Raw genomic sequence first — 144,179 nt, forward strand, 5'->3', positions numbered from 1 at the left:
GGCCTGCATCTGCCTGGCCTTAAGAGGAAAGCAAGCCCCACCACATACATTTTATATAGGCCTTATACCAGTAGGGGCAATAGAGGGTTAGGTAGAAAATTCTCAGAAGGAAGTCAAAGTACTCATAATAGCTGTTTTGACATCATTGTAAAATGCTCTGTGATCTGAAAAGCATCAAGGCAAATGCATGACAAGATAAAACAAGTGGGGAAACAACTTTTTCAGAAATTTCACTCAACAATTATAAAAAATCATATCACATAAAAATATGTTGTCAAACAGTAAAAGATTGTTTGTGAAACAAACATTCAAGATCAGAATCTCAGCCATCCATAACACAAGGTTCCAAGGTGTTATCTGGTCCCATCTAGTTCTGTGCTTGAGCACCATCGATATCCTCCAATGAAACATTCCCACCTCACCAGAACATAAAGGCTCAGATAAGTCAGTCCCTCCCTAAATTGGGCATCTTTGTGGGTTTTGACTGGATCAGGAAGTCAAATAATATCTTCAATAAATCATGTCAGCTCAGACGAACGCTCCACGGGCCTTTCTGGCTGTGTCACATCTGAGGGAAGGTCATGTTCCTTAGAGCTATACAAAAGCAAGCTGATTTTTACCAATATTATTTCACAAAAAGTGATATCCACAAAAATATACCATTTGAGAAATTTGACAAGTTGGCATTACATCTGTGACACGTTGCACTGCATCACATTGCTACAAAGCTATATGATATTACACATACTAAAATCGAAAAATCTAAATATATTTACAAAAAAATATTTGTCTATATCAGATTGTTGAGACAGAATTAGTGCAGGGCAATTATCAATGATTAAGGTCAGAGGTGAATGCCCAATTCAGCAGCTACAAACCATTGTCATGCATGGTCTTTTGTCAAATTATTAACTTTGAAGGACCCCCATCTTTTATCACCCTTATCTCCTACGCTTTATAATAAAGAAAATAAGTCATTGGGAGAAAATAAAATCTGAAATGTACATTTTGCTGGGATAATCAAAACATGTGATTTTGGCATACTAAAACTAAAGATGGAAAAGAATCATAAAAATATTCAATTATTGTTTTATTAAGCCACACAACCAAATAAAACACTTGTACACAACTAAAAAGTTAACGCCATGCATTCAGAAGTCTCTTAATTGTAAAAACAGCATCTTCATACAAACCACACACCGTGAAATGATTAGCGAACATTCAATCAAATAAATCACACGTGCCATAAACCATGACCCAAACAGCAGCACGACACCTGCACCTTTCCAACATAATATGACCAGGGGCAAATAAATAAATAAAAAACAAACCATTGACCTTACAATCAGCAACGCATTTCAGACCTAGGTTGAAGTTTTAAGCGAGATTTGTTCTAAACCTACATCTGTGAATTATAGTTTGGCAGCAATAAAAGACAAAGTACCTTGTTCAAACAACTAACAAACTTTGTTGAGACTGAAAGATGGTTGATAACAAGTAAATTTGGCCAAATCCAGTCTGGGCTGGAGTGTTATTCAATGATACAGATAAATGTCTATCACCAGTCTACCATTTTACAGAGAAAAAAACATTTAATGAAAAAAGGAGATCTTATCATCGACTTAAAATCCCTGAGTTTCCAGGCACTTGTAATTCTTCTTTGAATCCCTTCATTAAATAAACACAGTAACTGATCCTCAGTGCTTCGTTTTAAAGGTGGGTATAAATGATTAAGGAGAATGAACAGGCGAGGCCCGAGTTTGATCAATCCATACACAAGTGGTGATGACTGCTAAATAGACTGAACTCCATGGGTTCATGACAATCGGTACGGTATATAGCAGAAAATATAACGAAAATAAAAAAAAAGCATCAAGAGCTTCTGAATCTGTCTAATAGCAAACTAGGCTGTAGTGTAGTGGTACCTTTTTCCTAATAGTAAAGTCTCATTTGCAGCATTTAACAATATTGTGTGATGAAAAATTAAGAAGGTTAACACTGGGCTTAAGAGAAATGTGTTAAGTAGCAAGGGACAGAGTTCAGTCCCCATTATACTGCATCTCCATCATAGTCCCCAGGCAGTCACAGGCAACATCATCTGTGTCCCACAGGACAACAAAGTAGTAGTGTGTCAGAAGAAACCCTCACATGTCCTTAGTTACAGTAAGACAAGAGCACCCATCCTGTCCTTCTGTTGTGTTAAAGAGGTTTACCTGCCTACATCACACTGGGCTTGTGTTAGCTAGGTATTGTGGGTAGTGTAGTTCTGTGTATTCTTCCTCAGTTCTGCATGAGGTACTGGTGGAAGTAGATGCCAAACAGGCTGCTGATGACCTGGCAGGCGGCCACCCACCAGGTAAGGAAGGCAAAGAGGCCTCTGAAGAAGAGGGGGGTGAGGACGGAGCGCAGGGCTGAGAAGCCCTCTGTCAGACGAGCCACCGTGGCCTGGATGTCCTCCTCCATGTACTCCACCCCATCCTCGTCCTCCTCCAGCCCTGGCAGGACGGGAGTGACCGTGGGCATTACCAGGGCAGGAGTCACCCCCGGAGCCTGTTCCGCACCACTCCACGAGAAGTCACCTGACATACAGAACAAAAACACAGCAGGAACGAAGGCCGTTACCACATGAGACATTCTAAATGAACAACTTATAGACTACATATACAGGTAACTGCCAAAATATAGGAAACACCAACATAAAGTGTCTTAATAAGGTGTTGGGCCACCATGAGGCAGAACAGCTTCAATGCACCTTGACATAGATTCTATAAGTGTCTGGAACTCTTGGAGGGATGCGACATCATTCTTCCATGAGAAAGTCCATAATTTGGTGTTTTGTTGATAGTGGTGGAAAACCACGTCAGGCACCGCTCTAGAATCTACTTGATTCCATGTGTTATTTCATAGTTTTGATGTCTTCACTACTATTCTACAATGTAGAAAATAGTAAAAATAAAGAAAAACCCTTGAATGAGTAGGTGTTCTAAAACTTTTGACCAGTAGCGTATACTGTGAGGGAACAAACTCCCTCACGACGCCAGGTCAGCGGAGTCAATCACCACCTTCCGGAGACACCTGAAACCCCACCTCTTTAAGGAATACCTGGGATAGGATAAAGTAATCCTTCTAACCCCCCCCCCCCTCCCCCTTAAAAGAGTTAGATGCACTATTGTAAAGTGGTTGTTCCACTGGATATCATAAGGTGAATGCACCAATTTGTAAGTCGCTCTGGATAAGAGCGTCTGCTAAATGACTTAAATGTAAATGTACTAATCGTACTATATACACACACACCTCTTCAGAACGTACTGTTTAGTCAAAATGAACACAGTAACCAAGAAATATCAACAAAATAGGCTCACCAATCCTGAGAATGTATCATCTAACGCACAATTGCGTTGATTCCCGCCATTTGTTCATTTGGGTACAGCGGGTCCCTTTTTCTCTCTATCAACGGATTATCAAACAAGCGTGAGTCTGGAAAGAGGATTCTCTTCCTCAAAAGTGTACAGCAAAGTCTACTAAATGAAAAGCCGAAATGAGTATAACAATGTCATTTAAAGCATACTAGATTTTCTAAATGTGACATTCTATAAAAATAAAAAAACATACCCATGCTCCTTTGAGATCCCTCTTTCAGTCACAGAGCTCTTCTAGCCATGGTAGCCCAAATAATGGGCAACTGGGCATTTTTATACATGAACCTAAGCATGATGGGATATTAATTGCTTTACTAACTCAGGAATCACACCTGTGTGGAAGCACCTGCTTTCAATATACTTTGCATCCCTCATTTACACACGTGTTTCCTTTATTTTGGCAGTTACCTGTAACATCAGGCATTATTAAGGTGAAGCTGTTGGTAAATTATCATGACTCCCCATTTTTAAATTGTATAATGCAGATTCTCAGCAGTCACTGAAGGCCTCACTGAGATTAGAGTTGTTGCTTATGTTGTTAGGTGCTGTACATGTCTTACCCAGGACCTTCAGAGCCAGGGTAGAGAAGAGGAGGAGTAGAACAGGGATCACGTACTGCAGGGTGACTATGGTCAGGTAGCAGAACACACGGGTCACCTGGAAGGACAACAAAGACTCATGGATACAGGTTTCCTCTGTCAATTAAGGTTGGGTGGTACCCATATTTTCAAACCGTTTCTGTACCACACCAGGGTATACGGTATTACCGGAAGTGCACACAAGGGGCGCTATTTCTAAAACGATTTAGGCAACAGGGATCTTGAGCCAACAGAGATTGTATGTCTCTGCTGTAAGCAAGAAGCTTGATCTTGACAACTAGCCACTTAGCTAGAAAGTTAGCAAAGCAAATGCATAGCTGGAGCCCTGAGCTGGAGATAATTTGACACCTTAGATTTCTTATAGTTATACTTACCTTATAGTTTAAGCAGTGGCGTAGCACGCCCCAGCCCAACCCCTCCACCCAAAAAAAGTGTATGTATGCATGCATAACTTTTTTTTAAACAGTATTGAAAATCATATTGTCGGTATTTCGAAAAAACAAAATGGCTGGTTTAGAGGTTTAGGCATCTTACCTTCCTCTGGATGTCGATAGCAGCGATGCGTCCTGCCTCCTTCTTCATCTGGTCCACCCACTTCTGGGACAGGTTGAGGTAGGCCTGCATGTGGTAGCGGGTCAGGGCCAGCCTCAGGCAGCACAGCACCACCACCGCCCACAGACGAACACTGTCAAACATTGCGCTTGACATACTGGGATAACACACAGAGACGTCAACACTAGGAGTTGAGCTGTTGCGGTGACTGCAATACCGCCACACTGGCAGTCATGACCGCAGTCAAATTCCACATGACCATTGGGTCACATTAATCTCCTCTTATGCATTCTGGACATGTGTTGTTAGTACCCAACTGCTAATGGCCGTGTACTCTGATCTCTATAGTCCCTCTAACCACTGACATCAATACAAATTGGATCTCAAATCATATCAAACACTTATCAAAACAGTTTTTAAAACCCACCTCACTGATCGATCAATTTGAAGAAAGAAATTCAATAACAGGTTGAAACTGAGTCGAAAACATGGTCATTGTGAATGTTGTTTCGAAGCCAAACAATGAAGTGGACAGTGCTTTCTAAGGTGATGATCAATTCAAAACACCCATACACATATTAGACCTTATGGATACATATAGGCTTATGAGCCCAAGCCCGAAGAACCCCTGAATGAAAATGATTTTTCCTTATACAATACATAGCTAATAGCCTACCGCTTACTACACATGGCAGAATTCTTTATTTTTGTGTATATATATATATATATATATATATTTGTATACATATTTAAGATTTCTTTGGTATATAATTGGTCTAGCCTATACTCCAAAATTAAACACATTATACTAGTCACCTTTGAGTGTGGACTGTATAATTATGGATACTGGATGGACCGGTTACCTTATGCTATCCATGAGTCTTGGAAAGAACATATAGGCCTAGGCAATACTGTTGGTTCATTGATTGTGCAAGGCAGCATACAGTTAGCCTACAATTTGTGAATTTGTATGTTATATTTTCATAATGAATAGGCTGACACTTCCTTTAGCTTACACAATCTCACCACTGTGCTATTCCATCTCCTCGCTCTCCCCTTAATTCCTTTCGAGAGCACAGAGATCGGGGCTGTCAGTTTAATTAAATATGTTTCATTGTAAAAACATTTTACTACCTATATTTCTTAACAGATTTAACTTGCCTTATCAAATTAAGCACTAGAGACCTGCAAGAACATGGTTGGAGAGCCCATGGCATACAAAGTGTGGGCGCAATATCACCTGTCACGCTGCAAGAGGCTCCACTGGGATTCTCTGCCTCTAACCCTATTACAGGGGCTGAGTCACTGGCTTACTGGTGCTCTTCCATGCCGTCCCTAGGAGGGGTGCGTCACTTGAGTGGGTTGAGTCACTGACATGATCTTCCTGTCTGGGTTGGCGCCCCCCCCTTGGGTTGTGCCGTGGCGGAGATCTTTGTGGGCTATACTCGGCCTTGTCTCAGGATGGTAAGTTGGTGGTTGAAGATATCCCTCTAGTGGTGTGGGGGCTGTGCTTTGGCAAAGTGGGTGGGGTTATATCCTGCCTGTTTGGCCCTGTCCGGGGGTATCATCGGATGGGGCCACAGTGTCTCCTGACCCCTCCTGTATTTATGCTGCAGTAGTTTATGTGTCGGGGGGCTAGGGTCAGTCTGTTATATCTGAAGTATTTCTCCTGTCTTATCCGGTGTCCTGTGTGAATTTAAGTATGCTCTCTCTAATTCTCTTTCTCTCTCGATCGGAGGACCTGAGCCCTAGAACCATGCCTCAGGACTACCTGGCATGATGACTCCTCGCTGTCCCCAGTCCACCTGGCCGTGCTGCTGCTCCAGTTTCAAGTGTTCTGCCTGCGGCTATGGAACCCTGACCTGTTCACCGGACGTGCTACCTGTCCCAGACCTCCTGTTTTCAACTCTCTAGAGACAGCAGGAGCGGTAGAGATACTCTTAATGATCAGCTATGAAAACCCAACTGACATTTACTCCTGAGGTGCTGACTTGTTGCACCCTCGACAACTACTGTGATTATTATTATTTGACCATGCTGGTCATTTATGAACATTTGAACATCTTGGCCTTGTTCTGTTATAATCTCCACCCGGCACAGCCAGAAGAGGACTGGCCACCCCTCACAGCCTGGTTCCTCTCTAGGTTTCTTCCTAGGTTTTGGCCTTTCTAGGGAGTTTTTCCTAGCCACCGTGCTTCTATACCTGCATTGCTTGCTGTTTGGGGTTTTAGGCTGGGTTTCTGTACAGCACTTTGAGATATCAGCTGATGTAAGAAGGGCTATATAAATACATTTGATTTGATTTGCATGCTCCTCAAACAGTGGCTGTTGCTTGGAGTGAAATAAGTGTTATAAGCTCAGACATCTCTATATGCAATCCTGTGTGAAAGCAGAGCTTTGATGGTTGCCACTAAAAAGACGATCCAAGCTGCTAATATATTTATTTCTCAGCTGCTTATATTAAGCACATGCGCTGCTATAAAACCAGAGAAGTCTACCTGGCATGGTTACAAAACGAACCGCGGGAAAGCGGCCTTCATTCGTTATTCGAGTGCATACGGAGATGTCTTTTCCCCCCTGCCCATTTGATAATGGGCCATTATAAATTGAAACAAATGACATTAGTTAATTGAGAATAGTTCGATGTTTAAAGTTTAATGAGAACAGCATGTGCAGCCTGAGGCAAAGAACAGAGTGCAAGCTTTTTTTGATACTTTCTCAAATCATCAATAGTCTATAGTTGCATCATGCAGCCCATAAATGTTAGACATTCTAAAGGTTTGTATTATTCAAAACTAGATTAACTCTAAAATCAAAGTATAGGACCTTTCAAATTATCACTTGTACACTCCATATGTGCACTCAGCTCCGGAATGGGAAAAATATCCTTTCTATTATATAATTTTTTACTATAAAATCATATAATATAAAATGGCACAGGACTAAAAAGCATATCTTGTCTGCTAAATTAACTATCCTAGAACCTATGCATGGACAGAAAACATACAGTAGGCCCACTCATAATCGGTTCTTCTGAAATACTGTACATTTTCTTAATATGTTTCTTTAGACCTACCTAAAATAAATAATGGATTTATTGAGATGGTGTATATTAAATGGATTTGTTAAACCTCTTTAAAATGTACTGAAATGTTCCAAAGGCTAGCATCAGCGACTTGTATGTGTGGAGACGCTAAACGTGCTGATGTTAATTACCGTGAGACCAGCAGTCAATTACATGACAATAACCAGCTGACTAAGTTTCATGACCGCCACAGCCCTAACAAGGAATGAGCACAAGGGTGCCAAAAAGTCATAATTGTAATATTTCATCATTGAAGTATAGGAAATCAGGGGATGCACAAGAGTGGAATACAGCAAGTATATACATACACTACATGATCAAAAATATGTGAACACCTGCTCGTCAAACATCTCATTCCACAATCATGGGCATTAACATGGAGTTGGTCCCCCTTTGCGGCAATAACAGCCTCCACTCTTCTGGGAAGGCTTTCCACTAGATGTTAGAACATTGCTGCGGGGACTGGCTTCCATTCAGCCACAAGATCATTAGTGAGGTCGGGCACTGATGTTGGGCGATTAGGCCTGGCTTGTAGTCGGCATTCCAATTCATTCCAAAGGTGTTCGATGGGGTTAAGGTCAGGGCTTTGTGCAGACCAGTCAAGTTCTTCCACACCGATCGACAAAGCATTTCTGTACGGACATTGCTTTATGCATGGGGACATTGTAATGCTGAAACAGGAAAGGGCCTTCCCAAACTGTTGCCACAAAGTTGAAAGCACAGAATCGTCTAGAATGTCATTGTATGCTACAGCGATATGATTTCCGTTCACTGGAACTAAGGCGCGTAGCCCGAACTATGAAAAACAGTCCCAGACATTACAGTTGGCAGTTTCCACTGCTCCAGAGTCCAATGGCGGCAAGCTTTACACTACTCCTGCTGATGCTTGCCATTACGCATGGTGATCTTAGGTTTGTGTGCAGCTGCTCAGCCATGGAAACCCATTTCATAAAGCTCCAGACAAACAGTTATTGTGCTGACGTTGCTTCCAGAGGCAATTTGGAACTTGGTAGCGAGTGTTGCAACCGAGGACAGACAATTAAGCGCTTCAGCACTCGGTGGTCCTGTTCCGTGAGCTTGTGTGGCCTACGACTTCGCGGCTGAGCTGTTGTTGCTCATAGACGTTTCCACTTCACAATAAAAGAACGTACAGTTGACCGAACTGACTTGTTGGAAGAGTGGCATTCTTTGGCGGTGCCACGTTAAAAGTCACTGAGCTCTTCAGTAAGGCCATTCTACTGCTAATGTTTAGCTATGGATATTGCATGCTTTGTGCTCGATTTTATACACGTCAGCAACGGGTGTGACTGAAACAGCCGAATCCACTAATTTGAAGGGGTGTCCACACACTTTTGTACATATAGAGTACCAAGACACACACTTACAGCGTGACTGAGGTCTTCCCCATTGGAGCGTTCCCCAGGAAGTCCCTAGCGATGGGTTTGATCCACAACACGATCACCACCACTGGAGCCAGAAAACTAATGTGCAACAGAATCCTACAGGGAGCAGAAAACAACACCCGAACAGGAAGACATTACTAGCGGAGCCAAGTGGTTATTTGGTTTCACAGCTAAATCTGTGTTAGTGTTCTTACTGGATGAATGGGCGGTCTGAGTTCATCTGAACTGCGTCCAGGTGGGTCTGGGCTAGGCGGAGGCCAGGGAAGGCCAGCAAAGCACCAATAAAAGCACAGATGGCAGCCAGACCCAACTTCACAGTCAGCTTGGTCACCGGGACTCTGATGGGAGCCCAAATATAATAAACATTAGAGAGAACATTTGCCGACACACAGATCACTAAAAGCATATCATCAGTCCATGAATGACTGGCTACTATTCTATGGACCCAAGTTGTGATTTACATATTTATTTTAAATAAATTTAAACTGTCCAATGAAGAGATACTTACGACCACTCAGCAAAGCCTTGCTGTTTTGCGAAAACCTCAAGGTTGTTAAAAAGACTGTTAAAACCTGCAATACAAAAGCATAAAAATGATCAAATTAACTAAACAAATCACTGTTAAGTGATATATATATATATTATTTATTACAAACACACTGTACAGAACATTAGGAACACCTGTATGGGATCAATATCATGCCAAATGTATTGTGAACACACAGCATGCATTATGTATATCATGATCTGTACAAATAAGTACCAACGCACAAATGTAAATCACTATCCAAAAACAAACACCTTTTGAATTGTATATCGATATATGGGATTAGAATTTTTTTTAGAACAGCAGATATGCAGGTCATTTCCAAGAACCTTAAGGAAATGACTGCCATAAAGATTTGCACATAGAGATATGCGCAAACATGACAGATACGGCAAACCTGCAACTCCATATTTGGAAGAGCTTAGGTCACCTGAATTTAGTCAGGGATTTGACAAGAAAAATACAAAAAGTTATCAAACTTAGAAAGCGATTTGTAGTCGTAGGGGGAAAAAGTGTTTGTATCCGTAGGAAGCGATTTCTATAAATCGCTGGCAGCCTCTCGTTCGGCCATGTTGATGCCTGCCTTTCAAGGCTGCAGAAATTATAGTATGGTAACCATAATGTTAACCATATGTGTAACCATAGTATGTCCAATGTAAAGAATCGAAACCCTAGATTACTCTATATTTGCAACACTATTACGGTGTACACCCATTCGTAAAGCTCACCGCAAAAGTAGTCAATGCCTTATTTGGGCGATGAACGGGTATACACAATACATTTGGCATATTACTGATCCCATACACCTGCTCTTTCCATGACAGATTCACCTGGTCAGTCTATGATCCCTTATTGATGCCACAATTCCACTTCAAATCAGAGTAGACGAAGGGGAGGAGACAGGTTAAAGAATACATTTTAAGCTTTGAGACATGGATTGTGTACAGTTGAAGTCAGAAGTTTACATATACAGTGGGGAGAACAAGTATTTGATACACTGCCGATTTTGCAGGTTTTCCTACTTACAAAGCATGTAGAGGTCTGTCATTTTTATCATAGGTACACTTCAACTGTGAGAGACGGAATCTAAAACAAAAATCCAGAAAATCACATTGTATGATTTTTAAGTAATTAATTTGCATTTTATTGCATGACATAAGTATTTGATCACCTACCAACCAGTAAGAATTCCGGCTCTCACAGACCTGTTAGTTTTTCTTTAAGAAGCCCTCCTGTTCTCCACTCATTACCTGTATTAACTGCACCTGTTTGAACTCGTTACCTGTATAAAAGACACCTGTCCACACACTCAATCAAACAGACTCCAACCTCTCCACAATGGCCAAGACCAGAGAGCTGTGTAAGGACATCAGGGATAAATTGTAGACCTGTACAAGGCTGGGATGGGCTACAGGACAATAGGCAAGCAGCTTGGTGAGAAGGCAACAACTGTTGGCACAATTATTAGAAAATGGAAGAAGTTCAAGATGACGGTCAATCACCCTCGGTCTGGGGCTCCATGCAAGATCTCACCTCGTGGGGCATCAATGATCATGAGGAATGTGAGGGATCAGCCCAGAACTACACGGCAGGACCTGGTCAATGACCTGAAGAGAGCTGGGACCACAGTCTCAAAGAAAACCATTAGTAACACACTACGCCGTCATGGATTAAAATCCTGCAGCGCACGCAAGGTCCCCCTGCTCAAGCCAGCGCATGTCCAGGCCCGTCTGAAGTTTGCCAATGACCATCTGGATGATCCAGAGGAGGAATGGGAGAAGGTCATGTGGTCTGATGAGACAAAAATAGAGCTTTTTGCTCTAAACTCCACTCGCCGTGTTTGGAGGAATAGAAGGATGAGTACAACCCCAAGAACACCATCCCAACCGTGAAGCATGGAGGTGGAAACATCATTCTTTGGGGATGCTTTTCTGCAAAGGGGACAGGACGACTGCACCGTATTGAGGGGAGGATGGATGGGGCCATGTATCGCGAGATCTTGACCAACAACCTCCTTCCCTCAGTAAGAGCATTGAAGATGGGTCGTGGCTGGGTCTTCCAGCATGACAACGACCCGAAACACACAGCCAGGGCAACTAAGGAGTGGCTCCGTAAGAAGCATCTCAAGGTCCTGGAGTGGCCTAGCCAGTCTCCAGACCTGAACCCAATAGAAAATCTTTGGAGGGAGCCGAAAGTCCGTATTGCCCAGCGACAGCCCCGAAACCTGAAGGATCTGGAGAAGGTCTGTATGGAGGAGTGGGCCAAAATCCCTGCTGCAGTGTGTGCAAACCTGGTCAAGAACTACAGGAAACGTATGATCTCTGTAATTGCAAACTAAGGTTTCTGTACCAAATATTCAGTTCTGCTTTTCTGATGTATCAAATACTTATGTCATGCAATAAAATGCAAATTAATTACTTAAAAATCATACAATGTGATTTTCTGGATTTTTGTTTTAGATTCCTTCTCTCACAGTTGAAGTGTACCTATGATAAAAAGTACAGACCTCTACATGCTTTGTAAGTAGGAAAACCTGCAAAATCGTCAGTGTATCAAATACTTGTTCTCCCCACTGTACCTCAGCCAAATACATTTAATCTCAGGTTTTTCACAATTCCTGACATTTAATCAGAGTAAAAATTTGTCTTAGGTCAGTTAGAATCACCACTTTATTTTAGAGAGAATGATTTAGTTCAGCTTTTACTTCTTTCATCACATTCCCAGTGGGTCAGAAGTCTACATACACTCAATTAGTATTTGGTGGCATTGCCTTTAAATTGTTTCACTTGAGTCAAACATTTCAGGTAGACTTCAACAAGTTCCCCACAATAAATTGGGTGAATTTTGGCCCATTCCTCCTGACAGAGCTGGTGTAACTGCGTCAGGTTTGTAGGCCTCCTTGCTCGCACACGCTTTTTCAGTTCTACCGACAAATTTTCTATAGGATTGAGGTCAGGGCTTTGTGATGGCCACTCCAATTCCTTGAATTTGTTCTCCTTAAGCCATTTTGACACAACTTTGGAAATGCTTGGGGTCATTGTCCATTTGAAAGACCCATTTGCAAACAAGCTTTAACTTACTGACTGATGTCTTGAGATGTTGCTTCAACATATCCACATAATTTTCCTCCCTCGTGATGCCATCTATTTTGTGAAGTGCACCAGTCCCTCCTGCAGCAAAGCACCCCCACAACATGATGCTGCCACCCCCGTGCTTCACGTTTGGGATGGTGTTCTTCGGCTTGCAAGCCTCCCCCTTTTTCCTCCAAACATAACGATGGTCATTGTGGCCAAACAGTTCTATTTTTCTTTCATCAGACCAGAGAACATTTCTCCAAAAAGTACGATCTTTGTCCCCATGTGCAGTTGCAAACCGTAGTCTAGCTTTTTTTAATGGCGGTTTTGGAGCAATGGCTTCTTCTTTGCTGAGTGGCCTTTCAGGTTGTTGATATAGGACTCGTTTTACTGTGGATATAGATAGATACTTTGTACCCGTTTCCTCCAGCATATTCAAGAAGTCCTTTGCTGTTGTTCTGGGATTGATTTGCACTTTTCACACCAAAGTACATTCATCTCTAGGAGACAGAACGCGTCTCCTTCCTGAGCGGTATGACAGCTGCGTGGTCCCATGGTGTTTATACTTGCGTACTATTGTTTGTACAGATGAACATGGTACCTTCAGGCGTTTGGAAATTGCTCCCAATGATGAACCAGACTTGTGGAGGTCTAAAATAAATTCTGAGGTCTTGGCTGATTTCTTTTGATTTTCCCATGATGTCAAGCAAAGAGGCACTGAGTTTGAAGGTAGGCATTGAAATACATCCACAGGTACACCTCCAATTGACTCAAATGATGTCAATTAGCCTATCAGATGCTTCTAAAGCCATGACATAATTTTCTGGAATTGTCCAAGCTGTTTAAAGGCACAGTCAACTTCGTGTATGTAAACTTCTGACCCACTGGAATTGTGATACAGTGAATTATATGTGAAATAATCTTTCTGTAAACAATTGTTGGAAAATGACTTGTGTCATGCACAAAGTAGATGTCCTAACCGACTTGCCAAAACTATAGTCTGTTAACAAGAAATGTGTGGAGTGGTTGAAAAACGAGTTTTAATGACTCCAACCTAAGTGTATGTAAACTTCCGACTTCAACGGTACGTGTGCCATTCAGAGGGTGAATGGGCAAGACAAGATTTAAGTGCCTTTGAACCGGGTATGGTAGTAGGTGCGCCAGTTTGAGTGTGTCAAGAACGGCAACGATGCTGGGTTTTTCACACTCAACAGTTTCCTGTGTATCAAGAATGGTCCACCACCCAAAGGACATCCAGCCAACTTGACAACTGTGGGAAGCATTGGAGTCAACATGGGCCAACATCCCTGTGGAACGCTTTCGACACCTTGTAGAGTTCATGCCCTGACGAATTGAGGCTGTTTTGAGGGGGAAAGGGGGGTGTAACTCAATATTATGAAAGTGTTTCATGTTTTGTACACACAGTGTACATCCCCATGGGACTACTGTAGTAGGGGTTAGTGTAGTGGACATACCAGGCTCCAGGCCAAACTCCAGGTAGTCTTCTCTGACCACTAGCACCAACATGGCCACCAGCAGAGATAGGAAACCAAAGGCCAAGCACACCGAACGCTCACCCCCCTCGTCAGACCGGAAATAGTGGCCCATCAGGGAGTGGAGGGTTTTCCTGTGAGAGAGGGTTAAGGGCAACACAGGGACAATCGGGCAGTCCCTCAACAAACAACTCCAATCAAGGAGGAGCACAACAGGTGCATCTGAGTGTTTTTTTGGCAACAGTGCATGTTTGGGTGTTTCATACTGTTTTTGAATGGGCGTCAAGCTTATATTATCAAATTCATGAAAACGTAGTCACTTAAGATATATGTAAAATTATATTTGTGGATTAATTTCTACCTGATGCCTTTCATGAAGGTTTGACAGAATTTAGATTTTTTTCCCATAATCGAAAACCTTCACGAAAGGCATTAGGTTGAAGCAAATTAATTCAAAAATACAAATATCATTTTACATACTGTATGTTAAAATGACCACGTTTTCATGATTTTGATTATAAGCTTGAAGCCCATTCAAAAACAGTATGGGACTTGCAACAGGAAGTAGGCGGGACTTTCATAGGGTTATTGATGTATACAAGGGGCCCACTTTGTAGAAATTGACACTAACAGTTTTTACATAGTGATAACATTGACAAGTACAGTGAGTACAACTTCAGTCTTCTTAGGAATAAGTTCAATTCCATTTTCAAGTTAAAATTGTAATACAACTATGGGATCTCAGAGAAGGTGAACTGAAGGATACAGGCAGCAGAGAACAGTCAGCACACACCAGAAGGCCCCAATGTGGACCTCCATGGCAGGGTCAACTACACAGAAGTAGCCCTCGGTGAAAAGGTAGATGCCCATCGCATACACTGCAAAGTCAATCAACCACTGGTACTCCAGGAAGAATCGCAGTACTGAGAATGGGAAAGGAGAGACAAAGCAAAAATATTGTAAGGAAAAGATAAGGCCTAAATGCAAGGGCTTGGAGGGCATTTCAGTCAGCAGTAGTGGTCATGCTTTTGTTTTATTTACCAAGGGCATCAAGGAGGCCAATTGGAGCTTTTTCCAAGTTCAGGTCGATGTCCTTCGGCACTGTGAGAGGCTTGCTGTCCCCATTCTGTCTCCTACAAAGAAGAAGTCAGCAAACCTTCTCTGTAACAGCACAGTCTACTATCATAACAGTGATACAAAAGAAAAGACACCAGTTGTACTGTATCATCATGCCCCCTCAGCTCACACCTGTCTCTCCTGCTGGGCTTGCTGGGCATCTGTTTGCCTGCCAGGGCACACAGCTGTCCTTCAGAGGGGTGTTTGAACCGGAATAGACTGAAAGGATCAAGTTATATTTGTTTTAAACATATATACACATTGCAAGTAGTTGGCTAGTAGTATGACTGTTGTTTAACTCAAATCTTTTCACTATGATTAGGCAGTTTCTCCTGCCCTCATGATCTGACAAGGAATAACTCCAAACCCTAACCACTATCAGGATGTCTCTACACCCAATCTCCAAATCCACTTCTGCATGACATTTGTGTACATTACTTTACCTGCCATTGCATAGAAGCCAGCGAGCAAAAGAACAGTGTGGAGTCATTCTCTGCATGATGCTAGCAACCAGCAAGCTGACCACCAGCTGCACTCCAATTAGCGCCTGTTCAGACAGACAGACAGACACACACCTGGTTAATCAAAGTAGCTACAGTACAAAAAGGGGTCAACCCAACGTTTGTAGACAACCAACATGGAGTTTCCTGAGAATTGTTTCAACCGACACAACTGCTGCGTGTCTCAAAGGTGTCGCTACTACACGTGTCGAGAGTGGGGGGGTGCCCTCCTACAACTGTCAGCCATTCAACTTTTCAAGGAAGGAACCAAGTCCTCTTAAGCCAAGGAAAGAAATCACCCAAGATAGCCATGACATGGGGGGGAAGTGCTGGCTGTGAAGGTTACCATCCATGCTAGCAGCCCAAGTAACCTAGCTAACGGTGTGCAACGTGTCCATGGCTAATAGAATGCAAGGGCAATTTATGCTAACTTCAAACTGACATATAGCCAGCTCTCAATTTGAAGAGAACCTGAAGCAGTAACTGTGACAAGTAACGACATTTTACCGGTAGCTGACATTTCTAAGCTAGCTACCTAGCTATTTTGTAGCCAAAATGTACCTGCGGTAGAGGCTAAACGCTATAACTACAGGCATTTGAATTAGCTAGCGAAGCTCTACATACTGGTTGCAAGTGGACACAGATAAAACATCTAGCTACTCACCATCTCTTCAACGAACTGAAGTCAATTTTCGTAGTGTTAGCGACACACGCGTGTAGTTTAAGTGTCTTGACAGCTGATCAAAGATGGCAGATAAATTAAGACTGTTCACTCTGTCCGTTTACCATTGAACATCAATTGTAAGTTCAGGTCTACTTAACTGACACCAATGCAATAGCAGATGGGTCTGGTCTTCTTAATTCATTGACTTTCATTTAACTAGGGGGGGGGAAACGCTTCCTTTTCCGTCTCTGAGCTGATGACATTATGCTACTGTAGGCAGGCCTGGATTTGGGTTCCACAAACCACAGAAAACAAGCGGTTTCATTGGCTCGAATAGATGTCTGTTCACGATTTCTTGGGATCCCGTTACAAACTATGCCAAAAGTGGTGGAAGACGCCTAGTAAAAATATACCTTAATCGCAATAATGTCTTTTCTAATGTAGAAAATAAATAGTTGCACCTGCTTAGCAATAAAATCATACTTTTATAGATACTGTATCATAAAGCTAAGTACACGTAGACGACTTTCACAGTTGTCCAAACCAATCACACTGTAACTGGGCTTATTATTGTGGGAGTTGTAGTTTCTTATACAAAGTGACAAGACGCTTAGTCTGTTCGCTATATTTTGTCGTTTTAGCAAAGATAATTTACAAACTTTGGTTTTAAGGTGACCGGAACCAAAGTGTGTGTCAGTGTTTCTCAGTGGATCCTAATTAGGGATGAACATTAAAAATGTATAAATACACCTAGTACGACTTTATCTAGAAAGCGCAACACTTTTGTCAAAATTGAACATATGCAGCAGGTTATGAAAATGAACGTATCAAGTTAGGTGAATGAGATTAAAGTTAAGAAAAGGGTTAGCTAAAATGCAAGAAGAAAAAAATCTACTTTTGACATCAATTTGACCGAAGCTGTAACGCTTCTAGACATGACCAGCTAGTACCCATACTAAACCATTTTTGCTAGTACTGCAGGTGAGACTTATGAACACTGAACAAAAATATAAACGCAACATGTAAATTGTGTCCCATGTTTTATGAGCTGAAATAAACGATCCCAGAAATGTTTCATAAGCACCAAAAGTGTATTTCTCTCAAATTGTATGCACAAATTTGTTTACATCCCTGTTAGTGAGCATTTATCCTTTGTCAAGATAATCCATCCACCTGACAGGTGTGGCATATCAAGAAGCTGATTAAACAACATGCTCATTACACAGGTTCACCTTGTGCTGGGGACAATAAATGGCCACTCTAAAATGTGCTGTTTTGTCACACAACACAATGTCACAGATGTCTCAAGTTTTGAGGTAGCATGCAATCGGCATGTTGACTGCAGGAATGTCCACCAGAGCTATTGCCAGGTAATTGAATGTTCATTTCTCTAGCATAAGCCACCTCCAATGTCATTTTAGCTAATTTGGCGATACGTTCAACTGGCCTCACAACCGCAGACCACGTGTAACCACGCCAGCCGAGGAACTTCACATCTGGCTTCTTCACCTGCGGGATCGTCTGAAACCAGCCACCCGGACAGCTGATGAAACTGGAGAGTATTTCTGTCTGTAATAAAGCCCTTTTGTGGGGAGAAACTCATTCTGATTGACTGGGCCTGGCTCCCAAGTGGGTGGGCCTATGCCCTCCCAGGCCCACCCATGGCTGTGCATCTTCCCAGTCATGTGAAATGCATAGATTAGGGCCTAATGAATTTATTTAAATTGACTGATTTACTTATATGAATTGTAACTCAGTAAAATCGTTGAAATTATTGCATGTTGAGTTTATGTAATAAAACGTCTCATTAAAGTTTGGCTACATTTTCAGGTGGCTCCCTTATGTCAGCATCGGTTTGGACATGATGGGCTGTATGCATAGGCCACTCTAAAGGCCACTCTAAAATGTGCTGTCTTGTCACACAACACAATGCCACAGATGTCTACATTTTTGAGGGAGTGTGCAGTTGGCATGCTGACTGCAGGAATGTCCACCAGAGCTGTTGCCAGAGATTGGAATGTTTAATTTCTCTACCATAAGCCACCTCCAAATTCGTTTTAGAGAATTTGTCCTTACGTCCAATCGGCCTCACAACCGCAGACCACGTGTATGGTGTCGTGTGGGCAAGCGGTTTGCTGACGTCAATGTTATGAACAGAGTGCCCCATGGTGGCGGTGGAGTTATGGTATAGGCAGGCGTAACCTACAGACAAGGAACACTATTGCATTATCGATGGCCATTTGAATGCACAGAGTTACTGTGACGAGATCCTGAGGCCCATTGTAGTGCCATTCATCCACCACCATCAACTCATGTTTCAGCATGATAATGCATGGCCCCATGTCACAAGGATCTGTACACAATTTCTGGATGCTGAAAATGTCCCAGTTCCTCCATGGCCTGCTAACTGCCTTAATTTTGCTGAACCCCAGGAAGAGTAGCTGCTGCTTTGGCAGCAGCTAATGGGGATCCATAAGAAATACAAATACTCAATAGACATGTCACCCGTTGAGCATGTTTGGGATGCTCTGGACTGACGTGTACGACAGCATGTTCCAGTTCCCGCCAAAATCCAACAACTTCGCACAGCCATTGAAGAGAAGTGGGACAACATCAGCCTGATCAACTCTATACGAAGGTGATGTGTAACGCTGCATGAGGCAAATGGTGGTCATACCAGAAACTGACTGGTTTTCCAATCCACATCCCAACCTTTTTTGTAAGGTATCTGTGACCAACAGATGCATATCTGTATTCCCAGTCATGTAAAATCAATAGATTAGGGCCAAACTAATTAATTTCAATAGACTGATTTCCTTGTATGAACTGTAATCTTTGCATTTTACATTTATATTTTTGGTCAGTATACTTAAGGGTTATTTGTGTGTTTATGGATGTGTTGTTGCTGTGCTAGTAATTTGTTTGAAAGCCATTTGAGGACCCCCAATGTTTGCGGTGTGGTCAATTCTACTCAAAGGTATGTGTTTGTTTATTCAAGTGTGACATTTAAAGTGTTAAGTTATGCCACAGTAATGATGTATTTTATTTAAAGTTTATTTACATGAGTTTGGAGAGTGTCTGAAGGGAGTAATAAGTGTTTCGACTCAAACTCTTTCTTTCTTCAGAGCTTTTGTCACTGTTTTTGGTCCTACACATACAGTTGAAGTCAGAAGTTTACATACACCTCAGCCAAATAAATTTAAACTCAGGTTTTTCACAATTCCTGACATTTAATCCAAGTAAGAATTCCCTGTCTTAGGTCAGTTAGGATCATCACTTTATTTTAAGAATGTGAAATGTCAGACTAATTGTCACGGCCGTCAAAAGGAGGAGACCAAGGCACAGCGTGGTATGCGTACATTCTTCTTTATTACAAGAATGAACACTCAACAAAACAAACCATGAAGCTATACAAATGAGTGCTGACAGGCAACTACACATAGACAAGAACCCACAAATACCCAAGGGAAATGGCTACCTAAATATGGTCCCCAATCAGAGACAACGATAAACAGCTGCCTCTGATTGGGAACCATAATCAGGCCACCATAGACTTACAAATACCTAGACCTACTAAAACCCCTAGACTTACAAAAGCCCTAGACAATACAAAACTAGCATACCCACCCTAGTCACACTCTGACCTAACCAAAATAATAAAGAAAACATAGATAACTAAGGTCAGGGCGTGACAATAATAGTAGAGAGAAGGATTTATTTCAGCTTTAATTTCTTTCATCACATTCCCAGTGGGTCAGAAGTTTACATACACTCAATTAGTATTTGGTAGCATTGACTTTAAATTGTTTAACTTGGGTAAAACGTTTCAGGTAGCCTTCCACAAGCTTCCCACAAGAAGTTGGGTGAAGTTGGGTGTAACTGAGTTAGGTTCGTAGTCCTACTTGCTCGCACACTCTTTTTCAGTTCTGCCCACATATTTTCTATAGGATTGAGGTCAGGGCTTTGTGATGGCCACTCCAATACCTTGACTTGGTTGTCCTTAAGCCATTTTGCCACAACTTTGGAAGTAAGCTTGGGTTCATTGTCCATTTGGAAGACCGATTTGCGACCAAGCTTTAACTTCCTGACTGATGTCTTGAGATGTTGCTTCAATATATCAACATAATTTTCCTCCCTATTGATGCCATCTATTTTGTGAAGTGCACCAGTCTGCCCTGCAGCAAAGCACCCCCACAACATGATGCTGTCACCCCTGTGCTTCACGGTTGGGATGGTGTTCTTCGGCTTGCAAGCCTCCCCCTTTGTCCTCCATAACAATGGTTATTATGGCCAAACAGTTATGTTTTTGTTTCATCAGAACAGAGGACATTTCTGCAAAAAGTACAATCTTTGTCCCCAAGTGCAGTTGAAAACCGTAGTCTGGCTTTTTTATGCCGGTTTTGGAGAAGTGGCTTCTTCCTTGCTGAGCGGCCTTTCAGGTTGTTGATATAGGACTCGTTTTACTGTGGATATGGATACTTTTGTACGTGTTTCCTCCAGCATTTTCACAAGGTCCTTTGCTGTTGTTCTGGGATTGATTTGCACTTTTCGCACCAAAGTACGTTCATCTCTAGGAGACAGAACACGTCTCCTTCCTGAGCGGTATGATGACTGCATGGTCCCATGGTGTTTATACTTGCATACTATTGTTTGTACAGATGAACATGGTACCTTCAGGCATTTGGAAATTGCTCCCAAGGATGAACCAGACTTGTGGAGGTCTACATTTTTTTTTCTAGGTCTTGGCTGATTTCTTTTGATTTTCCCATGATGTCAAGCAAAGAGGCACTGAGTTTGAAGGTAGGCCTTGAAATGCATCCACAGGTACACCTCCAATTGACTCAAATTATGTCAATTAGCCTATCAGAAGCTTGTGAAGCCATACATAATTTTCTGGAATGTTCCAAGCTGTTTAAAGGCACAGTCAACTTAGTGTATGTAAACTTCTGACCCACTGGAATTGTGATACAGTGAATTATAAGTGAAATTATCTGTCTGTAAACAATTGTTGGAAAAAAGGCTTGTGTCATGCACAAAGTAGATGTCTTAACCGACTTTCCAAAACTATAGTTTGTTAACAAGAAATTTGTGGAGTGGTTGAAAAACGAGTTTTAATGACTCCAACCTAAGTGAATGTAAACTTCCGACTTCAACTGTAGTTGTATGGACTTGGTCAGACTTGGTCTAAAGTCTATGAAGGCACTGTTGTATTGGCAGTGATGAACCATCCATAAGCTGTAGAACTGAGTACACCCTTTATTCTCCAGAAGCTATAGAAGTGAGAACACCCTGTATTCTTCAGAAGCTGTAGAACTGAGTACACCATGTATTCTTCAGAAGCTGTAGAACTGAGTACACCATGTATTCTCCAGAAGCTGTAGAAATGAGAACACCCTGTATTCTCCAGAAGCTGTAGAACTGAGTACACCATGTATTCTCCAGAAGCTATAGAACTGAGTACACCCTTTATTCTCCAGAAGCTATAGAAGTGAGAACACCCTGTATTCTTCAGAAGCTGTAGAACTGAGTACACCATGTATTCTTCAGAAGCTGTAGAAATGAGAACACCCTTTATTCTCCAGAAGCTATAGAACTGAGTACACCATGTATTCTCCAGAAGCTATAGAACTGAGTACACCATGTATTCTCCAGAAGCTATAGAACTGAGTACACCATGTATTCTCCAGAAGCTATAGAACTAAGTACACCCTTTATTCTCCAGAATCTGTAGAACTGAGAACACCCTGTATTCTCCAGAAGCTGTAGAACTGAGTATTCTCCAGAAGCTGTATTCTCCAGAAGCTGTAGAACTGAGTACACCCTGTATTCTCCAGAATCTGTAGAACTGAGAACACCCTGTATTCTACAGAAGCTGTAGAACTGAGTACACCCTGTATTCTCCAGAATCTGTAGAACTGAGAACACCCTGTATTCTCCAGAAGCTGTAGAACTGAGTACACCCTGTATTCTCCAGAATCTGTAGAACTGAGAACACCCTGTATTCTCCAGAAGCTGTAGAACTGAGTATTCTCCAGAAGCTGTATTCTCCAGAAGCTGTAGAACTGAGTACACCCTGTATTCTCCAGAAGCTGTAGAACTGAGTACACCCTGTATTCTACAGAAGCTGTAGAACTAAGTATACCCTGTATTCTCCAGGCGCTGTATAACTGAGAACACCCTGTATTCTCCAGGCGCTGTATAACTGAGAACACCCTGTATTCTCCAGGCGCTGTATAACTGAGAACACCCTGTATTCTCCAGGCGCTGTAGAACTGAGAACACCCTGTATTTTCCAGTTTGTCCATCATTTGGACAGTTTTGTTAAGGCTGTGTAAGGTAGGCGAAGTCAGGTGCAGGAGAGCAGAGTAGTGTAAACAGGCACACTTTTATTCCGGTCAAAAACTAGGCATAACATGACATCTAAGTGCCCAAAAAACACAGAACATGAATACAAAAGTATAGCGCGTGAACATACACCATTAACAATAAACAATTACACACAAAGACATGGAAGGGAACAGAGGACTAAATACATGCAGTGTGATTATAGAATGAAAATCAGGTGTGTATGAAACAAGACAAAAGAAATGGATATATGAAAAATGGAGCGGCGATGGCTAGAAAGCCGGCGACGTCGATCGCCGAACGCCGCCCAAACAAGGAGAGGAGCCGACTTCGGCGGAAGTCGTGACAAGTTTACTGATTCTTTACAAGGAAACCTTAGCTATAGTATTTTCATTATATTTTTATTATTTAGCCTCCTGACTGTTTCCCTAAAAAATGTGCCTAGAACGTGTAGTTTGATTTTTACATTTGGTTGTAGGTGGTAAATCATGTTGCATAAAAATGCAACTGGCTGATGATTCTTGAGTTCTGTCAGTCTCTTTCTGCCCATGTCTTCTAATTGTCTTTCGATCTGTCTGTCCTTGGCTAATTTTCACATTCTTTGTCTGTGCTTACTTTCATCCCTGTCTTAGTTCCGCCCCATGCCTTCTGAAGACCCTGAATGCCTCACTTATAGGCTCTGCCTAATGATAATCTCTTTGTTGCATGCTTTGGACACGGCGGGTCTTACATCTGATTGCCCGAAGATAAATATTATGCAGATCATGAGGATTAAAACTTTAAATATGCATGTCTCACTCTCTGCTCTTGGCTGTGAGTCACACTAATGTAGTGTCACTTTTAGGAGAATTTTAACTGTTAAGTTAAACATTTCTCAATGTATTGAAATAAATGGTGAATAGAAACAATGGTAATGGAGTCTTGTACGTGAAGGAAAATGGATGCCTGCCTCCTGGGCTGCACCACCTCCTGTGCTTTTTGTTTCCTTGGTATGTTATAAATTGCTTGGTTTGTGAATGTGTTCCAGGGCCAGAGATGGGCCACGGTGAAATTGTGAAACCATGCCTTAATTCATTAAATGTTTGTCAACTGTTCTTGTTGTTGTCTGCCTCTATGTCACTCTGCCTGCTCAACCCAGATCCAAAGAACCTGTCACATTTTTCCATCTTAGGACATTTAGATTATTTGTATCAGTGTTCAAGTTTGAAAATATTTTAAAATTTTTTATTTTTATTATTATTATATATATATATTTTTTTTTTTCACCTTTATTTAACCAGGTAGGCTAGTTGAGAACAAGTTCTCATTTGCAACTGCGACCTGGCCAAGATAAAGCATAGCAGTGTGAACAGACAACACAGAGTTACACATGGAGTAAACAATAAACAAGTCAATAACATGGTAGAAAAAAAATAAATAAAAAGAGAATCTATATACAATGTGTGCAAAAGGCATGAGGTAGGCAATAAATCGAATAATTACAATTTAGCAGATTAACACTGGAGTGATAAATCATCAGATGATCATGTGCAAGAAGAGATACTGGTGTGCAAAAGAGCAGAAAAGTAAATAAATAAAAGCAGTATGGGGGGTGAGGTAGGTAAATTGGGTGGGTAGTTTACAGATGGACTATGTACAGCTGCAGCGATCGGTTAGCTGCTCGGATAGCAGATTTTTAAAGTTGTTGAGGGAGATAAAAGTCTCCAACTTCAGAGATTTTTGCAATTCGTTCCAGTCGCAGGCAGCAGAGAACTGGAAGGAAAGGCGTCCAAATGAGGTTTTGGCTTTAGGGATGATCAGTGAGATACACCTGCTAGAGCGCGTGTTGCGGGTGGGTGTAGCCATCGTGACCAGTGAACTGAGATAAGGCGGCACTTTACCTAGCATAGCCTTGTAGATGACCTGGAGCCAGTGGGTCTGACGACGAACATGTAGCGAGGGCCAGCCGACTAGGGCATACAGGTCGCAGTGGTGGGTCGTATAAGGTGCTTTAGTAACAAAACGAATGGCACTGTGATAAACTGCATCCAGTTTGCTGAGTAGAGTATTGGAAGCTATTTTGTAGATGACATCGCCGAAGTCGAGGATCGGTAGGATAGTCAGTTTTACTAGGGTAAGTTTGGCGGCGTGAGTGAAGGAGGCTTTGTTGCGGAATAGAAAGCCGATTCTTGCTTTGATTTTGGATTGGAGATGTTTGATATGAGTCTGGAAGGAGAGTTTGCAGTCTAGCCAGACACCTAGGTACTTATAGATGTCCACATATTCTAGGTCGGAACCGTCCAGGGTGGTGATGCTAGTCGGGCGTGCGGGTGCAGGCAGCGAACGGTTGAAAAGCATGCATTTGGTTTTACTAGCGTTTAAGAGCAGTTGGAGGCCACGGAAGGAGTGTTGTATGGCATTGAAGCTCGTTTGGAGGTTAGATAGTACAGTGTCCAAGGAAGGGCCGGAAGTATATAGAATGGTGTCGTCTGCGTAGAGGTGGATCAGGGAATCGCCCGCAGCAAGAGCAACATCATTGATGTATACAGAGAAAAGAGTCGGCCCGAGAATTGAACCCTGTGGTACCCCCATAGAGACTGCCAGAGGACCGGACAACATGCCCTCCGATTTGACACACTGAACTCTGTCTGCAAAGTAGTTGGTGAACCAGGCAAGGCAGTCATTAGAAAAACCGAGGCTACTGAGTCTGCCGATAAGAATATGGTGATTGACAGAGTCGAAAGCCTTGGCCAGGTCGATGAAGACGGCTGCACAGTAATGTCTTTTATCGATGGCGGTTATGATATCGTTTAGTACCTTGAGCGTGGCTGAGGTGCACCCATGACCGGCTCGGAAACCGGATTGCACAGCGGAGAAGGTACGGTGGGATTCGAGATGGTCAGTGATCTGTTTGTTGACTTGGCTTTCGAAGACCTTAGATAGGCAGGGCAGGATGGATATAGGTCTGTAACAGTTTGGGTCCAGGGTGTCTCCCCCTTTGAAGAGGGGGATGACCGCGGCAGCTTTCCAATCCTTGGGGATCTCAGATGATACGAAGGAGAGGTTGAACAGGCTGGTGATAGGGGGTGCGACAATGGCGGCGGACAGTTTCAGAAATAGGGGGTCCAGATTGTCAAGCCCAGCTGATTTGTATGGGTCCAGGTTTTCCAGCTCTTTCAGAACATCTGCTATCTGGATTTGGGTAAAGGAGAAGCTGGGGAGGCTTGGGCGAGTAGCAGCGGAGGGGGCGGGGCTGTTGGCCAAGGTTGGAGTCGCCAGGAGGAAGGCATGGCCAGCCATTGAGAAATGCTTGTTGAAGTCTTCGATTATCACGGATTTATCGGTGGTGACCGTGTTACCTAGCCTCAGTGCAGTGGGCAGCTGGGAGGAGGTGCTCTTGTTCTCCATGGACTTTACAGTATCCCAGAACTTTTTGGAGTTAGAGCTACAGGATGCAAATTTCTGCTTGAAAAAGCTGGCCTTTGCTTTCCTGACTGACTGCGTGTATTGGTTCCTGACTTCCCTGAACAGTTGCATATCGCGGGGGCTCTTCGATGCTATTGCAGTTCGCCACAGGATGTTTTTGTGCTGGTCGAGGGCAGTCAGGTCTGGAGTGAACCAAGGGCTATATCTGTTCTTGGTTCTGCATTTTTTGAACGGAGCATGCTTGTCTAATATGGTGAGGAAGTAACATTTAAAGAATGACCAGGCATCCTCAACTGACGGGATGAGGTCGATATCCTTCCAGGGTACCCGGGCCAGGTCGATTAGAAAGGCCTGCTCGCAGAAGTGTTTTAGGGAGCGTTTGACAGTGATGAGGGGTGGTCGTTTGACCGCGGACCCGTGGCGGATACAGGCAATGAGGCAGTGATCACTGAGATCTTGATTGAAGACAGCAGAGGTGTATTTGGAGGGCAGGTTGGTCAGGATAATGTCTATTAGGGTGCCCATGTTTACGGATTTAGGGTTGTACCTGGTGGGTTCCTTGATGATTTGTGTGAGATTGAGGGCATCAAGCTTGGATTGTAGGACTGCCGGGGTGTTAAGCATATCCCAGTTTAGGTCACCTAACAGAACAAACTCTGAAGCTAGATGGGGAGCGATCAATTCACAGATGGTGTCCAGGGCACAGCTGGGAGCTGAGGGGGGTCGGTAGCAGGCGGCAACAGTGAGAGACTTATTTCTGGAGAGATTAATTTTTAAAATTAGAAGTTCGAACTGTTTGGGCATAGACCTGGAAAGTATGACAGAACTTTGCAGGCTATCTCTGCAGTAGATTGCAACTCCTCCCCCTTTGGCAGTTCTATCTTGACGGAAAGTGTTATAGTTGGGTATGGAAATCTCAGAATTTTTGGTGGCCTTCCTAAGCCAGGATTCGGACACGGCAAGGACATCAGGGTTGGCAGAGTGTGCTAAAGCGGTGAGTAAGGCAAACTTAGGGAGGAGGCTTCTGATGTTGACATGCATGAGGCCAAGGCTTTTTCGATCACAGAAGTCAACAAATGAGGGTGACTGGGGACATGCAGGGCCTGGGTTTACCTCCACATCACCCGAGGAACAGAGGAGTAGTAGGATGAGGGTGCGGCTAAAGGCTATCAAAACTGGTCGCCTAGAGCGTTGGGGACAAAGAATAAAAGGAGCAGATTTATGGGCGTGGTAGAATAGATTCTGGGCATAATGTGCAGACAGGGGTATGGTGGGGCGTGGGTACAGCGGAGGCAAGCCCAGGCACTGGGTGATGATAAGAGAGGTTGTATCTCTGGACATGCTGGTCTCAATGGGTGAGGTCACCGCATGTGTGGGGGGTGGGACAAAGGGGGTATCGGAGGTACGGAGAGTGGAACTACGGGGTCCATTGCAAACCAAAACAATGATAACTAGCATGAACAACAGTATGCAAGGCATATTGATATTTGAGGGAGACATACAATAAGGCATAAAGTGATTGCAGGTCTTGATTGGGAGAGCTAGCTAAAACAACAGGTGAGATAACAGCAGCTAGTCAGTTAACACAGCAGCAGCAGGTAAAAATGGCGACGGCTAGGCAGAGAGGGTCGGATTAACTACACACAGATCCTGAGTTAAAGCACAGAGCCGACAGATAAAACACAAATAAACGGAATGGAGTACCGTGAATTAATGGACAGTCAAGCAAGCATCAGCTATGTAGCCAAGTGATCATAGTGTCCAGGGGGCAGCCGTAGATGGAGCAGTGAGGCCTCCACTAAGCTAGCCCGCGGCGTAAGATTGTTCGATAGACCTGTTCAGATAGCAGCCGATATGCTCAAGACAGCTAACGATTAGCGGGCCGCAGTTAGCATATGGGCGTTCAGGTTACGTCGCGATGGAGGGGCCAGTTGAATAACTCCCTCGGGCAGATAACGTCGGTATCCCAGTCGTGAAGGCCCGGTGGGGCTCCGCATCGGCAGTAAAACGGGTCCGGATAGGTGATTGTAGCCCAGGAGTGGCTGATGGAACTCTTCAGCTGGCTAGCTCCGGGATAATTGGTGTTTGCTCCGGAATTGATGTTAGCCAATAGTCACTCGGATAGCAGCTAGTTAGCTGCAAGATCCAGGTGTAAATGTCCAGAGCTTGCGGTAAAAATCCGGGGATATGGAGAGAAAATAGGTCTGGTATGCTCTGGTCTGAGTCGCGTTGTACAAAACTGGCAATAGTTTTCCGAGCTAAAGGATAGCTGATAAGCGCTAGCTGTGGTTAGCTGAACTACTCACGTTAGCTTGTGAGCTGGCTAACTTCTGGCTAGATGAATAACTCCCTCGGGCAGATAACGTCGGTATCCCAGTCGTGAAGGCCCGGTGGGGCTCCGCATCGGCAGTAAAACGGGTCCGGATAGGTGATTGTAGCCCAGGAGTGGCTGATGGAACTCTTCAGCTGGCTAGCTCCGGGATAATTGGTGTTTGCTCCGGAATTGATGTTAGCCAATAGTCACTCGGATAGCAGCTAGTTAGCTGCAAGATCCAGGTGTAAATGTCCAGAGCTTGCGGTAAAAATCCGGGGATATGGAGAGAAAATAGGTCTGGTATGCTCTGGTCTGAGTCGCGTTGTACAAAACTGGCAATAGTTTTCCGAGCTAAAGGATAGCTGATAAGCGCTAGCTGTGGTTAGCTGAACTACTCACGTTAGCTTGTGAGCTGGCTAACTTCTGGCTAGCATTTTGTTGTTAGATTTCGGATACGAGGTGAATAATACCTTTGAGGAGAAAAAAAACACATCCGCACCACATTTGGTGAGGTAGGTTGCAGGAGAGTGTTTTGAAGTTGAGTTTTTAAGAAGAACAAATATATATATAAAAAGAAATGCGAAGAAAAATATATAAAAAATATATACACGGGACAGGACGAGGACAAAGGACATCTGACTGCTACGCCATCTTGGATTACATGTTAAGTTGTTAAGTTGTGCCACTGCAGTAATGTATTTTGTGTGTTGAATTCAACCTCAAAGGGAACAGACAGTAGACAGATCAACAACAAACAAATTTATTTTTATGTTTGCTTGTTTGAAACTGGCTGCAGTAAAACACACTGACACTATTTTCACATGATGGCTCTATTGCTACAGTGCAACAGTGCTACAGTGCTACAGTGATACAGGGATACAGTGCTACAGTGCTACAGTGATACAGTGCTACAGTGATACAGTGATACAGTAATACAGTGATACAGTGCTACAGTAATACAGGGATACAGTGATACAGTGATACAGTGATACAGTAATACAGTGCTACAGTGATACAGTGCTACAGTAATACAGTGAAACAGTGCTACAGTGATACAGTGATACAGTGCTACAGTAATACAGTAATACAGTGCTACAGTGATACAGTAATACAGTAATACAGTGATACAGTGATACAGTAATACAGTGATACAGTAATACAGTAATACAGTGATACAGTGATACAGTGCTACAGTGATACAGTGCTACAGTGCTACAGTGCTATAGTGATACAGTGCTACAGTGATACAGTGATACAGTGATACAGTGCTACAGTGCTACAGTGATACATACAGTGATACAGTGATACAGTGCTACAGTGCTACAGTGCTACAGTGATACAGTGGTACAGGGATACAGTGCTACAGTGCTATAGTGATACAGTGATACAGTGCTATAGTGATACAGTGCTACAGTGCTACAGTGATACAGTGATACAGTGATACAGTGCTACAGTGATACAGTGCTACAGTGCTACAGTGATACAGTGATACAGTGCTACAGTGCTACAGTGATACAGTGATACAGTGCTACAGTGCTACAGTGCTTGCAGACTTAACTTAATTGACCAAGTTCACAAAAACAACCAAAAAAAGGGACAAACATCTGATAGTTAGCAACTCCATTTAAACATAAACAGTAAATATGAATTGCAGTACAAAAGACAAAGACAATCGGTATAGAATCTGTGATTTGATTAGATGTTAGCTGTAGGGTTTTAAAGATATTGTCTGAGCTTGTCTAAGGCAGTGCTGGGGTAATATTTTGGCAACAAGGACCTTTGTACGTGCCTCTTAAACATCCAGTGTGGTGTGCTTGATCGCACATGATACACAGATACACAGGTCCAGCCCATGCATAGAAATTACAGATAATCCTCTATAAAGAAGTCGCCTCCATTCTGCCACTGGAGCACACAGAGAAAAACCTCCCAGATCTTTTGCCAAAAAGCCAAAAATAATGGCATTCAAATCTGAATTTAGCATGTACGTTCACTTGGTGGAGGTCTTTAAAAAAGTTTATAAAATTTCCACATTCTTCTGATTGGCCACACCCCTCTAGCTGGATTTGTGTTGGATGTTGTGCCCACAGAATTTGTGCACAAGAGGGTGTGATTTCAATCAGAATGGTGAGTTAAATTAAACAAAGCATTGTGAACGATGGTAGCATCTCGCTTATGCAAGTATGCACCACCAAGCCTACTTCTTCGCCTGTAAATCCTGAAAGGGCTGTCCAGTTTGTTTGAAAATGCTAACTATTTCCTTTGGAGAATTCAGTGCGAAATTGTTTTTGATTGAGTAGTGTTGTAGAATCTGTGGAGAAAGCGGGTAGACTATCTGGCCTGTAGACCTAGATATGATGGTACGCACAGTGTGCTGCTGTCAGCGGCGGCTGCTGAGGGGAGGACGGCTCATAATGTATTGAATGGAATCAATGGAATGGTATCAAACAGATCAGATGTGATTTCCATGTGGTTGACTCCATTCCAGCCATTAATAGAAGCGGTCCTCCCCTCAGCAGCCTCCACTGGGTGCTGTATAGATCAAATCTAAATCTACTGTAGGTTTATATGTGTTTAAAAGATTTTGTGCGACACAATACACATAATATTACCTGCACTGGTCTTATCCTACTGCCACTGACTTTGCTGTACTTAGTACAACTGATATGTGGTTGTCTCACCTAGCTATCTTAAGATCAATGCATCAACTGTAAGTCGCTCTAGATAAGAGCGTCTGCTAAATGACTAGAATGAAAAATATCTATGGATACATATGGTTGGATCCATAACATCTTTCTGATAGCACTTTGAAGACACAGTCAAGTATAAAAGAAAAATAGCACCTTAAAAACACTTCCATCACTACCATCTTTGATACAAATGGTAATTCCTCAGCCACATTAACCATCTGTGTCCAGAAATTACTGGGAAATGGGCACAAATGAAATGCTAATATTCTGGGGGCCACAAGTGTCTCCCCCCTGCACTGCTGAGGGGCCTCTCTGTTCCCACACCACTTCCCTGTCTCTGTCCCAGTGTGCTGCTGTGAATACTGTGGGCTTGTGGGCTGGTGGAAGAGAGGCCAACCTATTGGCCCGTCTTTGTTTGCAGCGTGGATGTTATTCATGCCTAATTTGAATACATGCAAATGTGGCAGCGGTGGCCCTGTCAGTGGACCCTCCCACCTCCCACCTCCTGCACCTCTCCCTCTACTCACAGGCTGCATCCTCCTTTCTGTTTGATGCATGGATATTGGTATGGTAACCAAGGAGATTGGGACTGATTTGTCAGAGGGATGTAAAAGAAGAGTGAGATTCATGACTATGACATTTCAGACACCGCCATATCTCATGGGGGAGCCTCGGACAGGGATGGACAGGAAACACAATGCAGAGAGAGAGCCCCTGTGGAGACACTGCGCACAGTGCACAGCCCCTCCCTATAACACCGCCATTCACCGTCTGTACTGTACTGAATTGAACAAATTAAAATGATCCGAATGCCAGATGTGGTGGTGGCAAGATATATGGCTTTTCAAAGATGATTGATTAACCAGTTGGCATGTGTCAAGCAGCACAGGAAAGTGTTTGCCTCCAAATCAAGCCTGTCCTGTATTACCACACTTTAACAGATCATGGATTCTCTCTTTCTTGTTGGTGTCGTCATTGCTCATGCAGACTGGTGTCTTAAGTTATTTAGACAATAACAAAATACCAACTGATCATTCTGCATAACATGCGATTGAAGAAAGAAAATCAAGCTACAGTCTCAGTTATGATAGCTGTAGCATTTTGTATATAATTTGTGTGGTCCACCCTCAGTCTAAATAGGCCTAATAACATTGTAATTGTTAAGTAATAACATCTCTGCATGTTCAGGCACGTATTCATAGTCAAATGGAGGTATATACCTTTGGTTATCCTGGATGACCATTCATCCATCCACCTCATTTGAGTTAGACTGGTTCTAAGCAAGAACAAACATCTGCATTGCGTGCACTAGGCCTAGAGTAGTTCTCCATTCTTTCTCCTTACTTTATGAGACAAAAAGGAAGTCTAAAGGGCCAATGCCACACCTGCAATAGGATGAAATTCAATGAAACCATCATATTCACTTGTTCAGATCATCCCGTAATATCCCTGATTAGAGGTTTAGGCTACATAAATGCAGATAATTCAGTTGAACCAAGCCAAATTGGATTGGCATGACTGTGTGTGGCACATTTGCTACAGTTTGTCCTCATACCGATTCAGGATTCTGACTACATGAATGAGTGCACGTGTATACTTGCATAATTACTGAAATGTACAGAGGTAATTATATTACAGTGCGTGGCTCTTGGTCTTCATAGCATCCCGTAGGTATTCTTTTGGCCAACATGGACAAGTTTGTGTGTGTGTGTGTGTGTGTGTGTGTGTGTGTGTGTGTGTGTGTGTGTGTGTGTGTGTGTGTGTGTGTGTGTGTGTGTGTGTGTGTGTGTGTGTGCGTGCGTGCGTGCGTGCGTGCGTGCGTGCGTGCGTGCGTGCGTGCGTGCGTGCGTGTGTGTGTGTGAATTGCTGTACAAATTATCTGATTTAGAAGATGAGCTGTACATCTCTCAAGCTTTTCATAACAAGTCGAAATGACAATTTATAAATTATTTTTTAAATGTAATTTCCAAGCCATTTTCTGGCAGATCTGCAATATATAAAGTACCAGTCAAAAGTTTGGACACACCTACTCATTCCAGTTTTTTTTTTTTTTTTACTATTTTCTACATTGTGGAATAGTAGTGAAGACATCAAAACTATGAAATAACTCATATGGAATCATATAGTAACCAAAAAAAGATTTGAGATTCTTCAAAGTAGCCACCCTTTACCTTGATGACAGCTTTGCACACTCGTGGCATTCTCTCAACCAGTTTCATGAGGTAGTCACCTGGAATGCATTTCAATGAACAGGTGTGCATTGCTAAAAGTTTCTTCAAGTGCAGTCGCAAAAACCATCAAGCGCTATGATGAAATTGGCTCTCATGAGGACCGCCACAGGAATGGAAGACCCAGACTTACCTCTGCTGCAGAGGATGATGCTATAATGTTCTTTAGAGTTACCAGCCTCAGAAATTGCAGCGCAAATAAATGCTTCACAGAGTTCAAGCAACAGATACATCTCAACATCAACTGTTCAGAGGAGACTGCATGAATCAGGCCTTCATAGTTGAATTACTACAAAGAAGCCACTACTAAAGTACACCAATAATAAGGACTATTTGACCAAGAAGGAGAGTGATGGAGTGCTGCATCAGATGACCTGGCCTCCACAATCACCCGACATCAACCCAATTGAGATGGTTTGGCATGAGTTGGACCGCAGAGTGAAGGAAAAGCAGCCAACAAGTGCTCAGCATATGTGGGAACTCCTTTAAGACTGTTGGAAAAGCATTCCTCATGAAGCTGGTTGAGAGAATGCCAAGAGTGTTCAGAGCTGTCATCAAGGCAAAGGGTGGCTACTTTGAAGTATCTAAAATATAAAATGTATTTTGATTTGTTTAACACTCTTTTGGTTATTACATGATTCCATATGTGTTATTTCATAGTTGTGATGTCTTCATTAAATTAATATTCTACAATGTAGAAAATAGTAAAAATAAAGAAATTCCCTTGAATGAGTAGATGTGTCCAAACTTTTGACTGGTACAGGTACTGTATATACACTTTGCATCTTAAATCGTCTCGTGTTTGTCTTTGTTATTTCTCTACTGTTACCCCACTGTTACCCCACCAACTTTACTGACCATATAATAATAGGTCTACTGTATTTTGAGACAGTGAAACTGAATGCTAATTTTTGTTACAATATGATGGTTGTTTTTTAAGATGGAATGTTTGGAGAAGAAATAATACATTGAGAAAGGTTTCTTTTTATTTCCTAACACTTATCTACTCTATGTTTACATATCATTCCAGTTTAATTTGATGAGAATTGTATCTAAATTGTATTCAAATGTAGGCCTCCCTCTGAATTCAAATTTTCACTGATGATTAGAAAATGAAATTAAGCCAAATTTCACATCATGGATTCAAATTTGACTAATGATTATTTTCGAGGTACCTTAATTTCATCTTCACATTCCACAAGTAGCCTAGTTATAGCAAAATGACTGGCCCTACCAAAATGCCTAAATGGTAAAAATATTTTAGGTCTATGTCCCTCAATGAATTTTGCATATGTTCCTATACACATACGTGTTTTGAATGACAATTGTCCCAAAAATCTTTGTGCTTGAACTTGACCGTCGAAATTGCATGGGAAAGGAGAGGCGAATTTGCCCCTTGCCCACTTCCTTTATGCTGCGCAAATTGTTGAGACTGATGTCACTACTCATTAGCATAAAATTCAGCTTGTTTGTAATTAAAGAGGGGTGGCAGATAGAATCGAGTCTTTTTTCTCATGGTAGGGAACGAATAAGCATCTTTCTCTGCAGGAACTCTCCAGGAAACACACTGTAAGTTTATAAACTTTCATATAGTTATTTGATTAGTTATTCTTGTTGCACATATAGGCCTCAAAGCCGGCTACTTTGCATCCCTTCATTTGGGAGAAAAAAAATGCATTATGCATAGACTACCACATGTGCATCAGGCTATCGGTTATCATTTCTGTTTTTTCAACAATTACATTAAGTTAATACAATTCTATGGGTATAATGTTGAGCCATGCATAACGATAATAGAGAATGTAATTATTTTGAATTTATATTTCCTTCTCACATTTTATGTTGTTAGGCATAAAATATGGGATTCATTCTATGTGTCATTGCTGTGGAGAGACATAGGTTATACCTTACCTATCAAGTTACGATTATTAGCTAATAATCTTAACTTGATAGGTGTTATCTATCACATGGAATTCTTGTGACATGATAGGTCTACTCAAGCTCAGAGCAGTGCAAGTTGAGGTTGTTTTTAGCTCACGCTTAACATCCTCATTGATGTGTTATTGATGTATTCCCATTCACACATGATTTCTTGTCAGAATTTCTTTAACATGTGTGTAGACAGAATCCAGAATGTGCTTATTCCAGTATCATATTTCCTCCCAGTCTTCCCTTCACCGATGATACAGATGATATATGTATTGATGATACAGTTGATATATGTATTGATGATACAGATAGACGTTATCCCTATGAGAGCCTCTGCATTGAGTCAGTGGACATTTCGGCTGACACTTTCCACAGATACAGTATACTGTACATTGCAGGTCATAAGGCATGGCATCAGTGCAAACACTGCTCTCCTGACTCACTTGTGTTGCTTGGACAATAACTGTTGGTGTTAGATTCGCCTCCGGTTCTCCTTACTCACCAGCTGATGTGGAGGGTGGTGTAGTAGCTGCATGGTAGAGAAGGCTGCATAGTAAAGGTTACTAGACATAGACCCTGGCAAGATTAGTATTTATGTGTGCTGTCTATGTATGTATTTCTTCTGGTTTATATGACATTGCAAAACATCAGAGTAGTTATGCACTTAATGTTTTGAGAGAGCACTGATGACCAAATTCAATGAATTCAGTGTAAATCAAACTATATCTTATGAATCTCCGGTCGATTGAAGGGGCACTTGCTATTCCCTCTGCTCTGTAGATCTTTTGACTGATGTCAGCCTACACCCCTAAACTTTGGCCTTTCTGAGGGGACACCTTCAAAATGTATCCCCCCTAAATAGCATGCAGGGACAAGTTGAGTTGATGATAGGGCTAAGTATTTGTGAGCATAACTTAACTATTACACAGGTTCTACTGTTTCCCATTCTATCCTCATTTTACCAAACAGTTGAGTTCATATTTTGATAATATAGATCCAGTAAAAACGTGATCGTCTTCATTTCCGATAAAGCTTACTTGGATTTTAAATTGAGTCCTATCATGACAATAGTTCACTATAGGTCATAGGCATGTTAGGTCAGTACTAATTGGTGGAAGGCTTGCGGGCTTGAGGGAGGTATCCCACCACCCCAAATATTTGCTCTCTCTTTGACTTGATGCATGACCCTCATGCCCTTATGTGGGGTCAAGCCCTTTGAAGTATGGCTATTACAATTCCCAAAAGTGGGACCCTTTATTTGGTCACTTGTAAACCATTGAACCTGATGCTGGTAATTCTGTGATTTTGTGTGGGTGTATTGTGTAGTAATTCTGATACATATTCAAAGCAATTATTTATGGAATATATATATTGTTAGTTAATATGATTCATTCTGAAGCTATTGATTTGGAATTAGATTTGTGTCTATCCATGGCTGATCAGATCACAGGCTTGTTGTGAGTGACAGACACAAATGTACTAATCTTTGTGCATGATTCTCTATAACGTTAGATTTGGCTCAGATTCTTCTCACTCACTTGGTTAGGTTGGGCAATATTGCATTGATTCTGCTATTGTGCATTAGATTACAATATTTACATTATGCTGCTTATCTATGTAAATTACAGGATAATTAAAACATGCATATTGGATGGAAATAAATGAATATGATTATAGTAATTTACAGTCTAATGCAGCGGTCTGGCAGTAGACTGATACTGTATGTTGTTCTCTATCTCCTCACCCCTCACACTCACATCAGAGGGGGAAAAGATGAAAGAATGTTTTCTGAAATTAAACTCCAATTAGAAGACTCAGAGAGCAGTCTCTATTAGAATATGGTGAAATATACATAGTGTACATTTGGGACATTATAGCATCTAGTATGAAGCCCATTTATCTACAGTCGGTAAGATGTATCAGAGGTATTTCACCAGTGTCCTCATCAGACAGAAATCCAGTTATGGCAAGGTAATTATTGCATTTACAGTTATATTACAGATATTTAAGAGTTTAATATATATCAAAGCTCCAAACTGTCATGCAATGGTTATTGAATAGCTGTGCATGGAGGCAGTAAGGATAAGGATGGCAACAGCCAGATACAGTAAGAAGATGGCATAAGAGTTGCCAATGATTTTCTTTTCAACACTGTGATTACCTTGTTTTACAAAACCTCTTTGGTATCAAAGATATTTTGACTTTGTCAAAATACATATTTATTTATCAAACGAATAGATATTGTGCATTAAGAAGACACTGAAACTATCAGTTAGATTCTATCTGGGTCACAAATATATACACACTTCAATATGTTACATGTTATATTCAGACATTTGGGTGTTTTATTTCCATCCTTTTTTAAATGATCCATGCGATTCCTACTCTTCTGTCCAAATCAATCCTAATAATTGTATGCTCACACCAAAGTACTTAAGTGGATTCTACCCTTGAAGGATCTTTTGCTGTGAGTTTATATGTCCCATCCAAAATACATCACATTGACTGTTCAGAGAATGATAACTACCAGTATTTTATATTAGATTGAGCATACTGTATGTTTCACTTAATTGGAAAAGTGGATACATGATTGTGTTCTTTGACCAATAGAATTAAAATGATCAGGTGTTCCACACAGAGATGACATTTACAACAAATTTCTGGAATACAGTAGCCGATTTTTACTGTAGCTGGGCAGCAAGTGTCTATGTGGCTGTCATAGATTTTACCACCTCCTTTTTCAGCGAGAAGTAATATTGCTTAAGACCAGGTTGAAACAGAAAAAATATGAAAAACTAAAATTCTATAGAATACAACAAGAATGTGCGTTCAGTGTATAAGCATTGCACTGCACTATACTGCATGAATGTTAATCCCTCAGATTTTTTTAAATCTAATTTAGCACGAAATTGATACAATGTACTAAAAATTATTCTTCACCGTATTAAATAAAAGTCCAACCAGAATCATATTACGTTATTTTAGGTAGCCTATCAAAATGTCCATTGGCCTATACTTTTTTTTATTAACGTCAAGAAATATCAGCATGACATTCAGTTCGGTGTTGTTGGCTTCATTTGATTCACTTTCGGTAAATGTATAAATTTCCTCACCAAATATCTCGATAGAATTTCATTGTGGTCGGTATCAGTACAGGTTTTTTCAACCGTTTTCATGAATCTTACTGTATGCAACACACGGGTCATTTCAGCCACCTCTCCCATCCACACCTATGAATATATAACAACACACCATTAACAATTTAACGTAATAATCTATGCATTGTGTGGGATACATGAAATCATGTGTTGAGTGGGGAGACTATATACAATTACGTGTTTTAGGGGTCTAGTGTTTATTCACGATAGTGATGGCTTTATTTTCTTATTTTTATTTTCTTGGATGAGCTATTTGACACTTAAACTGTATGTGTTGTTATGGGGATTTCTTTATATTTAATACAACATGATAACTCTAATAATTGTTTTCTTTATATTTAAAATACCAAGGACAATCAAATTTTGTTTAGTGGATCTACGTTTTATGAGTGATATCTGAGTTATATAGTACCTAACCTCTAATCTAGGTAGTCTTTTACGAGCATACTTTTTTTACCTTTAATTTTGGATTTTTCTTATTTCCATTTTTATGTCATCCACATTATTAATGAAAAATGTTTATTGACTGCAAAACAAATTTTATTACAAAATGTGATAGGCATATAGCACCTAAAAATAAATGCAATATGATGTGGCTCAACGGTTTATAAACTGCTACAACCATAATACTTAATTGCTACGACTAATCATTTGAATTTCCTTACAATATAATAAAAGTGTGAACAATAGCTTTTTCATTTTGTATAACAGGTTGTTCATCAATGTTTGTCATAGGATACTGTGCATTCTATGACTACTGCTACTTTCGTCCAATGGGGGTCGCTCTTTCTGCAGTTTCTTCAGTCCTTTCTCTTGACGTGGTTGGAACAAAATTGCAACAGATTCGAGATACATGCTGAAATTTGTGAATCTCAAAACTATAATGTAGGCTCATTTTATCGGCTTATATTCACACGAATTTTGCAATGTCTAAAAGTACTCTCTATTTTCATTTTAAATGTATGTGTATTGTTGTGAATTGTTAGATATTACTGCAATGTGTAAGCTAGAAACACAAGCATTTCGCTACACCCGCAAAAATATCTGCTAAATATGTGTATGTGACCAATAAAATTTGATTTGATTTGGTAAGAGCTATTAAAGCCAAATTATGTACCAAATAGTTGTTTTGCTCATGTATGCCACTTAGACATAGCCCACACTTCACACAATCACAACGCCTGGAATAATCTTAATACTACATATCAAACATATTAGGATCTGTTATGATTATTATTATATTCGCAACTTATTTATATTGCATAATAGGTGCAATATTTTGTATAAATCTGACATTAACTGTTATTTTATGAAAATGAAATTCCAGCATTTCACCTGGCTTAAATGGCATCAGCGAGCCTACTGCAATGCAGTTCTAGGTATGCTACAGATCTTACCGTGAGATACTACATTGCAGTAGGCTAGCTACCACGCGAAGACATTTAGGCTAGGTGAAATGCTGTTGATGTCAGTTTTATACTAAATACTGCACTTATTATGCAATATAAATAAGTTGCGAATATAATAATAATCATCCTAATAGATCCTAATATGTTTTATAAGTAATATTAAGATTATTCCAGACGTTGTGGTTATGTGAAGTGTAGGCTATGTGTAAGTGGCATCCCTGAGCGAAACAACAGCAACCAAGGTCTTTAATATCTTTAATGGATAAAGTATAGGTTAGATTCAGGAGTTCCGTTTTGCCTCTATTTTATAGCCTACTGATAATTAGATACATTAATGTGTGGATGTACATATGTTCATAAAAGTAGCCTATATACTTAATAAAATAAAATAAACTATTCACTCTGCCCAATTTACTCCTTATATTATAGGTTTACACTGGGAATAAAGCACTGTTATAATGTAGAGGCCCGAGTTAGGGGCCAGCTAATTCAAAAGAGCTCTGCTGCCCTTGACGTTAAAGATTGAGGTGGTTATCAAAATAAACATGTTGCTCAAATTGACATTGAGGTCACTAAGTTGTTAATTAAGATGCATCGAAAGATAAATTACATTAATGTTATTATTATTGTTGTTTTTATTGTTATGATTATTATTATTATTATACTTTTTACACTTTTATTTCCATCGTTTTATCTCTGGTCAGATGAGCTGCGAGAAAGACTGTAAAGATAGTAAATCGAACGAACCGCTGGTGGGTATTAATATTATCTCTGTTAATTGACTAGTAGCCTATGACTTTCCAATGAGTAAATACATTATGCTAAATATAGGCCATGCTAAACTGCGTGTTTCATGCAGGTGTCTATACACAGTAATTCATCTCACCAGAAGTATTTCTTGTCGAAGCCTTCAAACCTTGCAAAGGTTGTCATTTTTGGGGGGTCATGGCCTAATTGATACATTTGATGCCCATTATATTCAGATATTCAACAGAGATAAATTAAGATAAACTTCTAAGCCACAGAAGCATGTAGGCCTAGTCTTCGTCCATCAATTTAAACCATGATAAATGCCGTGATTGAATGAGTAGAAGCCAATCGAATATCATGAGGAAAGCAGGGCGACTTTTTGCTTGTTGTAGTTCTGACCAAAAACATCCAAGCAGCAACTATATTTAAATTATATCCCCCCCCCCCCCACACACACACACACAGAGAGATACACACTTTTATAAAGGCCAAGTGGATGGGCCAAATGAGTGAAGCATATATCTCGCTTTCAAATGTAAAGTGAAAATTATTTTGAAATATGGATTGTTATTTGCCAGTATCAATCTTACATACCGAACCCTTTCCCAATACCATTAAATTGTGACTCAGGAGGGTAACCTATCCTTGTGCCTGACGTAAGCACGTATTCACTCACGTAGTAAAATATAAGAAGCTTGGACTTAGCACGTATCTTTCAACCCAACGCTGAATCCACCCGCAACCAGAACATCCATCGTTTTTTTAAATGGGGTATCTGCTAATTTATTACAGGCGTTAAGTCGGTGATTTTATGTGAAAATACTCTTGATCAAAGCACGGTTACGCCCGGTCAGAGGATGGAGACGTAGTCACCGAGCCCGGCGTAAAGACAACGTGATACAGAACCCATCGGTTCCGTTGCTATTTTCTCTTAGCGGTAGAGGAGGCTGCAGTGCTTCGTTCTTGTGCTCGGCTGTTAGCAAGGGAATGGTGTCTTATTCACCTCTAGTCATTACGCTTGCATGTTCCGTGCTTTTTTCTGGAAGGGACTGAAGGCTTGGTGCGTATTCTCTGTGTCTCTCGCGCTGTGACTCGGTGACTAGGCAAGCAGTTGACGCAAGTGTAGGCTACTTCAAGCAACAGGCGCAGCACCAGTAGTTGCAGTGACAAGTCACTCCCTCTCCGCTGATGCTATGGTGCTGAATTGAGTGCCGGCATTTATTTTAATCACCTCATTAGAACTGTGCAATCCCGCCTTTCTACGACGATTGAAGGAGAGTCAACTTCAAAGAAAGTGGAGTTGGAAGATGGAGTTGTACTTTTATGTTTTGTGAAAATATGTAAAACGTATCTAAAAGGTAAAAGTTTGGTTTCAATGAGAAGTAGCTGGCAGACAGTATTCTGGTGTATTACGTCTTGCACAAGCATTTCGCTATACTCGCAATAACATCTGCTAATCACGTGTATGTGACCAATAAAATTTGATATGACACCAAGTGACGGGCAAAAGCTTTCAAGCATTCTATTTCTCTGCTCATGCATCCAAGTCGTGTTGGGTCCCTTCTATAGGTCTCTCTACTTCATCCCTCCCACCACTCCTCTCCCATCTCAACCACACTATAGCCTACCCATCTATCTGTCTCTTGCTTATGTCTAGCGAATGATTCAGAAAAAGATCATGGGCGTAACTAAAAAGGGAAAAGGACCGTTCACGCTGAGTTGGAACAATAGACAGCAACTCACAATGGACAATGCATAGAGGAGCAGAACTGTTTGGGTTTCTGGACACGTCCACACCAGGCGGGCCTGTGAGGGGGACCAATGACAGATATGTGCAGCTTCCCTCCGAAGCGGTGAGAAAATGTGGTGCGGGACTGACTGGCAGACTGTTTACTTGCACATATCAGAGAGTCGTCTCTGCTAGTTGGCTTGTCTCAGGCCACTCAAGCAAAAGTAAAGCCAGTGTTTGGCATAAACTGCTCCGAGGTGGATTGACTCATTGTACAGCTAAAGTGCATCCAGATAGCTCCGGGTTTTTTTCTCTATGGGATTGGTTCAATATCGTATAGCTGCAGCAAACTCTACACTGCTGCTGCAGAGCTCGAGTTTTTCTATAACTGAAATTCAGTTTGGACATCAGTAAGGCCTATTTTAATGGATTATCCCAAGTTCACGGTATGTAAGTATGCATTAGATTTATTCCAACGGGTTGTCAATCTTATTTCAGTTGGATATAAGATCAATAAACTGTCAACTTTGGTGTTACTTTGCGTAGGTATTACCCATTTTTTAACTTCTTACAAAAGTATAATAATAATAATAACAAGAATACTACTACTAATAATAATAACAGCATTATAAATCATATACATCATTATACATTGTTGGTTTTTGTTGCTTATTAAAGTAGACTAAGTTTGAAATTATATATACATTTTAACTTCCACTTAAAAGTAAGAAAACATTAGTAGCATGTCGGCTTTAATACCCTATGTAATGCCATGTCTTAACGGAATCGTCCATTGTGCAGTCCGCGGAGTAATGATGGGGTGAACCGAGTGGCCCCAGCGCTGGCGTTTAAAGCAAACAGTTGTGCGATTGTTAGGAGAGCCTGGGAAAATGTTCTGGGGTCTGGGAGGTGGAGTGTCTTGACGCCAGACCCTCTTGTTAAGAAGACCTCTGTGCGCCCAGACATCATTGTCATGCTAATGAGCGCCTGCACGTTGTTGAACTTGATTTTGACTTCTTTCTTTGCGGCTACATTTTTCTCGGTCACTTGTTTGTGGGAAAATCTTCTCTGGAGCTACAGTGTGAAATTAATTAATCAGGCCTTTGCAACGGACAACAATAGACCCCAGAGAATCTTGGCAACACACAAAATACTTGTATTATTTTAGATAAACGTTATTTTACCAAGCCTTAAGATCACCGAGGAAAAGACTAACTGCACACTCTCCGTTTAGATTTTTTGAGGACATTTGTGACCAGTTGAAATACAGATTTTTCTTATGTTATGTGATTATAGGCCTGGACTTGTTTTATTATGAACCGTATTGGTGGATCAAAAGTCAATGCGTTCTAAATGGGCAGAAGTTTTGCAATTGAGTAGTAGCAGGTGTGCGTGTGTGTGTGTGTGTGTGTGCGCGCGCGTGCGTGTGTGTGCGCGTGCTCTCTCTTCTCTTTCCCTTTACCCACTGGGTGATGTACAGTAGACTATATCTTGTTACTGTAATTTTCATATTAAAATTCAGAGAGTATTTATGAGTAGACTAAGCTTGTAATGCTGCCAGTTCCACTTCACAAATAGCTCTTTTTGTTTAAAATCAGCTGCTAAAATAGGCCTTTGTCATCTTCGCTGAATTTTGTGCTGTGCACCATCTGAAATAGAGCACTTTTTCTGATAATAATATTTTGTCCTTGCATAATTACATCTGTTTATGCATAACACCAACTTGTTGTTTTCTATAGTTGACATTGTATTTTATGGATATCTTCAACAGGCAACAGGTGCTGAAATCAGAGAGAGACTTTCATCCATAAGCAATTGCCTTAAGGTAAATCATTTCCATGCTCTTTTTTGCTATGAGTGTGTCAGCTTTAAACTAGTAACATTGCTTTAGCTGTGATATTTAGGGTTTATACATTTCATAAGGAAGTCGGGAAAGAAACCTGTCATTTTGTATTTTGTCCACCTATGCTAACATTGTCATTAGCCATCGCTACCATGCACGTATTGTATTGATGTGATATTTCCACCGAAAAGTTAAAGGGTGTGAAGGTTAAAAGGTGTGGACAATGTTAAATAAATAGCTATTTTCTTCTCTATATGCGATAAAGAGAGTTGTAGGCTATGCTATTTAATAGCCTATTGATTCGCCTATATTTATAATAGCCTACTCTTCATGCTAGGCTACACATTCTTGTGAAGCGAGATACTGATATAAGACTTCTCAAAACTCCCAAATCTATCCCTAGACCTATGTTATCATTGTATCAATGACAAAGATGTATGTGGTGTGTATACAATAGTGCACTATTCGTACTTTCAAGTTGAAAGTGCTATCAGCAAAAGCAGCATCAAAGTAAAGGAGGCTGATTCGTTTCAGCTCCAAGGACAGGGCCTCTATAGCCGCGTTCATTCTAACAGCTCTTTTTATACTTTATATTCTAGCTATTTATCTGATTTCCTCTGGGAAAATGGTCTTTAGCACTGTTTCTCACCATATCAATATTTTATAACTGTATAGATTTAATTCTAGGTGAGAGCAGCAGGTTATTCGCTGATAGGACGAAATAGGCTCTAGAAAAACTCCTACTTCATCATGACCAATAAATGAGCAATAGACTAGAACACAATATTATAACTATTAACATTTGAAAGTTAAAGCCTAGATATTACCGTAACATTATTGATTGAAAATACGGCGCAAAATACTTTCAATCGTTGTAAAATTAATACAACCTTAATCGACTTACTCCTATTAATGTTAGGCTACTGAATGGGGATGGCATGCACATTATATGCTACCGGAACTTCATAGTCATATAGGCCAAGGTTACTGAACTCTTACCCTACGAGTTCCGGAGCTTTCTGGTTTTCTGTTCTACCTGATAATTAATTGCTCACACCTTGTGTCCCAGGTCTAAATCAGTCTCTGATTAGAGGAGGAAATGAAAAAAAATCAGTGGAACTGGCTTCTAGGTCCAGAGTTGAGTTTGAGGGGTGTAGGCTATGCCATGTGGACAGTGCGCCTATGATGGAACCTTATAAAACAGGACATGACGCAGGGAGGGGGCGTGTCTGGTACTGTGATAGTCCATATGAATTCACTTGACACTGTTTACTTATATGTCTACTGTATATGTCTACTACTCGTCACCTGTACAGAATTAGGAAGGTAAGACAAAAAACAACAACAAAGATGGGATATGAAACTATTGTCACAACGCTCATTAACGGTTTATCTGACATTTACAGATGCAAATATTGCTTCTAAAGGTTTAGAATGCCTAAATCAGGCCCCATAGCTATCAGGCCACCAAGCCATAAGACTGCTAAATAGTTAGTTAAATTGTTAACCAAATAGCTACCGGGACTATCTGCATTGACCCCTTTTGCACTAACCTTTTTTCTCTGTTTAGTATCTATCCTGTTGCCTAGTCACTTTATTCATAGTTATATGTACATATCTACCTCAATTACCACGTACCCCTGCACATCGACTCAGTACTCTTACGCCGTGTATATCCAAGTTATCATTACTCATTGTGTATTTATTATTACTTTTATTATTACGTGTTATTACTTTTCTATTATTTCAACATTTTCTTTCTCTCTTCATTGTTGGGAGGAGCCGTAAGTAATCATTTCACTGTTAGTCTACACCTGTTGTTTACGAAGCATGTGACGAATACAATTCCATTGATTGATTACATTACAATTTTAATACACACACTCAAGAAAACAAATTTGACCATTTGTCATCCATTTACCATTGTCCTTAATTCCCCTATATTTTTAGGTATCATGTTAGTCATATTGCTCTTCTTGTTTAAGAAGGGCGATTCATAGGCCTATCTTCACTGGTGAACAGGCTTCGATCTATTTGCTCATGTCTTTAAAAAATTCCACTGAAACTACGATCTCATCTAGTGGGGTTGCTTTGTTTCGTTGGTTAATAGGCCTATGACTTTTAAACATATTTACAAAAATATCTGAGAAACTACAACTCATGCAAAAAAACAGATTTAATCAGAATATCCCAAATAATAAAAAACCGAGCGCACGAGCTATCATTGGCTAAAGTCAGCACCTGTCCATCATATTAATCTGTGTCATGAGGTGAGGTGTCATGAATATTTGCTTTTTATGAGGAGAGGCGGTAAGATCTGTCCCGGTATAGGCCTAATTTACGTTAGCGAGGACGGTCATCTGATGCGTATGGGCTTATAGGTTATGGAGCCAAATAGCATCACGTTGCCTTCTGTCCCATTTTGTTTTACAGAAATATTAGGATAGGCACCAATTTCTACTGTGAATTAGGAACCGTGTTTCTGTCTGTTTCTCTCTCTCTCGCTCCATCTCTCTCTCTCTCTCTCTCTCTCTCTCTCTCTCTCTCTCTCTCTCTCTCTCTCTCTCTCTCTCTCTCTCTCTCTCTCTCTTTGTGTGTGTGTGTGTGTGTGTATGTGTGTGCGGGAATGCGTGCGGGCGTGTGTGGTGTAGGAGTTAATATCATTTATACTTAGACCAATTACCCACTAAAGATAATTATCTGCAACAGATCTATTTAGATAGGTGAGTCTGTTAGATAACATTCCTACCGTGAGAGATTCATTTTGTAGCCTGTTAATGTATTTTCTCAGTTTACTATAGGTAATAATGTAGTAACTAGTTAATTTCACACCATTCATTACACGTAAAGGTCTTTTATATATTTACTGATGTTTTTGTGAATATTTAAATCATTAAATGTTTTCATGAACTTCTGCATATGAGATTGCTAACTATAACAATGGCTATGCTCACATTTATTAATAGCATGTAGACCTATACCACAAGAACCATTAGGGTACATTATGGTGACTAAGAAATATGAAGTGACTTTAGGCTATATATATATGCGAAAATATTTTGGCTAACAACACATCATTGTGAAAATCCAGGAATTGTTCCCTAAAAATGGCTACATGATAAGTTTACTCTAATGATCTTTTAACTTTCCAATTATAAAACGAAGAGAAATATTTCAGGATAGATTGATGACAGGGGTAGTATCCCCTGACAGAAAACGTTGGGTTTTCGAATGTGTGAATAAAAATCTAATTTCGGTAACAGTAGGCCTAATAATGCATAAAGCTTTGTAGCCTATGCGTTATGAAATTTCACATGACATTTACATTGTCATGTAATTAGATAAGGTATGGGTTTCCCTTACCGTCACACATGAGACGGCTTCGAGGTTTAAAGTTCAATTTCATGTGTAATATCAATAGTGGGAAATTGGTCGGCTTTAGGCTAAGGTGTTGCCTCAAAATATTAAAATCGATAGATATTTACTATTTAAATAGCCTACACACTATTATTCATCAGAATGAAACAAGGTTGTACAGTAACTTCAGCCTTGTTCCATGTACAAGAGACTCGTTATAATGTTTTGTAATTTTGATCCAGTGAAATGGTTCATTCCATTGTCTGGTCTCAGTTTTACATCTCGCATATGGGAAATTCCATTTTCTCATGAATAGGGGATGTCTCGGCAGAAGAGTCAAACATCGTCCATTGGTGGCCTATTAGCATACCATTTTATGAGTAATACTTAGTAATAATAGTAGTAACAATTGCACTATTGCACTTTCACCTAATTGATATTACACTTTCACTTCATTGATAGACCTATATTTATTTTATAAATGTAATTATTGTGTGTGTTGTGTGTGTGTGTGTGTGTGTGTGTGTGTGTGTGTGTGTGTGTGTGTGTGTGTGTGTGTGTGTGTGTGTGTGTGTGTGTGTGTGTGTGTGTGTGTGTGTGTGTGTGTGTGTGTGTGTGTGTGTGTGTGTGTGTGTGGAGGAGGGGGGGTGTGCAGTGTGTGGTGTGTGTGTGTGTGTGTGTGTGTGTGTGTGTGTGTGTGTGTGTGTGTGTGTGTGTGTGTGTGTGTGTGTGTGTGGGGGGGAGAGAGAGAGAGAGAGAGAGAGAGAGAGAGAGAGAGAGAGAGAGAGAGAGAGAGAGAGAGAGAGAGAGAGAGAGAGAGAGAGAGAGAGAGAGAGAGAGAGAGAGAGAGAGAGAGAGAGAGAGTGAGTGTGAGTGTGAGTGTGAGTGTGAGTGTGGCTGTTTGTGCGCGCGTGCGCTTACGTGGGTGCGTGGGTAATTTTTATCTCGTAGTTGTAAACATGTAAACTAGGTGGTTATTCATAACGGATTACTAAGCCTATAAAATCATCTCTCATAAACGCAATTACACACCGCTCAATATATTTTTTTTAAGGTCTAATTAATTTTCATCTTAATATGAAATTCATGAATTGAGGAATTAACATAAAGGCCCTATTTCATATAGCTTACCATTTTAACTACAATGACAGCTATCAGTTTAACTGATTTAAGTGCACATTGTGTGTGATGATTTATGTAAAGCATGTAAGCAGTAGGCTAAAAGGGCAGTAATTTTGTGGTATTAGATTATTATTCAAAAACAGAAATTATGTTTATTTGGCTCTAAATACTCCAAAGTTGGTAAAATTATGTTGTACATTATGAAAAATAATATATGATTAAGAAACAATTAATAACATTTCCAGTCTTTATTACACATGTACACAAAAAAAATGCACTGCCTATGTCTTCAACTCTGTAACAAGATGCAATAGGCCTATAGGTCTATTATGCCGTTATACTGGTGAGCGTTGCCTATAAACTCCAGCGACATATAGGCTTTCTTATCCATATTCAACAAGAATGGGTGTGGCAAAGAAGTATGGTCACCTCCGTAGTGGAAAGTGGCATAGGCCTTATGATGTTATTGAATGGCAACTCATTGTCGATGGATATTAATGATCATGTGTATCTGTTTGCAAAGCTGTTCCTACCTCGAATAATCAGATGAAAGTACACTTGTGGTTTGACCTCATTCGCAAATAGGCGTAAGTATTCTCTCTGCCTTGTACAAAAATGACATAGTAATATTTCAGCATTGGCGTTAGTCATTTAGGTTTTTACATGGCAACAGGAGCTACATACTGGCCTAGTTTGTTAAGATATTATTTTAAAAAGTAATTTATTTGAGGGGAATTATTATTTTTGTTAAATTATTGATTTTTAGCCAGCTTTAGCCTTTAGGCTTATTCAGTGAGCTGCAATGCATCAAAGATACAATCGTTATTTTTTTCACTGATGCCTGTGCACTGTGAACCGGAGAGGGAAGTTATATGCTATTATGGACTCTGACGCTATTGCAGAGCGCTTGGTCACGGCCGTGTCCACCACAGTGTCCCAGGGTTTCTCAGCCATGTGTGTCAATGCATGCCTAATGCTGGTGACATCACATTTCTATTGGCCGTGTGACCCCCGTGGCCTGTGAGAGTTTCTCCTAGCTCCAGCCAAGCTCCCGGTGCCTCTGACCATGACAGTTGCGTCGTTTTCTCTTCTCCTCGTTTTGTGGTATCTCTCCGTGCATTTCTCGATAACGTGTTATGACCGCTATGCATAGTGCTCCCGGAGACAGTGTGCGTTAAAGGCTTTGTTTGATGAATGTACCGGCAACGTATGGAACATATTTTGACGCTTGTGTGGATCGGTGGCTCTCACTCTACTGACCAAATAGCTTTCTATCAGGAGTTTAATAGCAATTCATGACTTGCTTCTTTGCCTATTTGAGCCGTTATGTTTTTTTTAAGTAAACCTTTAGTGTACCATTTGATCACAAAAGCTGAATCCCTACAACGGAAGGACTGTATTATCATGATTTAAATGTGAGTATTACATATTTTGGGGAATCATTTATATGCCTTGTCTATTGGTCTGTGTTGTTTTGGTGTCAGAAGTGGCTTTGTGTTCTTCATCAAATGCGGTGTGTTGTCTGTTCACACTGCTATGCTTTATCTTGGCCAGGTCGCAGTTATAAATGAGAACTTGTTCTCAACTAGCCTACCTGGTTAAATAAAGGTGAAAAAAAAAAAAAAAAAAATCATCAGCAAGACAATGTTGTAAATGAAGAACAGTCTAAACAGAGTCTGTAGACTATGTGTAGAAATCAAGAGTTGTGTTTTTGATTAAAATATCATCAATAGTCGTTTGCTCCTTCTTCATGTATAACAAAGTATTTATATGAGTTGCTGTTTATTTGTATCAGTTGTTGTTGAATATTTTCAGATATTATCAATAGGTTTCCATCTATTTTATTGAATTTGTGAGAATCCAGGGCCAATGCCAGATTATAGCCTATAATGCATGGCCTTTTATTCCATTCTACTCCTTATCCATTCCAGAGCAAATTGTTAACACTATGTGCTTTTACTGAAGTTCAGTACAAGATGATCTGAACTCTCTATCAACGATGTTGTTGACATTTACTTGTATAGTCGTTATAGCAGGCTGTAGCTCATGTTGTTATAGTTTGTCATGCTTTAAACCCATTTATTTCTTAATTTACTAAACATTGAAGCTAGTCTGGTTTGAATGGGTCGATTGTAGCTGCCATTTAAAACAAAAGTATACTGTGGTTGTTTGGGGTGCATTACGATATTAAAGGGATATTGTGGAAGCAGTGTTACTTTTCTGTTGATATGGTGTTGATATGGCTTGGCATTGGTGAGGAAAAAGTGAAGTTTGGTTTGTGAAGGACTTGTAGGCTGCTAGGCTACAGTACTGGGCCTATATAACTAAGAACAACTGATTGAACTTGAGGTGGTAGTTTTGAAAGCATGTGCATATAGGGAAGCTTTTTATTTGATGACTTCTAGTTTACGCATGATACTATTGTGTATACACTATCCGTCATGCTAATTTCATCCTCTTCAGAGCGTTTTAACATTACAATCACACGTATAACATGCATGCATTGCAGGGTCGTATCATAAGTATAATCAATATGTATTCAAATGTGTCATAAATACATAATACATCCTGGTATATATAAGCACGCTCTTGAAATCGTGCCCCATAGCTTATTACGCACGCACGCTTGCAAGTGCGTAAGTGCGTGTGTGTGTCTGTGTGTGTTTGATAGCAAGAGCTCGAGCCTGCATACAAGCGAATGTAATGGCACCATGTGACCACAACAGAAGCATTAAAGCAGCACCCGGCACGCGGCGGTCCCTTTAAGAGACGTGGGTTAGTTTCTCTCTTTGGTTATCTAGCTGAATGAGTTTATGTGATATCATAAAGCTAGAGAACCGAATGTATAAACTAATTCTTCAGACTTCAGGAACCGCTAATGGAGCGCGGCAAATCTGGACCAGGGTCTGTCGGAGAAAGGCAACGAGCCCTGGAACTGATATTAGGTTGTGCCCGCCGAAAGCACCGTAAAACGCCGCCGTGGACGTTCCGGTGAACCAGTAGGCTATAGATGGAATAAATGTTGGCTCAAATCGGATTTATAACCCCAAATGGCATTACGAGGAAATGTATGGGGAGACAGTGGTCAGAATCGCAACATCGTTTCAGCCGGAGAATGGAGATAGCCTCCATTCAAAAACAGTGATGTGGGGTGGTCGTGACAGTGGTACCCGGAATCTATAGATGCGGATAATGTTGCCTAATGAGGATTAATTGAAGGGACTGGCAGTGGCATATACATTTTGCATGATGTGTAGGCTATTTCATTAATTATGTAGGCCTCATTGGGGTTCAGTGTATGACCCGGAGGTGAGAAGAAACGTTTATCGACATAACTGTTTCAACTGATTGGGCCGTTCTAGTGAGTCACGTGCACTGCGGGCTACTATCATGCTATATGGAATATAACAATCAGACAAAAGACCCATATGGCAGGCCTGTAGCTACAGTATGTTGGCAAGCTGCTGTGCCTCGCCCAGATCAGAGAGCAATGTGTTTGCATGCGCTTTTTATGTTGTCTCTAAAAGTTGATAATAGGGGGCCACAGTGGAATGTCTAGCCATATAAAATTGTTTATTTTAATTTCAACCAACAGGAATGAGGTTATTGAGGCAGTGGTACTGCTGCTGGAACTGCTGTATTGAGGCAGTGGTACTGCTGTTGGGGGGGAGGCTAACATATTGCCAAGCAGTGCCATCATCACCAGCATAGTTTTGTGCATATAGCAGGTTTGTTCAAGTTAGTTGGTCTATGTCAAATGGGACATTGTAGTTATTTGTATCATCATAACTTGGTCTTGTGTATAACGCTGTCATTTGAACAAGCCAGAGACTTCAGAGGTGAAAACAAAATGTCAGTGTACTGTGTGCCTTGCTCCCAGGCACAGCATCTAGCCCTAAAGGAAGCCTACAGACAGACACATAATACACTATGATGATGATGATGACTCATAAGTAGATCTACTCAAACCACCATACACAGGACAGTCCAATCAGAATGTTCTAGGAGGTGTGGAGAGAAAGAGTGGCACATAAATGTGTGTTAATATGGCCGTATAAAGCTAAAGCATCCTTTATCATTGGGTAACTCACTGTACTTTGAGTTGTGTGTGATTCGCTTTAGCCATATACCTTAACAGGCTGGTAACTGTCACTGACAGCTGTTTATCTGATTAAAGATCATAATGACAGAGAGGCCTGCACGGCAGTAAATACACTGAGGACTATATCATTGACAGGCAGGCTGTGGGTGCTCTCCGGACTCCCAAAGTGGACCGCTGAATGAATCCAAGGCGATTGTGAGGGCGAGATAAGGCCTGCATGGTTGGCTGGGTGGTGAGAGATGACCCGATTGCAGAGCCTATTTATGCCAACCTGTTTTGGATGGACAAGTGTCCATCTATCTCACTGATGCTTTATCCAGTCCAGTCCCATGCATTCTCTGGTCGTGAGATGGGATTTACAGTGGCCTGTTGAATTTTAAACAAGCTAACTACATCGACTGCGGTTCATTCACTCCTAGTCCCCATGTACAGGGGTGGCGAGGAGAGAAGACAGAGGAGACTGCACCCTAGGTCAGAGTGATATAGCTAGGCCTGCCTGCCTGGCCCAGCCTGCCTGGCCCAGCCTGCTGCAGTATACATAGGGCTTGGCCCAGCGTTCGGCCGGAGAGTAATCTAGGATACTCCAGGATGTTTTACTGGCCGTTGTTTATGAGGCCATGGGGGCTGTTCATGAAGGTTGTATAGGCCCAGATTGGAACTATATTTTGGACATTGCGTGCCTCAGTGTAATTGACTTGTGGCTGTCTGATTTAGCCTCACTATGTTGACATGTTTACTCACTATGTTCAGATTAGGATAGACTGATCTGTGCATTGTGTAGATTAGAATATATTTTGGGAGCCTTTTGCTATGGTTCATTCACTGTTCACTATTCCACGTATGAGCAAAGGTGGCAAAACAATATAAGCAAGGCACAAGCCCTGTTTTTTATCTCTCTGAATTATAGGCCTATATTCAAGCTTTATGACTGCATCATTTACAGAGAGATTGTTACATTGCTGGCTGATGCAACATCTTGTCAATTTAGGAGGTTTAGACTCTGATTTTAGGTATGATTTCTTTGTCTGTAATATTGCACATTTGAGAACACTATTTCTGCCTAACAAACGGTAGCCTATAAAATAAGCCATCTATTCCAATGTGTATGAGTATATTATAAATCACTCAGCGGTATACCACTCCGGATACAACCCAACTCATCACCATAACATTTAATCCCATATTTCCCTCTTATCAGTTTAATACTATTTCCTTCCTGCTTCCAGCCCTACATAATCATCTGATCTGGTGATGGAGGCCCTAGTAGTCTTTGATTCAAGGCCTACCTAACCCGTACTGCGCCACCTACAGCCAAATCATAGTGACTTTTCATGTAGTGCTGAGGCCTAATAAATTAGGGATCTAGGCAGGACCCTTTGAGATTGAAATGCGGTGTGTGGTGTGTGTGTCTGAGACATGACTACATGTTTTCCCACAGTGATATGTATCTGTCTGGTCTGTCTGACTGGCTGCCACCAGGGCCCCCAGCAGATGGAGGCTTGTCTCTGTCTCAGCACCTGGCATAAGCAGCCAAAACCCCATTGTATTTTTTTATACAATCACTTGTTTTTTAATCTAGATGAAAATACATTTTTACTCCCCCAAATCCATGCTGCATTTCATTACACTGGAGAAACAAAAAGTAGGCAAGAGGGTTTCAGACACATAACGTTAGATGGAGACAGATCAGAAAGGAGGACCAAGAGGGTTGTGTATACATGCTGTGCATTTCTAACCCAAACTGTCATGTCAGTCTCTGTTGTAGAGGGGCAATTTGGCTATTGCGTTTTGTCTGTCTGTGTGCAGCCTTACAGGACATTGATAACACAATTCATTTGGTGTGTCAAGTATCTTGCTGTATGTGTGTTTACTTTCTGCAGAAATATATTTTTATACATTTTATTGAACCTTTATTTAACTAGGCAAGTCAGTTCAGAACAAATTCTTATTTTCAATGACGGCCTACCCCAGCCAAACCCGGACGAGGCTGGGCCAATTGTGTGCCGCCCTATGGGAGCCCGAATGGCGAAGACTGTTTTTCAATGTATGTATGCTCCATACATTGTATGCTCTATCATATTTAGAGTGTGGTACCATTGTTTTATGTTTACATTAGGATGTACAGCCATGTTGCCATCTTGAAATAACCCCCTATGGTGTAGATACTATCAGTAGGCCTATAGTGCTATCATACATTCTATAGTGGTATTCAACCGGGGTCCATGGCCCCCATGGGTCCAAGGAGGTACTGCAGGGGGTCTGCTCATTTTCTTTGGGGGGGGGAACTTATTTTTTATTTCAATGTTTTTATGAATATTGCTAGCAACAACAATATATATATATTTATAACATACCTACAGTAGAAAAGAGGAGAATAACTTCTTTCTAATGATGTCAACTTTATTTCTCAACTCCTAATAAATTATACTTATTGGGATGTTCATAGGTTAGTAGATATACCCATAGTGCTTCATTGTTTGCATAACAATGTCTGTGTCATAGTTGTGTCTAGCAAATAAATCCTTTATTGTTCTGGTTCCTTCTCTCTCCACTGTAAGCAAAAAAAGGATCCATTTTGTGTACAAATGTTTGAATTGTTTTTAACACTACCTGTAATCCCCAACTCCCTGATGAGCTGTCAGAGGATCAAATTAGAAAAACACGGAAACTGCTTATTTTTTGTATAGCAACCGAATTACCTGAAACGTGTCCATGACATTTGACTTATGCTTATTATTGCTACCCTCAAACCCTTGTACTGTAAGGCTACTCTGTGTCCATGCCCTTCATGCCCTGAGCATCATCTTTACCCTGTGCTGTAGGCCTACATCAGGGAAGCGATGCAATTTAGCACAAGTACAGCTGATCATTTATATTATTGTTGGTAAGCTTATTATGAATATTATTGTTATTATTATTATTGTTATTATTATTCATTATGCCCCTTTTTCATTGTGTGCACTGTTGATTGACATCAGCCTGAGGTTCACATTGATGCTGTCTTGAATTGACAAACTCAATGTCTATTTTTATTTTCACCTCAAGAAGCAAATGGCCTATTACCTTTCTCTCTAAACTTACGAATTCTGAGTTTGGTAGCTTAGCAACAGCCTCTGACCCATGTAACGAAATGAAGAAAAAAAATGAAAGTCTGATATGCGGGTTCTACTCACATTGCTAAGGATGATGCCGAACATTTCGAGTGGCGGTACAATGTTTGAAAGCTGGGTGCATTGTTATCGTTCAGAATTTTATGTTGGATTCACAAGAGGAACGAACACTATTGCATGTGTGTGAGTGTGTGTGTGTGAAACTTGAAGATTACCATTATTTTAATATCTATGCCAGGGACTACTTGCTTGCCTATACTGCCTAAACTCAAATGCATATTGACACGAAGCCTATATACGCCATATTTCACAAATTACTGTACATAGACCTGATACTACATTTTCATTTACTAGGTTATTATAATGTTTACTGGTACGGCACAATTGATGACACTTGGGTCTATTTTAGGTCCGTGTTTTCAGGAAAACGTATAGCAAATTTGACCTGCTGTACGAAAATATAAGGATAGAACATTTCTCTTTGTGATTGAACAGGCTACTGTAAATGTGAGCATCCATTTTAGTATTCCCATCTCAATGTAATGTGTTGTGTGTTGCACGCCTGTGGGCGAGCGCGCTCTCGACAGGAATACGCGCGTGTCTATGATAGAGGAACGTTAAGTAACCGAAAGTTTGGAACACGCACGTCAACTTGGTTTCATTTTTAACACAGCATTATTGCCTCGTTCGTTATCAGTTCTGAGATTACTTCATCATGGCTGATTGGAAGATAGTACTTTTTGTAATGTTTATTGAGACCCATCCATACTCGCATGACCTGATAAAGAATGTATTGAATAGGCCTATTTTAACACATTTTAACATTTCAGTTGCTTGTGTGTTCAAAAGGTATGAGTGAATTAATGACTTTTCCCAAAATATATACAACATCTTGTCACAGTAGTAAAAAAACTCAAGCAAATACTGTATATTTTGATGTAACTCTTCTTCTAATTTATATATTTGTAATTCTTTCAATTCTATTTCGATTTCTGTCAAATCATTGACATTTCTTGTTTTTCTCCCCACAATAGCATTTTGTGTTGCATTATGCTTTAGTTATAATGTTTTCTTCGGATCGTCGATTTTGTAAACATATAATTCGGTATTTCCATCATGAGATTTACATGTTTTAACAAACAACAAAATGCTTTAATTAAACGGAGAATCTCGTTGTTACCAAATGTAACACATGCATTTGGTTATTTGATTACATTTGATTTAAGTATCCTAATGGAAGACAATTGTAAGGTTATTTTGTAAACGTGAAATATATTCTATTATTTTGTTATGAGAATAATAACACTTTTTTATTAATACTATTATTTGATTTGATGAATATTACATTAACACAATAGTATTGTGAATATATTATATTTGATAATACTAGGCTAGAACAAAGCAGTGGAGATGGTTACTGGTCCTGCATGTAAAATTGAGGCTACATTGACATGGAAACACCACAGTTATTAAGCATCATGTGTTCATAGAGATGCCCTCTATGGCTACTCATTGAGCATTGAGTCCATGTTCCAGAGGTAGGTCATCTCATGACTGAAGGCTCAGTGTCATTAAGCAGTGTGTGTGTGTGTGTGTATATTACACAGTAACAAACCCATGTTGCACTGTGGAGGAGTAGTGAGTGGGTTGGGATCGCTGGGCACCAGAGGCATTCTATTATATGGGTTTAATCCCAAAGGTCTGACTCCAGTACTGCTACCCCAAGGCCTGAAAATATGCCTGCTGTAGCATACAACAAAACTATAGAAGCAATTTGACTACGATGCATAATTCACCATATTTTTGCCACACATCTCAACTGAATTCAGGATCCAGGACCTCGGGCAGAAACAACATCTTCTTTAGCCAGGAAAAAAAAAAACACAGAAGAGAAAGAGATTGAGAGAGAGAACAGTAGCTTGTGTGGGAATGGGCTAGAAAGAACAGGTGAGAGTTCTACCAGCCTCTTAAGCTTGAAGAGTGTAGCCACAATCCTATTTTAGCATTCATAATGTGTTTTTTTGGTGGTTGGGGGAAGTGGGTGAACACTTTTGTCTATTCTGAAGAGACTCTGTACATCTCATTCATGTGCAAATGAACCACCCACACAACATTTGGGAACATTTCATACTGTGTCAGAAAACGTATCTTATAAACAATAACAAAAAAGTTACTTTTGTATTCTTAGCATATACTGTATGGGCACATTTGACATTTTCTGTATGATTTGGAAAATGGCCAAATTGTAATGCGAGGGAAAGGCTAGGTGTATTAGTAATGATACCGAAGAGCAAAGATGGAACACACCAGATCGTAGGCTTCTTAGACCCATGGAGGCAAAGGATGTTAAAGACTGTAGACCCAAAGTAACTCATACACTTTTCGAAAAAAGGGTTCCAAACGGTTTTTGCGGCTGTCCCCATAGTATAACCTTTTTTTGGTTCCAGGTAGAACTCTTTTGGGTTTTATGTATGTATAAACCTCTGTGGAAAGGGTTCTACATGGCACCCAAAAGGGTTATACCAGAAGCAAGATGGGTTCTTCAAAAGGTTTTCCTATGGGGACAGCCGAAGAACCCTTTTTGTTTCTAGATAGCAAGTTCAACTGTTTAAGCTAGGCCAGAGTCTGAGGTCAAACACTGTTTTTGTATTCTCCGATTACAGATTCATTTAATCTTAGATAATTTTTGTTTGACCATCAACTTCCCATGAGTTGAGTAATATCAACAATATTTTTAACCAGGCCCACTCACTGATTGATCCCTTGCATGTGTTGCATGTACATGTGTATTTTACACTTCCATTCATCTACCCTCTCTCACTTTTACCCCTCTTTTAAATGGTCTGATCCAATTTGTCAGATTGTTGGGTTTTGGCAGAGGCGTAGGGTGGCCTGGTTGTGTAATCTATATTTTAATTCCATTGTCCATGCTTCTTATCCCTTTAAGATACTTTGGGGACCTTGGCACAGTGTGTGTGCAAGGTGTGCTCATGTGGAATGGCTGTGAGGGTGGCTAAGTCCCTCACCCATCTAATTCCCCCACTGCCACCCCCCTCTCCTCTTCCCCTCAGTCCAAGCCAGGCCCCCCCTCCCCTAAAAACCCTCTCCCTAACCCACTCCAGGTATACACCCCCACACACCCGCCTCTCTATGTCCCTAACAGCACAATCTCAAGTCAGAGTTCAATGGCACTTCCTTCTTTCCTTTTTTCTTCTCTCTCTGTCTCTCTCTGTCTCTCTTTCAGCTTTTTTTTACTCTAGTGAAATTTTGCAATACATGGGGTTTTGCCACCTCCCTCCCAATGTGAACTTTAGCTGCAATTCTCCAGGCACACATGCATTGTGAAACACAGATTGAAAAAGAAATGAGTACTTTTTTCAGCGCTTACAATTCTGTGGCTGCCTCTCCCTTTCTCCCACGCTGGGCTCAGCCTCTATGAGTGGCGGTGCGGTCGCTCCGAGATGTGATCGAATAGTGTGAGTTTTTCCTCTGTGATGATTGTAAAAGCGATGTGGCGTTTCATTGGTGAAAACAAAAGTAATGAACTCCCTCAGCAGATCTCTGTGAGGCTCTATATCATGTTACAAAACGCTTAATTATTTTACACCTTACCAGAGACATGCCTGCTTAGCTGTCATATAAAGTTGAAGTCGGACGTTTACATACACTTAGGTTGGAGTCATTAAAACTAGTTTTTCAACCACTCCACAAATTTCTTGTTAACAAACTATAGTTTTGGCAAGTCGATTAGGACAACTACTTTGTGCATGACACAACACATTTTTCCAAAAATTGTTTACAGACAGATTATTTCACTTATAATTCACTGTATCACAATTCCACTGGGTCAGAAGTTTACATACACTAAGTTGACTGTGCCTTTAAACAGCTTGGAAAATTCCAGAAAATTATGTCATGGCTTTAGAAGCTTCTGATAGGCTAATTGACATCATTTGAGTCAATTGGAGGTGTACCTGTGGATGTATTTCAAGGCCTACCTTCAAACTCAGTGCCTCTTTGCTTGACATCATGGGAAAATCAAAAGAAATCAGCCAAGACCTCAGAAAAAAAATTGTAGACCTCCACAAATCTGGTTCATCCTTGGGAGCAATTTCCAAACGCTTGAAGGTACCATGTTCATCTGTACAAACAATAGTACGCAAGTATAAACACCATGGGACCACACAGCCGTCATACCGCTCAGGAAGGAGATGCATTCTGTCTCCTAGAGATGAAAGTACTTTGGTACGGAAAGTGCAAATCAATCCCAGAACAACAGCAAAGGACCCTGTGAAGATGCTGGAGGAAACAGGTACAAAAGTATCTATATCCACAGTAAAATGAGTCCTATCTCGACATAATCTGAAAGGCCGCTCAGCAAGGAAGAAGCCACTGCTCCAAAACCACCATAAAAAAAGCCAGACTACGGTTAGCAACTGCACATGGCGACAAAGATTGTACTTTTTGGAGAAATGTCCTCTGGTCTGATGAAACAAAAATAGAACTGTTTGGTCATAATGACCATCGTTATGTTTGGAGGAAAAAGGGGGAGGCTTGCAAGCTGAAGAACACCATCCCAACCGTGAAGCACGGGGGTGGCAGCATCATGTTGTGGGGGTGATTTGCTGCAGGAGGGACTGGTGCACTTCACAAAATAGATGGCATCATGAGGCAGAAGAATTATGTGGATATATTGAAGCAAAGTCTCAAGACATCAGTCAGGAAGTTAAAGCTTGGTCGCAAATGAGTCTTCCAAATGGACAATGACCCCAAGTATACTTCCAAAATTGTGGCAAGGTCAAAATTGTGGCAAAGTCAAGGTATTGGAGTGGCCATCACAAAGCCCTGACCTCAATCCCATAGAAATGTTGTGGGCAGAACTGAAAAAGCGTGTGCGAGCAAGGAGGCCTACAAACCTGACTCAGTTACACCAGCTCTGTCTGGAGGAATGGGCCAAAATTCACCCAACTTATGTGGGAAGCTTGTGGAAGGCTACCTGAAATGTTTTGACCCAAGTTAAACTATTTAAAGGCAATGCTACCAAATACTAATTGAGTGTATGTAAACTTCTGACCCACTGGGAATGTGATGAAAGAAACAAAAGCTGAAATAAATAATTATTTCTACTATTATTCTGACATTTCACATTCTTAAAATAAAGTGGTGATCCTAACTGACCTAAGACAGGGAATTTTTCCAAGGAGTAAATGTCAGGAATTGTGAAAAACGGAGTTTAAATGTATTTGGCTAAGGTGTATGTAAACTTCCAACTTCAACTGTACACATATCATGGCTAATATCTTGATTTGAGATGATAGTCCGTATGAGGCGCATTTTGTGAGAGGGTTTGTAGAGGTGCTCGAGGGAAACTGGTTCGCTTCTGCCCTTGAAATGTAAAGATTCAGTTTTGTATAATGCTCCAATGTCCCAACGTATGTTTAGAAATAGGACCAGCTACTTATGTGACTCACTCTATATACTTCTCCCCTGTTTGTCTCCTAGTGTCAGATGATAGCCCTGTTATTAGCCCCAGCATGCTAACAACTATAACAGGTCAGTGAATTGCAGGGAGCCACTGAGCACAGCTAACCCTCCTGGAAAAAACTAACTAGACGGAGAGGCAGGAGTGATGGAGCTCGTCCACAGAGAAGGGAAGTTCTTCATCAGAGGAAAGATAAATGCCTTTTTTCCTACAAACCCAAGCAGCATTTTTTGACATGGGCCTGGGTTCTCTATCAGCGTTGCCCAGAGGAAGCCTTGCATTTGAGAATCAGATGCAGAAGAGCAAGGTTTTCAGAGCCTGTGGCTATCCTCCATACGATTCAACCACCTCTCAACCTCCCTCTGCTGCCACAACTCAGTGGAGCTGCCCGTGTCATAGCATATTGAGTCAATATCATATTTGCAAAGTAGGTGGATCGATCAAGACCTGCTTTGGTTTAGAAGATAGGCAAATCTTCTGGACATTTGAAATAGAGACACGACAATTCAGTAAATAAAATATTCACATCATTATGTATTGATAGCTACAATTAGCGTTGCTAGCCTACAGCCGTGCAATAACATGTGCACATTGCCCTAATTGCCTTATATAACCTTTTACGGCACATACCTGTATGTCGCTTTGTTATAATTGTACATAGGAAGAAGAGTAGGCCAAGGATTTGTGATTTTACACAGCAGCATTTCCACACCCGACCACTCTCGCTTATGTTTATGGATAAGCTCCAGGATGGAAGAGGTAATCCTCTCATTTACAGTGCCTCAGATTCGGTCCACCCTATCTCCTCCTCCCCTCCATCCCTCCACCCCCCAAACCCAATTCAGCCCTACTCCACATCGTCATGGCATGTTGGACAGAGAAGATGGAGTTCTTTCTGGTTCTGTGGAGAAGAAGAACCCCCCTCTCACTCTGAGCACTTATTTGTACTTCCACAAAACACACAGACCATCAGCAGGTAGAGACAGCCTGGTATGCCCATTGCCACTCCCTAACAGCAACCTGAAGTCCTCCTCCAATGTTGCTAAGCTGTGATTTTTGGTTGTACGGTGAATGCCACAATTCCACTGTTTTAGACAAAGTCATTTATCCTATTTTGTTACTGTTACTCAGAGGTAGATTTGTGACGGTATCCCAAACAAATATTGCATGTGTTATGGGTAGAATGTGATTGATCTGATGTTTAACAATAACAGCTAATCTCAAATACCCATGGTTCTCAAAGTTAGCATCCTCTTGAAAGCCTTCTGTTTGCAGAACATTTCCTCCAAGCTGTACAGATTTGTATGCATAAACTGCTCTGCTGGGCTGTTCTTAAAAGTTGATTTAAATTATAGCCTCTGCATTATACGGCTTGATAGGAAATAAATCTCTTCAAATGAATTTAGTGAATGGAGGGAGGCGAGGGCGGGGGAGCTGGGGACTATGTGGGGAGCAGTGGCGTATGTTAACATAGACTTTCATTTATCTGCAGTGGGGCTGGCTGCTGCTGAGTGAGGGAGGGGGAGAGCGAGAGAGAAAGAGTGTGTGTGTGTGAGAGAGAGACAGAAAAGAAAAGCATGGCTAATGGCCGTAAGGAGACATATCAGTGGCTGGGGCGGTTGTGAAGAGCTGCGGATGATCATGGAACTGTAGTTTGTTCAGTGACTGAGGAACATGTAGAATATATTCTCTCTCTCTCTCTCTCTCTCTCTCTCTCTCTCTCTCTCTCTCTCTCTCTCTCTCTCTCTCTCTCTCTCTCTCTCTCTCTCTCTCTCTTTCTCTCTCTCTCTCTCTTAGCTGGAAAACATCAGTCTCTACAAGCCCAGCAGGCCTCTGGCAACTATGCAAACCATGGTGCTGAATGGTGAGGTGTATTTATTAAGGGGGGTTTAGGGAAAGGAGGAGGAGGGGGGGTCTCTGAAAAGGCAGCAGGCTGCGCAGTGAATGGGAAAGGGGTGAGGGGGGGCCAGGGCCAAGGGATCCGGGCCTCCAATGGTACAATGCAACGGCCAGAGCAGCTGTGAAAAGAGGTGTCCCCTTTTTCCCACGCCCAGTGCGACGTGAAACAGTGGCTCAGGCGGCCAGGGTCAAGTCCCATTGCTAATATATACACTGGGCCTGTGTACTTATACAATGCATACACACAGCTCATTTAGTTTATGTGTGCACACAAAGAAGACAGATACTCGTATGCACACACAGACAACGTCAGACAGAGGGGGGTACAGAGGGCACCCTGACACACATTTCTATCACATTGGAGCCATTGTCTAGTTCTAGACCAACAATCTTAGATTTTCCAAATTAACAAGCTGTCTGTGAGTACATACAGCCCTGCTAAGACACACCAAGAGACCTGCTGCCCTTATAGTCTGGATGACCATCAATTGGTCAATACATTAGTGGTGAAAGATTAAATTCATATCGGATTTGGAGGAAAAAAACAGAAGCCACATATGCTCTGTTTTTTAATAAAGTTATTGAATGATAAGAAACTTCAGAAAGATCAGACATTTTCTGTTGTTATTTTTAGGTTGAAATTTAATCAGCACTAAACGTAATCAAAACTAATCAAATGTTGTTTATGCGCCCAAACGGGTTCTTTATCCTCTGTAGTCTTTACAAACTGGCATCCCCTCCTACATCCCCGACAGTTGCCACCATTGAATCATTCTCTGATCCATAATCCGGTTTGCTCCTACTTCTTTGGCTCTCACGTTTATGTCTCAACCTCCATATAAACTATAAATCCCCCCACCACCAGATGCCCTGTATTGTATTGTCCAGGGTGCTGAGGAGACCCCCTGCCTGCTTCTCGGGCTGTGATGTCACCCTGTCTGTCAAGGCATTGGGAGGAACTTGACTGTGGGAAGGAAAGGGGCTCAGATTGGGCTGGGGGTCTAGGGAGGCTCGGGGTTTGAGGGGTGCATGTGTCAAGCGACTAGCGGCTAGCCCTGGAGTGGAGTGCACAGTGGAGTAGAGACTCAGACAACCAGCCCTGGTCTAAGGGGTGAAAGACTGCCGCAGCCCTTTAGGCAATGGTGAGAAATGGGGCAATGGGGAAACACATAGCAACTCATAGCAAGTTTCATAGCAACATAACAAAGTGGAATTTCAGTTAGACTGCTAATCTATGTCCCCAATAACCTAGGCTAGTTTTGTTACTCACTGACTCACTGTTAGTCAAGCAAGGATATTGAATGGTGTGAGCAACTGTTTCCTGTGTTCTAATAAAGGCCTGTATTGTTTTAAGAGCACATTCAATGAAGTCATTTTCTTGGTTACACTAGTTCAAAAAATTGCTGTTATTGAATGGTAGGAAAATCAATATTGCTCAGAATTTTGAGCGATCTGATTGTAAACCTGTCTGATTTGACTATTTTCAAGGTATAAACTGACTTTAAAAAAAATCCCACTCAATCTCAGACCTCCAACATTGCACAGTGACCACAGCCATATTGTTTTGCCTTATTGTTCCTATAGTAGCAGCGTGCCAATACACTCCCTAGTGCGGTGTCACAGTCAATTCTTTAATTCGCTCCCCCCTCCTTGTTTGCCCTCCTTAATGTTCCACATGTCCCCTGAAAGCAGAGGCAACGTGCCCCTCTTCTCCCAGTAAACAACCAAGGGGACACAAATACCTGTCCTGACCAGCCCTCTCCCAGCCCTCTCCCAGCCATCTCCCAGCCCTCTCCCAGCCCTCCCTCCTCTCACTCAAATGATGCTGGAGAGGAACAAGACAAAGGCGAGACTGACTTAATTAGCTAGACGATAAAAAGCATTGTGGCAATTACCCAGCACAAAGAGGCTGGAACTTATGGCCTGTTCATTTGGCGCGAGTCGACAGGCCTCAGCCAGGAGTGCATTTTCCTGTTGCCTGGACTCCCCAAGCCTTTTATGTGCAGAGAGAAGCAGCAACAAAGAGCCAGAGATGTACTCCACTGTAGAACCATTTCCAGTCCTTTCAGAGAAGGGACACTGCATTCTAGTCTCTTATTGGTTGAAAAGCATGTCGACCTGTAGCCTAAAAGCATGTTTCTGTTAATAAGGTTTGCTGTGGTAGTTCATGCATCTGGTATCTTGGGCATTAGTTTTCAGTACAGTGTCATTTCACTGCAGATGTTGACTAGCAGGAAAAGGTACACTTCTCCTCCCCCCATCACTCCATCACTCTTGAGTATCCTTGTGGCATATTCTGGACCTGCTAATTCTGGTTGGCTGACTGGGTGGTTGGCTGGCTGACTGGCTGGAAGGATGGCTGGCTGACTGGCTGGTTGACTGACTGGCTGGTTGGCTGGCTGGCTAACTGGCTGGATGGCTGGCTGGCTGTGGTTGTATGGTGCTTGTGTGGAGGGGGTCTACTTTCTACCAATAAGAGCATTCTCCTCTTTTCTGGAGTGCCCAGGGAGGATTTCCTTCATGAAGTCAGATAACATCCCTGTGACCCCTTCTTCCCTTTTTTATAAGAGTTCCTTAACCTTGATAAATGAAGTGGGGGGGAGAGCAGGAAAAAGTTGTGGAGGGTTGTGGAGAGAGAGAGGAGCCGGCTCCCCGTTCCGCTCGCTCCCTCGCTCTCAGGATCAATAACAGTCGGAGAGCTGCTGAACACTCCTGTCTGGCAGCCCTACCACTGGGGATGGAGGGAGGAGGGGGGGGGTCCCGTCCACTGCGGCCGGAAGAGGAGTAGAGAGTAGGAGAGAGAGAAGTAGAGAGAATGGAAGAGGAGGGGAGCCTACCAACCCACCCACCCTCTCCTGCTTGCCTGCCTGTCTGTCTGCCTGCCTGCCTGCCTGCCTGTGTGCCCGCTAGCAGCACATCTGACGTCTCCTTCTGTGGAGCCACAAGGTTACAACGTGTCGATACAAACGCGCACACCCCTCCGACAAATGGGACTTGGCATGTTCAATCAACAGGGCTGCCAAATCCCTGATAAGTGTTACGGAGCCATATCTGTCTGTGCCCGCGTTGAGCCATGTTACCTGGATTCCTCAACTGTCCCCTAAATATCCTCTATAGAAGTCCCCCCTAATGGAATTATCTGGTGCATTTGTCATTGGATTTGAATGGGTGGTGTGCATGGGCATAATGAGGACTTTGATATTGAAGTGCATAAGGAAAGGCCTCCGACACACATTTTATATCCAGTACCTGCAGTCATCCTCACCTAGCTCACTATTCCCCTATTCTCCTTCACTCCTTTATTTATCTTCTTGTTCTTTGAGCCACTGGTCTCCTTTCCCTCCTACCACACCTGATCCTTTCATCCTCCAACCTCCATCCTCTCCTCCTCCTACCTCCACCCTCTCCTCCTCCTACCTCCACCCTCTCCTCCTCCTACCTCCACCCTTTCCTCCTCCAACCTCCACCCTCTCCTCCTTCTACCTCCACCCTCTCCTCCTCCAACCTCCATCCTCTCCTCCTCCTACACCCACCCACCCTCTCCTCCTCCTACCTCCATCCTCTCCTCCTCCAACCTCCACCCTCTCCTCCTCCAACCTCCACCCTCTCCTCCTCCAACCTCCATCCTCTCCTCCTCCTACACCCACCCTCTCCTCCTCCTACCTCCACCCTCTCCTCCTTCTACCTCCACCCTCTCCTCCTCCAACCTCCATCCTCTCCTCCTCCTACACACACCCTCTCCTCCTCTTACCTCCATCCTCTCCTCCTCCAACCTCCATCCTCTCCTCCTCCAACCTCCATCCTCTCCTCCTCCTACCCCCATCCTCTCCACCTCTTACCTCCACCCTCTTCTCCTCCAACCTCCATCCTCTTCTTCTCTAACCTCCATCCTCTCCTCCTCCTACCTCCATCCTCTATTCCTCCTACCCCCATCCTCTCCTCCTCTTACCTCCACCCTCCACCCTCTCCTCCTCCAACCTCCACCCTCTCCTCCTCCTACCTCCATCCTCTCCTCCTCCAACCTTCACCCTCTCCTACTCCAACCTCCATCCTCTCCTCCTCCTACCTCCACCCTCTCCTCCTCCAACCTCCTCCTCTCCTCCTCCAACCTCCATCCTCTCCTCCTCCAACCTCCATCCTCTCCTCCTCCAACCTCCATCCTCTCCTCCTCCTACCTCCATCCTCTCCTCCTCCAACCTCCACCCTCTCCTCCTCTTACCTCCATCCTCTCCTCCTCCAACCTCCATCCTCTCCTCCTCCAACCTCCACCCTCTCCTCCTCTAAACTCCAACCTCCCCTCCAACCTCCATCCTCTCCTCCTCCTACCTCCATCCTCTCCTCCTCCAACCTCCATCCTCTCTTCTTCCTACCTCCATCCTTTCCTCCTCCTACTTCCACCCTCTCCTCCTCCAACCTCCACCCTCTCCTCCTCTTACTTCAATCCTCTCCTCCTCCAACCTCCATCCTCTCCTCCTCCAACCTCCACCCTCTCCTCCTCCTACCCCCATCCTCTCCTCTTACCTCCACCATCTTCTCCTCCAACCTCCTCCCTCTCCTCCAACCTCCTTCTCTCCTCCTCCAACCTCCATCCTCTCCTCCTCCAACCTCCATCCTCGCCTCCTTCTATCTCCATCCTCTCCTCCTCCAACCTCCATCCTCTCCTCCTCCTACACCCACCCTCTCCTCCTCCTACCTCCACCCTCTCCTTCTTCTACCTCCACCTCTCCTCCTCCAACCTCCATCCTCTCCTCCTCCTACACCCACCCTCTCCTCCTCTTACCTCCATCCTCTCCTCCTCCAACCTCCATCCTCTCCTCCTCCTACCCCCATCCTCTCCACCTCTTACCTCCACCCTCTTCTCCTCCAACCTCCATCCTCTTCTTCTCCAACCTCCATCCTCTCCTCCTCCTACCTCCATCCTCTATTCCTCCTACCCCCATCCTCTCCTCCTCTTACCTCCACCATCTTCTCCTCCTACCTCCATCCTCTCCTCCTCCAACCTTCACCCTCTCCTACTCCAACCTCCATCCTCTCCTCCTCCTACCTCCACCCTCTCCTCCTCCAACCTCCTCCTCTCCTCCTCCAACCTCCATCCTCTCCTCCTCCAACCTCCATCCTCTCCTCCTCCAACCTCCATCCTCTCCTCCTCCTACCTCCATCCTATCCTCCTCCAACCTCCACCCTCTCCTCCTCTTACCTCCATCCTCTCCTCCTCCAACCTCCATCCTCTCCTCCTCCAACCTCCACCCTCTCCTCCTCTAAACTCCAACCTCTCCTCCAACCTCCATCCTCTCCTCCTCCTACCTCCATCCTCTCCTCCTCCAACCTCCATCCTCTCTTCTTCCTACCTCCATCCTTTCCTCCTCCTACTTCCACCCTCTCCTCCTCCAACCTCCACCCTCTCCTCCTCTTACTTCCATCCTCTCCTCCTCCAACCTCCATCCTCTCCTCCTCCAACCTCCATCCTCTCCTCCTCCTACCCCCATCCTCTCCTCTTACCTCCACCATCTTCTCCTCCAACCTCCACCCTCTCCTCCAACCTCCTTCTCTCCTCCTCCAACCTCCATCCTCTCCTCCTCCAACCTCCATCCGCGCCTCCTTCTATCTCCATCCTCTCCTCCTCCTACCTCCATCCTCTCCTCCTGATACCTCCATCCTCTCCTCCTCCAACCTCCACCCTCTCCTCCTCTTACCTCCACCCTCTCCTCCTCCAACCTCCTCCTCTCCTCCTCCAACCTCCATCCTCTCCTCCTCCAACCTCCATCCTCTCCTCCTCCTACCTCCATCCTCTCCTCCTCCAACCTCCATCATCTCCTCTTACCTCCATCCTCTCCTCCTCCAACCTCCATCCTCCTCCAACCTCCATCCTCTCCTCCTCCTACCCCCATCCTCTCCACCTTTTACCTCCACCCTCTTCTCCTCCAACCTCCATCCTCTCCTCCTCCAACCTCCATCCTCTCCTCCTCCAACCTCCATCCTCTCCTCCTCCTACCCCATCCTCTCCTCCTCTTACCTCCACCCTCTCCTCCTCCAACCTCCATCCTCTCCTCCTCCTACATCCACCCTCTCCTCCTCTAAACTCCACCCTCTCCTCCTCCTCCTCCTCCAACCTCCATCCTCTCCTCCTCCTACCTCCATCCTCTCCTCCTCCAACCTCCATCCTCTCTTCTTCCTACCTCCATCCTTTCCTCCTCCTACCGTCACCCTCTCCTCCTCCAACCTCCACCCTCTCCTCCTCTTACCTCCATCCTCTCCTCCTCCAACCTCCCTCTTCTCCTCCAACCTCCACCCACTCCTCCAACCTCCACCCACTCCTCCAACCTCCTTCCCTCCTCCTCCAACCTCCATCCTCTCCTCCTCCAACCTCCATCCTCGCCTCCTTCTATCTCCATCCTCTCCTCCTCCAACCTCCACCTTCTCCTCCTCTTACCTCCATCCTCTCTTCCTCCAACCTCCATCCTCTACTCCTCCAACCTCCATCCTCTCCTCCTACCTCCAACCTCTCCTCCATCCTCTCCTCCTCCAACCTCCATCCTCGCCTCCTTCTATCTCCATCCTCTCCTCCTCCAACCTCCACCTTCTCCTCCTCTTACCTCCATCCTCTCTTCCTCCAACCTCCATCCTCTACTCCTCCAACCTCCATCCTCTCCTCCTCTTACCTCCACCCTCTTCTCCTCCAACCTCCATCCTCTCCTCCTCCTACCTCCATCCTCTCCTCCTCCTACCCCCATCCTCTCCTCCTCTTACCTCCATCCTCTTCTCCTCCAACCTCCATCCTCTCCTCCTCCTACCTCCATCCTCTCCTCCTCCTACCCCCATCCTCTCCTCCTCCTACATCCACCCTCTCCTCCTACCTCCATCCTCTCCTCCTCCAACCTCCACCCTCTTCTCCTCCAACCTCCATCATCTCCTCCTCCAACCTCCATCCTCTCCTCCTCCTACCCCCATCCTCTCCTCCTCCAACCTCCATCCTCTCCTCCTCCAACCTCCACCCTCTTCTCCTCCAACCTCCATCATCTCCTCCTCCAACCTCCATCCTCTCCTCCTCCTACCCCCATCCTCTCCTCCTCTTACCTCCACCCTCTTCTCCTCCAACCTCCACCTCCATCATCTCCTCCTCCAACCTCCATCCTCTCCTCCTCCAACCTCCGATCCTCTCTTCTTCCTACCTCCATCCTCTCTTTCTCCTCCTCCATCCTCTCCTCCTCCAACCACCATCCTCTCCTCCCCTCTCCCGCTTTCTCTCCTTCTCTGTTACCCTCTTACCCTTGTTGAGTATCACTCCATGCTGCTCATTCTTCTCTCTCTCCCCTCCATTCCTCTCCTCCTCCTATCCCTCTTTCCTCCTCCTCTCTCTCACTGTGTTTAATTGAGTCAGTGAGCAGTTGACCACACCCGTCATTGGGGGGGGGGGGCAGGTTTGCCCAGCCCTCCCAGGAGGGGAGACATTGTTAGGGCCGCCCCGCCAGTGTAATCCCCTCCACTGGGACAAAGACCTGGTCCCCCTCCACCACTGAGGGGCATTAGCCCCCACAAGAGCCCAACCCTGGCCTGCCTTGGCCCAACAACCTCTCATAAGCCCCCTTGCCCCCATACCTGGCCTGGTCAAAGGTAATGAACTACGTGGGGGATACAATACCATTTGAGATTTTTCGTAGGGCATGCCCCCCAATCCAAATCACACACTGCAAGGGGTCTGTGACTCATCAAAGGCTAAGATAACATTTAGATTTGGTTGTTTACCTACTCACTGAGATACCCATGGAGGTGACATTGTTAGCTACACAGGAGGAGAGGCTCCATATGGAAGTGAGTTCCAGGCACTAATGTTGATGAAATAAAGAGTCCAGGGAATATCATTTAGGCTCAGGCATATATTCATGTTCCACATATCAAAATGATACAATAATAATGACAGGAATTGATTAATCATGTGAGCTTGTGTCACAAAATTCTGTAAAAATATTCACACGTTCATCATTATGTTGATGTAGGCTGTGTATAGGTATGTTACAGTGGAGGCTGCTGCGGGGAGGACGGCTCATAATAATGGCTGGAATGGAGTCAATGGAATGGTATTAACCACATCAAACACATGGTTTCCATGTGGTTGTTACCATTCCATTGACTTCATTCCAGCCTTTATTACGAGCCGTCCTCCCCTCAGCAACTGATATGTTAGTTCACAAGCATGTACATTGACACAGTTATTCATGTAATATATTGAGCTACCAAGCTCTTGAGGAACCACCCCCACTTCCTGTTAGCCTCCCACTATCTCCTGTTGTGCGCCTGTTCATCTATCTCTCTCTCTCTCTTTCTCTCTATCTCTCTATCTTACTCTCTCTCTCTCTGTGTCTCTCGCTTGCTGTCTCTGTCTCTCTATGTCTCGCTCTCTGTCTATCTTTATCTATTTCTCTATCTCACCCCCCTCTCGTTCTACCCCCCTCTCTTTCTCTCTCTCTCTCTCTCTACCTCTATCTCTCTCTCTCTGTCTCTCTCTCTGTCTCGCTCTCTCTCTTCATGGGCTGCAGTGAGATCAGGGAAACTCTCTATATCACCAGAGCTAGAGCACGCACGCACGCACGCACGCACGCACGCACGCACGCACGCACGCACGCACGCACGCACGCACGCACGCACACACACACACACACACACACACACACACACACACACACACACACACACACACACACACACACACACACAGGGAGAGAGGAGGCAAGGTTGCCATGGGAACCACTGGTCAGAGTTTACCAGAGGGGAAACAAACAAAGTACTGTTCATAAAAGCAGGTTGTATAGTGTGCAGTGGAAGCAGAGATCCACGGTGTGTGTGTGTGTGTGGCTGTCTGTATATATGTGTGTGTGTGTGTGGCTGTCTGTATATATGTGTGTGTGTGGCTGTCTGTATATATGTGTGTGTGTGTGTGGCTGTCTGTATATATGTGTGTGTGTGTGTGTGTGGCTGTCTGTATATATGTGTGTGTGTGTGTGTGCGCGTGTGCGCGTTTGCGCGTGTGCGTGTGCGCATCACCATCAGTGTCCTTTTTATTGTGATGTCACTTCTACCATGTACTCACACACTGCAATCCTTTGTGATTTCACCTCTTGGAATTCTGAGATTTTTAATCAAAGGTTTATTTTTTATTTTTTTTAAATTCTGATTGTCATGGTCATGGTTTCCCTAACTGCTATTTGAATCCTCTGTGATTTGGATACTCTAACAAAATGGATAACATTTCTTCATCAATTTTAGCTCCCAAAATGTTTTTAAACCTTTGAGCATTGGCATAAATAGGGTTAGAATGTTCATATACACATGACACATCTCATAATGCACTCCTGAGCCTCTTCTGCTTTCACGCTCATATTCTCTGTGTGTGTGATAGCGTAGCTAGCGTTGGCGAAGAGGGGCTTAGCACATGGCGCAGTGTATCTGTTCCATGTTTCTTTAAAGGGGATCTCCTAGTCACAGCTCTCTCTCTGCCATGCCCACTGCGCTGGTATCACACTCTCACACACACTCTCACATACACTTTCACCCCTCTTCGCTGCTCCTCTCCTTTCTGGGTTCGTATACGAGCTGTAGTCTGGGGAGGAAACATGGGGGATCTATCGAGCAGGAAGAAAGTATGTCTCATGGTAGTTGGACGTTGGCACCTGCGCCCAATCTCGACCGCTGGAGCTACATCTCACATCTCACATCTCTCTCTCTCTATCCCCCTCTTTCTCTCTCTTGCTGTCTCTCTCTCTCTATCCCCCTCTTTCTCTCTCTTGCTGTCTCTCTCTCTCTATCCCCCTCTTTCTCTCTCTTGCTGTCTCTCTCTATCCCCCTCTTTCTCGCTCTTGCTGTCTCTCTCTCTCTATCCCCCTCTTTCTCTCTCTTGCTGTCTCTCTCTATCCCCCTCTTTCTCTCTTTTGCTGTCTCTCTCTCTCTATCCCCCTCTTTCTCTCTCTTGCTATCTCTCTCTCTCTCTATCCCCCTCTATCCCCCTCTTTCCCTCTCTTGCTGTCTCTCTCTCTCTATCCCCCTCTTTCTCTCTCTTGCTGTCTCTCTCTCTCTATCCCCCTCTATCCCCCTCTTTCTCTCTCTTGTTGTCTCTCTCTTTCTATCCCCATCTTTCTCTCTCTTTCTCTCTCTTGCTGTCTCTCTATCCCCCTCTTTCTCTCTCTTGCTGTCTCTCTCTATCCCCCTCTTTCTCCCTCTTGCTGTCTCTCGCTCTCTATCCCCCTCTTTCTCTCTCTTGCTGTCTCTCTCTCTCTATCCCCCTCTTTCTCTCTCTTGCTGTCTCTCTCTCTCTATCCCCCTCTTTCTCTCTCTTGCTGTCTCTCTCTCTCGCTATCTCTCTCATTCAGTCTCCCTCTACCAAGGAGAGGCTATATTTTTGGGGTCTAAACACTATAGCTATATGCAAACCCATGTCAAAGCCCCCCACCCTTAGAAGAAAGCGCCATGCCTTCATCGCTATGTTCCCTCTGTTTTCCCACCCCTTCATTCCAAGGCTCTTTAGTTCTGCACTTGGCTGCCTCAATAATATTTATAGCATGATCTTTTTCTCCCCCTTCCTTTTTTTTTAGCACGTCCAATGAAAGCTCCCCCCTGTACCCCACCGCCTCTGCCTCTGCCTCTGCCTCTGCCTCTGCCTCTGTCTCAGCCCTCTCCTTCGGAGAGACAAACACACTGTTCTCTGTTTCTTTGCCTTTCACCTCTCAAGCCTCCCTCCCTCCATCCATCCTGCCGGCCCGGCACAATGCATCCACTTTATCCTGTGGCCTGGAGAATACAGCCCTGAACTAACAATATCACCAAGGCTGTCTGAATGCCGGGGAGCCCCATTGTGTCCTGGCAGAGGGGAGTTAACACCCATGTCTGAGCCCAATGAATAGTATTATTGTGTCTGAGACATGCACCTCTCCCCCGGTCACCCCCGATCTCCCCCTCTTCGTACCCCTTACACACACCCTCTTCTTGTCCCAACAGCTCAGTCCCCCCTCTGTCCCCCTATCTCTCCCCTCAGTGGACAACTCCCAATTTCCAAGTACTCACAGACACTCCAAAGGTGTATTTCTTTATTTTCTCCATGTGGAAATAACCCTGTGGATTTTTCAGATTTTTTGTTACAGTGGAGGAGGAGAGAGGAGGAGAGAGGAAGAGAGAGGAGGAGTGGAGGAGAGAGGAAGAGAGAGGAGGAGAGAGGAAGAGAGAGGAAGAGAGAGGAGGAGAGAGGAAGAGAGAAGAAGAGAGAGGAGGAGTGGAGGAGAGAGGAAGAAAGAGGAGGAGAGAGGAAGAGAGAGGAAGAGAGAGGAAGAGAGAGGAGGAGAGAGGAAGATAGAGGAGGAGAGAGGAGGAGGAGAGAGGAGGAGAGAGGAAGAGAGAGGAGGAGTGGAGGAGAGGAGGAGAGAGGAAGAGAGAGGAGGAGAGAGGAAGAGAGAGGAGGAGAGAGGAAGAGAGAGGAAAAGAGAGGAGGAGAGAGGAAGAGAGAAGAAGAGAGAGGAGGAGTGGAGGAGAGAGGAAGAGAGAGGAGGAGAGAGGAAGAGAGAGGAGGAGAGAGAGAGATAGAGGAGGAGAGAGGAGGAGGAGGGAGGAGGAGAGAGGAAGAGAGAGGAGGAGTGGAGGAGAGAGGAAGAGAGAGGAGGAGAGAGGAAGAGAGAGGAAGAGAGAGGAAGAGAGAGGAGGAGAGAGGAAGAGAGAGGAGGAGAGAGGAGGAGTGGAGGAGAGAGGAGGAGAAAGGAGGAGAAAGGAAGAGAGAGGAGGAGTGGAGGAGAGAGGAGGAGGAGAAAGGAAGAGAGGGGAGGAGAGAGGATGAGAGAGGAGGACAGAGGAGGACAGAGGAAGAGAGAGGAGGATAGAGGAGGGTAGAGGAGGAGAGAGGAAGAGAGAGGAGGAGAGAGGAAGAGAGATGAGGAGAAAGGAAGAGAGAGGAGGAGAGAGGAAGAGAGAGGAGGAGAGAGGAAGAGAGAGGAAGAGAATGGAGGAGTGGAGGAGAGAGGAAGAGAGTGGAGGAGAGAGGAGGAGAGAGGAAGAGAGAGGAGGAGAGAGGAGGAGAGACGAGGAGAAGAGAGGAGGAGAGGAGGAGTGGAGGAGAGAGGAGAGAGGGGGCGAGAGGAGCAGAGAGGAGGAGAGAGGAGGAGAGATGAGAGAGGAGCAGAGAGGAGGCCTCCAGGTTGTGTGGTGGTAGTGGTGTGATGAAGGTAAGGGATGGAGGGGGTGTAACGATATTCGTCTTCGGATGAAGAGTAGTCATCGGACCAAAGCGCAGCGTGGTAAGTGTTCATGTTATTTTTATTAGAACAGAAACACTAAACAAAATAACAAAGAGAGTGAAATGAAAACGAAACAGTCCTGTAAGGTGCAGCAACACAAAACAGAAAACAACTACCCACAAAACACAGGTGGGAAAAGGCTACCTAAGTAATCAAATCAAATCAAATCAAATTTTATTAGTCACATACACATGGTTAGCAGATGTTAATGCGAGTGTAGCGAAATGCTTGTGCTTCTAGTTCCGACAATGCAGTAATAACCAACAAGTAATCTAACCTAACAATTCCACAACTACTACCTTATACACACACACAAGTGTAAAGGGATAAAGAATATGTACATAAAGATATATGAATGAGTGGTGGTACAGAACGGCATGGCAAGATGCAGTAGATGGTATAGAGTACGGTATATACATATGAGATGAGTACTGTAGGGTATGTAAACATAAAGTGGCATAGTTTAAAGTGGCTAGTGGTACATGTATTACATAAAGATGGCAAGATGCAGTAGATGATATAGAGTACAGTATATACATATGAGATGGGTAATGTAGGGTATGTAAACATTATATTAAGTGGCATTGTTTAAAGTGGCTAGTGGTACATTTTTACATAATTTCCATCAATTCCCATTTTTAAAGTGGCTGGAGTTGAGTCAGTATGTTGGCAGCGGCCGCTAAATGTTAGTGGTGGCTGTTTAACAGTCTGATGGCCTTGAGATAGAAGCTGTTTTTCAGTCTCTCGGTCCCTGCTTTGATGCACCTGTACTGACCTCGCCTTCTGGATGATAGCGGGGTGAACAGGCAGTGGCTTGGGTGGTTGTTGTCCTTGATGATCTTTATGGCCTTCCTGTGACATCGGGTGGTGTAGGTGTCCTGGAGGGCAGGTAGTTTGCCCCCGGTGGTGCGTTCTGCAGACCTCACTACCCTCTGGAGAGCCTTACGGTTGTGGGCGGAGCAGTTGCCGTACCAGGCGGTGATACAGCCCGACAGGATGCTCTCGATTGTGCATCTGTAGAAGTTTGTGAGTGCTTTTGGTGACAAGCCGAATTTCTTCAGCCTCCTGAGGTTGAAGAGGCGCTGCTGCGCCTTCTTCACAACGCTGTCTGTGTGGGTGGACCAATTCAGTTTGTCCGTGATGTGTACACCGAGGAACTTAAAACTTTCCACCTTCTCCACTACTGACCCGTCGATGTGGATAGGGGGGTGCTCCCTCTGCTGTTTCCTGAAGTCCACAATCATCTCCTTTGTTTTGTTGACGTTGAGTGTGAGGTTATTTTCCTGACACCACACTCCGAGGGCCCTCACCTCCTCCCTGTAGGCCGTCTCGTCGTTATTGGTAATCAAGCCTACCACTGTAGTGTCATCCGCAAACTTGATGATTGAGTTGGAGGCGTGCATGGCCACGCAGTCGTGGGTGAACAGGGAGTACAGGAGAGGGCTCAGAACGCACCCTTGTGGGGCCCCAGTGTTGAGGATCAGCGGGGTGGAGATGTTGTTACCTACCCTCACCACCTGGGGGCGGCCCGTCAGGAAGTCCAGGACCCAGTTGCACAGGGCGGGGTCGAGACCCAGGGTCTCGAGCTTGATGACGAGTTTGGAGGGTACTATGGTGTTAAATGCTGAGCTGTAATCGATGAACAGCATTCTCACATGGGTATTCCTCTTGTCCAGATGGGTTAGGGCAGTGTGCAGTGTGGTTGCGATTGCGTCGTCTGTGGACCTATTGGGTCGGTAAGCAAATTGGAGTGGGTCTAGGGTGTCCGGTAGGGTGGAGGTGATATGGTCCTTGACTAGTCTCTCAAAGCACTTCATGATGACGGAAGTGAGTGCTACGGGGCGGTAGTCGTTTAGCTCAGTTACCTTAGCTTTCTTGGGAACAGGAACAATGGTGGCCCTCTTGAAGCATGTGGGAACAGCAGACTGGGATAAGGATTGATTGAATATGTCCGTAAACACACCAGCCAGCTGGTCTGCGCATGCTCTGAGGACGCGGCTGGGAATGCCGTCTGGGCCTGCAGCCTTGCGAGGGTTAACACGTTTAAATGTTTTACTCACCTCGGCTGCAGTGAAGGAGAGCCCGCAGGTTTTGGTAGGGGGCCGTGTCAGTGGCACTGTATTGTCCTCAAAGCGGGCAAAAAAGTTGTTTAGCCTGTCTGGGAGCAAGACATCCTGGTCCGCGACGGGGCTGGTTTTCTTTTTGTAATCCATGATTGACTGTAGACCCTGCCACATACCTCTTGTGTCTGAGCTGTTGAATTGCGACTCGATTTTGTCTCTGTACTGGGACTTAGCCTGTTTGATTGCCTTGCGGAGAGAATAGCTACACTGTTTGTATTCGGTCATGCTTCCGGTCACCTTGCCCTGGTTAAAAGCAGTGGTTCGCGCTTTCAGTTTCACGCGAATGCTGCCGTCAATCCACGGTTTCTGGTTTGGGAATGTTTTAATCGTTGCTGTGGGTACGACATCGTCAATGCACTTCCTAATGAACTCACTCACTGAATCAGCATATTCGTCAATATTGTTGTTGGACGCAATGCGGAACATATTCCAATCCGCGTGATCGAAGCAGTCTTGAAGCGTGGATTCAGATTGGTCGGACCAGCGTTGAACAGACCTGAGCGCGGGAGCTTGTTGTTTTAGTTTCTGTTTGTAGGCTGGAATCAACAAAATGGAGTCGTGGTCAGCTTTTCCGAAAGGGGGGCGGGGGAGGGCCTTATATGCGTCGCGGAAATTAGTATAACAATGATCTAGGGTTTTTCCAGCCCTGGTAGCACAATCGATATGCTGATAGAATTTAGGGAGTTTTGTTTTTAGATTAGCCTTGTTAAAATCCCCAGCTACGATGAATGCAGCCTCAGGGTGTGTGGTTTCCAGTTTACAAAGAGTCAGATAAAGTTCGTTCAGGGCCATCGATGTGTCTGCTTGGGGGGGAATATATACGGCTGTGATTATGATTGAAGAGAATTCCCTTGGTAGATAATGCGGTCGACATTTGATTGTGAGGAGTTCTAGATCAGGTGAACAGAATGACTTGAGTTCCTGTGTGTTGTTATGATGATCACACCACGTCTCGTTAATCATAAGGCATACCCCCCCGCCCCTCTTCTTACCAGAAAGATGTTTGTTTCTGTCGGCGCGATGCATGAAGAAACCAGCTGGCTGCACCGACTCCGTTAGCGTCTCTTGAGTTAGCCATGTTTCCGTGAAGCAGAGCACGTTGCAATCCCTGATGTCTCTCTGGAATGCTACCCGTGCTCGGATTTCATCAACCTTATTGTCAAGAGACTGGACATTGGCGAGTAGTATGCTAGGGAGTGGAGCGCGATGTGCCCGTCTCCGAAGCCTGACCACGAGACCGCCTCGTTTGCCCCTTTTACGGCGTCGCACAGGGTCGCCGGCTGGGATCAGATCCATTGTATTGGGTGGAAGGCAAAACACTGGATCCGTTTCGGGAAAGTCATATTCCTGGTAGGAACGATGATGAGTTGACGTTAATCGTATATTCAGTAGTTCCTCCCGACTGTATGTAATGAAACCTAAGATTACCTGGGGTACCGATGTAAGCGTTTGGTGGTTCTAAGTATGGTTCCCAATCAGAGACAACGATAGACAGCTGCCTCTGATTGAGAACCACACCCGGCCAAACACACAGAAAAGAAAACATATTTATTGTATAGCATAGGTTTTGTTAGAAAAATGTGCATATTTCAGGTATAAATCATAGTTTACAATTGCAGCCCCCATTACAACTATCACTAAAATGACTAGAATAACTACAGAGACCATTGTGTATTAGCTAATTACTCATCATAAAACATTTCTTAAAAATACACAGCGTACAGCAGATGAAAGACACAGATCATGTGAATATAGCCAATATGTCAGATTTTCTAAGTGTTTTACAGCGAAAACACAATATAGCGTTATCTTAGCTTACTACAAGTCAGTCACACAGTAGCATTGATTCAAGCCAAAAATAGCAATAACGTTATAAACCACCAAACGCTATACATTTTTTCACTAACCTTCTCAGAATTCTTCAGATGACAGTCCTGTAACATCATATTACACAATGCATATAGTTTGTTCGAAAATGTGCATATTTAGCCGCACAATTCGTGGTTACACAACGTGTTTAGTGGGCAAAAAATCAAGCAATCTGTCCGGCGCCATTTTGGAAAGGCACCTAATCTCATCGAAAACTATTCAGAAACTTGACTAAAAAAATACAGGTTGGACAGCAATTGAAAGAGAAATTAGTTCTTAATGCAATCGCTGAATTACATTTTTAAAATTAACCTTACTGCGCAATACTGGGTACAATACAGGGTGCGATAGCGCAACGCTACATGGAAAATAATGGCGTCTAATACATTTTTCTTTTTCAACAGAACAACGTTTTATCAGCATAAATAGTACCTACTATTAGCTGAACTCCCATCAGAATCTTGTGAAAGGTGTCCGTTGGCCAAAAGAATCGTTGCTGGGTTGGAGAATGTTTCCCTCGACGTTGCAATTAGCAGTACAGAATGGCATTCGAGAGAGAGACACCCACGTTTCTACAGCGCCATGGAAATAAATACCTGAAAATCGCAATATACTGACCTAAACTGGTATAATTCGGTTCAAAATAACAAGATTATGATGTCTTTAAAGCCTATAGCGAATAAAAACAGAGCCGGATACTTCTAGGAGCTAAAACCAGACGTTCTAAAAAGACATGCCAAGACCCTCTTTGCATCAGCGCGAAGTCCCAAAAGGTCGGACACCTCGGTTCCAATCAATTTAAAAACTTTGGGAAATACGTAGAGACGTCATTTCAACTCTCCCTATTCGCTAACAGCCAGGGGAAGGCGTATGCAGTGCATCTCAACCAATAGAAGACAGGCAAAGTTAAAGACAGGTCTCAAAGCAGATGATAAAATTTCCCATTCTCACACAGACATAGGAAAAGTGCTCTAAGTCGAGTTCTGTTTCACTTACAGACATAATTCCAACGGTTTTAGAAACTAGAGAGTGTTTTCTATCCAATAGTAAGAATAATATGCATATTGTACGAGCAAGAATTGAGTAGGAGGCCGTTTACATTGGATACACATTTGTGCTATGTCGAAATAGCACCCCCCTAGTGGCAAGAAGTTAAGAATCAAGCATATATGCAAATGCAATTAGGGGCTATTTGCATACCCCCTTCGTGATTAAGCAGATGGTGGCCGTTAAAAGTTGTCCGCAGTCGCCATCTTGGCAGAGCAAACAGCTGGCAGCCGGGGCAGCCATTTTGTAGGCAGGCATCAAGGCATTGCCAGGCTGACACAGTTTGGCGCCTGTCTCTCTGTGCCAGCAGATTGGCGCGGGAATCTTGAAAATACTCGACTGTGAGCAACGCAACTACTGCACCATTCAATTACATTATTCTGGGCATTATGTTTGATGAAGGCAAACAGCAAAAACGTAGGAGAATAGTCTGTGTTGCGTTGTACTGTATACTGTATATTAGTCAGTAGGGACTGTAGTCTGTCTTTGTCTAAGATGATGAATATTCCTAACACATTTCACATTTTAATGTATACCCAGCTATTGTCACATGACATGTCACATCTGTGTAAAAGGCTCCAACAATAGAACAGTATAGCTGGAGGCCTACTTACCAAGTGAAGTCTGCCCCATTGTGTTGTTTGTAGATCTCTCTCTGTGCAGCTGTTCCTGTTTCAGGCCCAAACTAGCTCTGACCCTTTTGTCCTCTCCAGCCCAGCAGATATGGACAATCCTTTTCATCCCCAATGAAAAAATAAAATTCTGCATTTTGCATCTCACCCTTTCCATTCAGCAATGATTGAGTCATTTTCATTCCATTGGAATTTTTGGTTGTTTTTTGAGTATCTAAAGATAGGGCTTCTTGTGTGGATTCTTCAACTATGAAGGAAAAATAGAACTGGTGGAGAAGGCCACTGTTCAGGCATTATAAAACATGTCCACAGTCCTTTTCATCTTTCACTCAATTAGGACTCCTTCACTCCTGAATACAGTTCAGTTGTATAGTGAAGTTATCAGTTACTACTACAGCACGTAACCACCACATACAGTGAAAGGTACCGTACTAAAACCAGCTCCATTTAGATCAATAACCTCTGCCATATCCTCTGATAGTAACCTGAGTCATGAGGAAGAAAATGGGAGGCAAAAAATACAAGATTTAATCTGAATCTGTAGTTCAAATTGGCCTTTTATCCTGGTTCATCAGACGTGGAGAGGCATGGTGGCTGTACAGTACATGACTGGAGGGGGACTGACGAGAGACGCCTGTTCAATTCAATTCAATGGAAGAGGCCTTTTCACTGAACTCTCATTCAAACAGTCAGGTGAAACGAGTAATCAGAGGGAAAAATAGGAGGAAAAGACCTTTGACGTCCATGTTTTATTCTCTCTCTCCTTCGCTCTCTCGCTCACAGGCAAAGTTATATCAAGTGGTTTTGAGCCAGGAAAGCCCCTCCGGCGGAACCACACACACAGACGTGCTCAAACACACACACACACACACACACACACACACACACACACACACACACACACACACACACACACACACACACACACACACACACACACACACACACACACACACACACACACACACACACACACACACACACACACACACACACACACACACACACACACACACACACACACACACACACACAGTGCGGGTTGGCTGGTTCTGGGACTGGGAGAGGAAAGAGAGGACTGGCAGCGCTGGGTCCCTGGGCTCTAGGGCCAGGGGCAGTGCTGGGCGACCCCTGCTAGCCTCTCTCCTCCATATTGATTTGCTACTCCGTGCTGCCGAGGAGCAACTTGCCAGCGGGGATGAGAGCCTGCTTTGCCTCCCCTCGCCTCGACTCGCCTGCCCACTCCGCCATTGCCTGGCTGGCCCCAGCCAGCTCCCTGAGACCCCTGCACAGAGCAGAGAAGAGCCAGAGAGCCTATGGCCATCCACTACTGGGTTCACCTGCTCCCTGGTTCACCACTCACTGCTCCATTCTTTTCCTCTCCTTCCACCCACTCCCACTCTCCTTCTCTTCCGACTCTTCTTTCTCTCTGTTTCTCCTCCTCCTGCACACAAACAACAAGAGACAAGGAGAAAAACAACAAGTTGAGCTTAAGTTGCCCACTCCAGATGTCAATCCTGTGCTTTGATCAGGGAGATGTGGGGGGTGAATATTTTGGCATCATCTCAATTTGTGAGATGAACTTCAACCCCCCCCCCCCCCCCCCGACCCCCACCCCCCCCCCCCCCCCCCCCCCCCCCCCCCCCCCCGTGTGAGGAAAAGCTGAAATGGGAGAATGTTGAGTGTCAGGCAGGAAAAAAACTGGCAACTGTAATCTGAGCTATCAGTCTGATGCTTTCCCTACAGCCAGTGACAGCATCTGGTCCTATTATAAAAATCAGCATAGCGCTGGTGGAATTCATAAACATAATCCTGTTTACCAATAACCTCCTATATCCCCAACCCCAAAGGTCCACCAAGTTTGGGGTATTTTGCAATTACCAGTATATAGGTAACACCCCCTAAAATAACAAAAACTGTGCAATAGAGACAGTCAAACTCTGCTTCACTGCCTTAGCTGTGTTGGCGCCGACAGAGATGGTCGCTTCGTGTTCCTAGGAATCAATGCAGTATTTTGTTTTTTTATGTGTTATTTCTTACATTGTTACCCCAGGAAATCTTAAGTTTTATTACATACAGCCGGGAAGAACTATTGGATATAAGAGCAACAGCAACGTACCAACATTACGACCAGGAATACGACTTTCCCGAAGCGGATCCTCTGTTTGGACCACCACCCAGGACAATGGATCGCATCCCAGTTGGCGACCCAAAACAACGGCGCCGCAGAAGGGACAGACGGAGCGGTCTTCTGGTCAGGCTCCGTAGACAGGCACATCGCGCACCGCTCCCGAGTTAACTACTCGCCAATGTCCAGTCTCTTGACAACAAGGTAGACGAAATCCGAGCAAGGGTTGCCTTCCAGAGAGACATCAGAGATTGTAACGTTCTTTGTTTCACGGAAACATGGCTCACTCTGGATATGTTATCAGAGTCGGTACAGCCACCTGGTTTCTTCACGCATCGCGCCGACAGAAACAAACATCTCTCTGGTAAGAAGAAGGGCGGGGATGTATGCCTTATGATTAACGAGTCGTGGTGTGATCATAACAACATACAGGAACTCAAATATTTTTGTTCACCTGACCTAGAATTCCTTACAATCAAATGCTGCAATTCTCTTCGATTATAATCACAGTCGTGTATATCCCCCCCAAGAAGACACATCGATGGCCCTGAAAGAACTTCATTGGACTCTATGTAAACTAGAAACCACATATCCTGAGGATGCATTTATTGTAGCTGGGGATTTTAACAAGGCTACCTACATTTTATCAGCATGTCAAATGCACGACCCGGGCTGGCAAAACCCTGGATCATTGTTATTCTAACTTACGCGATGCATACAAAGCCTTCCACCGCCCTCCTTTCGGAAAATCTGACCACGACTCCATTTTGTTGCTAACAGCCTATAGACAGAAACTAAAACAGGAAATGCCCGTGCTCAGGTCTGTTCAACGCTGGTCCGACCAATCGGATTCCACGCTTCAATATTGCTTCGATCACGTGGACTGGGATATGTTCCGCATAGCGTCGGACAACAACATTGATGAATACGCTGATTCGGTGAGCGAGTTTATTAGCAAGTGCATCGGTGATGTTGTACCCACAGCGACTATTAAAACCTTCCCCAACCAGAAACTGTGGATTGATGGCAGCATTCGCGCAAAACTGAACGTGTGAACCACGGCTTTTAATCAGGGCAAGGCGACCGGAAACATGACCGAATACAAACAGTGTAGATATTCCCCCTGCAAAGCAATCAAACAAGCTAAGCATCAGTATAGAGACAAAGTAGAGTCGCAATTCAACGGCTCAGACACGAGAGGTATGTGTCAGGATCTACAGTCAATCATGGACTACAAAAAGAAAACAGCACCCTCGCGGACCACGATGTCTTGCTCCCAGACAAACTAAACAACTTCTTTGCTCACTTTGAGGTCACTGACACGGCCCGCTACCAAAACCTGCGGACTCTCCTTCACTGCAGCCGACGTGAGTAAAACATTTTAACGTGTTAACCCTCGCAAGGCTGCAGGCCCAGACGGCATCCCCAGCCGCGTCCTCAAAGCATGCGCAGACCAGCTGGCTGGTGTGTTTACGGACATATTCAATCAATCCTTATCCCAGTCTGCTGTTCCCACATGCTTCAAGAGGGCCACCATTGTTCCTGTTCCCAAGAAAGCTAAGGTAACTGAGCTAAACGACTACCGCCCTGCAACACTCACTTCCGTTATCATGAAGTGCTTTGAGAGACTAGTCAAGGACCATATCACCTCCACCCTACCTGACACCCTAGACCCACTCCAATTTGCTTACCGCCCCAATAGGTCCACAGATGACGCAATCGCAACCACACTGCACACTGCCCTAACCCATCTGGACAAGAGGAATACCTATGTGAGAATGCTGTTCATCAACTACAGCACAGCATTTAACACCATAGTACCCTCCAAACTCGTCATCACCCTGGGTCTCGACCCCGCCCTGTGCAACTGGGTACTGGACTTCCTGACGGGCCGCCCCCAGGTGGTGAGGGTAGGTAACAACATCTCCACCCCGCTGATCCTCAACACAGGGGCCCCACAACGGTGCGTTCTGAGCCCTCTCCTGTACTCCCTGTTCACCCACGACTGCGTGGCCATGCACGCCTCCAACTCAATCATGAAGTTTGCAGACAACACTACAGTGGAAGGCTTGATTACCAACAACGATAAGACGGCCTACAGGGAGGAGGTGAGGGCCCTCGGAGTGTGGTGTCAGGACAATAACCTCACACTCAACGTCAACAAAACAAAAGAGATGATCGTGGACTTCAGGAAACAGCAGAAGGAGCACCCCCCTATCCACATCGACGGGACAGTAGTGGAGTGGGTAGTAAGTTTTAAGTTCCTCGGCGTACATATCACGGACAAACTGAATTGGTCCACCCACACAGACAGCGTGGTGAAGAAGGCGCAGCAGCGCCCCTTCAACCTCAGGAGGCTGAAGAAATTCGGCTTGTCACCAAAACCACTCACAAACTTTTACAGATGCACAATCGAGAGCATCCTGTCGGGCTGTATCACCGCCTGGTACGGCAACTGCTCCGCCCCCAACCGTAAGGCTCTCCAGAGGGTAGTGAGGTCTGCACAACGCATCACCGGGGGCAAACTACCTGCCCTCCAGGACACCTACACCACCCGATGTCACAGGAAGGCCATAAAGGACAACAACCACCCGAGCCACTGCCTGTTCACCCTGCTATCATCCAGAAGCTGAGGTCAGTACAGGTGCACCAAAGCTGGGACCGAGAGACTGAAAAGCAGCTTCTATCTCAAGGCCATCAGACTGTTAAAACTTCTTGTCAATATGGGGGCGCTGTTTCCACTTTGTATAAAATCGTGCCCAAATTAAACTGCCTCGTACTCTATTCTAGATCGTACAATATGCATATTATTATTACTATTGGATAGAAAACACTCTCAAGTTTCTAAAACCGTTTGAATGATATCTGTGAGTAAAACAGAACTCATTTTGCAGCAAACTTCCTGACAGGAAGTGAAAAATCTGAAATCGAGGCTCTGTTCCAGGGCCTTCCTATTCAATTGCTTGAAATCTATGGATATACATGCACTTCATACGCCTTCCACTAGATGTCAACAGGCAGTGGGAGGTGGAATGGGGTGTCTAGCTTGATCTGAGGTCGAACAAGAGCTCTTGGAATGACGTGACCACAATTTCCTTTGTCTACCAAGGCGCGGGAAGGACATCAGCATTGGCTTCTGAAAAGCGTTCGGTATAGACGGTGGATGTCTCCGGCTCTGATTTTATTTGATAGATGTGATAAAAACATCATAAAGTAGTTTTTTTCAACAGAGTTGTATCAGTTTATTCAACGTTTATTGCGAGTTTTGGAATTTTCCTTTCTTTGCGTCAGGAGAATTTGGGCATGTTCACGCCACATGGCTAGCTAATGTTGCTAATTCGACAGGAGAAGAGGACATTCTAAAACCAAACAACGATTTATTCTGGACAAAGGACTCCTTGTACAAGATTCTGATAGAAGCTCAGGAAAAGTAAGAACCATTTATGATGTTATTTCGTATTTCTGTGGAAAATGTTTAATCTTATTTTCCTTCCTTTTTGCGGGCGCTGTCTCGCTATAACGTAAGCTGTTTGTTATGGTAAAGTTATTTTTTTTAAATCTAACACGGCGATTGCATTAAGAACTAGTGTATCTTTCATTTGCTGTCCAACATGTATTTTATAGTAAAGTTTATGATGAGTTCTTTGATTAGATTAGGTGACTGTCCAAAATATCTCCGGAGATTCTGGTGAATCGATGCTACATATTCACAATGTATAACCACGGTTTGCAGCTCAAAATATGCACATTTTCGAACAAAACATAAGTGTATTGTATAACCTGATGTTATAGGACTGTCATCTGATGAAGTTGGTCAAGGTTAGTGATTAATTTGATATATTTTGCTGTTTTTTTGCGATCGCTACCTTTTGCTGCTGATAAATGCATTTGTGTGTTTGGCTATTGTGGTAAGCTAATATAATGCTATATTGTGTTTTCGCTGTAAAACACTTAAAAAATCTGAAATATTGGCTAGATTCACAAGATGTTTATCTTTCATTTGCTGTACACCATCTATTTTTCATAAATGTTTTATGATGAGTATTTAGGTATTTCACGTTGCTCTCTGTAATTATTCTGGCTGCTTTGGTGATATTTTTGATGGTAGCTGCAATGTAAAACTATGATTTATACCTCAAATATGCACATTTTCGAACAAAACATACATTTATTGTATAACATGTTATAAGACTGTCATCTGATGAAGTTGTTTCTTGGTTAGTGACTAATTATATCTCTATTTGGTCGGTTTTGTGATAGCTACCTATGCGGTAGAAAAATGCTGAAAATATGCGGTTGAGTCTTTTGCTATTGTGGTTAGCTAATAGAAATACATATTGTGTTTTCACTGTAAAACATTTTAAAAATCGGAAATGATGGCTGGATTCACAAGATGTTTATCTTTCATTTGCTGTATTGGACTTGTGATTTCATGAAAATTATATTATATGATATCCCTGTCCCGTTAGGCTAGGCTATGCTAGTTAGCTTTTTTGATGAGGATGCTCCCGGATCCGGGATGGGTAGCAATGAAAGGTTAACCCCCCCTGACTTGTTCTCCTAAATAACCAGGCTAACACTGAGGGTGTTAGCAGAAACGATGCATGTTGCAGAGGGAATGAAAGCACTCAGGAGAATTACAGAACTAATGTTTCTCATTGTTGTGCCTCCTCTCTTTCTTTCTCTTTCATTTCCTCCCATCGTGTTTTTATGTGAGGCGTTGATAGCATTACTGTTGCCTCTTTTGATATGAGTGAAATATGGGGCGGCTGCTCTGTCTGTCTGTCTGTCTGTCTGTCTGTCTGTCTGTCTGTCTGTCTGTCTGTCTGTCTGTCTGTCTGTCTGTCTGTCTGTCTGTCTGTCTGTCTGTCTGTCTGCCTCTCTGTTTGTCTGCTCTGTCTGTCTGCTCTGTCTGTCTGCCTGTCTGTCTGTCTGCCTCTGTCTGTCTGCCTGTCTGCCTTTCTGTCTGCCTGTCTGTTTGCCTCTCTGTCTGTCTGCCTCTCTGTCTGTCTGCCTGTCTCATTGGGCCATATGTGACATCTGTTAGGTAGCCTCCTAACACACTGTTAAATCCTCACACTGTAAAGTTCAATAGAGGGGAGGCCCAGCCCACCCCTGCCTGGCCGGTCCAACTCCAGACAACCACCAAATAATGACCTCATTAGCATGCACAGCACTCCCCGCTATAAGGCCTGGTGCGCTGCTGCGTCGTGGGACCCAACAGTGTACATCCTTCACACAGTGCTCAATTCCCCCACACAATGCCGCTGCTTCAAACTCATTTTATTAGGCCTTGTCAAAGCACCTGGTATCAGGGGTATCAGGAGGGAAACAGCGGGCGGCGCGCTAAACGTGGATTAGGTAATATAGTTGTGCTTTCTGGTCTTAAAGTGGTGTTAGTGGGGATGGATGTACTGTCATCCTGGTTTTTATACTGGACAGTTACACTTTTACAATCTTAGCGTTTTCACAGACATTTTCACCTGTCAATGGTAATTACTGCACTGAGCCCTCGGAAATAGGATATCATCCGCTCTAAAGCCCTTTGATGTGTTTCTGGGTCTGTCTGTCTGTCTGTCTGTCTGTCTGTCTGTCTGTCTGTCTGTCTATGTGTGTGGAAGTGAAAGCCCTGAACCCCACAGCTGAGCAGAGGGGGGAACATAGTACACACACACACATACACACCTTCCACATACGGACTCGTCTCCATTGGGGAACCATGACAAAGAACAGAAGCCCATCTAATCAAATCATTTTTACTCTCACTCCCATAACTCGCAGCAATTTAATCACTCTGGAAAACCCTGGTTAGCATTCGGGTAATCACGACCACAATGCAGTGTGTGTGTGTGTGTGTGTGTGTGTGTGTGTGTGTGTGTGTGTGTGTGTGTGTGTGTGTGTGTGTGTGTGTGTGTGTGTGTGACTGTGTGTGTGTGTGTGTGTGTGTGTGTGTGTGTGTGTGTGTGTGTGTGTGTGTGTGTGTGTGTGACAGTGTGACTGTGTGTGTGTGTGTGTGTGTGTGTGTGTGTGTGTGTGTGTGTGTGTGTGTGTGTGTGTGTGTGTGTGTGTGTGTGTGTGTGTGTGTGACTGTGTGTGTGTGTATGTGTGTGTGTGTGTGACAGTGTGTGTGTGTGTGTGTGTGTGACAGTGTGTGTGTGTGTGTGTGTGTGTGTGTGAAATATTTTTGATAATCCAGAGTGAGAGCAGAGAGCATCCATTGTTGATCCTATAGAATAACAGTAGATACTGTACAGTACTATACTGTAGAACTAAGGCAAGCAAGATGGAGGATACAATACATTTAGTGAAATCCCTGTAAATTCATGTTTATTAATATTGCCATGTCATTGTGGTAGCACCTTGAAAATGTATTAAGTTCTTTTACTCAGAGGTGTTTTGGTGGTTTGTCGCCTGGTTGTCATATTACAGTTAGTGAGCGACATAATACCCATCGAGGGAGAGTGACTTGAGCTAGCCTCGCCTCGCTAGGCTACATACGCGTTTACTTATTCAATGCAGGGTGTCTCGTCCCCCTATCTCCCTCTCTATCAGGTCAGTTTAATCAAGCTGCCTTTCTAATCAGCCCAGACTCTGTGAGGAGGGGGACGTTGTGGAGGAGAGCGCTTAGTGGTTAGCTTTGCCCACGCTACCCTGTTAGCACGCTAAAATGCTAGGCTACTGTATCCTGTCTCCTTTGTGGATAAAATGGCAGCCAGGTCTATGGCGTTGTCCTGTGTAGCTGAGAGTTGGCAGGCTATGGGGGGTGGGGTCTGACGGGAGGGGGTGGGTCTAAGGAGGTTTTTGGGGGGTACCATGTTGGGGGTGGGGGGGATAGGGACAGTAAGAGGGAGAGAATAGTGTGTCTAGGTCAGTGGGTGTGTGTGCTGGTGCCCCATTTGCATATTCAGAACAGCTGGGTAGCCTATATGTTTTCAGCAGCGCCAGACTAAAATGGCATACAGACATACACGCAAGCCCCCCCCCCCCCCCCATGGACTCCCCCTCCCTCAACACACACACACACACACACACACACACACACACACACACACACACACACACACACACACACACACACACACACACACACACACACACACACACACACACCACTCCAGATCCACTGCCATTTGGGCTCGAATCTGGACATTCAGGCTCTTACTTGGAAACACAAAAACACCCGTACCTCATAGCTATGCACCCTCTACCTCTATCCCCTAAAACAGGAAGGGCTTTTGTTCTTTAAGATGTGTGTAAGTACGCCACTCCAATTACGCATAATTCAACACAAAGAGAGGAGGGAGGGAGGCTGGGTACAGCACATCCTGCTAGAGCTGGAGCTGGGGCAGGCAGAACAGGAATGCAGTGTGTGTGTGTGTGGACTGTGAGGTGCCAGAGTTGAAGGAGCACACACCTCTATCAGCAAACATACAGCCATATAGTCCCCCCACCTTCCATTACTCACTGTCCTTACAGATAGGACGAAGACACACACACACACACACACACACACACACACACACACACACACACACACACACACACACACACACACACACACACACACACACACACACACACACACACACACACACACACTACCATTCACTTCTTATTTGGCTTTGTCGCCAAGATGTGGCAATTCAGAACCTAAAATGAGGTTGGCAGCACCAGTTTTAGTTATGTTTTGTATTTAATCAAGTTATGGATTGAGTGAGGTGGTTTAATGCTAGCTTTGTATCTTAGTGTTGCTAATTCCCCAGAATAAGTACACATTACAGTAAATACAAAATTGTCTCCCCATACATTTTAGAAAAATGTATGTTTTAGTAGATGGGAATTGGATTGGATTAATTAATTCCATCGTCATAACCGGCAGAAGAAGTATGAAGATATTTTGTTGTCAAAGCATACTGTCACCTCAAAAACAAAATATATACAATATCTATAGGACAAACCACTTCTGCCACAGAACTAGAATCCTTCTATTTCTAGTGTTCATGGTGTTGACAGATGACTAGCTTATGTAGGATATTTCCTGTGGACCACTTCAAAGTGTTAGTGGTGGTGGTGTTAGGGGGTACATTGTTCGTTAGTGTGTGACTGCAGCCTCGTCTCATGAAGCTTCCCTCACTGTGAGTGGCCACAGCTTTTATTTGCTTAGATATTGATTGAATGTGGTCCACCCACAGAAGTAATAGTTGCTGAAAGCATTTACAGCCAGAGCCCCAACCTCCCAGACCTGCTTAGCATTTCCTTGGTTTTGTGTTCCAACAAATAACTGGTGCATGCTTTTACATTGCCCTACTTTCTAATTATAATCAAAGATCATTCATATGCGTACATTCTGTGTTTAGTTTTTAAAAACATCAATGTGGAAATGGGATAAATATATATATTTTTTCATGCTTTCATCCCAAACATTTGGAAAGCCACATCTGTGCTGAATTGCGATAGGTAATGGTATATTTTATAAAAGCAGAAATAAAAGCATACATTCAATAGGTTGTCATTTGTAAGTTAACTAGCTTAGTTTCATGTTATTATTATTATGTGAATAAGAAGCTGCTCTGCAAGGTAGTGTTTACATGTGATTTATTAGTTATTTTCTTCCTTCTGAGACATACCGAGTTTCTTCATTTCTATTCTAGTTATCTGAATGTTTATTCTAAGCATATAGCCTCATGATAATGATCTGATATTTTGTAGTGTTTTTGTAATCATGTACTTGAGGGAGCTATTGTATCATTGCCAATTATTGGCACATTTATTAACTCAAAACAAAATGGCCTGCATTTGTAATTGTGGAGTCCTCAGCCATTAGTGACGGACGGACAGCCTCTGTAAGAACTGACTCTTAAACAGCACTGCTGCTTTAAAATGTAAAATCATACAAATGATCATTGTAGACATAACTCCTCAGCCATCGGAGAAACTAGTGAACAACTTACTAAAGAAGAGTTTCATTAGTAACGCTCAAATACAGAGAGCTGGTTGGCTGCTGATTACAGACAGCAGAGGGAAAACAGTCAGGCATTTATCCAAGTCACTGATTATGTCATTTCAAAGGGCCCAAACACTCAGCTACACAGACAGCTCTGAGGGCCGAATTATGAAGCGGGAGTAGGGAGTGGAATGGCTGGAAAATGAAAGGGAAATGAAAATGGAGTGCTGTATGTGTGATAAAAGCTCTGCATGGCTGGCAGAGGCCAAGCTCAAGTACAGGCCTGAGATTTGGACCATAATGAAAATGTGAGGGGCTGAGGGGGCGGTCTGAAACCTGCAACACAGCACACACTGATCAGCACCAAACACACACACACACACACACACACACACACACACACACACACACACACACACACACACACACACACACACACACACACACACACACACACACACACACACACACACACACACACACACACACACACACACACACACACATACAAACACTGATCAGGACCGGACACACACCTTACAGCCCAGCATGTTGCTTAACTCGTAACATATTATCCCCAGCATCAGCACAAAGCTCCACTCAACACACACTATACACCAACTCCCCTGTCTATGCTTTTTTCCACAAGTTGGAGTGAAAAATCAACCAACAGCTGAAATAACTGCTACATCTGAAAGGGTAATAATTGTGGGGTGATTAAAGGGGGAAATTTAAAACCAACGGGGAGAATAGTGTGAAAGAAAGGAAAGAAGAAACCGGCTGAAATAGAAGGCAAATAAAAAGTACATGTTTGATGACTGAGCTGTATCATCAGACAGAAGCAGCCCATCACAATTCACCACATAAAAATTATATTTCACCATTGTCTCAGAGCAACCCCAAAAGAGGGGGATGGTAACCAAGCGTGGGAACGGGGGGGAAATTATGGGGGGATCCAGTCAGGCAAATGGCTAGACGGCCCAGCTGCACTGACTTCCATTCAGGAGCAGATGAAGAAGGACCCTAAGGGTCAAGGTCAGAGGGGGGATGTCGTCTGCTGTGCAGCCTGGCCTGTCTGGGTGCTGCCTCAAATGTGTTTGCTTATTTTATAAGCTGCTACTTATTGCCTCCCGGAGACCCCCTCCTCCAGACCTCCATCTCCCCCAGTCTGGTAGAGAAAGAGACAGACTATGTTCCCTTGGGCTCGCCGTCTCGGTCTATGTGGCTGGTCCCTACTGAGGTTAGTCATGATGCTGACTGCACATTAGGATGTGTCTCAGACTTTGTGTCATAGATGCTTTTGCATACAGTAAGCAAACATACACAGGGATATATGCTTTAATGAAATGTACATAGAAACAATTTGATTTTAAAGTAGGTGGTATTGTGAAAGTAATTTTTATTCCGTTGTATGGACCTATCTTTTACTAATTATTTTGGGAACCTATTTCTTTTTTATATTTACTTAAAAATAATAATGTATTATGGCATGTTGGTAAGACAATCTGCAATGAATATCACTTTGGAATTTGAGACATATTACATTTTTTATAGCACTAAATCACTGATAAATGGTTTACATAAATAGCCTTTATTAGAAATATTCAGATACCTTATCATTGCCATATTACGGCATTTGGTGTGCTGAACCATGTATACACATAGTACAGTATCACTACCCTTCAGCAGTGTAAACAATGATATCCCTTTAAGAGGAGGGACTTTACTTTCTCTGTTTGGCAGAGAAAGTAGGTGGTAGATTCCATTATTCACAATGGCTTCTGCTTCATTAGCCCGGCTGAAAGAGAGCCCTTCTCCCCATCACTACCTCAATAGACCTATCCCCCTGTCCTCTCCTCTGGAGGAACCGTACCCCCTCCTCTCCTCCCCTATCCTCTCCTCCTCTCCCGAACCTAATCGTCTCAACTCATGCTGAAATATAGCTTAGTAACAGCATGTTTGTGAGCCCCTCTCTCTCGTCCCCCCCACCACCGCAAACTCTCCTTCTCCCGTCATTCTCTCACCTTGGTCCGCCACCCACCCACTGCTTAAATCCCTATCAGCATGTCAACAAAATGTCTGCTCAGCTGGGGTTGACACACACACGGGTACACATTTAGCTTTGTCCCTGCTGACCCCTTTCTCTCCACACTCTCTCTCACCCCCCCTCTCTCTGTCCCCCCTCTCTCTCTCTCTCTCTCTCTCTCTCTCTCTCTCTCTCTCTCTCTCTCTCTCTCTCTCTCTCTCTGTCTCTCTCTTTCTTTCCCCCTCTCTTCTCTCTCTCTGCCCCCCCCCCTCTCTCTCTCTCTCTCGCTCTCTTTCGCTCTCTCTCTCTCTGTCTCTCTCTTTCTTTCCCCCTCTCTTCTCTCTCTCTGCCCCCCCCCCCCTCTCTCTCTCTCTCTCTCTCTCTCTCTCGCTCTCTTTCGCTCTCTCTCTCTCTGTCTCTCTCTTTCTTTCCCCCTCTCTTCTCTCTCTCTGTCCCCCTCTCCTCTCTCTCTCCCCTCTCCCCCCCTCTTTCTCTCACTCTCTCTCTTTCCTCTCTCTCATCCTTCGTTTTTTGGCATGGCTAGTTGTGATGTATCCTAAAACAGAAGATGTAGTCTAGTTGTTGTCTGTGTTTTTGCCTGCGCATAATAATATTGCTTAAAATGTATGTTCTGAGATGAGTTGTGTAAAATAGTGTCAAATTTGCTGATATTTCATTATAATATAAACAGAAATATTTTCCTTTCCAAGTGTATTTTATCCATTCTACAAACATGCTTAACCTTTTAATTGCCTAGATACATTAGTATAAATTGTACATGGGATGAAGTAGATTTGAACATGAAAATGTTTGACATGAACTTCCATAATGGCCAATAATGATTTATTACACAGCAATACGTTTTGGTTTGAAGTAATGCTACGTTGTCAATATGCTACCGTTTACTTCAAAAGGCCCCTCTTGTATTGGCATCCATCATATCAGCTAACATGAAGTCTACCGTTTACTTCAAAAGGCCCCTCTTGTATTGGCATCCATCATATCAGCTAACATGAAGTCTACCGTTTACTTCAAAAGGCCCCTCTTGTATTGGCATCCATCATATCAGCTAACATGAAGTTGCTGCTGCTGCTTCTAATTGTTATTCTTATTATTCACTGAGGTAGTAGCCATTTTGGGATTAGACAGATAGCTGCCTATCTACGATGCTAGAGATACAGCAGCACGGTGCTAGTGGTGTCTCGTTAGATGTGTGTATGTGCATATAACATTTGTGTGAGGGATAGTGTGTGTGAGTACTTCAGGGCTTATGCTGTAAGTGTACGAAGGTCTGATTTTGTCAGTGGGTACATGTTGGTGTGTGTCCATATAGATGCGTGTTCTTTGTCATATGTTGTACCCAAGTATATCTTGCTGCAGAGTGCCTAGCTGGTGTCAGCCTCGTAGGCAGTAAAAGTGTATTTGTTCAGTCAGTCTCTGTGCTGTGGTGTCTCTGTACTGTGGTGTCTCTGTACTGTGGTGTCTCTGTACTGTGGTGTCTCTGTGCTGTGGTGCCTCTGTACTATGGTGTCTCTGTACTGTGGTGTCTCTGTGCTGTGGTGTCTCTGTGCTGTGGTGTCTCTGTGATGTGGTGTCTCTGTGCTGTGGTGTCTCTGTGCTGTGGTGTCTCTGTGCTGTGGTGTCTCTGTGCTGTGGTGTCTCTGTACTGTGGTGTCTCTGTGCTGTGGTGTCTCTGTACTGTGGTGTCTCTGTGCTGTGCTGTCTCTGTGCTGTGGTGTCTCTGTGCTGTGGTGTCTCTGTACTGTGGTGTCTCTGTACTGTGGTGTCTCTGTGCTGTGGTGTCTCTGTGCTGTGGTGTCTCTGTACTGTGGTGTCTCTGTGCTGTGGTGTCTCCGTGCTGTGGTGTCTCTGTGGTGTGGTGTCTCTATCACCCCTATCTACCACTGATGTCATTAGCGAAGAGAGAACATTGGCACATTGGGAGCCCAGCTTATTTGACAATCCTCTGCCACTGCCTCCTCCTCCTCACCGCAACATAAAACCTGCATCCTCACCGCATATTTTTTTTTATACATTCTCAGCGGTGGCCAGCCTCTGCCAGCGTAGCACAATCTCTATGTAAATGTATTCTGATTAATTTGCTGCCCAAAGACCATCAGCTCGGCTGGCTGGAGGAAGAGGGCTGAGGCGGGGAGGAAGGTGTTTCCACACTGGGCTATAGCTGTCTGGGCTTGTGTTAGATTGCTGTTAATGCTAGCGGCTAGGAGGAGTACCCCTGCCAAAAACGTCCAAAAACCCCTATTAAACACGGTTTATGTTGGGCTGTGATTTACAAATGGGCTTTTGCCTTTGGTGTAGCACCCCTGTGTCACTCTGCTTTTCCATCAGGCACGCAGCAGACAGCTAAAGAATAGAACGGGGGGTGGGGGGGTCCTCACTCAGCAAGCGTAGGGTGACGGGAAAGGGGAGGGATGGAGGAAGGTGTGAGTGTTTCCAGCTTTGGGGGGACTCCTCTCTACAACGCAGTTTGGTGTTCATTTTGAGATATTCCTGAGTGCATCGACACAATCTCTCGCTCTCTCACGCACACGCACACACACACACACACACACACACACACACACACACACACACACACACACACACACACACACACACACACACACACACACACACACACACACACACACACACACACACACCCCAGTATCTCTATTGTTGTGAACTTTACTTCATTGCTATTTATTTTACTGTCATCCTGGCTGTTGTGTGAGACTGTGGAAGACTCCGTACATGAGACAGGCCTGTTGTTTCCATTGGAGGATGAACATACTGCAGGTTGATGCTGATGTTCTTATTGTTTCTGCTGTAGGAACTCCACAGTCCTGGGAGGACATGAGTCAGTACTGACTGTATCACAGAGGACCAGAGAGGATGGAGCTTGTCATTGACCTGCTTTTAATAATCTAGTTAGTCTAATGTAGGATCTATCCATGGTCATCAAATAGGATCATTGTGATCTAAAAAACTGTAATATAAGATATTGCAGGGGGATTAGAATTTTTTTGACATAATATTGAATGTATTACATGTTTCATAGATAATACTAGTTGTTAGAGAAATGTAAATCATTTTAAGTTGAACTATGAGGCAGCCCACTGAGTCGTTATTTTTGGATCGTGGTTAGGAGAACAATCTCAGTTATACATCTTATACTTTCTTGCTGTTTTTCTTGCGACTTCACTTTTTTCTTTTCTTTTTAGTCTTTTTTTTTCTCCTTGTGCCTGTGGAGACGTGGAATGAAGTGTGCTTTGCTGAGTCCATAAAGAGGCGTTTTAAAAACCTGTGTTAACAGACGAACAATGGTTAAATGAGCCCCCCTCGGTGAGGGGCTGGTACCCATGGGGACTCAGCATGGCACTCTATTGGTCCAGCTCTCCCCGGTCCCCCATTCACCACTCAGTCATGGTCACTTATGGTGGAGGGAAAATCACACGATTCATGCGAGGCGTGATCCAATGACATTTTAATGAGCCCCTACTTTTTTGTTGGGCCAGACTGGACGGACTGGATGGACACAACTTCAGGTTTTCCCAAGTTTCTGTCAGTCAGGTCAAACCAAACTCTCTATCTCTCTCTCTCTGTCTCTATCCCTCTATCCCTCTCTTTCCTCTCTCCCCTCCTCTCAGGCCTTTTGGCCCACAAGGACCAGAGACAAAGCTCCCACAGGCCAGTAGCAGTCTTTATGTTGCTCCTGCTAGTAGTTACCATGACGATGTCATCAGAGAACCACCCTTTCTGCTGCCACAATAGAGTTTTTCTTTGTGAGAGTGTTTAGTGTCCAGAGAAATACACCAACTAATGCATGTAGGGCAGAATTGGGCCGCTTTCCAGTAATAATGAAAATACAGAAAAGATCATAAAAATTTTGGCTACATCTAAATTCAAGTCCAAATTCGAGTCTGCAATTTAAAGCACTTCAAACCCAAGAGCTGAGCCCAGAAACGAGCCCTCTCAGTCAGCTGGTGTTGGACCTAACCAACCAAGCTGACACCGGCACTGCTTCAAAAGAAAGAATTCCAATAAACAAAATCATGAACCAATCAAAGGACTCATATTTACAACATTGGAAAAACGAAACAAAATCCCAAAGCCGACTAAATTGCTATCTGACCCTAAACAGAGAATATGAATTGGCTGAATATCTCTACTCTGTCAGAGATTCGAAGCAGAGACAGATCCTTACCAAGTACAGGCTGAGTGACCACCGATTGGCAATAGAAACCGGCAGACATAAAAAGACATGGCTACCCAAAGAGGAGCGTGTATGTGGTCACTGCACGACAGGGGAGGTAGAAACAGAGATGCACTTTCTCCTTTACTGTGATAAATATTCCTCACCAAGAGATTCATTATTCACAGAAATGACTACATTTATTCCAAATTTTAACTTATTAAACCCAGAGGAAAAACTAAAAATACTCATGGGCGAAGGAGCAATGGCTCCTCTTGCAGCCAAATATGTATTTGCCTGCCATAGCCTGAGGGACACTGAATAATAACATCTGCATAGTAAGCAGTAACTTACTTATTATGACTGTTATTGTTATTACTGTTATTGTTATTAGTATTATTATTGTTGTTTATCATTCCAAATAGTAATGGTATGGGTGGTAATGGTAATGATAGCAGTTTAATGATAGTGGTGGTGGTAGTGGTACATTACACCATACATTACATTCGACTATTGACTGTTACCATTTTATTGTTACTATTTTTTATATTTAATTTTGTATTATTATTTACTGCCATTCTATATTATTATTTGTCATTGTTTTAGTTGTATTACAATGTATATTGTATACATTGTTGCTTTGGCAATATTGACACAATGTTTTTCATGCCAATAAAGCAGCTTGAATTTGAATTTGAATTTGGTTTACAATGAAAATTTTTATATGCATAAAAAATGATGTAACGGTTGATCTAAAGTGAATGTTGATACTTGTGGGATTCAGTACATTTACTGATCAACATTTTGAAAGGAGACAACTTATATAGTATCTGTGATTATTTTCCAGTCTCATTTTTCATTATGACAGAACAATCTCTTTCTGAGGCATCACATCACACCATGTATCACACTCATGTGTCCTATGGTGTGTGTACAATATGTCAGTGTTGTCTGTGTGGTGTGTGCATGGTTAAGAAGTGTCATTAAACTGTCTGACCACATCACCACACTCAACCATCATCTGGCCGTCCACACACTGCAACCACCAGGCTCATACCACAGGCCCTGGGCCAACAGCCCAGCAGCACACACAAACATCCAGCATATGCCAATCTCCCTCTGCAGAGCCTCCCCACTGAGCTGCCTGTCTTTCTCTCGATGCACCCTGCTTCTCATGAGCCTCACTACTAGCTGACATTGGTGGCTGTGGTGGGGATGCAGAATTAGTATGCAGCAGAGCAGACAGGCCTCCTGTTCTAATGGGGAGCCCAGAGCAGAGCAGAGTAGAGCGGAGTAGAATAGAACAGAGCAGAGCAGAGTAGAGCGGAGTAGAATAGAACAGAGCAGAGCAGAGTAGAGGGGAGTAGAATAGAACAGAGCAGAGCAGAGTAGAGCGGAGTAGAATAGAACAGAGCAGAGCATAGCAGACGGAGCAGTAGTCTACCGGGGGATTGAACAGCACCTTCCCTCCTCTCATCCCCTCTCAGCCCCGGCCTGTCCCAAACCTTAATGGGACATCAGACAGACAGACAGACAGACAGACAGGCAGACAGGCGTCATTGAGCACAGAGCACAGAGCCCAGCCACCCCACCCCCCACCCCCTCCTCCTCCCTCCCCTCCTCCTTCTCCATCCTCCTCCTACCCTCCCCTCCCCTCCAAAAATACACCCTCTTTCGCACCATGGATACACCCTCAGTCTCAGCCACCGTCCAGTGCTATTGAGGGGGTCCTAGACACCCTCCACCCCTCAGCCAAACTCTGCATAAATGATGCTGATGCCTCTGTGCAGTCCTTTCAGCACCCCCACGCTGTTTCCCATCCTCCCCTGCCCCCTGTCATTTCCCTCTCCCTCCTCTGCCCCCGTCATTCCCCTCTCCCTCGCCTGCCCCCTGTCATTCCCCTCTCCCTCCCTTGCCCCCTGTCATTCCCCTCTCCCTCCTCTGCCCCCTGTCATTCCCCTCTCCCTCCCCTGCCCCCTGTCATTCCCCTCTCCCTTCCCTGCCCCCTGTCATTCCCCTCTCCCTTCCCTGCCCCCTGTCATTCCCCTCTCCCTCCCTTGCCCCCTGTCATTCCCCTCTCCCTCCTTTGCCCCCCTGTCATTCCCCTCTCCCTCCTCTGCCCCCCTGTCATTCCCCTCTCTCTCCCCTGCCCTATGTCTCCCCACCCCCAGTGTCTCCGCAGCCCCCCAATAGCCTCCCCAATATAATACCCTGATAAATCAGCCAAGCCTCCTGCTCCACCAGGCCAGACCAGGTCAAGCCAGACAAGACCAGGTCAAGCCAGACAAGACCAGGCCAGGCCAGAGCAGACAGGTTATTGTTGATGTCTGTCTGGTAGTAACTCCTGGTAGGACCTCCTCTCCAGACCCCCACAGATGTTCTGGAGGATGTGTGGTATTAACACAACAGGACTGTTTAGGGTTGTGGTGCCTTTTCCTCCTGGTGAGGAGTTTCTTTCTCTTGGTTGTTATGATAAGAGGGTCACAGGGTCTGGTGAGTCTGTGTAATAATGATGTACTGTATCGTTTGGTCCTCGGCTCTCTTGTTGTTAGAGATCTAACCAGATACGGCGTATGTATATCATCTACATTTGCACAAAGAAATCACATAACTGTCAGAGTTCTTCAATGGTGTTACATCAGATCATGTCTACTAATGGTTAAAAGCCCTGACAGAATCCCCCCATGCAGTCTCATCCCAGAGAAGAATGATAATTAGGTGACAGTCCCATCCTCCCTCCCTTCATCCCTCCTCTGCGTTATGCAGCGCAAGCGATCGTGACATCAGTTTATGACCAAGCAGGGCACAATGTCTATGACATGTATGTGTGTTTGGGAGCAAGGAGTGGGGTCAGTGTGTTTGTGTCTGGATCCTAATCCCAGAGGTGTTATCAGCCTGGTCCGGGTGATGAGGGTTCCCCTCCCCCTATAGGCTGCAGATGCTGGGGGTCAGCCGGTGTGCCCAGACAGTCCCTACTCTGACCCTTGACCCCTAGCTCAGGGGTCACCCTAAACACTGATACAGACGACTGATACACACACACACACACGGTAGTAAACAACAACAGCACAGCGTTGCTGGGGAGGGGAGTAGACACACACACACAACGTCACACTGCACGTGTGTACATGATCTAAGGGCACCTTTAACCTGTCAATCAACGCATGCTGATGTTTTAGATGTTTGGATTTGAACTGGTGTACTGTCCATGTAGAAATGTTCATTGTCCTAATCAGATTCTTCTGTGGTCTTGTGTCTTTTCAGATGCTGAGGCTACAATGGCGATGCAGTGAAAGGATCAAGCATCAATGTCCTGACCTGACCAGACCTGACCAGACCTGACCAGACCTGACCAGACCAGACCTGACCTGACCTGACCAGACCTGACCAGCATAATGTCCTGACCTGACCTGACCAGACCAGACCAGACCTGACCAGCATAATGTCCTGACCTGACCTGACCAGACCTGACCAGCATAATGTCCTGACCTGACCTGACCTGACCAGACCAGACCTGACCAGACCAGCATAATGTCCTGACCAGACCTGACCTGACCAGACCAGACCAGCATAATGTCCTGACCAGACCTGACCAGACCAGACCTGACCAGACCAGACCAGACCAGCATAATGTCCTGACCAGATCTGACCTGACCAGACCAGACCTGACCAGACCAGCATAATGTCCTGACCTGACCTGACCAGACCAGACCAGCATAATGTCCTGACCAGACCAGACCAGCATAATGTCCTGACCAGACCAGACCAGCATAATGTGGTCCCGTGTGGCTCAGTTGGTAGAGCATGGCGCTTGCAACGCCAGGGTTGTGGGTTCATTCCCCACGGGGGGACCAGGATGAATATGTATGAACTTTCCAATTTGTAAGTCGCTCTGGATAAGAGCGTCAGCTAAATGACTTAAATGTAAATGTAAATGTAATAATGTCCTGACCTGATCTGACCAGACCAGCATAATGTCCTGACCAGACCTGACCTGACCTGACCAGACCAGACCAGACCTGACCAGACCAGACCTGACCAGCATAATGTCCTGACCAGACCAGACCTGACCTGACCAGACCAGACCTGACCAGCATAATGTCCTGACCAGACCTGACCTGACCAGAACTGACCAGCATAATGTCCTGACCTGACCAGACCTGACCACACCTGACCAGCATAATGACCTGACCTGACCAGACCTGACCAGCATAATGTCCTGACCTGACCTGACCTGACCTGACCAGACCTGACCAGACCAGACCTGACCAGACCAGCATAATGTCCTGACCAGATCTGACCTGACCAGACCTGACCAGACCAGCATAATGTCCTGACCTGACCTGACCAGACCAGACCAGCATAATGTCCTGACCAGACCTGACCTGACCAGACCAGACCAGCATAATGTCCTGACCAGACCAGACCAGCATAATGTCCTGACCAGACCAGACCAGCATAATGTCCTGACCTGACCTGACCAGACCAGACCAGACCAGCATAATGTCCTGACCAGACCTGACCAGCATAATGTCCTGACCTGACCTGACCAGACCTGACCAGACCAGACCTGACCAGCATAATGTCCTGACCAGACCTGACCAGCATAATATCCTGACCTGACCTGACCAGACCTGACCAGACCTGACCAGACCTGACCTGACCAGACTTGACCAGACCTGACCAGACCTGACCAGCATAATGTCCTGACCTGACCTGACCTGACCAGACCTGACCAGACCTGACTTGACCAGACCTGACCAGCATAATGTCCTGACCTGACCAGACCTGACCAGACCTGACCAGCATAATGACCTGACCTGACCAGACCTGACCAGACCTGACCAGCATAATGTCCTGACCAGACCTGACCAGACCTGACCTGACCTGACCAGACCAGACCTGACCAGCATAATGTCCTGACCAGACCAAACCAGCATAATGTCCTGACCTGACCAGAACTGACCAGACCAGGATAATGTCCTGACCTGACCTGACCACACCTGACCTGACCAGATCAGACCAGCATAATGTCCTCATCTGACCTGACTTGACCAGACCTGACCAGCATAATGTCCTGACCTGACCAGACCTGACCTGACCTGACCAGACCTGACCTGACCAGCATAATGTCCTGACCTGACCTGACCAAACCTGACCAGACCTGACCAGGCCAGACCTGACCAGACCTGACCAGCATAATGTCCTGACCTGACCTGACCAGACCTGACCTGACCTGACCAGACCAGCATAATGTCCTGACCAGACCTGACCAGCATAATGTCCTGACCAGACCAGACCAGCATAATGTCCTGACCTGACCAGACCTGACCAGACCAGACCAGCATAATGTCCTGACCAGACCAGACCAGCATAATGTCCTGACCTGACCAGACCAGACCAGACCTGACCAGCATAATGTCCTGACCTGACCTGACCTGACCAGACCTGACTAGCATAATGTCCTGACCAGACCTGACCAGCATAATGTCCTGACCTGACCAGACCTGACCAGACCTGACCTGACCAGACCTGACCAGCATAATGTCCTGACCAGACCTGACCAGCATAATGTCCTGAACTGACCAGACCTGACCTGACCAGACCTGACCAGACCTGACCAGCATAATGTCCTGACCTGACCTGACCAGCATAATGTCCTGACCAGACCTGACCAGCATAATGTCCTGAGCAGACCAGACCTGACCAGACCAGACCTGACCTGACCAGACCTGACCAGCATAATGTCCTGACCTGACCTGACTTGACCAGACCTGACCAGACCTGACCAGACCTGACCAATATAATGTCCTGACCTGACCAGACCTGGCCAGATCTGACCAGACCAGCATAATGTCTTGACCTGACCAGACCTGGCCAGACCTGACCAGACCTGACCAGACCAGCATAATGTCCTGACCAGACCAGACCTGACCTGATCAGACCAGACCTGACCAGACCAGCATAATGTCCTGACCAGACCTGACCAGACCAGCATAATGTACTGACCAGACCTGACAAGACCTGACCAGACCTGACCAGCATAATGTCCTGACCAGCCCAGACCTGACCTGACCAGACCTGACCAGACCAGCATAATGTCCTGACCATACCAGCATAATGTCCTGACCAGACCTGACCAGACCAGCATAATGTCCTGACCATACCTGACAAGACCTGACCAGACCTGACCAGCATAATGTCCAGACCTGACCAGACCTGACCAGATCTGACCAGACACAGAGAAGACACAGAGAAGTGTGATTGGAATAAGGGTCAGTAAAAAGATTATCAAAGTCCGGAGGATTTAGTTGATCACCTAGTGTTTATTAGTGGACAGGTAAGGAGGAGTCTTAACATGGAAAGGTGAGTTTATACAAGGTGGATTTTAATTTTTTTATCGTTTTATTAGATCTAAATGAAATATGTTTTAACCAATTTTATGTGGATATTGGTTGAGGCCCTAAGGGATCATTTGCACCTCTGTAATTTAGGGTAAAGCATTTAAAAGTAATACATTTGATTTGCTCAACATTTTGTAAGCCTTTGCACTGCAGCTTCATACTTGTATCAATATAATGCTCATATCATTGATTGTAATAACTATTTTTTATGTAAAAATTAAGGGATGCTGCATATTTCATTATTTTGTGGTAAAAAATACAAATAAAGTGAACGTATTTGCAAAAAAAAAAGCTGCCTCAACTATTTTACTTTATCTTTACATTTGAATGTATCAAGGGACAATATTGAAGTTGATCAATGACCATACAGTGCATTCGGAAAGTATTCAGACCCAGGACAACGACCCTAAGCACACACCCAAGATGATGCAGGAGTGGCTTCAGGACAAGTCTCTGAATGTCCCTGAGTGGCCCAGCCAGAGCCCGTATTTGAACACGATCAAACATCTCTGGTGAAACCTGAAAATAGCTGTGCAGCAACGGTCCCCATACAACCTGACAGAGCTTGAGAGGATCTGCAAAGAGGAATGGGAGAAACTCCCAAAATACAGGTGTGCTATGCTTGTAGCATCATATCCAAGAAGACTCAAGGCTGTAATTGCTGCCAAAGGTGCTTCAACAAAGTACTGAGTAAATGGTCTGAATACTTATATTGTTGAGGTGAACCTTTGCCCCAGTCGGAGGTCCTGAGCGCTCTGGAGCAGATTTTCATCAAGGATCTCTCTGTACTTTGCTCCGTTCATCTTTGCCTCGATCCTGACTAGTCTCCCAGTCCCTGCCGCTGAAAAACATCCCCACAGCATGATGCTGCCCCCACCATGCTCACACTGCCCCCACCATGCTCACTGTAGGGATGGTGCCAGACATGACGCTTGGCATTCAGGCCAAAGAGTTCAATCTTGTTTTCATCAGACCAGAGAATCTTGTTTCTCATGGTCTGAGAGTCTTTAGGTGCCTTTTGGCAAACTCCAAGCGGGCTGTGTTCTTGGGGACCTTCAATGCTGCAGAATGTTTTGGTACTCATCCCCAGATCTGTGCCTCGACACAATCCTGTCTCAGTGCTCTACGGGCAATTATTTCGTCCTCATGGCTTTGCTCTGACATGCACTGTCAACTGTGGGACTATCAGAACTCAGGATAAGACCCAGATGCAGACAGCTAGAGTCACAGATGCTTATTGACCCAAACAGGGAGCAGGCAAAAGAGGTCCGTAATCCAGGGCAGAGTCAGTAAGGTACAGAACAGCATGGAGGTTCGGGGTCAGGACAGGCAGAGGTTCTTAAACGGGTCAAAGTCAGGCAGGTACAGAACAGCAGGCAGGCTCGGGGTCAGGGCAGACAGAACGGTCAGAACCAGGGTAACTAGGGAACAGAACTTGAGAAAGCAGGGATACAAGAAAACACGCTGGTAAGACCTGAGAAGACAAGACGAACTGGCAACAGACAAACAGAGAACACAGGTATAAATACACTGGGGATAATGAGAAAGATTGGCGACACCTGGAGGGGGGTGGAGACAAGCACAAAGACAGGTGAAACAGATCAGGGTGTGACAGGGACCTTATATAGACAGGTGTGTGCCTTTACAAATAATGTCCAATCAATTGAATTTACCACAGGTGGTCTCCAATCAAGTTGCAGAAACATCTCAAGGATGATCAACGGAAACAGGATGCACCTGAGCTCAATTTTGAGTCTCATAGCAAAGAGTGTGCAAAGCTGTCATCAAGGCATAGGGTGGCTACTTTGAAGAATCTCAAATATAAAATATATTTTGATTTGTTTAGCTGTTTTTGGTTACTACATGATTCCATATGTGTTATTTCATAGTGTTGATGTCTTCGCTATTCTACAATGTAGAAAATAGTGAAAATAAAGAAAAACCATTGAATGAGTAGGTGTTCTAAAACTTTTGACAGAGTGTAGTTTTGACAGAGTGTAGTTATTCAGATCATCTCAGAGTTACCCTGAAGGACCAGAGAGCAGACAGTTAAACCAAGTGGCCAACATTGTTGGTGTCAATTTGTTCCCTGTGTGTGTGTGAGCATATTTATTTTATTTAAAAAAAAATATTTCACCAGGAAGGGCTTTTTCAAGAGCTCTTTTCAAGAGCGTCCTGGCCAAGATAGGCAGCACCAAGTCATTACAAAAATTACAGACAAACAACATGAAAAACTACAAGTAATCTAGTAAAAACCATAGAATTCACAAGAGTATAACAAAATCAAAACAGCAAATTAAAAACATTGACGAGTCAGTGAATCATCCTCAAGATCATTCATCAGTGATTTAAAAATACCAATCGGGACAAGTTCTTCCAGTTTAAAAGTATTTTGTAAGGCGTTCCAAGACGATGGCGCAGAGTACATAAAAGCCCTTTTACCAAATTCAGTTCGGACATTTGGAACAGTTAGCAGGATAAAGTCCAGCGAACGAAGAGAGTACCCACCACATTTCTGAACAATAAAAATGCCCAAATAAAAAGGTAGTAAACCCAAAATGGCTTTGTAAATAAAAGTATACCAGTGCCTGAACCTACGAGTGACTAGAGAAGGCCAGCCAACCCTGGTATAAAAAGTGCAGTGGTGCGTAAGGGTTTTGCAGTTTAAAATAAATCTCAAAGTGCCATGGTAAAGGGTGTCAATTGATCTCAAACACTGAGCGGAAGCATTCATATATAAAATATCCCCATAGTCTAGTAAAGGCATAAATGTAGCTGATACTAGTTTCCTTCTGGCTTCAAAAGAAAAACAGGCCTTATTCCTAAAATAAAATCCCAATTTCAGCTTCAATTTTTTTGAAAGTTGTTGAATATGCAATTTAAAAGAGAGGCCGTCATCAATTAAAATTCCAAGATATTTATATGAGGTTACAACCTCAATCTCCTTGCCCTGACAGGTAGTAATAGGTGAAAGGTTCAGAGGTCTATTTCTTGCTTTAGAAAACACCATTAGTCTAGTTTTGTCAGTATTGAGGATAAGCTTCAATTGCCACAAGGTATGTTGAACAGTATAAAAAGCAGTTTGCAAGTTCTGGAAAGCTTTTGTAAGAGACGAGGCACAACAGTAAATACCAGTATCAGTAGGGGGTGTTGAAGCAAGCTGCTGGAGCTGAAGAAAGCGCTACACACACACACACACACACACACACACACACACACACACACACACACACACACACACACACACACACACACACACACACACACACACACACACACACACACACACACACACACACACACACACACACACACACACACACCGGCCTTGTTTATTGGTTATCACACCTCCTATTGTTTTCTCCCAACAGCCAGTTCATGCGATGCCCCAATGCCCCCAGTGTGCTCCAGTGCTCTGGCTGAAATGGGCTCCCTGTCCCCTGCTTCTGGCCGTCTGCCTGGCCCCTGTCTCCCCCCGACTGGGGATGACCTGAAATTAGAGCCAAGCCGCCATGGCCGAAGGCTGTGACTCGGCCACCAGGAGAGGAGGCCCTAGGCCCTGGCCTGAAAGAAAGAGGGAGATTATCCCATTCTGCCCGGCCAGTCAGCAGTGGTGGTATTGACCCAGGCCCACCCAGGGAGAGTCCAGTGAGCCGTGAGATGGCCTGATATACATGCTTACTGAGCTGGACAGATTCCCTCACTCTCACCAGGGATAAACCCAACCTTACAAGGCACTGTCTTAAACACTGCTCTGGAGATTACAGGAGTGACCCCCCTCTCTGGGTGGAAACACACACACACACACACACACACACACACACACACACACACACACACACACACACACACACACACACACACACACACACACACACACACACACACACACACACACACACACACACACACACACACACACACACACACACACACACACACACACACACACACACAGCAGAGACCTCATCCTATTCACTGTCCAGGCTGCCATTAGGTGTTTGGCAAGGCTTCTCATTGTTTCTGTCCTGTGAGGCGAAGAGGGGTCATCAGAACAGAACAGGCCAAGCATCCTACAGGGGCCTGGTGGGAAACATTCTGAAATGATAGTAAATAACACCAACAATATATGGGCAATTACTGTATCAATATCTTCAGTTATGATGACTATTGTGAAGAAACAAGGTGAGGGAAATTAAACTCCAACTAAACGGGTCAACACTATCCACTATCCAGTTCTGAGGTCTGTTGGCAAACATGAAATAAAACAAATAAATATACCTGTAGTTTTTCTAGACCCAGTCAACGTAACTTATATATACTGTACTTCCATAACATATCTGATTACCCCTAAAGTTTGCTGACACAGACTTGATCACAATATGGGGCATAAACCCTACAATATGTCCACTAATATTCAGCCACACTAAACACTTGCTAGAGTTATTTGCCATAAAAAGTCTACAAATGACTTATCCCACAAATAAGACCCAGTGTTGATGTCTGTCCCTGGTTTACAATTGCTTTATGTTTGAATATGTTTTGACATTTGTTTCCCTAATGTGGAAAAACATTCTGTATTTTTTATATTTTTAATTTCACCTATCAAATAACAACTGGACAACAGCACAACGAACAGACAACTCCTCTGAGCAAAATCACCTTAACCAAATGTTGTATGCTATTTGAATTAATTTTCTTATTTTTTTACCATTTACTATGGTATGTCATATGGCCCGAACCTAGCCATCCAGCTTCCTATCCACTGTCCAATGACTTCCAATGACAACAAACAGTTCCTCCCTGCAGGGCAGTAAAAGTCCTGTGGACTGTAATCAAAGGGATTAGGGGAGGCCATTGTCCTTTAATTGAGGCACTATCGCCCAGTTAGTAGTGGTAGTTTGTTTGTAGGTGCCTAACAACCCCAAACATTACTGACACAAATTACCTTTACAATGACAGAGCAATAGACAAAGCAGGCCTATGTCATGCATATGACCAATTAAAGCAAATAAGAGTCAATAGAAAAACAAAGGAAATAGAACATAATTATCTATAAAAAAAATCCTATCAATAATTAGATGAAGTATTAATGAACATGATGGCAATTTCTCTTTTTTATTGGAATCATGTATGTTATATTCAGACTATTAAAGGTGTATGTTATATTCAGAATATTAAAGGTGTATATTATATTCAGACTATTAAAGGTGTATGTTATATTCAGACTATTAAAGGTGTATGTTATATTCAGACTATTAAAGGTGTATGTTATATTCAGACTATTAAAGGTGTATGTTATATTCAGACTATTAAAGGTGTATGTTATATTCAGACTATTAAAGGTGTATATTATATTCAGACTATTAAAGGTGTATGTTATATTCATAATATTGAAGCTGTATGTTATATTCATAATATTAAAGGTGTATGTTATATTTAGAATATTAAAGCTGTATGTTATATTCAGACTATTAAAGGTGTATGTTATATTCAGACTATTAAAGGTGTATATTATATTCAGACTATTAAAGGTGTATGTTATATTCAGACTATTAAAGGTGTATGTTATATTCAGACTATTAAAGGTGTATATTATATTCAGACTATTAAAGGTGTATGTTATATTCAGACTATTAAAGGTGTATGTTATATTCAGACTATTAAAGGTGTATATTATATTCAGACTATTAAAGGTGTATGTTATATTCAGACTATTAAAGGTGTATGTTATATTCAGACTATTAAAGGTGTATGTTATATTCAGACTATTAAAGGTGTATGTTATATTCAGACTATTAAAGGTGTATGTTATATTCAGACTATTAAAGGTGTATATTATATTCAGACTATTAAAGGTGTATGTTATATTCATAATATTGAAGCTGTATGTTATATTCATAATATTAAAGGTGTATGTTATATTTAGAATATTAAAGCTGTATGTTATATTCAGACTATTAAAGGTGTATGTTATATTCAGACTATTAAAGGTGTATATTATATTCAGACTATTAAAGGTGTATGTTATATTCAGACTATTAAAGGTGTATGTTATATTCAGACTATTAAAGGTGTATATTATATTCAGACTATTAAAGGTGTATGTTATATTCAGACTATTAAAGGTGTATGTTATATTCAGACTATTAAAGGTGTATATTATATTCAGACTATTAAAGGTGTATGTTATATTCAGACTATTAAAGGTGTATGTTATATTCAGACTATTAAAGGTGTATATTATATTCAGACTATTAAAGGTGTATGTTATATTCAGACTATTAAAGGTGTATATTATATTCAGACTATTAAAGGTGTATGTTATATTCAGACTATTAAAGGTGTATGTTATATTCAGAATATTAAAGGTGTATGTTATATTTAGAATATTAAAGCTGTATGTTATATTCAGACTATTAAAGGTGTATGTTATATTCATAATATTAAAGCTGTATGTTATATTCATAATATTGAAGCTGTATGTTATATTCATAATATTAAAGGTGTATGTTATATTTAGAATATTAAAGCTGTATGTTATATTCATAATATTAAAGCTGTATGTTATATTCATAATATTGAAGCTGTATGTTATATTCATAATATTAAAGGTGTATGTTATATTTAGAATATTAAAGCTGTATGTTATATTCATAATATTAAAGCTGTATGTTATATTCATAATATTAAAGTTGTATGTTATATTCATAATATTAAAGGTGTATGTTATATTTAGAATATTAAAGGTGTATGTTATATTTAGAATATTAAAGGTGTATGTTATATTCAGAATATTAAAGCTGCATGTTATATTCAGAATATTAAAGCTGTATGTTATATTCAGAATATTAAAGGTGTATGTTATATTCAGAATATTAAATGAGGGGAAAGGAGGCAAAATGCTTCTTATTATAACAGTTAAAAGCTTTGTTCTCGGGTACAGAAAATGACATTTAATTTTGACTGACTGAAAAATATACTATAAAATATTTGTAAAATGTATATTCATGAAGTGTATCAGTAGTAAATGCATTATGTTATAAGGTATAACATTATTAAACCAATATTAAAACGCTTCTAAAAATGTCTTATATCAAATCTATAATGTTTCTACTAATATGACATCTAAACGTATGTCATTTAACCAAAACAAATAACACTCCTCAGATACAAATGTGTATGTATAAAGAGTTTCCAATGCCACATGTTGTTGCCTCAGATGTGAGTCTGGCTTGTTTCCTGTGTATTTCTGTTGGAAAATTCTATAAGGACACTCCTGACCTGCAAACCAATATTTAATTTCAGAATTGGTTAAAATTAGGTTACGGTTAGGGTCAGGTTTAAGGGTTTGTTTAAGGTTAGGGTTAAGGTAAGGGTCAGGTTTAAGGGTTTGTTTAAGGTTAGGGTTAAGGTAAGGGTCAGGTTTAAGGGTTTGTTTAAGGTTAGGGTTAAGGTAAGGGTCAGGTTTAAGGGTTTGTTTAAGGTTAGGGTTAAGGTAAGGGTCAGGTTTAAGGGTTTGTTTAAGGTTAGGGTTAAGGTAAGGGTCAGGTTTAAGGGTTTGTTTAAGGTTAGGGTTAAGGTAAGGGTCAGGTTTAAGGGTTTGTTTAAGGTTAGGGTTAAGGTAAGGGTCAGTTTTAGATTTTGGTTAGTTGTTTTGCAGGTCAGCAGTGTCCTTATTGCCTCTCCCATTTCAGTTTGGATATAAATGCTAATTTTGATTCTCCATTTTCTTAGTACACTTGCCTCTGATTGGTTGAATTAGCTCACATGAGCACACCACAGACCTATGAAAAATACAACATGGTCCATGCAGGATGTCTTCAAAATTGTATGAATATGAATATGCAATAATGAATAAGCCAGAGGAATTAAAGAATAATAAAGTAACATTGTGAGGACAGCACTGCTGTAACAATCGATGAGGTCAGTTATCCATTATTAACAAAATGTAATTTATCTATTTAAATGTAATGTGTTTTTTGTGTGTTTTGTTGGATAATTTTCATGTAGGCCTACTGTGTAATAATGGAATTTGTTCAATTGACACCTTTTACAACCATCCAACTGTCTATTGGGGTTTGGCAGATAAAATGAAACACAGCCACATTTATAATAACAGAATATGGGAGAGGCCCTGGCCCCTGGCCTGAAAGAAAGAGGGAGATTATCCCATTCTGACCAGCCAGGGTCTTTTTATTTCTAAATGTAGTTTTCTTCATTAGGAAAAGATAGGCAGTGCTCCTCATGTGAATACGGGCTTACAGAATAGGCTCAGGAGAAGACCCAGATGCAGACAGTTTAGTACAAAAACAGGGGGGCAGGCAAACGACAGGTCAAGGACAAGCAGAGGTCAGTAATCCAGAGCAGAGTCCTAACGGTACAGAAAGGCAGGCAGGCTCAGAGCAGGCAGAGGTCAGTAATCCAGTGTGGTGTGACAAGGTACAGAACGGTAGGTAGGCTCAGGGTCAGGGCAGGCAGAATGGTCAAAACCGGGAAAACTAGAAAACAGGAACTAGAGAAAGCCAGGAGCACGGGGAAAAAGCTGGTAGACTTGACGAAACAAAACAAACTGGCACAGACAAACAGAGAACACAGGTATAAATACACTGGAGATAATGGGGAAGATGGGCGACACCTGGAGGGGGGTGAAGACAAGCACAAAGACAGGTGAAACAGATCAGGGTGTGACAATAGTAATCTCCCTCCCTGCAAAAATGTGTTGAATTGACACCTTTTACAACCGTCCAACTGTTGTATTTTAACCCATGGGATGTCGGCATAGTATCTACAGTCTATTGGGGTTTGGCAGATAAAATGAAACACAGCCACATTTATAATAACAGAATATGGGAGAGGCCCTGGGCCCTGGCCTGAAAGAAAGAGGGAGATTATCCCATTTTGACCAGCCAGGGTCTTTTTATTTCCAAGTTTAGTTTTTGTCAGTAGGAAAAGGTAGGCAGTGCTCCTCATGTGAATACGTGCTTACAGAATAGTAATATCCCTCCCGGGAAAATGTCCAGTGTTTATGACATCATCAATAACAGACTGGCATCCATACCAACCTTTGTATTAGTCTTTATCTAAACTGCCATTTATATTAAAAAACAACACACAATGGACTCATTATAGATCAAAATGAATTGCCTCACACAGTAACCTTATTTATATGTATTTGTATTAAGATCTGTAATGTTCATAATCACAGTGTTACTGTACAGTGCCATAGAGGCAAGGTGTTCAACGCAATGTCAGCTTCAGAGTAAATTGCACTGATATCAATTTGTGGTTATATGCAAGAATATCTGTCTATATCGTGGCCAGGCCAGTACATTTTTCTTTACTTTATGTTTTTAGTCAATACATTGAATACATTTAAGATTTTGAGAATAAAAGTAAAAAAATTGGATATTATAAAGTTGTACTGAATATGTTTAATTTCCTGTATTGTTATTTCTATTATCATGCGCTTAAATCAGTGTACTATCTATATATGAGTCTGCTCTGTGTGTAGGGGTCACCTTCCTAACCCTATGGACTTGTTGGCCCAGACAACTAATGAAAAGAACAAGCTCAGCCCAGAGGGTGCAAGGAGGTGCAAGTGGGGTGCAGGGGAGGGACAAGAGGGTTGAGGAGTGCAGAGTGGGGGATAGGGGTGTGTTCAAAAAAGTCTGAGAACTTGGAGGCGCAGTTTGTCATGCTAACCATGGTGGAGCTATTGAATGTGGACGCAGTGAGCAGAAGGTTCACAGGACCCCGGCTTTTCTCATGCAAAGTCTGCCTGACGCACCGACCATCCCCCTCTGAAAATACATGGCTGTTTAAAATGGTCCCCATCTTAATACAGTAGGCAGGGCAGATTGCCACTCATCGCTGAGGAGTAAACCTCTGTCTATACTCTGTCAACAGAGACACAAGGACATATGGGGAAACAATGGTGCAGCAACATTTTATAGTATAGTAGAGGCTGGAGGGGAGAGAGGCTGGGAGGAGAGAGAGGCTGGGAGGAGAGAATCAGAGAGCCTGGGAGGGAAGTGGGAGGAGAGAGAGGCTGGGAGGAGAGAATCAGAGAGCCTGGGAGGGAAGTGGGAGGAGGGAGAGGCTGGGAGGAGAGAATCAGAGAGCCTGGGAGGGAAGTGGGAGGAGGGAAGGGAGGTCAGATGCAAAGCTACTCCATCAACAGCACATTTACGATTGGGAATGAATGCACTCGAACTTATTCCATTTCCTTTACGCCACCGCCACCCAGTCAAAGCATGCGTTCAACTTTCATGGCCTAGCGATGCACCCCAATATCTTTTCTTACTGGCTACTCTTTTTCCCTCCTTTTTGCAGAGGCAGTGACGTACAGTTACCCTCATCTTTTGCAGTAAATAAGCTGAATGTTATTAAATCATTGTTTGATTGTGATTTGATAAAATAATTGTTTTCTTTCAACTTTTATTTAGGAGTTGTTGTCCCCACAACTATGCAAATAGATATGCTCCCTCTGAGGCCTTCAAGTTTAAATGTGTATAGGAGTCCTATTGAATCCTGTTTGTGTGTGTGTGTGTGTGTGTGTGTGTGTGTGTGTGTGTGTGTGTGTGTGTGTGTGTGTGTGTGTGTGTGTGTGTGTGTGTGTGTGTGTGTGTGTGTGTGTGTGTGTGTGTGTGTGTGTGTGTGTGTGTGTGTGTGTGTGTGTGTGTGTGTGTGTGTGTGTGTGTGTGTGTGTGTGTGTGTGTGTGTGTGTGTGTGTGTGTGTGTGTGTGTGTGTGTGTGTGTGTGTGTGTGTGTGTGCATGTTTTCATGCATGCGTGCATCAGAGAGAGGGAGAGGGAAATAAAAAATTAAACCGTGATTGGGGGTATGTAACTAGACGTATGTGTGGTTTAGTTGTAGACTAGTGAGGGAGTTTCCATTTGTGAGTGTGGCCCCTACCAAATCAAATCAAATCAAATTTTATTTGTCACATACACATGGTTAGCAGATGTTAATGCGAGTGTAGCGAAATGCTTGTGCTTCTAGTTCCGGCAATGCAGTAATAACCAACGCGTAATCTAACCTAACAATTCCACAACTACTACCTTATACACACAAGTGTAAAGGGATAAAGAATATGTACATAAAGATATATGAATGAGTGATGGTACAGAACGGCATAGGCAAGATGCAGTAGATGTTATAGAGTACAGTATATACATATGAGATGAGTAATGTAGGGTATATAACCATAAAGTGGCATAGTTTAAAGTGGCTAGTGATACATGTATTACATAAAGATGGCAAGATGCAGTAGATGATATAGAGTACAGTATATACATATGAGATGAGTAATGTAGGGTATGTAAACATTATATTAAGTGGCATTGTTTAAAGTGGCTAGTGATACATTTTTACATAAATTTCCATCAATTCCCTTTATTAAAGTGGCTGGAGTTGAGTCAGTATGTTGGCAGCAGCCACTAAATGTTAGTGGTGGCTGTTAAACAGTCTGATGGCCTTGAGATAGAAGCTGTTTTTCAGTCTCTCGGTCCCTGCTTTGATGCACCTGTACTGACCTCGCCTTCTGGATGATAGCGGGGTGAACAGGCAGTGGCTCGGGTGGTTGTTGTCCTTGAGGATCTTTATGGCCTTCCTGTGACATCGGGTGGTGTAGGTGTCCTGGAGGGCAGGTAGTTTGCCCCCGGTGATGCGTTGTGCAGACCTCACTACCCTCTGGAGAGCCTTACGGTTGTGGGCGGAGCAGTTGCCGTACCAGGCGGTGATACAGCCCGACAGGATGCTCTCGATTGTGCATCTGTAGAAGTTTGTGAGTGCTTTTGGGGACAAGCCGAATTTCTTCAGCCTCCTGAGGTTGAAGAGGCGCTGCTGCGCCTTCTTCACAACGCTGTCTGTGTGGGTGGACCAATTCAGTTTGTCCGTGATGTGTACGCCGAGGAACTTAAAACGTACTACCCTCTCCACTACTGTCCCATCGGTGTGGATAGGGGGGTGCTCCCTCTGCTGTTTCCTGAAGTCCACAATCATCTCCTTTGTTTTGTTGACGTTGAGTGTGAGGTTATTTTCCTGACACCACACTCCGAGGGCCCTCACCTCCTCCCTGTAGGCCGTCTCGTCGTTGTTGAAAATCAAGCCTACCACTGTAGTGTCGTCCGCAAACTTGATGATTGAGTTGGAGGCGTGCATGGCCACGCAGTCTTGGGTGAACAGGGAGTACAGGAGAGGGCTCAGAATGCACCCTTGTGGGGCCCCAGTGTTGAGGATCAGCGGGGTGGAGATGTTGTTACCTACCCTCACCACCTGGGGACGTCCCGTCAGGAAGTCCAGTACCCAGTTGCACAGGGCGGGGTCGAGACCCAGGGTCTCGAGCTTGATGACGAGTTTGGAGGGTACTATGGTGTTAAATGCTGAGCTGTAGTCGATGAACAGCATTCTCACATAGGTATTCCTCTTGTCCAGATGGGTTAGGGCAGTGTGCAGTATGGTTGCGATTGCGTCGTCTGTGGACCTATTGGGTCGGTAAGCAAATTGGAGTGGGTCTAGAGTGTCAGGTAGGGTGGAGGTGATATGGTCCTTGACTAGTCTCTCAAAGCACTTCATGATGACGGAAGTGAGTGCTACGGGGCGGTAGTCGTTTAGCTCAGTTACCTTAGCTTCTTGGGAACAGGAACAATGGTGGCCCTCTTGAAGCATGTGGGAACAGCAGACTGGGATAAGGATTGATTGAATATGTCCGTAAACACACCAGCCAGCTGGTCTGCGCATGCTCTGAGGACGCGGCTGGGGATGCCGTCTGGGCCTGCAGCCTTGCGAGGGTTAACACGTTTAAATGTTTTACTCACCTCGGCTGCAGTGAAGGAGAGCCCGCAGGTTTTGGTAGCGGGCCGTGTCAGTGGCACTGTATTGTCCTCAAAGCGAGCAGAAAAGTTATTTAGTCTGTCTGGGAGCAAGACATCCTGGTCCGCGACGGTGCTGGTTTTCTTTTTGTAATCCGTGATTGACTGTAGACCCTGCCACATACCTCTTGTGTCTGAGCTGTTGAATTGCGACTCTACTTTGTCTCTATACTGGCACTTAGCTTGTTTGATTGCCTTGCGGAGGGAATAGCTACACTGTTTGTATTCAGTCATGTTTCCGGTCACCTTGCCCTGGTTAAAAGCAGTGGTTCGCGCTTTCAGTTTCGCGCGAATGCTGCCATCAATCCACGGTTTCTGGTTTGGGAATGTTTTAATCGTTGCTGTGGGTATAATGTCGCCGATGCACTTTCTAATGAACTCGCTCACCGAATCAGTGTATTCGTCAATGTTGTTGTTGGACGCAATGCGGAACATATCCCAATCCACGTGATCGAAGCAGTCTTGAAGCGTGGAATCAGATTGGTCGGACCAGCGTTGAACAGACCTGAGCGCGGGAGCTTCTTGTTTTAGTTTTAGTTTACCATGCACTTGGAGCAGTGGTATGGAGCCCAGCGTAGCCTGAACACTCCCTCTAATGGAAGTATTGAGCCCAGCAGCTCCGTAATGCAGTGACCTCAGTGCTTTTACAACACTGCCAGATGATAAGTGGCAATATGCTGTATCTTATAAAATTAACAAGACTGAGGTAGGGAGAGTGGGCTTGGGCTATGGGGGAGGCAACATTCTACACTTGAGAATATTGCCTGTGTGAATGAAGGGATTGATTGAGTTTACATTCCTGACTGAGGCTTTATTGTCTTGTGCGTTATGATGATTTTATATTTTTTCTCGCTGTCCTTTTTGCTGTCTTAGAGGGTTTTAACTGGATATGTTTACAAGGCTATTTATGTCCCCATAATGTCTTTCTAGGCATTTTAATGCGGTGGAATTTATGAAAGCTACTGTCGGAACAGGCGCTTGTGAACCTGACAGTGGCTGGCTATCAAAGTGACTGCAGCAGGATCTTACCCAGAATGCCTTTGCAGTGCCACAGGGTTGTCTGACTGCACTGATGGGCAGCCATATTCTCCCCCTCTACTGAGCCAGTACGCTCTTGTCTGGGTATGAGCTCAAAGTGAACTGTTTCACATTGCTCCATTTTTCATTGTATTCCTAAACATCTAAACCTGGTAATGTGGCATGTGTCATAATCCGATTGTTTTTTAGGGATCGCGGTGCACCCAATGCACCTTCACCTGGAAAGGCACCCACAGCCATTGTATTATTACGTGGGAAACAATATTAACCAGACATGTATCCTCCATCTTAACACATTCGAATCAAATGCATTTCCAAGCAGCATACCTCCCAGTATAACCTCCTCACCTCTCCCACACAGTCATGGGATACAAGGGGTAAGAGGACCAGGGTGCAGATGTTTAAACTGCCATTGTTTGCTGCCTGCGTTCCAGGGCTGGATAGTTAATTATTCATGCAAGATTTGAATACATGCAAATGCATTGCTCTCCTCTCTGGCACGGTTCCAGGTACCTATGGCAACCGCGCCTCCAACATGAATCTCTGTCCCCGTCCCACTCTCACAATCCCAGGCCCCCTCTGTCCATTTTATTGCACAGTTCTATTGTTTAGATTGTGGTGGTACCAGGTTGGCTGTTCACTGTTGGGTGGCAGGGTATCCCAGAATTCACAGTCAGGGTCACAGGTAGGAGGGAGGGAGGCAGAGAGACAGGGAGGCAGAGAGACAGGGAGGCAGAGAGACAGGGATGGAGAGTGATAGGGAGGGAGAGAGACAGAGAGGAAGGCATGGAGGCTGAGGCAGAGAGACAGAGAGGCAGAGACAGAGGCAGAAAGACAGAGAGGCAGAGAGACATGGAGGAAGGAAGGCAGAGAGGCAGAAAGACAGGGAGGCAGAGAGACAGGCAGGACGAGGCAGAGAGACATGGAGGGAGGAAGGCAGAAAGACGGGGAGGCAGAGAGACAAGGTCAGAGAGACGGAGGATGAGACTGAGGCAGAGAGGCTGAGAAGCAGACACAGGGTCCTCTCTCCAGCCAAGTGGTCTGTCAGGTGGCAGCAGACACCCAGGATCACACCCACTGGTGTGTATCATTAACTGGCCACAGAAGGGGGGTTAGGTGGCTCCACATTGGGCACAATATCGCCTCACCATACTTTGAGCATGAGCAATACATAGAGTGTACTGACTGGATAAAGCACACTGAAGCAAATGCATTTGTCAAATAAAAGATTGCAAGATATGACACTGTGAAGGTATTATTTAGCTATTCAGAAAGTTATAGTAACATTTGGGTAGGAGCACCTGGAATTTCCTGGTAATTTAAGGGACTACTAACATTGTTGTTTTAAAATTGTCTTTTTTTAATCTCCTAAAATGAGTTGAGATATCTTCAATGGTTATCTGTGCTTGTGCGGGTATGCCCTTAAGTGAAGTGCCAATTCAGTTCAGCCCTGACATTGTGGCACCTCACAGGTTGACTGATAATTGTTAAGCTTTGGTAAAAAGCTTTGGGGAATAAAAACAGTTACAGTGGGGAGAACAAGTATTTGATACACTGCCGATTTTGCAGGTTTTCCTACTTACAAAGCATGTAGAGGTCTGTCATTTTTATCATAGGTACACTTCAACTGTGAGAGACGGAATCTAAAACAAAAATCCAGAAAATCACATTGTATGATTTTTAAGTAATTAATTTGCATTTTATTGCATGACATAAGTATTTGATACATCAGAAAAGCAGAACTTAATATTTGGTACAGAAACCTTTGTTTGCAATTACAGAGATCATACGTTTCCTGTAGTTCTTGACTAGGTTTGCACACACTGCAGCAGGGATTTTGGCCGACTCCTCCCTACAGATCTTCTCCAGATCCTTCAGGTTTCGGGGCTGTCGCTGGGCAATACGGACTTTCAGCTCCCTCCAAAGATTTTCTATTGGGTTCAGGTCTGGAGACTGGCTAGGCCACTCCAGGACCTTGAGATGCTTCTTACGGAGCCACTCCTTAGTTGCCATGGCTTTGTGCTTCGTGTCGTTGTCATGCTGGAAGACCCAGCCACGACCCATCTTCAATGCTCTTACTGAGGGAAGGAGGTTGTTGGCCAAGATCTCGCGATACATGGCCCCATCCATCCTCCCCTCAATACGGTGCAGTCGTCCTGTCCCCTTTGCAGAAAAGCATCCCCAAAGAATGATGTTTCCACCTCCATGCTTCACGGTTGGGATGGTGTTCTTGGGGTTGTACTCATACTTCTTCTTCCTCCAAACACGGCGAGTGGAGTTAGACCAAAAAGCTCTATTTTTGTCTCATCAGACCACATGACCTTCTCCCATTCCTCCTCTGGATCATCCAGATGGTCATTGGCAAACTTCAGACGGGCCTGGACATGCACTGGCTTAAGCAGGGGGACCTTGCGTGCGCTGCAGGATTTTAATCCATGACGGCGTAGTGTGTTACTAATGGTTTTCTTTGAGACTGTGGTCCCAGCTCTCTTCAGGTCATTGACCAGGTCCTGCCGTGTAGTTCTGGGCTGATCCCTCACCTTCCTCATGATCATTGATGCCCCACGAGGTGAAATCTTGCATGGAGCCCCAGACCGAGGGTGATTGACCGTCATCTTGAACTTCTTCCATTTTCTAATAATTGCGCCAACAGTTGTTTCCTTCTCACCAAGCTGCTTGCCTATTGTCCTGTAGCCCATCCCAGCCTTGTGCAGGTCTACAATTTTATCCCTGATGTCCTTACACAGCTCTCTGGTCTTGGCCATTGTGGAGAGGTTGGAATCTGTTTGATTGAGTGTGTGGACAGGTGTCTTTTATACAGGTAACGAGTTCAAACAGGTGCAGTTAATACAGGTAATGAGTGGAGAACAGGAGGGCTTCTTAAAGAAAAACTAACAGGTCTGTGAGAGCCGGAATTCTTACTGGTTGGTAGGTGATCAAATACTTATGTCATGCAATAAAATGCAAATTAATTATTTAAAAATCATACAATGTGATTTTCTGGATTTTTGTTTTAGATTCCGTCTCTCACAGTTGAAGTGTACCTATGATAAAAATGACAGACCTCTACATGCTTTGTAAGTAGGAAAACCTGCAAAATCGGCAGTGTATCAAATACTTGTTCTCCCCACTGTATATCAAAGAAAGAACTCAAGGTTGAAAACTCTATAAAATGGTGCATGACTTGACTAAACTGCAGATATTCTGTGGCACTAGAAAGAGTGGCGTGGGTTTGCACTCAACTACATTGACATAGTAATATGTAGGAAATCCAACCAGTATATTGAAAATAAAAAATTTATGATATAAAATAGAAAGTGTTTGTGTGAGAGGATTTGTTCTGCACATTAGTGGGTGTATAAATGTGTAAAAAGGTATAGTTTCAGTAATGATCCTACTCAAACCCCACAGTGACCAGTGTGAAGGTCAAGGTAAGGCAGGGTGTAATCAGAAGCTGAACTATGTCCCATCAGGGGCTAACCTGAGGTTCACCAGGGGATACTGACAACTAGTGATGCTTATTTACATCAAACCACTGTCGCTCTGTGGCTGCACCGTCTCAGAGGTATAGCCGTAAAGGATAGGATCAAATATATCAATATATATATATCAAAATATGTCAAATAAAATGACAGATTTTGAAACAAAATACTATAAATGATCTAGAATTTTGCACATTTTATTTTAGGCTAAGCAATTATGACTTGACTTTTCAGCATAGTTAACTAGAATATTTCACTCTAGTATAGGCCAGGCTTTAGTTTGCTGATCACTTGGCTCCACCTTATGGACAAATAGAGATACTGTTACGAAAAAATATATTTTATTTCAAGTACAGTTCTGTTTTTCCTGTGTTTTATTGTACAACAGCTGATGAAACTAACACAATAGAAGTGTGAAAATGTGATCAGTGTTATTTTCTGAATGTTTACCAACCAGCCATAATCTACAGAGGAAATTCTAATCAGCAGGTTTGCATGGGCGGGGGTTTTGGCTTTCCATGCTCAACTCAACATGCAGTAAATTAGTTAATAGACCAATAATAACAACGACAGTTCCAAACCTCTCTGCCAATAACAGTTAGTTTTCAGTTTTCCCCTCCCCACTCAGAACACTAACAGACAGTCCTAGCAAACGTCTTCTTGAGAATTTTTTTGGGGGCTAAAAAGCAATATTTGGCCATTATGATAGAAAATATATTACATTAAGGTATTGTTACCCAAATGATTTGATATTGATATAAAAACAGCTGCGTTGGGCCTTTAAAATGTGCCCTTGCCAACATAATACCCCAATCTCAAACAAAGATCAGGCCTCGAAACAAAAAATCTTTCACATTGTCATACCTCTCATACTGCAGACATCTGCACACATCTACCCAGTTTGAGGACACTTATTTTGGCCCTAGCGCAGACACTCCATCCATCAACAGCAGGAGTGGGGATCTGGCTGTGCGTGCTTAATACGGATGTGCGTTTAAATAAACTGACAGCTTCTGCCTCCTCCTGTCTGTCCAGTACCACCCTCTCCTTAGAATTCCTATTTGACATGTCTACTGAGAGGATCCATATTGTGAGTAGACAGATCTGGTATATTATTGCCATTCTAGTCCCCAGGGGCACAGTCCCCAGGGGCACTTTGGTTTTAGAAGTGCGGGGGGCATATTTTTTGTACTTAAAAAAAAATCCAGTCAGAAAAACACTCCAAACAGCCTACCCGACCGCTCGGAGGCGTCCACATGGTCCTAAAGCACACCGTTGCCTCATTTTGTATCACAATCCAATGATAAAACTCGGGGGGACAAACATGCAATTTCAGAATGGGGGGGGCATGTACCCCTGTCCCCAGTGAAAGTTGCGCCCGTGCTAGTCCCTGTGAGCGAATGACTGGTCCCAACAGTGAGCTTCTCCTCTGGCTCCCCCTGCTGGCTCAGTATGTGAAGTATCCCAGCTGGTGCATCTTGTGCAGGAGGTTGTGCATAAGGTCAAAGGTGGTGAAGCTGACCCCCACAGCGATTGGCCCTTTGATCCAGTTCATACTGAGGCCCTTGTAGAGTCCACGCACCCCCCCTTCCTGCACCATGATCGTCTTCATGGTGCCCAGGACGCTGCCGTACTGTTGGCCCGTCACCCCGGCCGTCTGCATGCGTCGGCGAACCATGTCCAGAGGGTAAGAGGCCGACTGGCCGATCAGGCCGGCGCACGCACCGAACGCCAAACGCTCGTAAGAGTACGGCTGGGACCGCCTAGTTCTCTCTGGAGAGAGGGATTGGAGGAGAGAGAAAGAGAGGGATCAATTTAAGTGAATCTCAGCCCTTCATTAAAAAGTTGATTATCCAATAAAGATAATTATAATTTTTTTAAAGTCTGTACCTGCATGCAGTTTCTTGAGGGTCTCGTATGTGAAGAAGGTGATTCCTGAGTACGGGATCACTCCCAAGATGGTCGGGCAGAAGCCTCTGTATAGGGTCTTTATGCCCTCCTCCTGCATGATGCGCACAAAAACGTGCATGATGTTGCTGTACCTGCAACCGAAACAAGAACGATAAGAGAAGGATATTAACCTATAAGGATATTGATTAGGATAGTAATATGACCTATACTAACTTACAGTACATGCCTGTTGAACACTGAACAAGTGTGCAAAGGGGAGCCACATGCAGGTATGTTTTTACATTCAAAGATAAAAAATGACGAGCGTTATCGGAGTGCCCTACATTTGCCTGGGCGTCACCGCCATCCTGGCCCGCACCATGTCCAGGGGATAGGTGAGCATGACCGCCGTGGTGCCAGCCAATGATCCTGCCAGGAAACGTGGAAAAGGAGGCAGGGCTCTGAAAAAGACAAGATGGATTCCATCATGTTACAGAACATCTATGTTTTCTACAATGAATGCGTATCATTTGTATTATTAGGAATTGTCACAGTAGAGAAAATGGTTTGTTCTGTTCAAGAACGATCACTGAAGGGTTGCTTTGGAGGCTGATGGAGACCACCAGAGGTCAAATGGTGCTACATTAAACAGTGTGTGTATTTGCGATTCTTTACACTGATGGGTACTCTACTCACTTTCCCTGGAAGCCGTAGTATCTCCCCAGTATTCCCTTGTACTGGTCATGGGAGCAGAACTGGATGGCAGCGTAGGGGATGACCCGCACCATGGTGGCAGAGTTGCCCCTCCACAGGCTGAGGAAGCCATCTTTCATGTACGTACAATATATGAGTCTGAAAGCTTCCTGGGGGCACACACAGCAACACAATAATGCTACTGTACCTGTAGACTTCCAGTCATTGCGCTAACGCTGGTTAGCGTTCGCCCACGAAACTACCGCTAACTTCCTTCATACTGTACACAGAGACATAAAAATGGTATCCACTAATTCATCTGACCCTGGGTAAGTAGAACAAGGGCTTAAGCGTAGTATCCCTTTAACACTAACTCAACACACCTTGGGGCAAATCCTACCTTTTTCACTTAGTCATGCATTGAAGTCAATGGGAGACTAGGTGAATTTTTTATTTAAGTGGAAGTTAGGATTCACCCATATGGCAGCATGCGTACTAAACATCAAGTACATCTTTATTTAGTGTAATGCAAGTTATATAGGAGACTTGTAATAGACTCACCTTAGCAGAGAATTTTTGTGAGGATACTAAAGTAGGAGGAAGAAAATATGTATTAAGACATAATAACTGGTAAAGATACCAACAATGAAATATGTATTTAGCATAATAACTGGTAAAGATACCAACAATGAAATATGTATTAAGGCATAATAACTGTTAAAGATAATAACAATGAAATATGTATTAAGGCACAATAACTGGTAAAGATAATAACAATGAAATATGTATTAAGACATAATAACTGGTAAAGATAATAACAATGAAATATGTATTAAGGCATAATAACTGGTAAAGATAATAACAATGAAATATGTAATAAGACATAATAACTGGTAAAGATAATAACAATGAAATATGTATTAAGGCATAATAACTGGTAAAGATAATAACAATGAAATATATATTAAGACATAATAACTGGTAAAGATAATAACAATGAAATATGTATTAAGGCATAATAACTGGTAAAGATAATAACAATGAAATATGTATTAAGACATAATAACTGGTAAAGATACCAACAATAAAATATGTATTAAGACATAATAACTGGTAAAGATAATAACAATGAAATATGTATTTAGCATAATAACTGGTAAAGATAATAACAATCAAATAAGTATTTCCGAAGGGAACCCCTACTTTGTGTTCCTAATGCATGTTCTTCCAGAGAAATGGACTTACCTTGGAAGATGATCTTGGTTCTGTCCAGGGGGGCTATGAATGTTTTGGCCACAGCACCTGCGGACGCTCCACATAGCAGGGTGTCCAACACTGTCAATCTCTGCACACAGAAAGAAACACTGAGTACTCAACTTCACACAGGACACGAAAGACAAACACACTTTGAAATGATATCAGTCAAAAACATATTCCATAACTCACACCCCTGCAGTAATGGAGACTCTAACATGGCATTATCACTGGCTGCAGATATAGGCTAAAGGTATCAGATGGAAAGACATGTAGGCTTAAGGTTTCTTATGTGCTTGGACTGCCAGAGTGTAATCTGAACTGTCTTTCTGCAGATTCCTAACCCACTTTACAGTAGACTTTAGTAAACCTCTACACCATTTATACATTTCTTCATGTTCAAGTTTTATTGTCACATGCAGAAGTACAGTGAAATGCTTAACTTGTGACCTTTACCCAACAGTGCAGTAATCAATATTTAAATTGTATAACTAATAAAATAAATAAAATATATATTTATTTTATTTAACTAGGCAAGTCAGTTAAGAACAAATTCGTATTTACAATGATGGCCTACCCCAGTCAAACCCTAACCCAGACAACGCTGGGCCAATTGTGCGCCACACTATGGGACTCCCAATCACGGCCGGTTGTGATACAGCCTGGAATCAAACCAGGGTCTGTAGTGATGCCTCTAGCACTGAGATGCAGTGCCTTAGACTGCTGCGCCACAATATGTTCTTATAGTCATAATACAGCGTAGTAATGCACCATGATGTCCTGACCTGCATGATCCTGCTATAAACAGTTATGTGGTATGTAGGCCTGCCTGACTGGAATTAGTTTATTTAACCTTTATTTAACTAGGCAAGTCAGTTATTCTTATAAGTTATAAGCAATATAAGTTATTCTTATTTACATTGACAGCCTACCAAAAGGCAAAAGGCCTCATGCGGGGATGGGGGCTGGGATTAAAAATATAAATTCAATTAAATAAAAATATAGGACAAAACACACATCACGACAAGAGAGACAACACAACACTACATAAAGAGAGACCTAAGTATGGCAGCAACACATGACAACACAGCATGGTAGCAACACAACATGACAACAACATGGTAGCAACCAACACAACATGGCAGCAGCACAACATGGTAGATGCACAAAACAGGGTACAAACATTATTGGGCACAGACAACAGCACAAAGGGCAAGAAGGTAGAGACAACAATACATCACGCAAAGCAGCCACAACTGTCAAATGCAACTCTGCTTCAGGGAAAACCCCCGAGGTAGGGGCTGGGGGCTGAGGGGGACTCACTTTAGCATGGCTGGAGGGAGGGAGAGACAGAACTGCAGCCTGGGGCAGTGCTCTCTGGTGGCCCTGCACTGTATGGGCCATGTGTGCCCTTGATCACAACAACCAGTAGGCCTATCTATGACAATCAGTCAGCCAACACCAGACAATCCACTGCAGGAGACATAAAAATTGTGATTAACAACAAACCCTCCCACTTCATAGATGAGCTCTGTGTCACCGTTATTAAATATGCTGTTAAATACAGTTATTGGAAATGTATCAACTTCTATACTAGCAAAGCATTAGATGTAGCCAAATATAAATACATAATATCATATATTTTACTTGTAAAACAGTACATCGAAATGACCCATTATAATAGCTTCACATTTAATATATGTACATTTTATATAGCTGAGTTTATTCAACTCTACGATATATACATCTGGATGGAAGATATCCATATTACAGGGATCTAAACTGGAGCTACCTATTTAAGAGATGTATTACAAATAAGTAATGTAGGGATTCAGAGTGACATAAGTACTCAATATTATTATCATAATCAATCAATGCAAGGAAAATGTAAACATTGCTGCACACCAGGCTGAAATGAATGCGCATAACAAATCCTTCACCTTTAATCTGCTTTACTGTGTGTGTGTTTGATGAAGATCCGGCAAATCTTCCAAATTATTTCACATTCAATGGTTAACTCTACTGTCGTCTTCCGTCCATATTTCCTTGTTTGTTTGCTGTTGTTCTGTCAATCTCTGTGGTTTTGCAACGCCGCCGTCTATTTGTCAGTCTTTCACACCGTTGACGAGGTTTTGACTAGATTGACGATTCTCCCAAACTGAGACAGGCGGTGGTTTAAATCTAGGTGTTGTCTGCCTAAAAGTTATTGGAGTTTTTCTCGCTCACGAGATTATTATAGCACGTACGGCACGTACTTGTTTTGGACTACAAATATAGATTATGACGGCACGTACTTGTTTTGGACTACAGGTACCATAGATGTTTTCAAAAACCAAGATCTCGCTTGTAGTCGAAAACACGCGAGGGTGACACGGTGCTCAATAGTTGTTGTTATTGGGAAAATGGCGTCCAACGTAGAGGCCCCGGAATCTTGGTACCTCGCCCTTCTTGGCTTTGCAGAACATTTCCGCACCTCAAGCCCACCCAAAATTCGTCTGTGTGTACATTGTCTTCAAGCTGTTTTCCAGTTTAAACCTCCGCAAAGGGTTGAGGCAAGAACTCATCTTCAACTAGGCTCGGTCCTCTATCATCATACGAAGAACAGTGAGCTCGCGCGGAGCCACTTGGAGAAAGCGGTGAGGAGGGAGAGTTTGAGAAAGCTCGAGGATGGAGTCAGAGATGCGCTAATCGGGGTCTCCTATAGTCAAATGGGAAAAAGTTGTATTGCTAGCTTTAGATCCTGACCCTTTGATAATTTCATTCATATGTAATTGCATTCAGAATAGTATTTGTTAGTTAGCTCGCATGATATTTTAGCCGCCAGTCCTATTGCATCTACTGTAACGTTAGCTAGCTTCACTGTGTTACAAGTTGCTAACAGTTGATTACTTTGACTAAGTTATGCATCTATAATGTGTATTTTGTCTCTAACATCTCTTTTATTTTTAGTGGTTCATTTCACAACAAGTATCCTTTTCAATGATATGGTTTCAACCCCAACACTAGCTGGGGACCAACACAGAGCGTAGTCCTCTGAAACTCAGTTGGTAGAGTATGGGTTGTGGGATCGATTTGCGTACGTAAAATGTATGCATGCATGACTGTAAGTCGCATTGGATAAAAGCGTTTGTTAAATGACATATAGTATATTACCAACTAGCATTACAATGTGCAATTCTTCAGAACATTTCTCAGATATGTGTTTGCTGCTCCAAGCACATCTCAGTAGTCAAATTACATGTCAAGATTGTGCATATTGCTAGGTATTATTCCAGCAATGTTGGAGCTAGAAACACAAGCATTTCACTGCACCAGTGATAACATTTGCAAATCTGTGTACCTGACCAATACACTTTGATTTGATGAGGTTTCCTTCATGGAATATCTCAGATCCCACAGTTTGAAGATGTTAAATTTGAGGCTGCAAGTCTTTTATCAGAACTCTACTGTCAGCAGGTACCGGTAAATAAAGCTAAAATACATTTTAAATCTTTTGCTGTCTGGAGATCCATTTGAAAAACATGTTTATATGCAAGTGTAAGGTAGAGTAGTTATGACTCTACATGTTCTGTTTTCAGAATCTGGTGGATTCTGCAAAGCCTTTACTTCGAAAGGCAATTCAGATCTCACAGCAGACTCCCTATTGGCACTGCCGCCTGCTGTTTCAACTGGCGGTACGTTGTGTCGTGCTTTATTGTAAATACTGACTGAACTGAATAGTTGTATTTTTTTTAACCCTTATTTTACCAGGTAAATTGACTGAGAACACATTCTCATTTACAGCCATGACCTGAGGAATAGTTATAGGGGAAAGGAGGGGGGATGAATGAGCCAATTGGAAGTTGGGTATGATTGGGGCCAGATTGGGAATTTAGCCAGGGCACCAGGGTTAACACCCCTACTCTTACGGTAAGTGCCATGGGATCTTTAGTGACTACAGAGAGTCAGGTCACCCGTTTAACGTCCCATCTGATAGACGGCACCTTTCTGTTGGATGTTTGGTTGTAGACTGATACATTGCAATGCATTGAATTTCTCTTTTTTTTAACCCTATCAGCAACTGCACACTCTAGAGAAGGACCTTGTGTCTGCATGTGACCTCCTGGGTGTCGGTGCTGAGTACGCCAGAGTGGTGGGCTCGGAATATACCAGGTGCTGTAACCTTGATGCTATGAACTATTTACTTTTTATGTCCACATTGATTCATCATTGAAACAAGAGCGATGTTATTCAACATGCCCTCCAATAGACTTCATTTACATTTACCTATAACGATAGACTGAATAGGTGATGTCTGCTTTCACAGAGCGTTGTTTCTCCTGAGTAAAGGAATGGTAAGTCTCAAATTCTTTGTTATGAAAATGCATAATTTTGAATGGCTGTCTTTTGCATTTAATAAGGGTAAACAGATATCTTGAGTATGTTATGCACTTAAAGGGATACTTCAGGATTTTGGCAATGAGGCCCATTATCTATTACCCCAGAGTCAGATGAACTTGTGGATACAATTTTTAATGTCTCTGCGTCCAGAATGAAGGAAGTTAGAGGTAGTTTCGCAATATACCATAGACGTCCTTCCAGTCTGCGCTAGCACTAGTTGGCAATTTCCTTCAAACTGCACACAGAAGCATAACAATGGTATCCACGTGTTCATCTGACTCTGGGGAGGGTCTCATTGCCAAAATTCCAAAGTATCCCTTTTAAAGGATGGAAATAAAAAATAATTTTGCACTGGATAGTCTTTACCATAATGTGTATTTTTGTCCTGTGTATCAGCTCCTACTGATGGAGAGGAAGCTGGGGGAGGTGCACCCTCTGCTCACTCTGTGTGGGACCATCGTGGAGAACTGGCAGGGAAACCCCATCCAGAAAGAGTCTCTTAGGGTCTTCTTTCTGGTGCTGCAGGTCACACACTACCTGGACGCTGGACAGGTAAGGACTCCTCTTGGCTAAGACCAAGGTGCACAACGCTTGTCAAGGACAGTGAATTAAGGACACCTATGACAACAGGGGTGCACCCCTGTTCAAAAATAAATACTTTCCCTGTAGTTTGTATCGTAATTGTTAAGTAGTTGCATTGATAGTGAACCACCCCTTCCTTACGTTGTGTGCTGCAGGTGAAGAGTGTGAAGCCCTGTCTGAAGCAGCTGCAGCAGTGCATCCAGACTATCTCTACACTCCACGACGATGAGATCCTGCCCAGTAACCCGGCTGACCTCTTCCACTGGCTGCCCAAAGAGCACATGTGTGTTCTTGTCTACCTGGTGAGCCCAATCTCTTCCTCATTCACCTGATGCCTGAGGACTGATTCCACCCTAGATACTTGTGCAGATCTGAAAGGATTGGATGGCTATACTGTGGTAATATCAACATGTTACATGGTAATAACTAGTGCAGGAATGATCCCAGTATCCCGATAGTAAACAAAACACAATGCGTCTTTACTAATCTTGTAAACAAACATCATCATGTTTTCATCCAGAGTAAAATGTATTTATTTTACAAGCTATTGTACACAATATTCTACATACAGCAGGTTCTTAAAACCTCTCTAGGGTACGTGAGACGTTAGCCCACCTCTTCAACAGCCAGTGAAAGTGCAGGGCGCCAAATTCAAAACAACAGAAATCCCATAATTAAAATTCCTCAAACATACATGTATTTTACACCATTTTAAAGATACACTTGTTGTAAATCCAGCCACAGTGTCCAATTTCAAAAAAGCTTTACGACGAAAGCAAACCAAACGATTATGTTAGGTGAGTGCCTATTCACAGAATAGCACAGCCATTTTTCCAGCCAAAGAGAGGATTCACAAAAAGCAGAAATATAGATAAAATTAATCACTAACCTTTGATGATCTTCATCAGATGACACTCATAGGACATCTTGTTACACAATACATGTATGTTTTGTTCGGTAAAATTCATATTTATATCCAAAAATATGAGTTTACATTGGCGCCTTACGCTCAGAAGTCACAAAACATCCTTTGATTTTGCAGAGAGCCACATCAATTTACAGGAATACTCATAATAAACATTGCTAAAAGATACAACTGTTATGCATGGAATTTTAGATGCACTTCTCCTTAATGCAACCGCTGTGTCAGAGTTTTAAAAAGCTTTACGAAAAAAGCAAACGGTGCAATAATCTGAGTTGGCGCTCAGAGCCCAATCAAGACACAAATATAGCCGCCATATTATGCAGTCAACAGAAGTCAGAAGTAACAATATAAACATTCACTTACCTTTGATCTTCATCAGAATGCACTCCCAGGAATCCCAGTTCCACAATAAATGTTTGTTTTGTTCGATAATGTCCATCATTTATGTCCAAATTCCTCCTTGTTGTTCTAGCGTTCAGTACACTTTCCAAACTCACGACGCGTGGGCAGGTCCAGCGGAAAGTACGGACGAAAAGTTAAAAAAGTTATATTACAGTCCGTAAAAACATGAGAAACAAAGTATTGAATCAATCTTTAGGATGTTTTTAACATCATTTTTCAATAATGTTCCAACCGGAGTATTCCTGTGTCTTCAGAATTGCGATGGAACAGAGCTTGCTCTCACGTGAACGCGCATGGTCAGAGCATGGTCACTTCATGGCAGACCTGACTCATTCCTCTCTCCTTCGGCCCCACTAAACAGTAGAGGCATCAGACAAGGTTCTAACGACTGTTGACATCTTGTGGAAGCCTTAGGAAGTGCAACATTACCAATATCCCACTGTATCTTCAATAGGAGCTGAGTTGAAAATCGATCAACATCATATTTCTCACTTCCTGGTTGGATTTTTTCACAGGTTTTTGCCTGCCTGATGAGTTCTGTTATACTCAGACATCATTCAAACAGTTTTAGAAACTTCAGAGTGTTTTCTATTCAAATCTACTAATAATATGCATATTCTAACTTTTATGGCTTTGTAGCAGGCCGTTTACTCTGGGCATGCTTTTCATCCGGACGTGTATACTGCCCCCTACCCCAAAGAAGTTAAAGGTGTGCTTCGTGTTTTCATTTTTGCCATGGATAAACTATTGCAATACTGTATCGTCACAGCCTTAGTAATAACCAGGGTTGGGTAGGTTACTTACTAAATGTAATCCGTTAGTTACTCGTTACCTGTCCAAAATTGTAGTCCGTAACGTAACTTTTGGATTACCCAAACTCATATTTAATCTGACTTGCCCCTTAAGAGGCATTAGAAGAAGACAAAAAGGATCCACCAAACGCATTTGGTGTGTCATCATAGTGGTCAGACTCGCTCAGGTGGAACAAACCTTTTTTCAATGCTGAATTTGTCACAGAGAAAACAGAAAGTAATCCAAGAGGTAATCATCAATTTTTTTCCAAAAGTATTTGTAATCTGATTACAATATTTTTGCTGGTAATGGATTAAAAAATAATTATATAAATAAAAAAAATCCGATTGCATAGCTGATTACATGTAATCAGATATTCCCCAACCCTGGTAATAACCTTGTTCTCTATATGTTCCAGGTGACTGTCATGCACTCCATGCAAGCAGGGTATTTGGAGAAGGCACAGAAATACACAGACAAAGCACTCATGCAGCTTGAGAAACTAAAAAGTATGTGATTTGAAGCCCACTTATCTCACCTCTGTTTAACACTCACTGTTGTCTAAAAGGTCTTCTTGGCTCAACCTCTATTTCAGTGCTGGACAGCAGTCCCATCCTCTCCACTTTCCAGGTCATTCTGCTGGAGCACATCATCATGTGCCGACTAGTCACTGGTCACAAGGCCACCGCATTACAAGAGGTAGTATAGAACCAACTGTTGACCCATTTTTATTTCTGTTCAACTTTACTCATTCACTCTGAAATGAAGTTATAGTGGAATGTTAAAAGTTTAATCAAAGTAGCTACGGAACTATATGATAGGCATTTTTGTGCCCATTGGCAGTTGAGATAGGATAGAGATTAGGAGCACCATGTCATTTATGAGGATGATTACTTTTTCTCCCCGTATCCCAGATCTCCCAGGTCTGCCAACTGTGCCAACAGTCCCCCAGGTTATTCACCAATCACGCTGCCCAGCTTCACACTCTACTAGTGAGTATTTTAAACCTTCACCCAGAAGACATACCCTCAATTCACTGCCTTGAATAACAGTTACCACCCCACTTCTGTAACTGGGGCTACTGTATCTCTAAAACACTCAACTTTGTGTATATGCTGTTCCATTTCTCAGGGCCTGTATTGCATATCTGTCAACTGTATGGACAATGCAGAGGCACAGTTCACCGCCGCTTTGCGGGTAAGTGACGTAAGTCGTAACGCTAAGCTTATTATACGGGTTTATGTCTGCATGTGTTTAATATGTTTTACATTGTCACATTTGTGATGGTGAGTAAATCTGTGTGTTTTTTTCCCAGCTAACCACACACCAGGAGCTGTGGGCGTTCATTGTAACAAACCTGGCCAGCGTCTACATCAGGGAAGGAAACAGACACCAGGAGGTTGGTAGATACACATACACACACACACACACTATTCATTTTTACTCAAAATAAATTGTCAACTGTATTAACTTTGTTCTTTCTTTTAAAGCTCTACAGTCTCCTTGAGAGAATAAACCCTGATCACAACTTTCCTGTGAGGTGTGTAAGCGCGTATTGCATAACAGATTTTAATGGTTACTCAATCTTGCTCATCAGAACCAAATACCTTATTTTTTAAGGCTACGTGTGCAGCCTGTTGGTGAGAAGGTGTATTGACTTCGAGTTGACTGATGTGTGTTTGTTGCAGCTCTCACTGTCTCCGCGCTGCAGCCTTCTACGTCCGAGGACTCTTGTCCTTCTTTCAAGGACGCTACAACGAGGCCAAGTAAGTCTCCCCCACCTCTTTTACTGAGTTGCTGAGAAGTGTCCCATAAGTTCCTCAAACTTTCAGTGGGAATTGGGAAATAATAATTTCATAATGATATTCTTATTGCAGACGGTTCCTTAGAGAAACTCTGAAGATGTCCAACGCGGAGGACCTGAATAGACTGACAGCCTGCTCACTGGTTCTGCTAGGCCATATATTCTATGTACTGGGAAACCACAGGGTAAGATCACTCCACAATGGTCACAAATGGAACTTTTGCCAGAAACGTCTACCCTCCCCCTGTTGGTTTATTTATTGGTATATTCGGATCCCCATGAGCCTTTGCTGAAGCAGCATCTATTATTCCCGGGGTCCACAAGTAACAAGACACTGATAGACTGATAGACTAGGAAACAAGGTCACACAAATTTAAAATACAACGATATACTAAAAATAAAAACATAATGGTACAAAGAATACAACAAAAAATGTGTGCCTGTGTCCCTTATACAAACCTTTCACCTTTTTTTGTCCATGCCGTACTGTTTATACATTTTATTCAACGTGTTTGCGGCAAAATATTTTGCTTCTGTAGGTTGCATAACAATATGTTGTTGTTTTTCTCCAGGAGAGCAACAACATGGTGGTTCCAGCGATGCAGCTGGCCAGCAAGATCCCTGACATGTCTGTTCAGCTGTGGTCCTCGGCCCTTTTAAAAGGTATGCCCACACCTGCACATTTTCTTTCTTTGGTTTGAGCTTCATTACTCCCTACTAGGCTTAAAGTATTTGAGGTAGGTTTCCTTGACCACATTGTTTTTGTCTTGTCCTTGTAGATCTGAATAAGGCCCTGGGAAACACCATAGATGCCCATGAAGCAGCTCAGATGCACCAGAACTTCTCGCAGCAGCTTCTCCAAGACCACATCGCTGCCTGCAGCCTCCCCGAACACAACCTCATCAGCGTACGTATCAACTTATCCATGTTAACTTTTTATCTTTCATTATTACTGCCATCAAAGTTGTGGTTTGTAGATCGATGATATAGCTTGTTTAGCTGTGTTTTTCTGTCTGTCCTTTGTCTTCTCTATCAATCTGTATGACTGTCTGTCTGGCTCAGATGGGTAATTAACAACTCTAATCTGTCTCTCTCTTCTCTGTGACAGTGGACGGACGGCCCACCACCTGAGCAGTTTCAAGCCCAGAACGGCCCAACATCCAGCCTGGCCAGCCTGCTATGAGCACCAGGCTCGTAACACAAGGGCTGCCTTCCTAAAGGCCTCAAAGATGTCTAGAATTGAACCATAGTTTCTTTCTGTCTTAGGAAAATTTGAGGGGGAGTGTGAAAACATTGTAGCAGTTATATGAATAAGGTATTCAAGGTTTTTTTCTCTCCAGCTTTTCTTTGTATGAATGCAATTTCTTCTCATGCATGGAAGTTCCTGATATTGATTTACTCTACACGTGTTGCTAACCATCTGCTGAAGATTTTCACAGCTTCATTGTTTTCTACCACCCCCATCCCATCCTCATGAATTAGTGTAGGTACAATTGCCATCACTTCTCATGTATTGAACCAGTAACATGTTTTGTTTCATGCTAAGTTTGGACTTGGATCTGAATGTTAACTGGGTAGTGTTGTTGAGCTCAACAGTTTGAATTTCTTGCTGAAAGACTGCAAGTGAGAATAGCGAAATAATTGAATGTTCAAGTGCAGTTACTTAATGGAACAGCAGGTGTCCCTGTTGAGCTTTGCTTTGAAAAACCTGCTTTGAGAGATTTTGTTAAATTTGGCCTGTCATAGATTAGCAAGATGCATCACAAACTCATCTGTTTTCTGTACATATGAACTATAGTTAATTTAATTTCCATAGATCATGAAGTTGGACATTTTATGAACATACAAGGAACCTCAGATAAAAAAAATCTATGCTACTTTTTGTAATATTAGAATTTGTCTTTATAGTTCTAGTTAAGGGTTTTCTTGACAATACATTATATCGATATGCGACATACGAAACCTTTATTGTACAGTGACATTTTATAACGTAAATGTAGTCTAGTGTGTAATGAATTTTAAACTCTCAAGATGTAGTACTCCAACTCAATGCTTGGCATTTAAGTCAATCTTAATGAGTAGACACATCAGAAGCTTGAGTACTTGCCATATTCTATTCAATGCCTATACTTTTATTGCTTGTTTCAATAATTTTTCTGACTAAAGTCAGAATAAACATGGTATTTGCAACCATAATTTTGCATTGTTTGAGAATGATTGTCAGTGGGTGATCTTAGCTATCTTTAATTCAAAAAAATTTAACTTTTCTGACAAATGTACTGAAAATACAACATGCATACAAGTAGCATATAATGATTTCATACCATGATAACTATTTATGAAAGATATTTATGTCCACATGGTCCATAGATGAGAATGCAATTCACTAAGTTAATTTAATTCTAAATGATTGACCCCCAACTCCCTGCATAGTGCCGTGCTGTGTGTGCATCAAGACTAAATTGGAACTGGGCAAACGGGATCAATGAAAAGAATAATCAGAAAAGGGCATGTGCCTGGCAGATGCTTCATTCAATAATACGTTTTCACTTTGCACCATTCCATGTATTCTCAAATTATTTTTGTAATCATACATAGAACAAACATTTTTGCAACCACTTCAACAAAGGCTGCGTTTACACAGGCAGCCCAATTCTGATATTTTTTCCACTAATTGGTTGTTTGACCAATCACATCAGAGCTTTTCACATCGACACTTTTTCAGAGCTGATCTGACTGGTCAAAAAACAATTAGTGAGAAAAAGATCAGAATTGGGCTGCCTGTGTAAACGCAGGCATAGTAAACGGAAATCCGGGACACTCAAATTAGTATAATATGTTATGTTTGGAATGGTATTTTTTAATTTGTGTATGTCCATCATTCATTTGTATAATATGTTACGAATTTTCAACATGAATTATATGGTAAGAATTCGCTGGTAAGAATCATTCTCAGTGTGAGTAAAGATGCTACAACATAGGCCCCATATTAATACTAGATGCCTCTGTTTCATGTGATGTTGCTGCATTAGGAATCTGATGAGAAGCAGACAGAGAAGTCTGTTTCTATCATTGAGGATCAGTGGAGGCTGCTGAGGGGAGAACGGAACAGAGCAAATGGAATAGCATCAAACACCTGGAAACCACGTGTTTGATATATTTGATACCATTCCACTGATTCGCTCTAGTCATTACCATGAGCCTTTTCTCCCCAATTAAGGTGCCACCAACTTCCTGTGTTGAGGATATGCAGGAGAATTCTGTCTCTGTTGTTGAGGATGTGAAGGAGAATTCTGTCTCTGTTGATGATGTGCAGGAGAAGTCTGCCTCTATCCTTGAGGTAGTGCAATAGAAGTCTGTCTCTATTGTTGAGGAAGTACAGGACGTCCAGGAGAAATGTACATCCTACAAATGCTCTGCCATCTTTGGTTCAACCAGCCACGGTGTGGAGAACAGTTCCATTGAGGAAGTCAAGGCCCCTAGTCCCTTCCATCCTGAGGACACTGGTAAGAATCATTATACCGTTATTGTTAATGTGAGTAAAATATGCTCTAAGAGTGGTCACATACTAAAATGAGATACCTCTGTGTGATGCTGCTTCCCCTACCACTATTGTTGAGGAGAGGCAGGAGAAGTCTGCCTCATCTATTGTTCAGGAGGTCCAGGAACAGGCTGCCTCTTCCACATTATCTGCCTTTACCAGCAAGAAAAAGTCTGCTGAGGAAGGGAACAAGTAATCTTTGTCCCTTGCTGCACGTCCATCCCATGGGGAGGATTCAGAGTTGGCTGCACAGAGGGAGGCTCTGAAGAAGGAGAGGGCAGCTAAAGCTGTTCTACAGGCTTCACTGGACGAGGAGCATTGCACAAACACACAGCTCCGGCTGAGAGACAACAAAATTGCTTCAGACTTTAAAACGGAGCAGCACAAGATCAAGAAGCTTGAGGCTGAGGAGCTGGAGCTGAATGGCCAATCAGGAACAGAGCAAAACCAAGGATAATCTCTGACCAACTGGCCTCTGAGCTGGCAGAGGAACAAGGCAGGAGCCAACAGCTATGGTGAAAGACCTATATGAGTTGAAGTCTGCTACATCTGCAGATAAAGCTCAAAGTGACCAGCTGAAAGAGAGAGAGAGGGATCTCTGAAAAGCGAGATCTGAGCTCCCAAGGGCAGGACCTGAGGGCTCAAGTAAAGGCCTTCCTTCAAGTAAATGCAGAAATTAGTCTAAGCACCATCAAAATGACCTCTGAACTATCAAATGAAACGATCAGAAGACAGAAGCTCCAGACTGACCTCGAGGCGACCAAGCATTAGAGTGTGCTGGAGGAGCTTTATGAGACCAGAGCAGTCTGCAGTGACCTGGAGGAGTCTGTGGCCTCGGAGATTGTCAAGGCTGAGAAATTCCATGAGAAGAGTCTAGCCCTGGAAGGTGAGGCCATGGTCAAAGATCTGAAGTCAGCTTTGGACACAGCAAAAGTCTACAGTGTCCAGCTGAGTGAGAGGCTCCAGACAGAGAGCTCAGCATATGAGGCTCTGAAGGCACAGCACCAAGCACTTATGTGGCAGCACCAATCCCTGATGTGGCAGCACCAAGTCCTGATGTGGCAGCACCAAGTCCTGATGTGGCAGCACCAAGCCCTGATGTGGCAACACCAAGTGTTGGAGGGTGAGCATCAGGCACTCCTCTGGGATCATCACAGCCTCCTCGCTGAATACTAGGAGCTGATCTCCAAGCAGAAAACAATGGTCTCTAAACATCAAACCCTCCTAGTTCAGCATCACAGCCTCAAATCTAAGTTTCAGGATGTTGAGGCAGACTACCAGGGCCTCCAGAACAAACTCCAGACTCTGACCAGTTAGTACAGGGCCATGCAGACAAAGAACAAAGCCTTGAAGTCCATGTGCAAGAACCTTTACTCTGACCACCAATTTCGGGTCTTCGAACACAATTCTGTCCTCTCACAGTAGCAGCCCCTCCGATCAGAGCTTCAGGAGCAGCACCATAAGCTGCATTGGCAGCAGCAGGAGCACTGCAGGGTGGCTGCAGCCCTCTCAGAGGACTACCAGAACCTGGAGAAAGTGCTACAGACAGCTGACAGAGTGCTGAGCCAAATAAATAATAGTGACATTGGTTTACAAGGATACTATGGGAGGATGCTGGGAGACTATGCTAAAAAGTATTATTGCCCCACTAAGGAAGAGGAGGAAAGGCAGGCCGGGACCAGGGCAGAGGCATCTTTGTTCCAGGGTACTCTGCAGCTGCTGGACCACAGAGAGAATAACAAAGAAAGAGGCAGCCAAAGAGATATGACCACTCACACTACTTGTACCAAAGACACTGGGCCAAAGGAACCCAAACTGTTTGGCCCCACTGAGGAACAGGAGGAAAGAAATGCCAGGAGGAAGACCAAGTTGTCCTTGCTGAAGTCTACTCGGTGGCTGCTGGAACACAAATATAAGAACAAAGAGAGAAGCATCCAAACAGATATAACCACCCGCAATAATTTATTTTAATTTAAGGATTGTTGTTAGGCTAAGTTGTGGTTAACAGCGTGGTTTACTTTGCATGGATGTTATTTTCCTTATGCATTGAGTTTACTAATATGAATCCACTATGAATAATAGAATTGCTGCTGCTAGCCAATTCCTGAGGATTTTCTAGTCATCATTTTGTAGCACAACTTTTGAATTAAATAGTAATATAAGATTTGCATTTCTTGTCCACCAAGTGCAGTCATTTCATGGACCAGCATGGGGCGCATTTGAGCTGTATTTTGATAAACCTGATTTGAGACAGTGAATTTCAGTAACATTTGTCCCTGTCATAAAAACCCATCTGCCTTTTTGAATATACATCTCAAACTATTTTTGAATTACCACAGTTGGAAATAACAAATATATGGACACAAAGTTTGAGTGCATGCCATATTCTATTCAATGCATGTGTTTTTAAATGATTACACAGTTTTTCAATTATTTTTGGATAGCAGTCTGAATAAACATGGTATTTGCAACCAAAGTGTTATGGAATGTTTGTCAGTGAGTGTACTTAGTGTTTATTAGAAGTGAGTTCTATATTGAGTTCATCATGACTTTTCCCACTACCATGTTCCCACTGGGCACACACTGGTTGAATCAACGTTGTTTCCTCGCCATTTCAATGAAAGTACGTTGAACCAACGTGGAATAGACGTTAAATTGACGTCTGTGCCCAGTGGGTTGTGATAAATATGCAGTACTTTTATATAGCCTACATACATTTATATTATAGAGATACATTGACTTAACTCCTTATTCACACAGTAGTCATCTATATTCATATTGTACTGTGCAGTTACTTAGGAATAATTTCCTTTATAGTTATCATTATATCACTTTCATAAAATAAATTGTCCCCAACTAACTACACAGTACAATACATGAGCCCATAAAGACAAGACAAGACATCATGTATCTTGTGGGTCCAACATGAGATTCAGAGTTGAGTTCATTTGGGGAGAGTATCATTCAGGCCCAGGAGAGAGGAGGATACCTTGTAAAACTACCCTTTCTCTTTGACTAAGGCGTCTGATTTGTAGATCTCGTTTAATTTAATGCTGAATCCCTCCTGATGGTGAATTACTGCAGGAATAAATACCGACCTAATGGTCAGCCAGTAATGGTCACATGACTGTCTTTGTTACCAGTCAGCCATGCAGATGTCATGGCTGTCTTTCCTTTGATATGACTTGCACACTCAACAAGTTTACAACAATTGCTGTTCACCCCAAAAAATCCAATCAATTTATACGAATCAGCCTCTCGATTTGTACGTCATTTTAGAAAGTAATATGTTGTTGGATTTTAGGTATGTTCATAAGTGCTGTTGGGCAGTGATGCTTGTTAGGTGATAAGTGTCAGCATAAACAGTTCTGAAAGGAGACGCTTCCTGCCAAATAGTGAGTCCTGTTGATCGTGACAGGGAGGGGTACTTCCTTGTTTTGCTCCTGTACTTCAGTGGGGATTAAGTTGATAGTGCCTTGTTGCTTTAAGCCAGTGTCACACATTGTGCCGACATTGATATGACTCATCTTTTTTTGTACTGGTTTGAAGCTATAAAGCACTATTTCTCAATTTTCTCTAAAGAACAGGTTTCTGACATTTCACACATCGCTTGACATTTGGCCCCAATTAAAATGGATTGTGCAGAGTGCATAGGTACTGTTTAATTGCTCCTGTTTCTTGAGGTTGTTTTCCCACACTGCTCCATCCAGGGAAGGGAATGTCACCAACTCCTTTAGAAGAGGATGCCAACCTTATGCCACCGGAATTCTTTTTAACTACTTCTGAGATCACACTACAAATTAGGTCTCGAGAATGCAGTGGCCAGACAAGGGCATTGATTTTGTGTGCCCTTAGTTTTTTTGGATCAAACCTGAGAGTTCAGGCATAAGATACATTTTTGGCCAATGTATGCGATTGCATGTTTGAATTCATAACTGATTAAATTAATGAGGGCACCAAGAATAGTTAGTTCGAAGACACTTCTATCGGCCCAGGTGATCAGTATTAGGTTTGGTTCACTTCAGATTGGAATTAGGTTCACAGCATTACTTAGTCAGGGGGATAATATTGATATCACTGCAGTGGGATTGTGATATTGATAAGGGTCAATAATAGTGATATTCAGGGGTTGAATTTACCCCAAAATTGGATCCTTTTATTCAGCCCCCAGTTCCCACTTATGTTACTTGTCTCTGATTCCGTAGTCTCTCTCTCTCTTGTTCTCTCTCTTTCCCTCTCTCTCCCTCAATAACTGATATGTCTGCACTGAGATACTGTTCAAAGATCCTCATGCCCCCAAAGACATGATCAGGAGAATTATTGAGATAAGTCCGGACTCATTGAAAGACAGTGGAGACATCACATTCATACATCTGGTATGTTACACGTTGGTACCAATATTGTGTTTGTTTGTTTGTTGTTGTTGTTTGCTGTTGTATGGACTGTGAATGAGAGAGCTGCCCATGGCTGTTTTAGGGAGGATTCAAAGCACTGAATTGTCAAGTACCATGATAACAATATGATAAATATTTACACATCATTAACTGTTTCCATTGACTAGCTATAGGACTAGATTTTTACATTAAAATAAAAAATTTAATAAATGCTCTGTTAGTTTCATGGAGAGACAGTAATTGAAATGTTTTATGACATTAATTCATGTTAGACATTGATAATTGGTGAATTGACAATTGATTACAGCACTGGTGCAAGGTAGGTAGAATGATGGCAAGAATTCCTGTGGTGGTTATGGGGCAAAGCATTGCAATGATGAGACAGGCTACTGAAAACTGGACTTTTGAAATATATTTTTACACACATGATATGCTCAGTGGCCCTAATGTACTCGGACTCGGTTGCCACCTTGTGTGACCACATGCGCATGCTTAGTGATGTGACGCTATGTTCCATGTGTGAGAGAGAAGCTCATTATTTGGCAACCGGAGTGGCAGCGGGCAGGGCTGAAGAGGGGATCCCCGGGATCGTTTTCTTTTTTTTTTTTTTTTTCTTTCTTCATCGAATTACAGGAGTAAATAGTCTGTCAAAACAAGTGAAAAGCGTTACACCGACACCTCTTCTCCGTAAGTTAAGATATCATTTAAATTGATGGGTTAAAGTAATATTGATTTTGAATTTAATTAAGCAGACGAAGTTAAACTTATTTCCAGTCGTTAACGTAATTATATATCCTTACCTAGCTGGCTAACTGCTGTGAGTGCTAGTCTAGGTAATGGTTTGTGTGTCTCTCGCTAGCTGTAATTAGCTAGCCACACACACCTAACGTTACTAGCTAGCGACTGCAAAGTCAGAACAAACCGTCTGAAAAGTAAAAGAATGCATGTAAACTTGTACCGGTTAATGTTCCAAAAGTCGGATACAAGTATTTTCTTTACAACATGCATTAAAGTAGTCCAAAAACAACTAATTGGTTTCGACTCTCAAAAAAGGGATTCCTTTATTATTTTTGTGACTGAATCCCGGAGTGGCTGTCTGTCTGTACATGCGAGTGTCAGAGCGAGTTCGTTAGCTAGCCAGCCTGCTTACGTTATCTTGTCATGAG

At 43.1% G+C, this 144,179-nt stretch overlaps 4 protein-coding genes and 1 long non-coding RNA gene across 11 annotated transcripts in view; 3 read left to right on the top strand and 2 right to left on the bottom strand.

The window, feature by feature from the left end:
• Positions 1-1,073: 1,073 nt before the first annotated feature.
• On the bottom strand, positions 1,074-16,666 carry LOC139539719 (transmembrane protein 161A-like). The gene is made up of 12 exons (XM_071342917.1): positions 16,453-16,666; positions 15,732-15,835; positions 15,421-15,507; positions 15,214-15,305; positions 14,939-15,095; positions 14,155-14,306; positions 9,567-9,630; positions 9,253-9,396; positions 9,041-9,154; positions 4,553-4,727; positions 3,980-4,076; positions 1,074-2,579 (listed from the first exon to the last, which is right to left on the bottom strand). The coding sequence occupies exons 1-12, from the start codon at positions 16,453-16,455 to the stop codon at positions 2,281-2,283; spliced, it is 1,488 nt and encodes a 495-aa protein (XP_071199018.1). The 5' UTR covers positions 16,456-16,666; the 3' UTR covers positions 1,074-2,280.
• An 18,267-nt stretch (positions 16,667-34,933) lies between these two features.
• On the top strand, positions 34,934-105,252 carry LOC139539721 (uncharacterized). Of its 3 annotated transcripts, none has more exons than XR_011667988.1 (3): positions 34,934-35,003; positions 44,181-44,234; positions 101,822-105,252. It is a non-coding gene; the product is annotated as an uncharacterized lncRNA (long non-coding RNA). The 3 variants fall into 3 exon arrangements; XR_011667987.1 differs by lacking the exon at positions 34,934-35,003 and adding an exon at positions 41,377-42,859; XR_011667989.1 differs by lacking the exon at positions 34,934-35,003 and adding an exon at positions 41,378-42,855.
• A 17,428-nt stretch (positions 105,253-122,680) lies between these two features.
• LOC139539724 (mitochondrial coenzyme A transporter SLC25A42-like) lies at positions 122,681-128,422 on the bottom strand. Its single transcript, XM_071342923.1, has 8 exons — positions 128,134-128,422; positions 127,517-127,666; positions 126,185-126,284; positions 125,501-125,526; positions 124,943-125,109; positions 124,591-124,707; positions 124,247-124,398; positions 122,681-124,129 (listed from the first exon to the last, which is right to left on the bottom strand). Exons 2-8 carry the CDS (start codon positions 127,595-127,597, stop codon positions 123,804-123,806), a joined length of 969 nt encoding a protein of 322 aa, XP_071199024.1. The 5' UTR covers positions 127,598-127,666; positions 128,134-128,422; the 3' UTR covers positions 122,681-123,803.
• A 136-nt stretch (positions 128,423-128,558) lies between these two features.
• Positions 128,559-137,274, top strand: LOC139539722 (MAU2 chromatid cohesion factor homolog). 4 transcript variants are annotated; one of them, XM_071342919.1, is made up of 19 exons: positions 128,559-128,829; positions 129,143-129,160; positions 129,584-129,655; positions 129,772-129,867; positions 130,251-130,345; positions 130,500-130,527; positions 130,970-131,125; positions 131,311-131,457; positions 133,693-133,783; positions 133,870-133,973; positions 134,189-134,266; positions 134,406-134,480; positions 134,590-134,673; positions 134,765-134,814; positions 134,963-135,040; positions 135,152-135,263; positions 135,651-135,741; positions 135,858-135,985; positions 136,187-137,274. In XM_071342919.1, exons 1-19 carry the CDS (start codon positions 128,596-128,598, stop codon positions 136,259-136,261), a joined length of 1,812 nt encoding a protein of 603 aa, XP_071199020.1. In that variant the 5' UTR covers positions 128,559-128,595; the 3' UTR covers positions 136,262-137,274. The 4 variants fall into 4 exon arrangements, with proteins under 4 accessions (XP_071199020.1, XP_071199021.1, XP_071199022.1 ...); XM_071342920.1 differs by having other exon boundaries at positions 129,584-129,649; XM_071342921.1 differs by having other exon boundaries at positions 128,560-128,829; positions 134,406-134,471.
• Positions 137,275-143,552: 6,278 nt separating this feature from the next.
• Positions 143,553-144,179, top strand: part of LOC139539725 (transcriptional repressor p66-alpha-like) — a 52,749-nt gene continuing 52,122 nt past the window's right edge. For both annotated transcript variants that reach the window (XM_071342932.1, XM_071342933.1), the window contains exon 1: positions 143,553-143,700. The gene's annotated coding sequence lies outside the window, so the exon portion shown is untranslated. The remainder of the gene's footprint in view (positions 143,701-144,179) is intronic.

The sequence above is a fragment of the Salvelinus alpinus genome, chromosome 15 (assembly GCF_045679555.1).
Source record: "Salvelinus alpinus chromosome 15, SLU_Salpinus.1, whole genome shotgun sequence".
NCBI classification, from domain to species: Eukaryota; Metazoa; Chordata; class Actinopteri; order Salmoniformes; family Salmonidae; genus Salvelinus; species Salvelinus alpinus.

Coding starts and splice junctions, on each gene's coding strand:
- LOC139539719 (XM_071342917.1), bottom strand. Junction 9,397..9,566: donor CAAGGCTTTGCTGAGTGGTC/GTAAGTATCTCT, acceptor GGCTCCCATCAG/AGTCCCGGTGACCAAGCTGA. Junction 4,077..4,552: donor CTATCGACATCCAGAGGAAG/GTAAGATGCCTA, acceptor TTGTCCTTCCAG/GTGACCCGTGTGTTCTGCTA.
- LOC139539724 (XM_071342923.1), bottom strand. CDS start 127,597: ATGGCCCATACAGTGCAGGGCCACCAGAGAGCACTGCCCCAGGCTGCA. Junction 125,527..126,184: donor AACCAAGATCATCTTCCAAG/GTAAGTCCATTT, acceptor CTCCTACTTTAG/TATCCTCACAAAAATTCTCT. Junction 125,110..125,500: donor CACAAAAATTCTCTGCTAAG/GTGAGTCTATTA, acceptor GTGTGCCCCCAG/GAAGCTTTCAGACTCATATA.
- LOC139539722 (XM_071342919.1), top strand. CDS start 128,596: ATGGCGTCCAACGTAGAGGCCCCGGAATCTTGGTACCTCGCCCTTCTT. Junction 133,784..133,869: donor GCAGCTTGAGAAACTAAAAA/GTATGTGATTTG, acceptor CCTCTATTTCAG/TGCTGGACAGCAGTCCCATC. Junction 135,041..135,151: donor GGACGCTACAACGAGGCCAA/GTAAGTCTCCCC, acceptor TTCTTATTGCAG/ACGGTTCCTTAGAGAAACTC.